This window comes from Ruditapes philippinarum, unplaced genomic scaffold (genome assembly GCF_026571515.1).
Source record: "Ruditapes philippinarum isolate M1 unplaced genomic scaffold, ASM2657151v2 ctg329_1_1_1_1, whole genome shotgun sequence".
Classification (NCBI taxonomy): Eukaryota; Metazoa; Mollusca; class Bivalvia; order Venerida; family Veneridae; genus Ruditapes; species Ruditapes philippinarum.
This window is the reverse complement of record NW_026863962.1, coordinates 1,144-145,322: the sequence shown is the minus strand read 5'-3', so window position 1 is coordinate 145,322 and position 144,179 is coordinate 1,144. Positions and strand designations below refer to the sequence as shown.

Here is a 144,179-nt window from a genome sequence, read left to right as displayed (position 1 = left end):
AGCATCGACGTAATCGATCTACTGATTCTAAATTATCACCTCTATTTTTCAAGTCCTTGAAATCTCTTGACACACTTTTCTCCGTTTGCGCATTTGCTGAGGCACTTTGCTCCGATGACGCATTAGCTCAACCTACATTTCCTGGTTTGCTTCGTTTTGCTGACATTTCAGCTGGACACTCTTTTCCTCAGAGTCACTGAAGTACATCAGCGGTTTGTTTTGCATACCCATGTGTAATCTTGTGGCTCCAACATACTTCTTATTGTGTTGAATGTAGTTAAAAACAGAAAAATTATCTTCATCAACCATCTCGTCCATCATACTTAAAAGGACTATATAACCCTCATTTTTACATTCATCATGAAGTGAAAATTCTACTAGCAGTCTGTTTCTCACAGTTTCATAGTCATCATTACAACCTAAGTGCTGTTTCAATACTTTGTGTTTTATAGAGCGCATCAACTTAAGCTCCAGCTCTGTTCTCCTTCACCCCACAGCGTATCAAGTACTCCTCAGCCTGCAATACGAAACAATAACAGTAAGCATTTATAGTTACTTGCTACAGGGCATTGGCAGTGTTCATTGCCATTAATTTCAATGAATAGTCAATAATATTCTTGGAGCTAAAAATCATACCTTTATTTTCTGTTTTGTTGCAACAAATAGAGAACTTGTTGGCATCTTTCTTGATGCTTTCAAGGACAGGAGTTTCCATTTAAGTTCTTCTAAAGTAGGAGCACTACCTATAAAATGGTTTGGTCCAAATCGTTAGCAAAACCACTGGTTACATTTATGTGAATATGGTAAATAAAACTTTAATTTTCCTCAAAATATGCCATATTTTGTATAAATTTAATAGGAAAAACACTGCATACAAAAGAAATTTCTTATGTAAATATTATTTGTAATATCTGATCATTCCTGGTACAAATTACCCCCGGCATTAAGTACTTTGAGGATACTATGATCGTAGATCTTATCCTTCAACACGCCTTAATTGAAGCTTAAAAACCCAAACATTTGAAAAATATTCTTTATTACTGTTTATCTTGTTTTTACTTCGCAAATATCTGTTTACTACCTACCTTCCTGGAAGACAGCGATCTGAATTAATGGTGGAAATTGATCTGAAATAACATTGCGCCAATAAGCGTTTTGCATTTATCATTAGCAAATATCATTTCGCATTTGTCATTTCGCAAATAGCAATTCGCAAATAGCAATTCGCATGGCAGAATGGCTTTCCATACAGATTGTATAATTGGATGTTTTCAATATCATGGTGTCTGTACCACGTGACATTTTGTGATCTGCAAGAGGCAAAAACCAATACAAAAACCGGTCCAGAATATTTGGCCATGATAACTTTCTAAAAAAATATTCAATGAATGTGTTGATCACTAGAATAAGCGTGCTCTACATTTCATTCTATAAATAAAATGAAATATTCAAAAATGAAATAAAATTTTGCTCGTTATTTGTATTATGCTAACCACAAAAAGTCACTTGGTAAAGGCACCGTGAATATGTTCAGATGTCCTTCTTATTGTGCTCATTTGTATTTTACTTAATGTATAGATAGACAATTGAGCAACATCTAAGCACTGTCAACTGCGTTTCTGTGAAGCTTAATATATATAATTAGAAGAAGCCTTTAAAGAATACACATGACAAGAAACGTATATAATTATGGCTGTTTACCGAAATGTCTTGTCCTTTAGCATAATACTTATAATCATAACTATCTTATATTTATGTCAATGCCCGATATTACACACTGTTGTGTACAATACTGAATTCTATCGGACGTGTACACGGCTGTCAGATCTATATTGGACGAGGAGCTAGCCGTGTATGATATTGCTTTTGTAGCTGTGTACGAGTCCAATAAAATAAGTGTTGTTCTCAATAATGTATATTGAGCTCTTCATTTATATTTTTTATTGAATTTTGTTACTTAAAATGTAATAAGGTATTAGTTAATTGTTGACCCAAAACGTAAAAATAAGGCTAGACAAATTAAAGTTTGCATTTGATATAGATATTTAAGACATTGAAATGAAAACGATGCTGTATGGGATACAATATGGATTTGATGAAGTTTTTGGACTCTGAAATTGGGAACGCGGTTAAAGTGATAAGATAAGATCCGATATTGATTTTTATTAGAACATCACGTGGTTCAAATGCTGAAAGTTCATCGGTCATATTTTATAAGGCGTGATATAAATAATATACTTATTTATTTGATTGTTTAACTTGTTGCGATTTTAAAACGAAATACAATGCATATACATATCATAAAAGTATACAGTCAAATAGGCCGACTATATAGTGAATTACGATGTTTACTATCATTTTGGGTTACTTATGATGCAGCAGACATTTTCACAAAAAATCTTACGACAATTTTTCACAAAAAAATCTTAAGAAAATCTTAAGTGCAAAATCTGTCGTAACTTTACGATAGGTGTTCCCCGTTCGTAAGTGTAATTTTTTCTCTCTTAAATATCATTTATTACATGCTTTTCGGTGGTTTATAGAAATAAATCAGTGATATAGAACTGGTAATTTCACTGTTTGAAACAGTGAAATTACCACTTTGATAATTTCACTGTTTTGAATTTAAGCCCCTTACGTTGTTTCAATGAAATATCAGCGTGCACAATACTGCAGACATTTTCACAAAAAATCTTACGTTAATTTTTTGTCGTAAGAGAAATCTTACGATAAATCTCCTTTTCACAAAAAATCTTAAGAAAATCTTAAGTGCAAAATCTGTCGTAACTTTACGATAGGTCTTCCCCGTTCGTAAGTGTTTTTTTTTTTCTCTCTTAAGGGTAAAATATCGTGTACCTCTTACCTAAACTGAATAAAAACAAACAAAAAGTTGGAGGACAACTAAATATTAAGCAAACAGTATGCTATAAATAACACAAATTGAGGTATAATTATTTTTCGACATATACATTTGTGACGTCATGACTTCACACGCATTCTTTTACTTGGGGACCATACGCCACTTTTCATAGAATGACACTACTGTGTCACATTGAACGTTCCATGATAACCGCCGTATGAACACATCTGCAGATGTTTCTAAATTCAAAATTTCACCATTTTCGTGGTTAAATGTTGAATTCTGCTTCAGTTGCTGCTAGGGGCGTGGACGGTAATTTTGCACTTGACAGTACTGTCCATGAATAGGCTCAATCACACCGAGCCTGCAACATTTTCAATTTTGCCGTGTTGGGCTTTCTTTAGGGATTCTGTATTTTATCTATTTGATGACGTCACGACGGAGAGGGTTATGAATAGTTTAAAATAATGTGAACTATACTGTAGACTAGTATTATTGAAAACTTTTATTACATGTTTTGCAGTAGATTACTGAATTATAACGGTTAATTATATTCTGATAATTTCACAGTAATGATTACCAAATATAATTTCACAGTAGCCGAACTATATTTGGCGTAAAAATAAAATATTTATCATTAATGAATGTTTTTTTCAGCGGAAATGTAGTCAATCATAATAAAAAATGTACGTGATAACTGTAGTTCGTAAATATTTACGAACGTTGTGCTGAAAAACATCTAAAATCTAAAAATAATCATGGAATTATATTTTGCTTCAACATTGTGACGTCATTATTTGATGACGTCATGAAGATAAGAGCATGACGTGACGCGGCAAAAATCAGTAAAATGGTGTAAAAATCGTTAAAAAATCATGAAATAAACAGAAAATTTGTTTGTTTTACATGTAAGATCAAATAATATTTCACTCGTGAACCCCAGCTATTATATTTTCACTCGTGGCTACGCCACTCGTGGAAAATATTGCATCTGGTGTTCACTCGGTGAAATATTTTTCGATCTTACACTGAAACAAACAAATATCCTCTATATAATTTGTACAATTGGTGAGTTCGATTTCATTGCCAGCATGTACTAGTGGTACCTTTTTATTTATTAATAACATAGTAGACCTTCTTTCTGAATCTTTTAGATTTATATAATTATCTTCAATCAAGATATAAATTATATCAGTTTGAATCATTTTTTTGTTCTTATTGAAATTTGATTGTGTTCAATAGATACTTCAAGCTCTTGATTACTTGATTTTAAAACCGGAATCAAATATAGAGCATGCACATCACTATCAAATGAACGTTGCTAGGGATGTTTTTGTCGTAAGATTTATCGTAAGTGAATTTTTTATCTTAAGATAAAATTTTAACTTACGAGTGGCTTTGTGAAAATGACTTAAGATTTAACTTACGATTATCGTAAGTGAAAAACTTAAGATAAATCGTAAGATTTTTTGTGAAAATGTCTGCATGGTACCAACTTAATGACGTGACGTCGTAAATGACGTCACGTTGTATAATTATTTAGCGCGCTTTTCATTAAGTATTAGGTTTAATGTCTTTTTAAAACGTTACTTTGCATATAATAAAAAGAAAATTTGTTTAGTTTAGTGTAAGATCGAAATATATTTCACCTTGTGAACACCAAAAGTTCAAATTTCAATCGTGGCTGCGCCACTCGTGAAATATACATTCTGGTGCTCACTCGGTGAAATATATAGAGGATATTCAAGTTTTGTCTATAAATACATGATTTATTTTCATCGAGTGCTATGAAAATAAATATTTCATGAGTGGCGGTAGCCACGAGTGAAATGTGGTAATTTTCATGCCACAAGATGAAAATAAATCATGTATTAATAGAAAAAACTTTAATTTTCTGTTTATTATATACATTTTCATTTACATTTACATTTGACATTAAAATTTGAAAGACTTTCCCCTAAATTTTGTGTACTGGCAGAATTTAAAAGAAAGTAGTCCGGCAAGACACCAGTGAAAATACGGAAAATATGTTTCACTGCAGTGAAAAATAAATTTTTACAGTGAAAATACGGAAAATGAAAATATGCATTTTATTTCATCAATATTTCTCAATATTTCATTTCTAAGTATATAATAAATTCCGATCTTACACTGAACTAAACAAATATCCTCTACTGTATGTATCTCTTACCTAAACTGAATAAAACAAACAAAAGATTGGAGGAAAAATATATATTAAGCAAACAATATGTAATAAATAACACAAATTAAGGTATAATTATTTATCAACATAAACATTTGTGACGTCATGACTTGATGACGTCACGATGGAGAGGGTTATGAATAGTTTAAATGTGACCTATACTGTAGTATTATTGAAAACTAATAATTTGTACAATTTTGTGAGTTCGATTTTATTGCCATCATGTACAAATGGCATTAATAGTATACGTTAGCAATAACGTAGCAGACCTTGTTTAGATACATACAATTATTTAATTTTACCCATGAAATATGGTGCTTTATCACACACCCGTGCCGATTTTGCGACTCCGTAAATATGGTATTGCACGGCCGTGCATATATTTTGACGTGACGTCATAAGCGTTATACAAACAAAGTGTAAAGACTCGCTAAATGTTAGCGTTATACTGTAGGCGCGTCAATGAAAAATGACTCTTATTTCACTTTAAAAGGTCTTTATTTTGGGTATGTGATAAATAGAATATTAAATTCGTGTAAGTTCATTACTGAATTTATTGCACTCGTTGAATAAAATTATATTATGCTCGCCAGAGGCTCGCATAATATAATTTTATTCAACTCGTATTCAACTCAACATGATATTTAAAATGCCACATATTTTCACTCGCCGTCCCGGCTCGTGAAAATATGTGGCATAACCATTTTATCATGTTTCGTGAAAACATATTCCATATTTCACTCAAACGAAAAAATATCCTGTTATTATTTTCAATCAAGATAGAAAATATATCAGTTTGTATCATTTTTTTTGTTCTTATTGAAATTTGATTGTATTCAGTACATACTTCAAGCTCTTTATTACTTGATTTTAAAACCGGAATCAAATATAGAGCATGCACATGATCATCAATATCAAATGACCGGTTGCTTGGGATGTTTATATTGTAAGATTTATCGTAAATGAATTTTTCATCTTAAGATAAAATTGAACTTACGAGTGGCTTTGTGAAAATGACATAAGATTTCACTTACGTTTATCGTAAGTCAAAACTTAAGATAGTAAGATTTTTTGTGAAAATGTCTGCAGATTCCGAGATACGTTTATTTATTTAATTTTACCCATGAAATATGGTGCTATATCAGTCAAATATATTTCTTTTTTTTTTTTAATAATATATGTTATTTTGGTTTTAGAGTGATATATGAGGGTATATTACCTGTCAAGATTTTATATCACCCGAGCCGTTAGGCGAGGGTGATATTTAATCTTGGCAGGTAATATATCCACATAAATCACTCCAAAACCAAAATCAACCCGTAACACCTTCTACATAAACGACCTCCCTGATAGTGTCAAGGGCAAGGTCAGGCTATTTGCAGACGATGCAATAGTTTATCTAACAATCAAATCAACCCGTAACGCCCAAACCCTCCAAAAAGATCTCAACAGTCTTGAAAACTGGGAATCTGGAATGTCCATGGAATTTAACCCAGATAAATGTGAAGTCCTTAGTATCAGCCGCAAGATACATCCAGTAACATTCCCTTATAATTTACATGGTCAACAACTAAAATCCACTGAGGCTGCAAAAATTTAGGCGTAACAATTAGTAAAGATCTATCCTGGACCAATCACATAAATAACATAACAGCAAAAGCAAATAATTCACTCAGATTTATAAAAAGAAATGTCAAAACTTCAAACAAAAAGGTCTAAGATACTTGGAGGTCTCTATCCGAGCCCCATAAAAACCTGGCATAGAAAAGTTTCCGGTTCCGGTTCGAAAAAAATGTTTTGAAATTCTACGAAAGAAATACCAGTTTGTTCTGTTACATGGATTGTTAATTGCTTGTACAATTTGTGAAAGTGATAATAAAAGTATAACGGATTTATTTATTAGTATCAGGACTCTTCTGTAAGTGTTTGTTTTTGCAAACTTTGAAATACACTTGTACACTGTACAAATTACGCGGGTGGGGAGACTTCTTCAAGCATTGGCGTAGAAAAGCAGTTGACCCTTATTAATGAGAAGCTTGGAAATATGCTGACCAAAAATGACACTGGCTTCCTCAAACAAATCATCAAAGACACAATCTCAAAACTCAAAGATGATCTGTTAAAGCCGCTTATTCACAGAATATTAGAAAGCGATGTCATGGACCAAGCAAAGGAAATAGAACAACTTAAGAACTTCCAAAAAAGACTCTGAAATTGCGAATATAACGGAAGACAACAAACGTCTGAAACACCGCGTCAAATATGACGAATTCTACGTTGGTAACAAATGAGCTTGAGCAGTATGGGCGTCGTTACAATATCCGCATTCTGGTCTTAATGGAGACACAAACCGTCATTCATCAGAAATAACCACGGAACTTGTTATAAACACAATTAAAGAAAAAACTGGTCTCGAACTCAGTACCCATGATATTGACGACGCACATCGTCTAGGAAAATACATTCAAGGCAAACAAAGGCCAGTAATAGTAAAATTTGTTCGACGACAAACCAAGATACATGTTTTCAAACATGCAAAACAACTGCGCCAATATTCAATTTATCAGTGGCGGATTCAGGCCCGGGCTTCAGGGCTGCAGCCCCCCCCCCCCCCCCAGCTCGGCCCAAAGATACGTTTACCAGCTGGGCTTGAATATATTTTTGTCAGTTTCAAACTTTATTGGCTGTAGTGTACTCCCTTATCAAAACATTAATTGCTGTCATCCAGTTGTTAATCTCCTGCCTGGGGGCTTGGCAGAGATCTTTATCTATCAATGAAATTAATAGTCAATAGATGTGTTACATAGTACACAATATTTAACTATCTTTGTTTTTCCATTTTGTTTGGGAAAGCCTTATAATTAAGAAATTGAAAATTACGATTTGTAAATTAAAAAGGTGGCGAGTTTTAGAAAGATAATAAAAAAGAATCACGTTTTAATAACTAGTTTTACTAAGATTTTTATACAGATGAATTGACTGTTCATTGCTTTTATTAACTTTTTATGGCAGTTATATTTTTTGAATAAAATTTTAATTGTACTGACCTCTTTAGTCATAATCTAAAATGGATTCATTGATGGAAAAAAATCTTATTGAATATTAGTGTTTGAGATTATTTTTTGTACAATAGAAAGGCAGTAATTTAAGAATACTTTATTAAGGAAAATTATCTATTATTAAGATGAGTCAATTATATATATTGATTGAGTGTTTTAAATTAATTTTATCAACGATCGCAGATACATTGGTATTGTGTGCTGTTAAAGTTATTTTGTAAATGCTTACTATTAAACACCAGGACAATTCTGTTTAAAAGACCCTGCAAACACTAACCTATACAAAATACAATGTGATGTTAAACCATACAAAAGGTACCATAAACAGCACTAGAAAGTCAAGGAAATAACACCATTTTCAACCTCACATTTCAAAATTTCTCAGTCTATGGGAGGGGACATTCATATCATCTAAATATTTACAAAAACATTAGTGTACACATATATAAGCAGAGTACATCACCACTCATAAGATGAGAATATTGTTCGACGACAAACCAAGATACATGTTTTCAAACATGCAAAACAACTGCGCCAATATTCAATTTATCAGTGGCGGATTCAGGCCAACTGAAACCAACAATTACATTTTGGGGGGCACATGAACAAGATGCTTGCCCAATATTCAAACAAGTCCTATGTTTGTCTGTAGCATTATTTTTGTCAAAATCTTCCACCCATATGTCAGCCCCCCCCCCCCCCCAGGAAACCATGTTCTGTATCCGCCCCTGTTTATATAAACGATGACCTTACTAAGATTAACCAAGAAGTGCTATCCGCTGTGCGATTAAAAGACAGAAACTCCGTAAAAAAGGCATGGTCACATGAGGGCAGGATTTACGTCATTTATAATCAAGAGGGTCAAGACGACCGTCCTGCTGAACTGCAATACAGACAATACCAGTACTGGTTAGATCTACCATGGCCCGCACGCAAAACCGCACCAGTACATTCTTCTCAGCCTCGATAAACTATTTGTGTATAGCGACAATAGTAATTGATATGATATACCAAACTACAGTGACAAACATGTTTTGTTTTTAGTAAAAGGAACTAGTGTTGTTTTGTTTTATTTAAATTTCTAGCTTAAGATGTAGATCAGCGTTTGAAATCTTTCTTCCGTCTCGCAGAATATTTGAAACATTGAACTATAAAACACTGAAATTTTTTTTTGAAATCTAGCTACGATTTAAACAACTACTTTTGTATATATACGAACGTGAACATGAACGTTTTATTCTGCTAAATTTCATCGATATATAATCCTTTTAAAAAGTCATCTAATAATTAAACATGAACGAATATTTTAATTTTGCCAATTCATCTTTTATAACTTTCCTTGCGAAAATATACTCTTTTTGCTGTTTTTCTTTTTTTAAATATACGAGTATACACACTTTTATTTACACAAAATTAGTACTGTTTCAATATTTGCGGTGCTATCTATAACAAAAGAATGTATTATTGTTTTCCATTGAACAAAATATAAATAGCAGGTACATGTATGTGACTACACAGTTAAGCATCAAGGGAGATAACAGTATTTGTACACTGAATCTCTATTTAGACTTTTTACCTCCCTTAGACCATTGATACTTGACACACATGTAGATAATGTATTATTTATGTATATACATGTATATTTTTTTTAACTATAACTGGCATGTAAAGTATAAAATATTCTGCGTACCACATAACTAGCAAATCAAAATGATACAAATGTGAAATATATTTGATTTTATTTGTTTATATTTAGGCTTCCCCTTTAAAGGGATATTTCGCATAATTACACAAGCCATTTGCCTTTAATAAAACAAATTGTTTTCATTATAAAACCACTGATTAGATTTTTGTATACAGTTTTTGCATAAATTAATGTATAAAACATAATACAAGAGACTTACTGATTTCATTCATTAAATGATAATAAGAAACTGTTATAAATTATAATTCCACTAACTACTCTTATCATTTCGTTTCGGAAAAGAGCAGTACAAATGGAATAATCATTTTATAAATTCACTCACATGTCTTAAAACGTGTCTTGTGTCTTGTGATCATGTAAAAAGTATAAAATGCTAGAGACTACTGATTTCATTCATTAAATGATAATAAGAAACTGTTATATGTTATAATTCCATTAATTACTCTTATCATTTCGTTTCGGAAAAGAGCAGTACAAATGGAAATAATCACTTTATAAATTCACTCACATGTCTTAAGTGAAGAAGAAATATACAGTTACTTGAACTTTATTTTGTTTACAATATTTAGATGTATGTGTATGACACAAGTTTTTCTCGGGTTTTTATTTTTTTGGGGTCGTCAGACCAAACAAATAATGGTAGCGAAATTTCAGACTCTGATGCTGTTAATTGCAAATGCCGAAAGAAGTCCGCTTTTTTGAAGCGGTTACTACCCTTTGTATGTACACTAACGCCGAAAAACTCAGGGGAGATCACTGCGTAAAGATTGTCCAATGACAGGCGCATTAATTTTCAAGCAAAATAGTTCCCGAATGGTCGAAGATTTCTAATATTGTTTTATTCTTTATTGATATACATGCTTATAGTAACCTCCATGATTATTTGCATCTGTGTTAAACAACAGGTTTAGCGTTGAAATAATAAGAGTTACGAACCCTAATTTTGAATAATATGGTTTTCTTAAGGCCGTTGACACATAACTTCACCGTGGCCGAGGGGCTTGCACGCTCGCTTAGGAACCGAAAGGTCTGGAGTTCAATTCCCAGTTAAGGTCAACTCATTTTTTTAAATTGTTTAAGTCAATTAAACATTGAATTGAATTTCACTGTTGCAATTAGTCTTATAGCCAATTTACTACATTTAAAACACTGGAAAGCGTTGGTGGCACTATACAAAAACAAATTGGTTTATAATCACACAACCTTCACCTTTCTGACTTTCTGAGACCCAAACAAATTCAGCGCCTTCTGTTCTTTGATTTAAGATGGGTTTATATGTACACATGTATAATTTTCTGCAGATAAAGAAACATACTTGTTTTAAACAAGATACCAAAAGTAACTATTTACTTATATTGTATATTAGAAGTCATGTAAATGAATATTTTCTTTCCGATATAAATATTTATTTGATATATTTAACATCTCTTCATAAAGGTGTGTTGTGGAAAATGATATAGTAATGAGGAAAGCAGTTTAAAAATTTGATTACCTTTACCAATTTTGGCTCATATATTTGTTTCCTTTTTTTTTTACTAAAATGCTGTCCGGTGTGAGACAATTCGTCAAATATGTCTTTAAAACAAATACACTGTTGTAATATAAATTCGTAACCATGAAGATTAAAACAAATATGTGTAAACTTCTACAACTTCTTCGACATATTGTAATTACGATTATGAATACATGTTTTTATATTGACATACTGTACTTTTTTGATAGACTTGTTTTGATTTTGTCTGTTGTTTGTTTTTTTTTTGTTTGTTTTGTCAAGTTTTGATCGCTCTATTTTTTTAAAGATGAATGTTAAAATTAGAAAAGGAAATATTGTGTATACGAATAAAACGTCCATGAATTACATTTATTAATAGATTTTTTATCGCTTAATGTAAAAGTGAAGCTAAATATTCATCTAAAATAAAATCGTTCTTATTAACTCTTTGCCATTCATGTAATAGAACAAAATGTATTTCAATATAATCTTTTTACTAATGTATTTCTATCTGCTGTTTGTACATCGAAGCATGATACATTAAATGTTAATGATAAAATCATTAAAAAATGAACATTATAAACTCCAGTCGGTAAAAACAAACTTACAAATGAATCTTTAGTCAATATAATATGTCTTCAACTGAAATATGTACTTTTAATGTAAAATGTTTAGCATCGACAAACAAACGTGACCGAGTTCTGTGTTGGCTTAACCAACAAACAATTTCAATAGCGTTATTGCAAGAAATTCATTATAACTCAAACACTGATGATACAGAAAATTGGTCGGCAAAGTGGAATGGAAAATCTTACTCAAGCGGAAATAGTACATACAGCTTAGGCGTCGGTATCTTTATTAATACGTCTTGTAATTGTAAAATTTTAGAATATCAAGAAATTATTGTGGGCAGAATGCAACGAATTAAATTAGAAATCGAGGAAAAGGTGATAAATATATTCAACGTTTATGCTCCAAATAACGACGATATCAATTTTTTCAATATATTAGAAACCAATCTTGATAAATTTAGTGACGAAATACTACTAGTTGGCGGTGATGTTAATACTGTTATTAATCATTCTTTAGACAAACTACACGGTAAAAGTGATACAAATAAACGAACTTCTAAAAAGGTTAATGAATTAATTGATACGTTTGATCTAGAAGGGTCAGAGAAAAACACAAAATATTTTGCAAACCTTGAAAAGAAAAAAGCTGAACAAAAAATAATTAGCCAACTAAAAGATAATAGAAATAACATTGAAACGAATCAAAACAAAATGTTGACTAAGATCACGGATTTATAATATTAATCCGTGCTAAGATTAAAGATTTTTATGAACGTTTATATACGGAATTCCATAAACGACAGCCTACTGTTTACTGTCAACTGCCTACTGTCAACTGTTTACTGTCAACTTCCTACTGTCAACTGCTTACTTTCAACTGCTTAATGCTTACAGCGACTGTTTAATGCTTACTGTTCATTGATGAATGCCAACTGTTACACCTGTCAAATACCCGATTAAAAGCCTGAAAGCAAATGGTGGCTTTTTACGTACTTCTTCCAATGTGTTTATATGTTACAATGAGGCCGTTTGAAACAGTATTGGTCAAGGAATTACAGTACTCTGTATCATTTATGAAGACTTTGACTGAAACCTTGGGACTCGTTACATTTATACATGTACATGTATAATTCTCGTTATACTAAGCAGAAATATAAGTATACATCTTTGCAGGCATCTGGAACTTTTCCAAATCATAGACCTGTTAACTTTATAAAAATGTTATCAAACCAAATATTACAAAAAAATTTCTGTCATTAAATCTTGTTCGGTAATTTTGAGCTACCAAATAAAACTGCTTGCTGAATTATTTATACATGTATATCCCTGTTCAAGCTTGTAAAAGACAGTCATTTAGATACATCTACAATATAACATGTATATTATAATATTTGTTCATTAAATGATATTGACCCTATCCTATAACTATTGTGCTTAATGATATTTTTAAACGGAGGCCTTGTAATGTCATGAACGTCGTTGTTTTTCATTTAAATTACAACGGTCAGTTTTATGTTCGCATTTTGAAAATAATGCTATCATATTTTGTTCGAAAAGTATCTAGATAATGGTGCTCAAAACGATTTTCAGACAAAATTATATATACCAGTCACGTGTTGATGGGTTTGGCCGACATACTGTATTTTACATTTTTTACAAGTAATTAAATAAATATCGTTAAACAAATACTAACGTTCCTTTGTATTAAATAATAATGCCCACGTAACTCGAAGATCTTTCAATGATTTTATTATGCATCGACTTTCCAATTATAACACAATAATTGACATGTTAGTCATCATGCTTCTGTCGAATATCTTTTTAACATCTACTATAGTAACATTTTCTTGTTAAGGTATAAATGTACGGTCTACAAACACCAGAACAAGTATTAACTTTTTAGATACAACTAAACGTTTCCATGTATGATTTGGACAACGAAGTGTGTATATCAGAATAAACTACTGGTAATCCGAGAGGTATCAAAAAGAATGAACAGCCATAAATTTGATATAAGAAGTAATAATCATCCCAATTTTTCTTCTAATGTTGCAATTCATTTCAATTCCGAAGATCACTCACTTGATGACTTTTCCTTTATGCCGATTGATAAACTTCATGATAATATGGGGAGACTTTTGAAAGAGACATACTGGATACATAAGTTAGAAACATTTTACCCGAAGGGTTTGAATGCAAAAGTGCTTTACAAATTTTAAAATCATTTTTCAAGTAGATCTAAATATACTTGCAACTTTTTACAAACTCGTCAATAATTTTTTTTAGTACATATCGGCATAAAAAGACTGTTCTATTTTAGTAGTCATTCACTGTATCTAAAAATGTTATTAATTTATTTAAATCTATACAAATACATTATTTATGTCGATGATATAAGTATTTAATTACCTCCCTTTATTCACGCATAATTTTGATTGTTACATTTATATACTACATTATTCGTAATGTATTCGTATGGTTTTTCATTATTTCATATAACATAAATTGATTTTGAGCATAATACCATATTTTGAATAGATAATAGATAGATCATTTTCATTTTATTTGATAGCTTTATAAAATATACTGATTGATAAATATGTTTCTAAATTATTATCTCCCTTTTTTACAATTTTCAACATGTGATTTAAGCACATTTTTTTTCGAATTCTAAACTTTCACATAAGTAACTGTTGTTTTCATACTTGTTGTAATTATTTACTAGCCTAGTTTCTCTATGAAAATATATGTATCTTTTGATCCAGTTATTTTATGTAATTCCTTTCGAAAATTATATATGCTATGTTTTTAAAAAAATTACATTTATACATACATATGCACATGTTTTATTGTAATACTTATTGTAATATTATCACGTTCCTTTTACGCGCCAAATGTAACGTCTATTAACGTAGACGTTTGTTTTGTACGTTTACGTCATTTTTATATATGTATCAACTGAGGAAGCTTAATAAAGCGAAACATGTTTTGATACTTAATTTGTGTTGGTTTTTGATCCAATTATCCTATTTAACGATATGATGAACTGCGGTATCCTAAATTTGAGGCCTTCCGCATGTAATTCTTAAATTTTTGCAGTTTTGCCTGTGTTACATTCTGATTTTTATAACTTATGATAAAGGCATTAAAACAACAGGAAAGAAAACAGATCAATCAATATATTGCTGGACGGCCGTCTTTTTATTTCATTGTCTTTAGGTGAACTTGTAAAGCTGTTTTGAAGTGAAATATTCATTTAACTTGCCAGATATTGGAGCTTCAGATGTATTTCTTATGGAACTAATAATATAACGTAATCTTCATCTTCCTAATACATACTTTTCGCGATCCTATGCATTTAAAATTGATGGACTAAGACACTATTTAAATGTGGACAATGTTGAATATTGTTTTTTCCAACTTCGTCATGTTACAACATTCAACAAAGAAACTTTGCTTCGTGGTTAACAGTTATACATGTATATATAACCATTTTCATTTCATTTTATCATTATTTTGTTTTCCATGGAGCTAAACATAAACAAAATTACAAGAAAATTATGATATTTTATTTTTAAAGAACTATTATTTACAATTAAAATGAAAAACAAAATACACTTATTGATTATAACACCACATAAAAAGTATGTTTAGTCCCAATAATGAGACCAGTAAGCTAATATTTTCTTGTATACACAGTTATTTAAAAATAAAAATTATGACACGCCTGTAAAAAAATTAAAATCTATATAAAATATTTGTAAAGTTTCGGGGAAAGTTATCAATATAAAAGCAGAATTATAATTCAAAGTTCTGTTATGAATTATATAATTATTAATCATATTAATGTAAATATACTCTGCAATATAAAGTGATATATGGGGATATGGGGATGGCAGTACAGCAAAATATTACTACAGTCGGGATGGAATTCATCTAGGTTCTAAAGGAGCAAGTACTTTAGTAGCTGTAATCAACAAAACACTTCCGATAATAAAGGAACGTGATTCAAATGGACATGGTCAAAGACGACCCTTCTTGGGACCAAACACAAATGAAAAATTCAAGGTCAGACTGAATAACTTTATTCACTGTAATATTTGTGGTTTTAACAATCACACCACAAGGGAATGCAGACGAGGCAGGAGGTGGTAGGTTCATGCAGACAGACATAATCTCTCATATGAATGTACTAACAAATTTAATATTTTTTCAAAACTTTGCAACACTTGTGATAAATTAGCTTGTGAATGTCAATTCAAAAACCTAAATCATTCTATATCAAGCAATAATTCAAATGGTATAGATCTTGATAATAATTTTAACCTTACTTCCTCACATAGTGACACAAACTGGTTGTCGGTTGAAACTGCTTTTAATGAACCTGTTTAGTAATAATGTAACATTTTCTTTCAGCACTAAAGGGTTGCATATAAGCTTTCTAAATGTACAACATCTTATGCCCAAAATTGATGAAATACGTATGATACTTAATGAATCAAATGCCCCAGATATTTTTGGTTTATGCGAAACATTTTTATGTGATTCAGTAGAAGATAAGGATCTCAAAATTGATAATTATACTTTTGAAAGGAGAGACAGGGTATTAAAGGGTGTCGGTGGAATTGTAATATATATCAAAGACACTGTTTCTTATAGAAGGCGAATTGACATAGAGTCGAAAAATGTGGAATCTGTTTGGTTACAGGTTAATTTTTCACACAATAAATCTGTACTGTTAAATTTCTTATACAGGCCACCTAACAGTAACCAGTCTTGGATTGATTTCTATGAGCAGCAATTAATTACTGCAGAATTAAATAATCTAGATTTGTATGTAATTGGAGATATGAACATTAACTATTCATACCCTAACAATTTTAATAATAGCAAATGGGCGCATATTGTTCAAGATTTTGGCCTCGAGCAATTAATCCAATCTCCTACTAGAGTAACTAAAGATACATCTACTATAATTGACCATTTGTACGTATCTTCCTTAACCATATTCATGATGTGAGTGTCTCTAATTTAAGCTTAAGCGATCACTATCCATTGTCGTTTACAATAAATTGTGTTACAAGAAGGGAGGCAAATGCTTTCTCGCATAAAACGATAAATTATCGTTCTTTCAAGAATTTTAATGAACAAGTATTTAAAGATGATTTGAATGCTAATAATTTTGATATGATTGAAACTATTGCAGAGCCAAATAACTCACTTGATGTTCTATACAATATGATTGAAACATTATTTAACAAACATGCGCCTGTAAAAGTAAAGCGTATAAAAAGGACTAAACAACCAGATTGGTACTCTGACGAAATTAAAGAGGCCCGCAATAAAAGAGATCACTATAAAGGTTGTAAAGACTGGATTAATTATAAGTTATGGAGAAATAAATGCCAGGCTATTATTAAAAAGAGTAAGAAGATGTTCTATAACAAGGCAGTTGAAGATTCGAGAGATTGTAAATATTTATGGCAAAATTTAAAAGACATATCAAATGAGAATAAGCAGCAACCGTCTTTACCAATCACATTAAACATTAATGATGTTCTTTTTGAAGGAAATGTGAATGTTGCAAATGCCTTAAATAAACATTTTACAGAAATTTCAAATCTAATTAAGAAATCTTATTTTAATGTTAACAATTTTTCGTATTTAAAAGATTTTCTAGATCATAAACTTAGACATAAGCAATTTGACATTGATTTCATAACCACATTTGAAGTAAGCAAATATATTGACAACCTTGATAAAAATAAATCTTCTGGCATTGATGGAATTGGTCCTAATATGTTAAAACTATGTAAAGACTCTATAACGAGAGCAATAACTTCAATTATTAATAAGAGTATTTCACTAGGTATATTCCCAGATAAACTGAAACTAGCACGTGTTATACCTTTACACAAAGGGGGAGATAAGTCAAACCCCAATAATTATAGGCCAATATCTATTCTCCCAACCATTTCAAAAATACTTGAAAGGCATGTTGCAAATCAGCTAAATAATTATCTTCATTATACCAATATCATTAATGAACACCAGTCAGGTTTCCGGAGACATCATTCTTGCCAAACGGCTTTGATCCGCCTTATAAATGCTTGGCTTACGAATATTGATGATGGAAATATAATAGGTGCTGTATTTTTAGATTTTAAAAAAGCCTTTGATTTAGTTGACCATAATATACTGATTCATAAATTAAAACTTTATCATTTTTCTGAAAACTCTGTACAATTTTTCCAGTCATATCTCTCTAACAGAGAGCAAATTGTAAAAGTCAACAATGATAAATCTGAAAGCTTACCGGTTATATCAGGCGTGCCACAGGGCTCAATCTTAGGTCCTATACTGTTTCTTTTATATGTAAATGATATATCAGTCACTACGAATTCAGACATTGATATGTATGCAGACGATTCAACATTACACATAGCTGACCAAAGTTTGAGTAATATACAGTCTGAGTTGCAACTAGACTTACTAAAAATACAGGAATGGTGCACTCTCAATAATATGGCCATAAATCCAGAAAAGACCACGTGCATGATAATTGGATCAAAATGTAAAATAAATAACATAGGCAATCTTTCTCTGCATATTGAGAATTCGAGTATAAATAATGTTCATTGTCAAAAGCTACTTGGATTGCATATTGATAACTGTCTATCTTGGAAAACACATATTGACAAAACATGTTCTAAGCTTGCTTCTAAAATATCTCTGCTGAAAAGAATTCAAATATTTCTTACACCTGAAATGAAACAATTATTTTATAACGCTTACATTGCCCCTACTTTTGATTATGGATGTATTATTTGGTCCCAATGTAACAAATCAGATCTAAATAGAATAACAAAATTACAAAAAAGAACCGCTAGAATTATTTTAAATAAACCCGTAAAAACAAATTCTCTTGATATGTTTCAAAATATGAAATGGTTATCTTTTCCATCTAGATGTAAATACTTTTCTGGAATTATGGTATATAAAGCGATGAATGAATTAACGCCAGCATATATTTCTAATCTAATTCCGTTATCTCAAAATAAAACTTACTTACTAAGATCAACACATAAAAAAGATATTATGCATAAACGACCTAAAACAAATTATTTGAAACGTACTTTTTATTATTCTAGTATGGAGTTATGGAACACTATTCCTTTAAAAATAAGAAATCTTTCAAGTCTTAAATTATTTAAATCACATTTCAAACATTTATTATTATCTAGAGATGAATTATAGAAAATTTACCTATACTATAATATAATATTATGTCTGTCTTCTTTGTTGATTAAGATTTACTGAATGTTGTAATCTTTACAATTGCTTTAATATGTCCGTTGTTATGTTTATGTTTTATTGAAGGCCTTGTTGAAAATAAGATTTTGCATTATATGTGTTGTATCTAATGCTTTGATGTATTGTCTTAATAAGTTACCTTCGTTAAATAAAGAGTTTATTATTATTATTATTATTATATACACGTTGTAAGAAAGGTAACTTAAAAATGCTTCATATTATACCAAAAAGGCTCTACACTATCACGATGTCTTAAAACTGTTTACCTTAGTTGTCAAACTTCTAGAACCTGATAGAAATAGTAATGACTTTCATTAGATGATTCTGGCAAATACGAAGGCAGATTTGCTCATTGGTTTTACTTGCGGTAATTGCAAAAAGAAATAGAAAAAATAACCAACCTTAAACTTCACTTTTAAGTGTGTTTGTTAACAAGATCATTATAAAAATTATATAAAAGATGGATTTTAAACAAACACGTCAAAAAATATATTGTAACATTAACATGATCATTTTGTCTATCAGAAATTTCTTAGTAAATTTAAATAGTTAAGAATCTATTATTTTTCAGAGTTCTTCAATAGCACAATGGCTTTTTATAAAAGTAAAATAAGCTGATCCAAACTGTAATTTATCACTTCATGTTTGCACTCTTTATGTCATTGAAATATTGAACGTTTTTGAAACAATTTGAATACAGCCAAGTTTGTCTTTGTTTATGCTTTCAGAAGGAAGCCAGTTAAACTCGTCTATAAGAACAAATACATTTATGTAGTCCTTTTCCTCTTCCATTGTAATTTCCATATTTTCATACAGGTGTATTGGTTCTGTTACTTGTCTGTGAAGTCAATGAAAGTATAGGCTGTTCCTCCATTGAAATGTTTCTGTCAGATTTATCATCCTCTGTACTGGAATAAAATTGATTCTATAATTAACCTTCAAAGCACATATCTTTGCAACATAAACTATCAAGAGTTGCAATCAACTTAACATAAATGCATAACGTAACATCTAATAAGGAATTACACATTTATAAGCTATAACTAACAGCCAATGAAAACTGAACCAAAATGATCTCGTAAATGAACTCACACATGTTTGATTATGAGAGAATGTTTAGCCTAAATTTCACCAGTGATTTCACCAGTATATTACAGATATTCTTAAAGTTTAATAAACTATGAAATTCTAAATAAAATAAAGGAGTGTTGACATAATGGTCCAGATCTCCGCCTCTCAACCGAGGAATAGTGGGCTCAAGCCCATCCATGTTGATTGTTGAACACAGATTCTTTGTGAATGATTTATTATTAAGTTGATTTACCATAAAATGAGTCCTATATTTGACAATTTATCAATCACCTGTGCAAGAGGCACGTGGAACCATTTCATAACATAATCAAAGCAGTGTGCAATGGTGGGACGTACACAAGTCATTGCAATGAATTCGAAATTACAAATTATTAGGCTATAAAATAACTCTTTTTAATTTACTTACCATTGTTTTCCGCAAAGTTTACCTTCAACAAAATGGCGGGCGCACATGTGTGTACATTCGGAATACTTCTATTTGATCCATACATAGACTTAGACTTTCAATAAGTAGTAAGCAGTAGCCAGTGAGCAGCAGACTGTCCAGTAAGCAGTAGACAGTGAGCAGTAGGCTGTCGTTTATGGAATTCCGTATTTATATAAAAAAAGACTTACAAATAGAAGATTGCGAAGATTCTATCTTTTTCGCAAATGAAATAAATACTTTAGAACAAAATAATGAATATGAAGAAAATGGTCATCTTACAGAATACCAATGCGGAATTGCTCTTAAAGACATGAAAAATAACAAAAGTCCTGGAAGTGACGGTATAACTGCTGATTTTTACAAAATATTTTGGAATGATCTAAAACAATATCTTATTAATTCTCTAAACTACTCTTATGATAACGGAAATCTTACGGAACTTCAAAAACAAAGTAGTATTACTCTTCTTCCAAAGAAAGACAAAGACACGTTTTCAATAAATAATTGGCGTCCGATCTCTTTACTAAATGTAGATTACAAAATTGCGACAAAAGCAATTGCAAATAAAATAAAAACCAAACTTCCAAATATTATCAGTCCAGAGCAAATAGGCTTTATCAAAGGTAGATATATTGGGGAAAATGTTAGAATTTTACAAGAGACAATCGAATATATTTAGGAAATAGATATCAATTCTGAGTGCATTGTTGTAGAATAATGCACGGTTTGAGTTCAAATGCGTAATAATATAATCACGAAGGCCGATAGGCCTGAGTGATTAATTACAAAGCATTTGAACGAAAAACGTGCATTATTATACAATAATGCACGAAGAATTAATATCTATTTCCATTCTAACACGTCAAGAAAAAATATAATTATTATTATAAAGTTGGACTTTATGTTTGGCGGTTAAATTTGATTTCGCCTCAAAGTTTCCAATAGAAACGTTCTTTAAAGGCTGTTCCAGTGGGTTGAAAAAAAACTGTCGTTAAACAGAACAGAACAGAACAGATACTTTATTTTGACTTGTACAATCATACATCGTCATACATAAATAAACAAATTTACAATACATACTAACATAAATCACAAGATCGGATCTAAACATGTCTCTTTCATATCAATATAGAGGATGAATTATTAATATATTAAGTTGTATCTACAATATCTAAATTATTTCTATGAGACATCGCATCTCGTACATACAAGGATAAATTTAAAAGTATACTTCTATTGTTTGATTTTAACATATCAGTGAATTTAAGCATACTAGGTCATAGTATCTTTTTATATATTTTTTACTTATATCAATATAACAAGGACAAATTAAAATGAAATGGTATTCATCTTCGACGTCATGTAGATTACATAGAGGATATTTGTTTGTTTTGCATGTAAGATTGAAATATAATTTCACTAAGTGAACACCTGATGCAATATTTTCACGAGTGGCGTAGCCACGAGTGAAAATATAATAGCTGGTGTTCACGAATGAAATATATTTCAATCTTATATGTAAAACAAATAAATTTTCTTTTTATTTCATGCGTTTTAAGTGATTTTAAGTAATTTTTACTGATTTTGCCGCGTATCGTCGCGTATTCTCCTTTGTGACGTCATCACATCATGACGTCACATCAACAATTTTGAAATAAAGTTCTGTTAATTTTTTCTAATTTTGTTACATTTTTAACATAATGTATGGTGACATCGGCTTTCTTTTCCTAAAGAAGCAAAATTTACAAATGATGGCATTTATTTCTGCCTGTTATTCCATTCAGTTATGATTTTCTTTTCATCCGCATTCAGATATAGTCCGGCTACAGTGAAAATTATATTTTATTTTCACTAGTGGTTTATCAGAATATAAACATCTGATATATTACAATAAAACACTGGAAAGCATGAAATAAAATATAAACAATATCTTTCATTTCTAACAATTCTATTTCTATGAGACCTACCAGTTTGCACATATGTAATGAATGCGAAGATATTCTAATTCTTGTAAGATACTTCCTTAAAGTACTTGGTATTATATCAAGATAATTTTCATATACAAAAGAATCTTTAACATGATTATACAGATACAAAACAGGACTGCTCTCTTTACCAGAAAGCCAACTTTGTAAAAAACAATCAATTATCCTTTGCTTAAATATTGGTAAAAATATTTTACTATTTACGGAATCTGGAAAATCCCAAATATCACTAAAACCATGATTACATAATAACAATTTAAGATTTGATAACCAATTTTTCTTACCATTAGTACAGTCTTCAAGAGCAATGCTATATACATTTTTAAGAATGATATTATCTGTCTCAAGCATTTTAAACCAGAATCTTAAAATCTTAACATATCTTGAAATATATAAAAGATAACGTGCTAGTTCACCATACACAGCAACATTACATGAATTAACTTTTACATTTAATATTTTTTTACAAAATTTAAGATGAAGTCTTTCAATTTCCTTTGATTTAGTAAAACCCCAGATTTCAGCAGCGTAATTTAAAATTGAACCAACAAAAGAGTCAAAAAGCTGACATAACACTTTAAATAGGTTTTAATTGATATCTATTACAATTAATCAATAGTACATTTAGAGCTTTATGAGCTTTACCAATCAAATGTTCTTGATTTAGATACTAAAACTACCAGTATAAGTAAATATTGTTCCTAAGTAATTGAAGCTATCGACAATATCTAAATGTTTCCCTTCGTAATAAAATAATTCATTGTTTTTTAAACCTCCACGTCTTCTGAAAACAACAACTTTGGTTTTATCAATATTTACTTCTAAGCTCCATTTTTTACAATAATCATTCAATAACGTCAAACTTCTATTTATACCATCTGGTGTATTGCCTAAAATGACCATATCATCAGCGAACAGTAACAAAATCAAAACAATATCGTTTATAGTCAAACCACTATTTATATCCCTTTGTAAAAATAATTCATAGTCATTTAAAAAGAGGGGAAATAAAATCGCAATCTCCACACAGTGATCTCCCCTTAATTCTTCGGCGTAGATCTCTGCCACCAAGGTCCCAATATATCAGAATTTCTGATATACTATATTTTTTCAAAAATTGTTTTATCTACTGCTTTTATCTATCAGATAAGTTTTCTCTCATTTATTTAACAATGTTTATGAATAAATAAATAAATAATATGAATATTTAGAAATAATTTTAAAAATTATGAGATTATTTTCTACCGAGACGATATTTTGATATTTTATATTTTTTAGCTTTTGAATTTATTGGCTTGCAGCCACGGCTGCAAGCCCATTTGTTTTGGAAAACTTGTTCCGGTTAGGTGGTTTCCTGCTTACATTTGTTAGTGCATGATTGAACGAGAAACCAACTGCAATCGTGCCAATCGCAACTTTTTGGCCCTTTCCTTCACTCTTCGGTTTAATGATTATAGCCGATGTAGTTCCGATTGCAATCGTGACAATTCGGGCGATTCCGTCATACTGCGGAATCAGACGAAGTAATATTACGGAAATCTAAGCTATTTTAGTTACTTCGGTAATCCCAGTTTGTTTATATAAATTATAAAATAGGATTTCTATTTTTACTTGATTTATCGGTTTAAACCGTAATAAATTATAAACGAAATTGTTACGTTTCAATTCTTTTTCAAGTCGCTAAAGTTAGTTTCTTTTATAATTGTTTTTGTCTGTATTAGTTTTGTATGTTAATTGACATATATACCTTATACAATAGAGGATGGTTACGTCTCCAAAGGGTGGTCTTGCTTACCAAATCACAGAGAATATTAGTGCATGATCGAGTTATATTTAGATCTAATGAACGCAGTGAGGTAATCTAAAATTGTATCATAGTTTTGAGACCTTTCTGTTGAAAATGTGTCAGGGTTAAATCGTATACATATACATGCACAGTGCGTTAACTGGAGTGCGGGTATTAGTTACCCGCACTCCAGAGCATGCCCATTGATTGGCTCATTTTTGCTGGGGTTTACATACTGTGACGACAGAGAAAGGGAAAGCGACAGAAATGTCATATTCAGATGTTTGTTCATTGGTTCATATTTGCCGGGGTTTCATATTGTGACAACAGGGAACGTGCTTTTATGTTTGACTATGATACAAAAGAGAAAGAACACCAAAACACTCGGCAATCTGATTAATACTCGGGGGCTACGCCCCCTCGTACAAATCAGATAGCCTCGTGTTTCGGTGCTCTTTCTATTACATAGCCCATGCATATCATTAACCTTACCGTATCTGTGGTTGTGTAACATAGTTGATACATGCTTATTAATTGGTGCCACGTAACGAAGTATTTTAGCGCATTTACTTGTCCATAAAGATGCTATATAAATGAAATTAGCAACTGCCAAAACGATTGATTTCTCTGGAAATGAAATGTTCACAATTGTTTCCTTTTCAGTATGATAGAATAGTTAGTATTTTTATGATTGATTATTTTCTTTACAAGTTTTATACAATAGAGAATAGATTTCAAATTGTTTTGACAAAAAAATATTCGTTTTTACAAAAAAAACAACTAAATAAACACTTTATGAAGGCACAACTGTGCAAGCCTTTCCTTTTAAAAGGAAACTTTATTTTTCGTTATTTTGTATACTTTCGATAATTTTTTAATAAACTATATGGAACGTAGGCACTTAAAGTAAAAATAAAACAGAAAGAGAAAAATAACGTTAGATTTTCTTTGTAACGGTCGATATTTACATTTGAATTTCGACGTTACGTCATGTGACTTTCATCATCATGTGACGTCTTTGAAGGCAGTGATTACAATGGATTTAGCTCAATACAGGATTGGAGCAGTACCTCTAGACGCTTGCAGAAATCAAGATCATAAAATACACAAATATCGTTTTTTTCGCCGAATTTAACATTTTTCCTTGATTATCGCACTTGATTCGGTCTGAAAAGATGAATTAGACCTGTTAAAGTTCATTCCGTTGGGTAAAAAGACAAGATTTTAGCATTTTATCATTCAAGCGCCTTGTCCGGTATTTACCGGAATACGGTATTTAGTGTGGTGCTCCAATCCTTTTTTTAGTCACAGCCGATTACAATTCTGCCAAGGGAGGTAATCACTGTGAGGAGTTTGATAAAATCGGTGAAATTACCTCCCCTTGACGTAGACCTACAGCATTCTGAATAAATCTACCGTGTGTAGAAACATTTTTAGAATAACGAATTTTGAAAACGTTGCTAAAACGTTGTTTGTTATTTTATTTCACTATATAATTTTTCAAGCGAAATACAAATTATTAAAAGTGAAATAAATATAAAACTTGACTCGTTTGCGACATTGAAATAGCGTACTTGATTTTGATTGTTTTGCACGTGCTGTTTGGCGCTACATTGTGACGTCACGTAAACAACACTTAAAACGTCTGTACAGCGTTAACGACTGAATTAAAGATATTGGTGTTCGGATTCAAACAATCAACAAAACAAAAAATAATAATACAAACATGGCATGAAGTAAATAAGGAAGATGACTTATTGAAATTTCAGCATTATAGCTTTGACAAAAATGGCTAGATTAAATAAAGTATTTCTGTTGTCGCTACACATTAGAGTCTGAAAATTTAAAGTACTAGGAAACCTTGAATAATAGTTACTGATATACCTGTGTCTTTCATGTTTAAAATAAGTACATTTAAAAATATAATGAAATTCATCACCTATTTCTTACTGATTACAAAGTGAGCATGTTCTATTTTCTCTTTCAATACCTAAGTAGCGACCTTTCTCTATAGGAATTTTAGAATTGAGACATCTAAATTTACAGAGAACAATTGCTAAATTTCTTGGTAAACATAGTAAATAATGTTCTAATTTAAATTGAGTTTTATATATTCTATAGTTTAAACACTTAGCAGAATCAAAAACATCACTATTCCATACTTGTAAAAACTGATCACGTAATCGTGATTTTATTACATATTTAAAATTATTAAAATTTGCAACATTCTGAGTTATCCAAAAATCAGAACAACCGATATTATTCAAAGTAGATTTTACTTTCTCGATCCACTGACAATGTAAAATACCCTTTTCATGAAGATTATACATAGTGCGGTACAAAGAAGCACACATTTTATCATTTTTATCATTAACTTTTAGATTTTTCAAACAAAATGGCGCCCTCAATGTGAAAATACACAGGGAGATAATAAGAACGGCGAGTGCATTGTTGTAGAATAGTGCACGCTTCGGGCCTTCTTCGTTTATATAGAAAAAATTCCGATAGTGTTAGAATAATAATTTAAATGAAAAAGGGCTAATATTTTTTTTCTGATTTTAATAAAGCTTTTGATAGTCTTGACCATAACTTTATGAAAAAATGCTTATTGAAATTTAAATTTCCTCATCATATTATAAATTGGGTTGGCCTTTTTTTATAAAGATGCTAAATCGTGTATACATAATAATGGTCATCTATCCAGTTTCTTTAAAATAGAAAAAGGCGTTCGACAAGGGTGTCCTTTAACCCCTTACCTATTTATTATTTGTATAGAATTACTCTCAAATGAAGTTACCAAAAATGAAGATATTAAAGGCATTAAGATAGGAAACATTGAACTAAAACAAACACTTTTTGCCGATGATGCATGTTTTATAACTGATGGAGAAAAAAGATCGTTTCTAACACTTATTTCAACACTAAAATTTTTTTCAAATATATCAGGCCTTAAATTGAATAAAGATAAATGTACTGTTTTAAAACTTGGAAGTTTAAGAAATATTCATATCAATTTCTGCAATGACAATAATTTTAACTGGACATCTGAAAAAGCTAGCACGCTCGGTATAACTTTCACTAATAACATAGACGAAATGCTTAATACTAATTTAACACCTTAACTGAAAGAGTTCGATCAATGTTTGCATAAATGGAAACGATGGAAACTAAGTCTTTTTGGAAAAATAACCGTAAAAATAACTTTTGCAATGCCCAAACTTATTTATCCTCTCACAGTTTTACATAACCCAGACCAAGAAATCATAAATAAAATAAACAAGAGGGCCATGATGGCCCTAGACCGCTCACCTGACTTATCAAACTCATCCAAACAATTACCTACTTTCTGACCAAGTCTCATGACAGGTGAGTCAACATGTGACCACTACAGTATTAACAAGGATTATCCATATTTGAGCAGTGCGACCTAGTTTTTTACCCAGGTGACACATATTCAAACTTGACCTAGAAATCATCAAAACAAACTTTCAGACCAATTTCCAGGATACTTGGATCAAAACAGGAGCAACTAGAGTGTTAACAAGATTTTTCTATTTTTAGCTCCGGTGACCTAGTTTCACATGCGATTTCGAACTCATCCAAGCAATTACCTAGACAAGCATCCTGACCAAGTTTGATGATAATTGAGTCGAAAATGTGACCACTAGAATGTTAACAAGGTTTTTCCATATTTGGGCGGTGTGACCTAGTTTTTCATCCAAGATGACCCATGTTCGATCTTGACTTAGAAATCATCAAAACAAACTTTCAGACCAATTAACAGAATATTTGGATCACAACAGTAGCCACTAGAGTGTTAACAAGATTTTTCTATTTTTAGCTCCTGTGACCTAGTTTTTCATCCGAGATGTCCCATGTTCGATTTATTCCCAGCAATGACCTAGACAAGTTTCCTGACCAAGTTTAATGACAATTGAGTCAAAATTGTGACCACTAGAGTGTTAACAAGGTTTTTCTATTTTTAGCTCTGGTGACCTACTTTTTCATCCGAGATGACCCATGTTCGAACTCATCCGAGCTATCACCTAGACAAGCATCTTGATCAAGTTTGATGATGATTGATGCAAAAATGTGACCGCTAGAGTGTTAACAAGGTTTTTCTATTTTTAGCTCCGGTGACCTACTTTTTCATCCGAGATGACCCATGTTCAAACTCATCCGAGCTATCACCTAGACAAACATCTTGACAAAGTTTGATGATGACTGATGCAAAAATGTGACCACTAGAGTGTTAACAAGGTTTTTCTATTTTTAGCTCCGGTGACCTACTTTTTCATCCGAGATGTCCAATGTTCAAACTCATCCGAGCTATCACCTAGACAAGCATCTTGACCAAGTTTGATGATGATTGATGCAAAAATGTGACCGCTAGAGTGTTAACAAGGTTTTTCTATTTTTAGCTCCGGTGACCTACTTTTTCATCCGAGATGACCCATGTTCAAACTCATCCAAGCTATCAGCTAGATAAGCATCCTGACCAAGTTTGATGATGATTGATGCAAAAATGTGACCGCTAGAGTGTTAACAAGGTTTTTCTATTTTTAGCTCCGGTGACCTAGTTTTTCATTCAGCTATTATCTTAACAAGCATCCTGACAAAGTTTGATGATGATTGGGTCAAAAATGTGAGCACTAGAGTGTTCACAAGGTTTTTCTATTTTTAGCTCCTGTGACCTAGTTTTTCGTCAGAGATGAGCCATGTTCGAACTCATCCAAGCAATTGACTAGGCAAGCAATCTGACCAAGTTTGATGAAGATTGGTTCAAAAATGTGACCACTAGAGTGTTCACAAGGTTTTTCTATTTTTAGCTCCGGTAACCTACTTTTTAATCCGAGCTATCACCTAGACAAACATCCTGACCAAGTTTGATGATGATTGGGTCAAAAATGTGACCTCTAGAGTGTTCACAAGGTTTTTCTATTTTTAGCTCTTGTGACCTAGTTTTTCATCCGAGATGAGCAATGTTCGAACTCATCCGAGCTTTCAACTAGATAAGCATCCTGACCAAGTTTGATAATGATTGAGGCAAAAATGCGACCGCTAGAATGTTCACAAGCAATTGTGGACGTACGACGGACGACGGACGGACGGACGACGGACGGACGACTGACGACGGACATTCACCGATCCTAAAAGCTCACCCTGAGCAAGCTCAGGTGAGCTAAAAAGCTCATGTTTAACTTTCTATGGGACAACAAACCAGACAAAATTTCAAGAGATAAGATTATTCAAGATTACCAACATGTGGGGCTTAAAATGTTAGACATTGAAAGTTTTATATATTCCTTAAAATGCTCCTGGGTTAAACGCATTAAATTGCAGCAACATTCAAAATGGGTTAAAGTATATGAAAATATGTTAAATAGATATGGAAAACAAGTCATATTTAAATGTAATCTAAACATAAAAGATATTGAAAATTTACATATTAGATCCAGAGCTGCATTACTGCTACTGGTACTGGTACTGCAGTACGTACTGCAGCAATTTTGCAAGTACTGGTACTGATACTGAATTACTCTTACAAAATTTTGCTACTACTGGTACTGGTACTGCATTACTGTCTTAAAAAGTGGTACTGCTACTGCATTACCCAGTACTTTTGGTTTTAATAAAATTAAAAATAACATCAATTTTACTCATAAAATAAAGCTGTAAATTACATTGACTATATTTTATTTTTGTGAAAAACTAAGTTATCAAATCTAAAGATAATTTGCTGCAATATTCCTTCAAATGTTAACATGGTATTCATTATAAAAAGCACCAAAGACTTTAAGTAAAAATTCAATTAAGATAAACAGTACCTTAAAATATCCTTATTAAAATCTTTTATTACTTTGTATTTACTAGTAAAAGAGCAAATAAACACTAATTAATTTCTTCTATTCTAAAAAATCCCATTTCAAGTGAAAAAAGTGATATTGTTAGCACCATAAAAAGTTGTTATTTACTTTGATATAAATTGAACAGAGGTGTGAAGGTGTGAAAGGCAACAAAAGACTGTTGTGTTTTAAGTTAGGATGTTTGCATTGTATTTATACAGTTAACTGGTTTCTAAACAATAAGATATGACATGAATATATGTTGTAAATATTGTTTGTAAAAAGTATGTTAAAACTATAAAGTTGTAAATATGTTATGTTAACTTTAAAGCAGCACGCCTCCAGATTCATCCTAATTTTCATGAAAATTTTGAAAATGTATTTATAGGTAAAATATTGTTAAATGAACAAAGACAGTACTTGACACATTACAATCAGCACTTAAAACCCACGTAAATTACCAAAAAGAGGTAAAAACTTGCATAAATAGCCCCTACTGCGTAAGTAACGCAGTAGAAATATAGTGATAAATACTACAAAATACAGTCATTAATTGCACATTAGATATAAATTATCACTTGAATCTTTAATTTGTTAACTTTTCTCAAAGTTTTGGTGATTTTTTTCCAAGTTTAATTTTCTTGAAATATTTTGGGTCATCTGGAGGCATGCAGCTTTAAAGTAAATTATGATTTTATTTCTTTGCTGCATAATATTTGCAATTATTTGTTTGACACTGTATTTATTCAAACTTTGATGAATATATAAAAGTAATGGTACTGATACTTAATTACTTCACCAAAAAAAGGACTGGTACTGCAGTACCGAGCTAAAATCTAGTACTGGTACTGGTAATGGTACTGCATAATTTGCCTAGTACTGGTACTGGTACTTAAGTACTACACCCTTAGTACTGATGCAGCTCTAATCTAATTTAGATCTACATTTTTAACAGACGTACTCAGTGCTTGGTCGTATGCAAACTTTAATAAAGAAATAACTGATGTTGGTAAAGAAATTATATGGAACAACACGAATATAAAACTAAGTAACAAACCATTTGTTTTCTGTGAATGGATGGAAAAGGGCGTAATCTTTATCGAACATATATACGATTATAGGGAAAAAACAATTTTATAGCTTTAACAAAATCCAAAACCTTTATGGCATAGCCCAATCAAACTTTTTAAACTATCATCAACTCATAAAATGCATACCAAAAGAATGGAAAATAAAACTAAAATCTGAAGGGATACAATACAAAGCTAATAACTACTTAATTGATAAATTAAAACCGCAAATTAAAACCTGCCGATTTATTTATACTATGCTTATTCAAAAGAAAACAACAACAAACAATCATCAAGAAAACAAATGGGAAGCTGAACTCTCAGGCAACTTTGAAAGGAAAAATATATTCAATCAAATAATAAACATATATATAACGATTGATACCAAACTTCGAAGTTTTCAGTATAAATATCTTATGCGTATTTTGCCAAACAATGAAAAACTCTTTAAATATAATATGGTGGAGTCAATGTTATGCGATTTTTGCAACTCGGCACCAGAATCTAATGTTCATCTATATTGGGAATGCTCAAAAATTCAACCATTTTGGTGTCAAATCAGGATTTTTTACAAACAAAATATTCTACAGACAAAACTTTGGTATCATACGAAACTGTCAGTTTGTGTAATGTGAATATTCAAAATAATATGAAATCAAACTGCATTAACTATATTTTACTCTTAGGTAAATATTTTATATTTAAAAATAAATACCAGAAAACCGTACCAAACTTCAGTGAATTTTTAAATTATCTTAGATATAAACTTAGTTTCGAAAGACTCATTGCTGAAATGAAAAATAAGGTCGATGTCCATAACAACAAGTGGAGCATATTCACATCATAAACCTATGCGACTGACTGGAGTCTATTAAATATTATTTACACGCTTACTACGAAACGCTTCTTTTTTATTAATGAAAACATAACTATAAATAATTAAAATTACATATATCATGCTCTAGATTACTTTTCCATCTTTACAATCATGTTAAATCAGTTTAAATCTACTTAGTCTTTATTAAAGTTTTTTTCTGATGTAACCATTGTTTATTCTTGCAATTAAAAAATTTGTAACATGTTTGTAAATTTGTATAATGTATGCAATGTATTTGTTTATACGAACTGGATAATAAAAAAATTTAATAAAAAAAAATTATCTGGTTTACAAAATAAAACAAGTTCAAAGGTCAGCTGCCAGATATGTATACAACGACTACAATTACACCAGTAGTGTATCTAAAATGATATGTGAACTTAATTGGCAAACCCTAGCACAGAGGCGCAACATCAGCTCTGTTACCCTTCTCTACAAAATCCAACACAATCTTGTGAGGGTCGACCATCACCATGTGACACCCACCTGGGACATAAAACTTATCTTATGTCCCAGCACCCACTAGCAACCTGAACTCTCTAATACCATAATCAAGGACACAATACCACTCCTATTCATTTTCCCCAGAAATATTATATTTATTTATGAGCCCCATAAAAACCTGGCATAGAATTTTACCGCTTTTTTAAATATAGCTCTAAATTTCTTGACCATCGAATCCAGTGCTTTCAGCACTTTGATTACTTTCAGTAAGCACAATCATGAAATATTCCTTTTTCTATCAGTGCTTTTGTATATTTTAATAAAAAGACAAGAAGTTGAGAGTTCTTTACAGCAAGAAATTTAAATTGTGTTTTAAAAATCACTGATCATAAATGTTGAAATAAAAAGAAAGTGTTTTTTTTTTATCAAACTATTAAATCCAGTAATCCATATGCGTTATCGTGAATTAAAACGCAGGTAATTGGTATATAACGGAATGGCTACGTATAGTATGTTAACCAATCACCTAATAGAATCTCAGAGGGATAGCTTTATTGATGGTTGTAAACGTTACGATTGTCCCGCATTTTTGTTATGAGGTGAAAACCACAGTACGCCATCTTCGATGTGAAATAGAGCTCAATATTTTTTTACACAATACAGCTTCAGTCGAAACCAAAGTCAAAAATGGTTGATTAAATATCGCACGATTCATGAAATAAATTTACTGTGATTTTTATCTTATAATTCATGACATAGTATTGGATTAATTGCAAAAACGGTGGAGTATGATAAACGAGGAAACAATCGATGGTACATCGTAAAATGGACGTGGCCCAGGTCACGTGGTTATGACTTGTTCAGTGATTTTCTCGATTTCTTTGGTTTAACATGACATTTATGAAAGTAAAAAGGAGAAACGAGAATTAGCAAAAGCCATTTAAATCGAAAGAAATTTAATCTTGTAAAGAGAAGTTCAATTTTTACAGTGCAAAGTGCGTGTGAACTTGCTCATCATAATAACGTCACGTGTTTATTGTTTAGGTCATAGATTCATTTATATTTTTCGACAAGTGTATATTTTATACTTTAGTATTGTTACATCATTTTATGGATGATTGTTGTTGTTAGCTTTGTTTTGAAATTTACAGACCGGGTTTTTGCCTGTGCGAAATGAGCTGCCTAGTCAAGTTCTTTCAAGCATGAAATATACATGTCACCAACTGTGTCCTTGAGACTATGTTGTATAGCGGCCATGGCTCCTGCTCTTACGGAATCAACCAGCCAGTCTAGAATACAGCTGCCTGGTAGCCCACCACCAGTGGTGTCAGATTGTCCAGCACGAGTTCAAAAGCTCTGTAGTAAAAAATTGTCAAACACAGACATTTCATCAGTGAAGGAAAAAATCTCAAGATCACTTTCATCAGAATTGCAAAACACAGCTAGGGGGCTTTTGAAACCTATACAAGGAAACACTGATTCTTCTCAAGGAGTACTGAGTGAACACATAAAAAAGGGTCTGCATAGCTTGGGACTTCCTCCAAATTTTCAAGACCTACTTGAACAACTGGCATTAGCAAAGTCTGAAGCAGATACTCAAATCGATCATCATTTGAAGGTGTTAGAAAAGAAAATGAATCAACCTTCTGAAAATGAAACAAGATCAGATCTGCACATTTTAAAGCGAAACATATTAGTGAGTGAAAAACCTTTGAATGGACATTCAAGCAAACACAGTGATTTAAATAAGTGCTTAAATTATACACATACAAATACATTTAACTCCAATAAAGTACAAGATTCTCAAAACACTGCACTTGATTTAAGAAAGTCACCGAAAATGTGTTTAAATGTTGTGACAACTTCTCAACCAGTTCCTGATCGAAATACATTGGGGAGTGGCATACAAGTAAGCTATGGAAATAGAATCCATGTTGTTCCACAGGAATTGAGCATTGAGGTAAAGCCTATCAATATTAAAGAATTAACAAGGAAAGAATATCTTCTTGAAAGGAGGTGCCAATTTCTCATGAGAAGGTTACGAAGACTTCAGGGTAAACATTTGGAATCACAAGCTAAGCTACAGCTTAAGGCTTTTGTTGATTTTCAGCATCATAACTTACAATCTGCTGCTTCTAAAGCCATCAGACCATTTGGTGATCTTCCAAACACCTTATTTAACAGCAGTGATGTGAAAAACTTGTCAACATCAAATTTGGTCACTTTGGTCCGTAAACTCCAAGCTTCTCAGCCAAAACATGCATTTGAAGCAAGTAAAAAATGTGATTCTAAAAAAAGTGTTTTGATTATGGACCAGAGTGTATCATCAGAGTCAGAAAAAAAATCAAGTCAGCTGAGGAGAAATTTGCGCCACTGGAGTGATGTTGTTGATACTGATGTAACAGAAAGCAGTTCTGGTGGTGAAAGTTGTGAGGAATGGGAGGATTGTCCATTAATATCTGACAAAAAAGTACCAATGCCATTGTAAGTATAAACACTAGAGATAATTTAATTTTGATAGTAAAATGCTCTTTAGCTTGTGTGACCAGAGGCTGGGATACATACTCAGGGCACTCATGTTGCGTGTAGTTACTGTCAAATATGGTAAGACCGATTCCAGGTGTAAACGTTTTAAAATTGCTGATAAAAATGTGACAGGTGTCGTATATAATAAGCCAGTGTTTTTTCACCAAAATATTAGGCGAAATTCAGCCCCATTCCTCCCTCAAAATATTATGTTTTTCCCCTCCTCAAAGCCAAAATTTTCCCCCATACGGCTGCCGGAATTTGCCTGCAATGAATATCATTTATTGCAACTAACTGCCAAAAAATGTTTTCCTTTATGCCTGTTACTGTAAGACTTACTGTTAAGCAAGGTTGTTTACAAATCGTTCCCGGGTAGGTAAGGGGGACCTTTAATTGTCTGTATATTTATATATTAAAAACTTAAAAAAGTCTTCTTTTAAAAAAAACCAAAGAGCTAGAGCTAACACCCCAGTTACACAGAGCCATCGGTGATTGATTGATAGTTTTTTTAGCCAAATTATATCACCTATTGGTCACCTGTTTTCCACCTATCAACTGCTATTGAGGAAAGATAAATTTCATCGGTGAAAAGTTACCGATTGGGATTTTTAAACATGTTTAAAATTCTCAATTGGTGAAAATATTTTACAGATAACAGAGCTCCAGATAGCATGCGTATAAGCGTTAAATACGCATAGCAAATCTAAAATACGCATCACTTTCAAAATTCGTGCGTCAAAGTTACGCATAACGAAATGAAAATACGCTTGTATGTCAAAATTTAAGCGTGAAAGAATAGAGGTGCAAACATTTGATATTTAGAAAGAGGATGTTTTGAGCATAAAAATACAATATATTTCCATTTTATTGCATTGAAAACTTAAAATTCTGTTGTCAACAACGCATTTTAAAGGGGGTCATTGATTTTCCCTATATGCATATAGTTAAAACTTAAAAAATCTTTTAAAGAACCCAAAGAGCTAAAGCTAAGATATTTAGCATGAAACATCTTCTAATGAGTGTCTACCAAGTTTGTTCAAATAAAAGCCCTGGGGTCAAAATTGGCCCCGCCCCAGGGGGTCATTGATTTTCCCTATATGCATATAGTTAAAACTTAAAAAATCTTTTAAAGAACCCAAAGAGCTAAAGCTAAGATATTTAGCATGAAACATGTTCTAATGGGTGTCTACCAAGTTTGTTCAAATAAAAGCCCTGGGGTCAAAATTGGCCCCACCCGGGGGTCATTGATTTTCCTTACATCTATGTGTATAGCAAAAACTTAAATAAATCTTCTTTTAAAAAAACCCAAATAGCTAGAGTTTAATTATTAAGCATGAAACATCTTCTAGTAAGTGTCTACAAAGTTTGTTCAAATAAAAGCCCAGGGGTCAAAACTGGCCCGGCCCCAGGGGTGTCATTGTTTTTTTAATATATGTGTATAGTAAAAACTTAAAACATCTTCTTTAAAAAAACCCTATGAGCTAGAGCTTAGATGTTTAGCATGAAACATTATTTTATGGGTGTCTACCAAGTTTGTTCAAATAAAAGCCCTTGGGTTAAAATTGGCCCTGCGGGGGGTGGGGGGGAGGAGGGTAGGGGGAGGTCATTGTTTTTCATTATATGTGTGTAGTAAAAACTTAACATCATGAAACATCTTCTAATGGGTGTTTTCGCAAGTTTGTTCAAATAAAAGCCATGGGGTTTAAACTGGCCCCGCTCTGGGGGCCTATATACAGGTGAGCGACCTCAGGGCCATCATGGCCCTCTTGTTTATTATTATTATTTACATGTCAGATTGCCCGAATGTGCCAGTTACTTTTGTTTACAAACATAAAAAAAAACAGTTCAAAATATTTTTAACAAGTTCTTTTTCTGACTGATTTTTGATTATTTACAACTGTTTTATTAGTCCCCTACCGGTTTAACCGGAGGGGACTTTAGGTTTACCCTCCGTCCGTCTGTCCGTCTGTCTGTCTGTCTGTCCGTCTGTCTGTCTGTCCGTCTGTCTGTCTGTCTGTCAGTCTGTCAGTCCGTCAGTCCGTCCGTCCACAAAACTGGATCCCGTGATAACGCAAAAAGTACTGAAAATATTTTTATGAAACTTGATATATGGATAGATGGCAGTATGGAGATTATGCACGTCTTTTTTTTTTCTTCCTATGTTGAAAATTCTGGTTGCTATGGCAACAAATAGTCTGAAAATATGGCAAATTTAACACATAAACTGGATCCAGTGATAACTCAAAAAGTACTGAAAATATTTTTTATGAAACTTGAAATATGGGTAGATGGCAGCCTGGAGATTATGCACATCTTTTTCTTTTCTTCCTATGTTGAAAATTCTGGTTGCTATGGCAACAAATAGCCTGAATTTCAAGATTTCTGATTTAAATTTTTCAGCTTTTTCACTATATGTTCTTTATTTCTTAAGGTGTTTACTTCAAACTTTAAATATAAGTTTCTGGTCATCAACCACATCATATGTGACAAGGTTTATAACTCTAGCACAAAAAATATCAGTATTACCTCCCTTGAACTTAGATTTTTAGGGGAAAAAATGTTGTCTTTTTTAAATAACTTCTTAATTTCCTAATGTATCTACTTCAAACTTCATATATATGTTTCTTATTATCACTCGACATTTTTGAGAAGGTTAAATACTCCAGCAAGACTATTTCCAGAATTATGTCCCCCTTGAACTTAGATTTTTTTCGAGAAGCTGGTATTTTCACTTCAACTTCTTCATTCCTTATAGGATTTACTTTAAAATCCCACATCGTAATAATATGACAAGGTTGTATAAACATAATTTATAATATTATTATAAATGGCAATACACAGGAGTGTATGACAATTAAAGAACTTTTTGAGGGACCGGTAGGGGACTACTGTATTGCCCACAATACTATCAAATGCTTGTTTAAAATCATTTTTTTCTTTCGTCCCCTTTTGTACGACGCAATATTGCTTTCAAAGCGTCTATTGATACAGCTGGGACCTACTTATTGATGGTCCCCGCAAAATCAAAGGTCTCTGGCGGTCTGTAAAGACCGTCAACCTGAGTAGATTAATATATAAATCAACAGTCTCTTGCTTTATTTGTCCCCTACCGGTTTCACCGGAGGGGACCAGGACCTTTTTACCTTCTATAACAGGGGCCGGTATAGGGCTGCTTCCCCAAAGAAAATTTCTTTAAAATCATGCAGTTTTCCCCAAAAATTGAATTTACATCAAGTTTTTTCTTCCCCTTTTGCAAATATACCGTGTAATTTTCCCCCAAAATTAAGGGCTGGGCTGCTTCCCCAACCTGTGAAAAAAAGCCCTGGGGACTTTAGGTTTACCCTCCGTCGGTCTGTCTGTCAATCCGTCCGTCCACAAAACTGGATCCCGCGATAACGCAAAAAGTACTGAAAATATTTTGATGAAACTTGATATATGGATAGATGGCAGTATGGAGATTATGCACGTCTTTTTCTTTTCTTCCTATGTTGAAAACTCTGGTTGCTATGGCAACTAATAGTCTGAAAATATGGCAAATTTAACACATAAACTGGATCCAGTGATAACTCAAAAAGTACTGAAAATATTTTAATGAAACTTGATATATGGATAGATGGCAGTATGGAGATTATGCACGTCTTTTTCTTTTCTTCCTATGTTGAAAATTCTAGTTGCTATGGCAACTAATAGTCTGTAGAGCTGTCATCGATATCGACAATATCGATGTATCGTTGATATTTTTTTGTCGATCAATAATCGATACACATTTTAAAAAATCGATACTTTTGACTTATAAATTAAATGTCTAGAAATTATACAATTCACCCAAAATATATGTAGAAACAATTATTTATATCAAATGTGATGCTTTTGTTATATAGTGCAGGGCTCATCCGGAAGGGCGATTCAGGCGAAAATTTCGCCGTGTATATTCCAATTTCGCTCTTCCGATTGATCAAAGAGAAGTCAACATCGCTGATAAAATCTTAATTCCCAAATAGTAATTACTTAGCGATGTAAAGATCAGAGATTGTATCCGCCCATATGACGACCGCTAATTATCATTATCCAATCAGAGCGGCGCTTTATACTACCCTTCTACCTGTAAGCGAAGCGATAGACCGCCTACTCTAAACAGTAAATAATGAGAGCATCGGCCCGAAACGGTATAATTGTGTGATAGTTTTGCGAGTTTAATACGGGATTTGGCGATAATTATACATTTGTTTTTTCCCCGATTATCTAAACACGTGCAATCTTCCCTAATTGATATACACGATGCACTTCGATGGTGGGTTTTTAACCCGAGTAAAGGCGATGTGCAATGGATTTTTCACGGCTATTACAAAACTGTTAGTCAATTAAAAATAATCAATTTGAATTTTCATTAATGATCAGCGACCGGATTAAAAACTTATATAGTTTTGAATGATTTCAGTCTGTTAACATCAAATTTTTACTGTAAAATTGTTATGTCGCTCTGACACGTCATGGCTACACGGCGAAATGCCCAAACCTAGCAGTAAAAGAAAGTTACTGATTCTGATACACCTACGCGAAAATTTAAGAAAACCATTTCGCAAAAATTTTGCGATTGGTATGTTGTAGACAGTGGGGGTGTTTGGCATTGTTCTCTTTGTAGAAATGCCAAATTTGACACAGTTTATGCACGTGGGCAAGACATCCCGGCTAACTACAGTACATATCGGTCGTATATCATGTAACGTATATAACAACAAAATTTGTCAAGATTGTTTCAATATACATATTTGTTTTAATGTCGTAATATGACGCTCAGATTAAAGATTTATCAATATTGTAAATTTTAAAAAGCATTATTTATAAAGATATACCGAATTTTAACATTTTCATGAAAATAAAGGGAGGTAATTAGAAATTAATTTTCTACAATTTCTCAGTCAAATTTTTTCAATAAGAAATGAATGTATGTAATTTTAGTGATCAAATATAATGTGCACAAATGTTTGTAGTACATATTTTAAATATTCTTTGTGTTTGAAAAATGTTTTATAAGCATAATTATATGCATATAAGATCTGACATTACAACATTCAGGACTTTCAAAAAAATTTCTGTTACCAGAACAGAAAAGAACAGAGTTTATTAATCAATATCCAAGTGACTTCAGCTTCTAATAAAAGTGAGGAAAGAAAAAATATGAAATTATCTTTTCTTACACATTTTTATCAACAAATGTACATGAAAATAAATAAACACATATTTAGAGAAAGCTTATCAATAGCTGATCAATAGATATCAAAAATATTTTTTTATATTCATATTTGCAGCTCAAAAACATTTAGATGCCATTGCCAGATCTACTACTAATTAATCTACTTTTCATTAATAAACTGGAGAAATATTATAAGTGATGTTAATTGTGTTTATATTATAATTAAAGGATGTATAGCCATGCATGTTAATGCATACACATTGGGTTGTTTCCCTTCTCCCTAATTTTCGCGAGGAAGTCACTTCTCCCTAAAATTTCCCCCCAGGATGAGCCCTGATAGTGGAATTATTTCATAGCAATGGTGACAAAAAATATTGTCGATAAAAAATCAAGCAGTGGACAAGACACTGTACAGTACATGTTTTTGACTGAAATCATTGAAACAGGTATGAAAATGAATGACAGACAAGTGAGTATAGGATATTATCGATGTATCGTTGATTTTAGTTACTTGATATCGATATATCGTTGATATGCTTTGCATTGAATCAATGACAGCTCTAATAGTCTGAAAATATGGCAAATTTAAAAAACATAAACTGGATCCATTGATAACTCAAAAAGTACTGAAATATTTTAATGAAACTTAAAATATGGGTAGATGGCAGTCTGGAGATTTTTTCCAACAAATTTACTTAAAAAAGAGAAAAGTTGAAACATTTGTTATTCTTATTCATACTGAGAAAATTGGACCTTTTGATTATCTGTTGTATAAACATAATTTCAATACTAGGCAGGGAAACTTAACACATTACTGTGATATAGACAAACCTAGAACGCAAAAGATTTAAGTTCATTCATGTCATTCATTCACTGGTAAAATTGAATGGCCAATGGCCCATCAGAATGTTGCTGGGGTTCTAACTAGTGATGTTCCGATTGTCGCAAGTCGTCGATAATTAGTTACTGTTATTTAAAGCGACAATAATCGATTCACTAAAATTTGTTCCGCGACGTCGTCGAAAATGTTTAAAAATCAAATGTAATTAATTCTGACAGTTATTTTCTTTTAGGAACACCTCGCCGACCGCAAAAAATCATCTCAGAGACAATTTGGAGTTGAACAGGCTCAATAAGTGATGTAAACAATAGTAATATAATGTGATTTGAATGTTATTATTTGACATCCATTGCAAAAAAAATCTATTTTGTGAAATTATGACTATATAAGGTTAAAAAACTGTGTTAAAAAGTGCTAAATAAGTTCATGTTACTGAATATAATCAAGTGCCTTGTGAAGAAATGTTACTGCCCTATTTCTTTTTAACGCGACTTTATTCGAAAAGTTATCGATTATGTCCCATCCGACTGAACCGATGATCGATTGGGACAAATTTCAACCGATTTCCATCACTAGTTCTAACCGGTAGGGGACTTATGGATTGCTTGCAATACTATGATAATTGCTTGTTGATATTGTTTCGCCGGTCTTTGGAAACCGGGGACCATCGAAGACCAGAGACCGTTGATTTATAGTTAGCATTTGATTTGATGATATTCGGATAGGATGCATATCCATATAATTTGTCCAAAACTACCAGCGTATTTTGCGGTGATGAAACTGACAATACGCGTGGGTTTTGAAGACAATTGAGTATTTTATTTATTTAAATGGGTTTTGATATGCATTCTAAAAAAATCAATTGCGTATTTTATAAAATTAATTGCGTAAATACGCAAATACGCACCTTATCTGTTGCTCTGCCCTAAATATATTTAATAAAAACATTTGAAATTTTGGCTGCATGTGGGAGCGCATTCATTGTGTTGCGACACATGTCTAGTTTAAAAATGTTTGAGATCTGTGACTATAACCTCATGGTTTTAACACTGGTTGACCACACTTGGTTTATCATCTAAAAAGGGAGGGTTATAAAAAAAAAATTTAAACCCCTTTTGCACAAAAAATGCCCCTTTTTCCCAAAAAGGGTTTAAAACTGAAAAGTTTTTAAAAGGGGTTTTTTGAAATTAATTTTATTAAAACCCGGGGTTCCTTAAAATTTCCAAAATTTTGGGAAATCACATTTATACGTAAAAAAAAAAAAGTATAAAAAAAGTCACAAGGCAAAACCAAGGAGTAAATGACTCCCAAACGTCCATTACCTGAAGCCCTGTATAAAAATGATGTGTGTAAACATTGAATAGTTGAAGGGCCTTGAACTTAGAATATAGAATGAAAAAGTGATTTATGCAAACAAATTTGGAACTAGACCAAAAATAAAATAGTTTCTTTCCCCTTCCCGACCCATTAAAATTAGAGTTACTCAACAGTTAGGTAGGTAGGTAGGAAAATTATTTTTTTATTTTGTGTTAAAAATAATAGTTTGGGAAAATTGTATTTAATTTAACTATTTTTAAGTATTAAAATTTTAATTTAAATTTAAATTTCAAAAGTTAAAATTTTACATACATTTATAAACCCTTTCTTTACAACTGACATATCTGCACAAATTTATTAACTGCTAGCGGCAAAAATATCGATTAGATTGTACCAATTGTACTCTGAAAAAGAAATACTTCCATCCCCTAAGAACCTCAAAAAATATTTTGGGTAGCGGCAATTTGTTGGGTAGGTAGGGAAGGGGAAACAAATTAAATTTTATTTTAGGCCCTAAATATCATTATAACATTTGAAATTTTGGCTGCATTGTGTTGCAACACATGTCTAGTTTAAAAATCTTTGAGATCTGTGACTATAACCTCATGGTTTTTAACACTGGGTGACCACACATGCATAATTACCATCTAATATGGGAGGGTTATAAATAAATTACCTCTTAGAAAATAAGGCAGACAAACAACCACATTGCTAAACGGGTTAACCCAACAGCAGGGCTGTTAGAAATGGCCTTTACCTGTGATCCCTACACTTCTCCCTACTTTACTGTCCCCGCCTTTTCGAAGAAAAAAGGGGGATATAGAAATAGGCTCCGTCCGTCCGTCCGTCCGTCACACTTTCGTGTCCGGTCCATAACTTTGTCATTTATGAAAGGAATTTGAAATAACTTGGCACAAATGTTTATTATAATAAGACGATGTGTCATGCACAACAACCAGACCCCTACCTCCAGGGTCAAGGTCGCACTTGCTCATTCAAGGTCAACATTGCCTATTTGAGGGTATATGTCGTGTCCAGTCCATAACTTTCTTATCTATGAAGGGATTTTGTAAATACGTTCCATAATTGTTCACAATAATCAGACGATGTGTCATGCGCAAAAACCAGTCACCTACCTTCAAGGTCAAGGTCACACAGGTCAAATATTAACATAGTCTGTTACAGGGTATATTTCGTGTCCGGTCCATAACTTTGTCATTTATCAAAGGAATTTGAAATTACTTGGCACAAATGTTTGTTATAATAAGACGATGTGTCATGCGCAACAACCAGACCCGTACCTTCAGGGTTAAGGTCGTACTTGCTCATTCAAGGTTAACATTGTCTATTTGAGTGTATATGTCGTATCCGGTCCATAACTTTCTTATCTATGAAGGGATTTTGTAAATACTTGCCATAATTGTTCACAATAATCAGACGATGTGTCATGCGTAAAAACCAGTCACCTACCTTCAAGGTCAAGGTCACACTTGGAGGTCAAATATTAACATAGTCTGTTACAGGGTATATTTCGTGTCCGGTCCATAACTTTGTCATTTATCAAAGGAATTTGAAATTACTTGGCACAAATGTTTGTTATAATAAGACGATGTGTCATGCGCAACAACCAGACCCCTACCTTCGAGTCAAGGTCGTACTTGCACATTCAAGGTCAACATTGTCTATTTGAGGGTATATGTCGTATCCGGTCCATAACTTTCTTATTGAAGGACTTTTGTAAATACTTGCCATAATTGTTCACAATAATCAGATGATGTGTCATGCGCAAAAACCAGTCACCTACTTCCAAAGTCAAGGTCACACTTGGAGGTCAAATACTTACATAGTCTGTTACAGGGTATATTTTGTGTCAGGTCTATAACTTTTTCATAGATCAAAGGATTTTGAAAATACTTCGCACAAATAGTCACTATAATAAGAGGATGTGTCATGCGCAACACCTGCATCCCTACCTCCAAGGTCAAGGTCACACTTAGAGGTCAAAAATTAACATAGTCTGTTATAGGGTATATTTTGTGTCGAATCTAGAACTTCTTCATAGTTCAAGGGATTTTGGAATAACTTGGCACTAATAGTCACAATAATAAGCCAATATGTCAGGAACAACACCTGCACCCCTACCTCTTAAGGTCAAGGTCACACTTAGAGGTCAAAGGTTAACAGAGTCTGTTATTTGGTATATTTTTTGTCCCGTCCATTACTTCTTCATAGATTAAGGGATTTTGAAAGTACTTAGCACAAATAGTCACAATGATTAGATGATATGTCATGCGTAACATCTGTGTCCCTACCTCCAAGGTCAAGGTCACACTTAGAGGTCAAAGATTTACGTAGTCTGTTATAGGGTATATTTTGTGTCCTATCTATAACTTCTTCATAGTTCAAGGGATTTTGAAAAAACTTGGCACAAATAGTCTCAATAATAAGACGTTATGTCATGCACAACACCTGCTCCCCTACCTCCAAGGTCAAGGTCACACTTAGAGGTCAAAGCTTAACATGATAGATTTTTAAATTCCGTGTTTAATTTTATTTTTTTAACAAATTTATTGTTACATTTGCAGATCTAGCATTGATCATAATTTTGGACTGAATGTCCTGAGATCCATACCTTAATTTTTTGAAATAGCACAATTTTATGCTTCATATATAACTCCCAGGGCTGGGGACGTTGGTAACTCTGTTACAAATTCTTGTTTGAAAAACAACAGTGGCAATTATGAGCAACACTCATGAGAGCCTTCTCATTTATCCTCATCACATATATGTTGTTCAGTTTAGCTCCTTGAATACCGCAACTCAGATAATTTACCTTTTCTTAAGCACCGTTCTATTCTTTCTGTCTAATTGATTGTTAGTCAGTTCTACATACCTGAAAAAGTCTTTCTTTAGTAAAATTACTTAATTTTGAGTCCATCTCTTATACAAAAACAAAAGAACAAGATTAATAAAAAACCCTTTCCAATCCATGTGAACCATAATGAATACTAATATTGGGTGAAAATAAGTATGGTTTCAAGTTGGACAAAATGGTGATAATTGACTTTATATTTCAGATATAAACGTGCAGAGTGGAAATGGTCTGTTGATAGAGCAGCTATAGTGGCAAGATGGACATGGTTACAAGCACAAGTTTCAGATCTTGAATATCGTATTAGACAGCAGAGTGAAATCTATAAAACAATTAGAACTAGTAAAGGTGTTGTAAGTTTATGTGATTCAACTTCATCTTTAGGACCAAATGGGGATGCTGCATCTAAAATGTTGCATGATACCTCACCAGCAAGTGTTGCAACATTAATGATCAATGTAAATAAGCAAGCTTCAAAGTTGTCCCAATCTCTTGGAAATAGTCTTTCACCAGCCCATTCTGCAGGACTGGGCAATATGAATAAGAATTCTGCAAAATCTTTGAATGGACTTGTGGATGGATCCCATCAAGACTCATCCAGTAATGTATTTTCTTTGCAGATAGGAACAAATGAAAAGGCAGCAATTGAAAATTCTAGTGGAAAGAATTCTCCAGTTTTTGGTCAGCCATTAGATGCTTCTTGTGTTGCAGCAAGATGTAGACCAGTAAAATTCTATAGAAAACGTAAACTTCTTTACACTGCTGGCTTACATCAAGTAAATCACAAAGCAGCACGTTTATCTAGTGTGAAATGTTTATGTTACCCTCCTGTGATGCCATGCCCCATGTGTGGGGGTCGATATAATAATGTACAAAAATTTGATGCAGAATGTATGCCTATTATGGAGAAGGTGTCCTTGTTGGATCCAGCTTTTCATCCTGTACTGTCTTTCCCACAAGGTGAGGATCTGTTTGTTAAAATATTTAAAGGTTGATGTTTAGTTAAAGAAAGTAGCTTATTCATTATGACCCCCTTTGAAGAAGAAGGGACATTGCTTTGTAGATGTCAGTCAGTTCAGCATTATTTCAAAAACAACATTTCTCGCCAACGCATTTGCCTATAATCCTAAACTTCATAGGTGTATTGGTCTTTCAAGGAAGACACTTCTTGATTTTGGGGTTGAGGGGCTAAAGGTCAAGGTCACATGATTGATCGGTTGCTCAAGTACATGTGCATATAATACAAGTTTTCTGATTGAATGATTTAGGGCACTTGAATAAAAAAACTTGTTTTGTCCTGTTAATGATTGTTGTGTCTCCTGCTACACAGTAGCTGCAACATTTGAAAAAATAGAGGTATTGTTACAGTCATGGCGACGTTCCCATTGCTGTTGGCAAGCTTTAAGCTTGTCTGAAGCTTTTTAGCTCATTATACCCCCACAAACGAAGTTTAGGGGGGGTATATAGGAGTCAGCTTGTCGGTCGGTCCACATCATGGTTTCCGGACAAAAACTAGAGTTTGGAATGAGGTATTGTAATCAAACTTTGTATATAGCAACCTTATGTGGAGACTCCAGTTGATATTGCATTTGGATCAAGGTCAAGGTCACCATTCAGGGCCTTTTTACCCTTCTTTACTGTAGCCGGTATCCGGCTACTTCCCCAAGCCAACTTACTACCTTTTTTCCCCAAAAAACAGTCTAAAATTCCCTTCTTGGGAAGATTTCCCCTTTCAAAGAAATGTTTAATTGAAGAAAAAAACTTGTTAAACTTGTTAAACTTTCTTGTTTAAAAATAGATCATTGTTTTTGTCCAATGAAAGCTAATTTTTCAATTACCCACAAGAGGGATACCTTGTTTCAATACAATTGATGTTAACTCACAGCCTCGGTCTGAGTTTGCAACTTTCTAAAAGCAACATGGGAAAACCCCGCTGCCTTATTTTTTAGTGCACACGTGATTTTTTTTACGACAATACGGCGAACGATTTACGATGTCGCAAATGTAAACAATGTCACAGAACAAGAAGAAAATACGATTGAGAGACATTTGTTATTGTTTATGAAAAATTGGACGAATTGTTGACCTTCCTGTAAGTGCAAGAAAATCCAATACATGTATCCACTCGCATGTTCATGTGTCCGAGTAGCACAACATGCCCAAGTGTGGGAAATAGCGAGTCTAGCACAACAGTGCAAGTAACAGTGATACAGTGGGAACTGATAATAATGTTCCCTCAGAATCAAATCAAGAACTCATGTCCTACGTAAATTTCCTATTATTAGGAAATATGAGTCAAGGTATTCTTGGGCAAATATAAAGTGGCAATAAATTGATCTGTAAAAAAAATCTCCAACTTATGTTGGACAGAAAGCTCCTTAAGTGTGTTTGGAGGAAAATATGCAAATATATTACATTTCCACCCAAATGTGTGATTTAAATAAGTCTTTTATTTATAGTATATATGGTTAAAGAACCACACACAGACTGCCTGTGGAAAATAAGATATTTTCCCCAAAAGTATGAAAACCACGCATTTTTTCCCCACAAAATGGGCAAGGGCGCCATCCTCAAAACGAGCAAAAAGGCCCTGCCATTACTAAAAATAGAAAAATGGTTTCCGGACAATAACTAGAGTTAGGAATGAGATATTATAATCAAACTTGGTGTATAGCAAGCTAATATGAAGACCCCAGTTGGTATTGCATTTGGACCCCCTGGGATCTAGGTCAAGGTCACTATTACTGAAAATAGAAAATGGTTTCTAGACAATAACTAAAAGACTGGACACGCGAAACCCGCAAAAGTCGCGTTATGCCGCGTGTGTAGTCTATGACGTGACGGGACATTACGCGGTAAAACATTGCCGCGTGCAAGTTCGCCAAATTTCATGGCGGTTCACGAAAAATCGCCGCGATGAATCGCCGTAATTTACGGCAAAAATACAATAATAGAAAGTACTACTTGGTCAAGCCCGGGGTTTTTAGCTCACCTGTCACAAAGTGACAGGGTGAGCTTTTGTGATCGCTTTTCGTCCGGCGTCTGTCCGTTGTCCGTCCGTCAGTAAACTTTTACTTTAAATGACATCTCATAAACCACTAAGCCAATTTCGTCCAAACTTCACAGGAATGTTCCTTTGGTGGTCACCTTTAAAACTTGTTCAAAGAATTTAATTCCATGCAGAACTCTGGTTGCCATGGCAACCGAAAGAAAAAACTTTAAATATCTTCTTTTAAAAAACCCAAAGAGCTAGAGCTTAGATATTTGGCATGAAACATCTTCTAGTGAGTGTCTACCAAGTTTGTTCAAATAAAAGCCCTGGGGTCAAAATTGGCCCCGCCCAAGGGGGTCATTGATTTTCCCTATATGTATATAGTAAAAACTTAAAAAATCTTCTTTTAAAGAACCCATAGAGCTAGAGCTAAGATATTTAGCATGAAACATCTTCTAAAAAGTGTCTACCAAGTTTGTTTAAATAAAAGCCCTGGGGTCAAAATTGGCCCTGCCCCAGGGGGTCATTGATTTTCCCTATATGCATAATTATAGTAAAAACTTAAAAAATCTTCTTTTAAAGAACCCATAGAGCTAGAGCTAAGATATTTAGCATGAAACATCTTCTAATAAGTGTCTACCAAGTTTGTTCAAATAAAAGCCCTGGGATCAAAATTGGCCCCGCCCCAGGGGGTCATTGATTTTCCCTATATGCGTATAGTAAAAACATATAAAATCTTCTTTTAAAGAACCCAAAGAGCTAGAGCTAAGATATTTAGCATGAAACATGTTCTAATGGGTGTCTACCAAATTTGTTCAAATAAGGGCCCTGGGGTCAAAATTTGCCCTGCCCTGGGGGTCATTGATTTTCCTTATATGTGTAAAGCAAAAACTTAAGAAAAAAAATCTTCTTTGAAAAAAAAACAAATAGCTAGAGTTTTGTTACTAATCATGAAACATCTTCTAGTGAGTGTCTACAAAGTTTGTTGATATAAAAGCCCTTGGGTCAAAATTGGCCTCGCCCCGGGGGCCATTGTTTTATTTATGTGTATGGCAAAAACTTGAAAATCTTCTTTGAAAAAACCCAAATAGCTAGTTTAGATATTAAGCATGAAAAATCTTCTAGTAAGTGTCTACAAAGTTTGTTCAAATAAAAGCCCTGGGGTTAAAACTGGCCTCACCCCAGAGGTGTCATTGTTTTTAACTATATGTGTATAGTAAAAACTTAAAAAATCTTCTTTTAAAAAACCCAATGAGCTAGAGGTTAGATTTTAAGCAGGAAACATCTTTTTGTTGGTGTTTACCAAGTTTGTTCAAATAAAAGCCCTTGGGTTAAAATTGGCCCTGCCAAAGGGGGGGGGGGGGGGGGGGGCGGAGGGTCATTCTTTTTCATTATATGTGTGTAGTAAAAACTTAACATCATGAAACATCTTCTGATGGGTGTCTTCCAAGTTTGTTCAAATAAAAGCCCTGGGGACTAAACTGGCCCCGCTCCGGGGGCCTATATACAGGTGAGCGACCTCAGGGCCATCATGGCCCTCTTGTTTAATTTTTACTATATACATAATATTATAGTAAAAACTTTGAAAAAAATCTTGTAAATGTCATGTATATTTATTAATATTTAGCAATTGAACTTGTACAGTGTACAGCGTATACATTTTGTATTCGAAAACAAAGCAATCAGGTGCTGGATGAAAATTAGTTAACAACAAAACGAGATTAAAATTACAAAATGTATTTGGAACTACATCAAAGAACGCACGATAACAAATTGTCCAATTGTTACTTTGATAATAATACAAATGTAATTAAAATACGTTGTTTCCTTCGCACATATTCTATTTTTAGAACAATACAGTGCGACATTTATTACCGGTTCACAGGTGTAACTTATTATTACGTCTAATACGCTAATTATAATTGTTGAAAATTGTAAATGTTTTATCACTTAAATTAAGACTTTCTTAACTTTCTATTTCACGAGTAAAAAATGCCAGGTGCATGAGATGAGTAGATGATGAGTAGAAAGATGCAAGTTGATTGGTCGACAATAAAACAATTTAATTACAAACAATTACAAGATTTTCTTGATACAACTTGATGTAGATCTACTAATTAATTTTCATACATGTACATGTATATCATTTAAATACGAATGGTTTCAACATCATAGAGTACAACATACATTTATTATACAAAGTAACATGTATTATTCCGGGCAAATGTTCACGGCAAAATGACCGCGAGTCGAATTCGAGGGAATTGTCTCAAGTTGCCGCGAATTTGCTCGCGTTATAAAGCATGAGGGTTCGCCGCGAAAACGCAAATTGTGAGTGTTTCGCGTGTCCAGTACTGTAGAGTTAGGAATCAAACTTGGTGTATAGGAAGCTATATTTAACAGTCTAGCAGTCACAGTTTTGATTGGATCATTGACAAACTTTGTCAGAATGTTTGTCTCAATAAAATACAGATTGAGTTTGAAGATGGGTCATCTCGAGTCGAAAACTAGGTCACAGAAGCTAAAAATAGAAAAAGCTTGTTAACCCTCTAGTGGCTGCAGTTTTGATCCAGATATTCTGGAAATTTGTCAGGAAGGTTGTTTTGATGATTCCTATGTCAAGTTCAAAGATTGGTCATCTCAGGTCAAAAACTAGGTCACAGAAGCTAAAAATAGAAAAAGCTTGTTAACACTCTAGTGGCTGCAGTTTTGATCCAAATATTCTGGAAATTTGTCAGGAAGGTTGTTTTGATGATATCTTGGTCAAGTTCGAAGATGGATCATCTCCAGTCAAAAACTAGGTCACAGGAGCTAAAAATAGAAAAAGCTTGTTAACACTCTAGTGGCTGCAGTTTTGATACAAATATTCTGGAAATTTGTCAGGAAGGTTGTTTTGATGATTTCTAGGTCAAGTTTGAAGATGGATCATCTCCAGTCAAAAACTAGGTCACAGGAGCTAAAAATAGAAAAAGCTTGTTAACACTCTAGTGGAAATATTCTGGAAATTTGTCAGGAAGGTTGTTTTGATGATTTCTAGGTTAAGTTCAAAGATGGGTCATCTCTGGTCAATAACTAGGTCACAGGAGCTAAAAATAGAAAAATCTTTTGACACTCTAGTGGCTGCAGTTTTGATCCAAATATCCTGGAAATTTGTCAGGAAGGTTGTTTTGATGATTTCTATATATAAATGTATATTGTAAAAACTTAAAAAAGTTGTAAGGGGGGTATACTGGAATCAGCTTGGCCGTCCGGCTGTCCGGCCGTCCAGCTGTCCGTCGGTTTTTTCTTGTCCGCCCAATAACTTAAGATTCCTTTGACCCTTAGTCTTCATATTTGGCATGGAGGTTAGTCATGATTAGTAGATGACCCCTATTGATTTTGAGGTCAAAGGTCAAGGTCATGGGCCTTGACTTCAAAAAGCTTGTCCGCCCAATAACTTAAGATTCCTTTGACCTACAGTCTTCATATTTGGCATGGAGGTTAGTCATGATTAGTAGATGACCCCTAATGATTTTGAGGTCACCAGGTCAAAGGTCAAGGTCACAGGGGCCTTGACTTCAAAAAGCTTGTCCGCCCAATAACTTAATATTCCTTTGACCCGTAGTCTTCATATTTAGCATGGAGGTTAGTCATGATTAGTAGATGACCCCTATTGATTTTGAGGTCACCAGGTTAAAGGTCAAGGTCACAGGGGCCTTGACTTCAAAAAGCTTGTCCGCCCAATAACTTAAGATTCCTTTGACCCATAGTCTTCATATTTGGCATGGAGGTTAGTCATGATTAGTAGATGACCCCTATTGATTTTGAGGTCAAAGGTCAAGGTCACAGGGGCATTGACTTCAAAAAGCTTGTCCGCCCAATAACTTAAGATTCCTTTGACCCACAGTCTTCATATTTGGCATTGAGGTTAGTCATGATTAGTAGATGACCCCTATTGACTTTGAGGTCACCAGGTCAAAGGTCAAGGTCACAGGGGCCTTGACTTCAAAAAGCTTGTCCGCCCAATAGCTTAAGATTCCTTTGACCCACAGTCTTCATATTTGGCATGGAGGTTAGTCATGATTAATAGTTGACCCCTATTGACTTTGAGGTCACCAGGTCAAAGGTTAAGGTCACAGGGGCCATGACTTCTAAAAGCTTGTCCGCCCAATAACTTAAGATTCTTTGACCCACAGTCTTCATATTTGGCATGGAGGTTAGTCATGATTAGTAGATGACCCCTATTGACTTTGAGGTCACCAGGTCAAAGGTCAAGGTCACAGGGGCCTTGACTTCAAAAAGCTTTTCCGCCCTATTACTTAAGATTCCTTTGACCCACAGTCTTCATATTTGGCATGGAGGTTAGTCATGATTAGTAGATGACCCCTATTGATTTTGAGGTCACCAGGTCAAAGGTCAAGGTCACAGGGGCCTTGACTTCAAAAAGCTTGTCCGCCCAATAACTTAAGATTCCTTTGACCCACAGTCTTCATATTTGGAATTGAGGTTAGTCATGATTAGTAGATGACCCCTATTGATTTTGAGGTCACCAGGTCAAAGGTCACAGGGACTTTGACTTCAAAAAGTATGTCTGCCCAATAACTTTAGATTCCTTTGACCCATAGTCTTCATATTTGGCATGGATGTTGATCATGATTAGTAGATGACCCCTTTTGATTTTGAGGTCACTGGATCAAAGACCAAGGTCATAGGGACTTTGACTTCAAAAAGTTTGTCCACCCATTAACTTAAGATTCCTTTGACCCACAGTCTTCATATTTGGCATGGATGTTGATCATGACTATAAGGTGACCCCTATTGATTTTGAGGTCACTGGGTCAAAGGTCAAGGTCACAGGGACCTTGACAAAAAAAAAGCTTTTCTTCTCAATTACTAAAGAATGTCCTGTCCGCAATGTATTGATTTTGACATTTTCACATTTGAAGCATGTAGAATACATAACTTAGCAATGCACTGGCTTAGTAACCTCAGATTTGGCAGGGAGGTTGTCCTTGAGCTCTAAATGGCCACTGTTGATTCTGACAAAGTGGTATGCGGGGGTATTCACGCCATGATAGTGGCAGTTCTAGTTCTATCATCTTTTTATTAGCTGTTTAATAAAATGGCTGCCAGAGGTATAATTAGAAAACAACAACATCTAAACGACATCATTCATTGTTCAGTTTTGAAATAATTTTACACAAAAATTTCCTTGGTGTCCGTGTACTATTTTTTCAGATTTAGCTGTACCTTGTTTTCAAATTGTGCTTCTGGGGTGAAAAGGGGCTACACTTTGACCTTTTCGACCTTTTTCTTAGGTGAGCAATCCAGGGCCCTCTGGGCTCTCTAGTTTTTTTGATTAGCAGACACAGCACGGTGTCAAGTATTGCGCAATCTTTAAGATCATATCGCAACAATTTCATTGAAATAAGGCCGTGTTGTATTAAAATTAAATATAATTTTTCCATGTTGTTTGGGAATATTTAAGCAGAATTAGTTGCATCACATAGGTAATTTGACTGCTTGAATTTATGTCTACAAAGTCATTTTATTTTTAATTTCATGTTATAATTACTAGGGAATATATTTTTGTTTTTTACTGTCTAATAGATGTCAATTGTCATCACCTTTGATGATGATGTCCAAATTTTCACAATTCATCAGAATTCTGCTTAACCAAGGGTATAATATACTTATGTTCTGTGAAAATCATATAACAAAAAAAAGCCTTCCTTCCAACTCGCGCCTTTTAACTGTGGGTCTTCAATAGCAAACAGATATATTTTTATGCTTCTTAAAGTTTGAGCATATAGTCGCCGCTTTGGCCGTCTTTCTGTCCGGCCGTCTGCCTGTCCGTCCGTGACAACTCCAGGGATTTAAAAAACTATCCATTTAAGCTTGGTGGCCACCTGGACCACTGACTAAAAATTTTGGTGGCCCAGTAAATATTTTAGTGAATCAACAATTTATAAACAGTGTTCAACACTAACGCAGTCTCGCTGTCCCGAGGACTCCAAAAATTGGCAACGGATTTTCTGAAAATCCAAGTCAGATGTCCCATTGGCACTTCAAATTTTTTAATGAAAACTATACTAAACAATTAAAATTTATCATTAATCAACTTTAAAGTATTCATTTAATCTTGCAAAAAAGTATTTTTTAAACATGATAAACTTGCAAGAAGTAAACCGGAAATGAAACATTGTTAACAAAACACGAAAATTCTCCAGATACCAAACATTCCAATGTCAGCATTTGCTTATATTTTGCTGTATTTTGAACCATCACAGTAAAAATGATTTGTTAGCTCACCTGAGCAATGCTCAGGGTGAGCTATTGTGATGGCCCTGTGTCCGTCGTGCGGCGTGCGTCGTTAACTTTTGAACATTAACAACATCTCCTCTGAAACCAATGACTGCACATCAACCAAACTTTACAGAAATGATCCTTGGGTGGTCCCCTTTCAAAGTTGTTCAAATGGTTCCGGTCTGTTGCATATGTAGGTCATAGGGCCAGAAAAGGATTTCAAAAAACACAAAATTAAAAATCTTCTTGTCTGAAAGTACATGGGCCAGAGCTTTGATTTTTGGTATATGGTATCATCTATGGGTCCTCTACCAAAGTTGTTCAAATTTTGTCCCTAGTGTCAAAATTGGCCCCGCCCCGGGGGGTCATAGGTTTTTCCTTATATGTATATAGTAAAATCTAAAAAAATCTTCTTCTCTGATTTGGCAAAGGCTACAGATTAGATATTTGGCATGAAACATTGTGTAGTAGACCTCTATCAAGATTGTTCAAATAATGGCCCTAGGGTTAAAATTGGCCCCGCCCTCGGGGGTCATTGATTTTCATTATATACATACTGTAACCCAACGAATATTCGCGACCAATTAATATTCGCTTTATTCGCGGATGGCCACGAAGCGCGAATATTTGTTTGCGCAAATAAGTCCGCACGATTTCGCGAATAAATTGGAGAGAAATTTTTATTTTAGACGTTGTTCAAGCTACTTGACCGGATATATTCGAATTTTACGGGCACCTGTTAGGAAGTAATGAATTGTTATGAATATTGCCATAAAGCAATAAAAACACAAACTAAGTAAACTACTACTATTTTATAAATATCCAGGGCTTCCACTAGGAATTTTTTTTAGGAAGTCAGGACTTCCTTTCAAGGAATTTTGGAAGTCATGAGGAAAATTTCTGGAAGTCAGTTGTTCTTTTCGCGTATACTTTTCATGTTTCAATGTTTGATTTATAGTATAGGATGATACAAGTAACAGCAATTATTTTAATCACAAGATTCTAGAAATGTCATTCCTTTTAATGTTTTAAGTTCAAAGTACCTTTACATGGTTGCTGATTATTATTTTTCGATAGAACTAAGAACATTACCCTAAAAAGGACTGTATTGTTGTTATTTAAGGACAGTGGTAACCATGTAGAACCCTTCAGTGATAACATTCAAACATTTGCTCATTGGTATAACAAAAACAATAATATTTCCAGAAAACTTTTAATTCTTTAATCAATCATGGTACAAGTAGATTCTGAAATGTGTAAGATGGGTTCTTCTTTTTCTACCTCTGGATGAGTACCATAATTACAGCTGTTGTCTCATATCAGCCTGCACAGCAGGTCCTTGGATTCATTGTGTTTTACAATTGTGACTCTCTGTAGATTTCCTGAAATAAAAAAAAATGACATCCTTAAGACATCCAAATATTTCTTATTTGTAAAATAAAAATGGTTGTTTAAATATTTTTATGCCACCGCAGCATCTGCGATGCGGTGGCATATAGCGATTCACCTGTGTGTGTGTGTGTGTGTGTGTGTGTGTGTTGTTTGTTTGTTTGTTTGTGTGTGTGTGTGTTATATAGATTATATAGTGAACTTAAAAGATCTTCTTGTGAAAAACCACTTGTCCAATTTCAACCAAACTTGGCAGGATTGATCCTTGGGTGAAGGGCTCCCAAAGTTGTTCAAAGAATTTCATTCCATGCAGAAATCTGGTTGCCATGGCAACCAAAAGGAATTATAAGAATAAATTTAAAAAATCTTCTTGTAAAGACCCAGAAGGCCTAGAGCTTAGATATTTTGCATAAGGCATTGTCTGGTAGACCTCTACCAAGATTGTTCAAATTATAGCCCTGGGGTCAAAATCGGCCCCGCCCCGGGGGTCATTGAAAAAAATTCTTCTAGCAATTGACAAATGCTAGAGGTTAGATATTTTGCATGAAACATTGTATAGTGAACCTCTAGCAAGATTTTTCAAATTATAGCCCTGGGGTCAAAATTGCCCATGCCACGGGGGTCATTGATTTCCAATATATACATATAGTAAAAAATCAAAAAATCTTATTGTCTGAAGGTACAAGGTTTAGAGCTTTAATATTTGTTAAATGATATCATCTATAGGTACTCTACCAAAGTTGTTGAAATTTTGCCTCTTGTGTCAAAATTAGCCCCGCCCCGGGGGCCATAGGTTTTCCTTATATATGTGTATAGTAAAAACTTAAAAAATCATCTTCTCTAAATTAACAAAGGCTAGAGTTAAGATATTTTGCATGAAACATTAAGTATTGAACCTCTAGCAAGATTGTACAAATTATAGTCCTGGTGTCAAAATTGGCCCCCCCCAGGGGTATTGATTTTCACTATGTACATATAGTAAAAAATTAAAAAATCTTCTTGTCTGAAGTACAAGGCTTAGAGCTTTGATTTTGTACATAATATCATCTATGGGTTCTCTACTAAAGTTGTTTTAATTATGCCCCTAGTGAAAAATTGCCCTGCCCTAGAGGCGATAGTTTTCCTTATATGTATAAAGTAAAAACTTGAAAAATCTACTTCTCTGAATTGACAAAGGCTAGAGGTTAAGTTTATGACATGAGACTTTGGGAAGTGAACCTCTACTTAGATTGTTCAAATTATAGCCCTGGGTCAAAATTGGTTCCGCCCGGGTTCATTGATTTTCATTATGTAACATATAGTAAAAAACAAAATAAAAACTATTTTTGTCTGAAGGTACAAGGCATAGAGCTTTGATGTTTGCTATATAATATCATCTGTAGGTCCTCTACCAAGTTGTTCAAAATTTTTTCCCCTGGTGTCAAAATCGGCCCTGCCTGGGGGCAGTGATTTTCATTATATCACATAATAAAAACAGAAAATAAAACAAATGTTTTCTGAATGGGAGAAAGCTACAGCTTAAATTTATGACTTGAAATGTTGTTTGGTGGACCTGTATCAAGATTGTTTTGAATTAAACCCTTGGGTCAAATTTTGCCTTGCCCAAGGGGACAGTGACCTACTTTCTTGTCCTTTGATGTACAGTAATGAAAATTTTGACCATGTGCACAGTTTTAGTTGTAAAACTGAACTTTTATATCAAGTGACCTAGATTTTGATTATGTGACTTACTTTCTTGTCTTTTGATGTACAGCTATGAAATTTGAACCATGTGCACAGATTAAGATGTAAAGTGAACTTTGATATCAGCTGACCTAGATTTTTACAAAGTGTCTTACTGTGTTGTCCTTTGATGTAGTCATGAAATTTAGGCTGTCGTCTGCTTATCTTTCTGCAAGGGAATGCTAGCAGTTTATAGTAATACGTTGGTTTTGCATTGGTACCGACTCATCCAGACAATAATATACAAAGTTAATAAAAGACCCGTTCTTCAACAGTATTTGTTCCTACACTTCTATTGAGTGTTGTATTAATGCGGTGGCATAGCATTTTCTCAAATGCAATCTTGTTTGTGATTAAAATTATTTAGACTAATCTACTACCGAATACAATTTCAGTGTATCAAATGAATCATAACACATTAACAACCCAAATTTGGTTAAATTCAACCAGGCTTGTAAATTGAAAGTTTTATGAAAATAATTTCGAACACCGTTCTTGACCAAATTATTTTTCTTAATTACGTTTTTGAGATATACCAAATTGCAGAAGTGAGCGTTGAGACATTTTGAGAATGTGATGTGTGATGGTTGGGAAATAGGTTTTTAAATGTAACTTTGCTTCTCATAATAAGCGAGTGAAAAAAAAAATAAACAATCAAATCAACATCAATAGAATGTGTGAAAATTAAATGTCTTCGAATTCAAAAAGGAAAAAATCAAAAGACAAAAATACACTTCGCCGACTCGGCATTACGGCAAACTTTCGGATATCAATCAAAACTTGCCGATGCACACAATTATGAATAAATCATTTTATCTAATTAAAGTAAAATCAGATACTTACCAGAGTTTATGTCAATTAACTGTCCATTATCCGTACAAAACAAACAATTAATCCAATCACTTTGTTTTCACGCTAATCAAGGTCATAAATCAACACTCGTTAATTCGTCACGCGCCAGGTGCATTCGCATAATTTCACCCTTCGCTGTCATGTCAACCATTTCATTCAGGAGGCGGAGTTAAATAAATAATCCAATCGTACCCCGGGAAAGTGAGAAAAGGTCGGAAAATGGTCGTGGCGTCCGTATTCCTAAATTTTTGGAAGTCAGCGGTACGTCTCTGATCTTAATTTTCGGCGTACAGATACAATTCTCGGGCGTAATTTACGGCCGTATGCCTGTTAACGGAAGCACTGAATATCAAAAGAACTCTGTCAATATAGCAATCAAAATCATAATGTCCGTAACTTCCACGTTTACGCTTAACACCACTCTTTGGTGATAAAATTTTAAGTACAGCTTTGTTTGCCGCTTTAATAATTTTTTTTTCTTTTCTGGTGTGCTTTCCAGATCATGATCGGGCAAAAGCGATGCCGAAACATCCCTGCATTCTGAGGGTTTATTTTTAGCTCACCTTGCACAAAGTGCAGGTGAGCTTTTAGGATGGCCAACCAAATGGCGTCCGTCGTCAGTCGTCCGTCCACATTTTAAATATTCTAAGGACATCTTCTATGATACCGCAAGGCCAATGTTAATGAAACTTGGCAGGAATACTCTTTGTATGAAGCTCTATCAAGATTGTTCAAAGAATTCCATTTCATGCAGAACTCTGGTTGCCATGGCAACCGAAAGAAAAATCTTAAAATATCTTCTTTTAAAGAACCGTAAGAGCTAGAGCTTAGATATTTGGCATGAAACATCTTCTAATGAGTGTCTACCAAGTTTGTTCAAATAAAAGCCCTAGGGTCAAAATTGGCCCCGCCCCAGGGGGTCATTGATTTTCCCTATATGCATATAGTAAAAACTTAAAAATCTTCTTTTAAAGAACCCAAAGAGCTAGAGCTAAGATATTTGGCATGAAGCATCTTCTAGTGAATGTCTATCAAGTTTGTTCAAATAAAAGCCCTGGGGTCAAAATTGGCCCCGCCCCGGGGGGCATTGATTTTCCCTATATGCATATAGTAAAAACTTATAAAATCTTCTTTTAAAGAACCCAAAGAGCTAGAGCTAAGATATTTAGCATGAAACATCTTCTTATGGGTGTCTACCAAGTTTGTTCAAATAAAAGTCCTGGGGTCAAAATTGGCCCCGCCCAAGGGGGTCATTGATATTCCCTTAATGCATATAGTAAAAACTTATAAAATCTTCTTTTAAAGAACCCAAAGAGCTAGAGCTAAGATATTTAGCATGAAACATCTTCTAGTGAGTGTCTATCAAGTTTGTTCAAATAAAAGCCCTGGAGTCAAAATTGGCCCCGCCCCAGGGGGTCATTGATTTTCCCTATATGCATATAGTAAAAACTTATTAAATCTTCTTTTAAAGAACCCAAAGAGCTAGAGCTAAGATATTTAGCATGAAACATGTTCTAATGGGTGTCTACCAAATTTGTTCAAATAAGGGCCCTTGGGTCAAAATTTGCCCTGCCCCGGGGGTCATTGATTTTCCTTATATGTGTTAAGCAAAAACTTAAAAAAAAAAAATCTTCTTTGAAAAAAAAACAAATAGCTAGAGTTTTGTTACTAATCATGAAACATCTTCTAGTGAGTGTCTACAAAGTTTGTTGATATAAAAGCCCTTGGGTCAAAATTGGCCCCGCTCCGGGGGCCATTGATTTTATTTATGTGTATAGCAAAAACTTAAAAAAACTTCTTTGAAATAAACCCAAATAGCTAGAGTTAAGATATTAAGCATGAAACATCTTCCAGTTAGTGTCTTCAAAGTTTGTTCAAATAAAAGCCCTAGGGTCAAAATTGGCCCTGCCCCGGGTGACATTGATTTTCCTTATATGTGTATAGCAAAAACTTAAAAATCTGATTTAAAAAAAAACAAATAGCTAGAGTTTAGATATTAAGCATGAAACATCTTCTAGTGAGTGTCAAATGAGGTCAAAACTGGCCCCGCCCTAGGGGTGTCATTGCTTTTAACTATATTTGTGTAGTTAAATCTTAAAAAATCTTTTTTTTAAAAACTCAACGAGCCAAAACCTTAGATGTTTAGCATGAAATATCTTCTAATGGGTGTCTACCAAGTTTGTTCAAACAAAAGCCCTGGGGTTTAAACTGGCCCCGCTCTGGGGGCCTATATACAGGTGAGGGACTTCAGGGCTATCATGGCCCTCTTGTTTTATATAGTTTTGTTTAATATTTGATGTTTACTATGGTGTAAGAACACAGTGAAAAAAGTCGGCAGTCCATAATCAATAGTGTACGAGATTTCGGATAAACAAATTCGGCTCACGTTATTTTTCATATAGTAAAAACTAAAATACCTTCTTGTATGAAGGTACAAGGCTTAGAGCTTTGATATTTGGTATATGATATCATCTATAGGTACTCTACCAAAGTTGTTAAAATTTTGCTTTAGCGTCAAAATTAGCCCCGCCCCGGGGGTCATAGGTTTTCCTTTTATGTATATAGTAAAAACTTAAAAAATCATCTTCTAGAAATTGACAAAGACTAGAGGTTAGATATTTTGCATGAAACATTGTGTAGTGAACCTCTACCAAGAGTGTTCAAATTATAGCCCTGCGGTCAAATTTGGCCCTACCCTGGGGGTCATTGATTTTCACGATGTACATATAGTAAAAAAATTAAAAAATCTTATTGTCTGAAGGTACAAGGCTTAGAGCTTAGATATTTGGTATAATTATGATATCATCTATAGGTACTCTACCAAAGTTGTTCAAATTTTGCCTCTAGTGTCAAAATTTGCCCTACCCCAGGGGTCATAGGTTTTTCTCCCCGGGGGTCATTGATTTTCACTATGTACATATAGTGAAAAATTAAAAAATCTTATCGTCTGAAGGTACAAGGCTAAGAGCTTTGATGTTTGCTTTATAATATCATCCATAGGTCCTCTACCAAAGTTGTTCAAATTTTGCCCCTGGTGTCAAAATTGGCCCTGCCCGGGGGCAGTGATTCTCATTATGTACACATAGTAAAAACAGAAACTTAAACAAATGTTTTCTGAATTGGAGAAAGCTACAGCTTAGATATTTGACATGAAATGTTGTTTGGTGGACCTGTATCAAGATTGTTTGAATTAAACCATTGGATCAAAATTTTGCCTTGCCCAAGGGGACAGTGACCTACTTTCTTGTCCTTTGATGTACAGCCATGAAATTTGGACTATGTGCACATTTTTATTTGTAAAATTGAACTTTGATATCAGGTGACCTAGATTTTGATGATGTGACCTATTTTTTGTCCTTAATGTGTATGAAATTTGAACCATGGGCACAGATTAAGATGTAAAGTGAACTTTGATACCAACTGGCCTAGATTTTGACAAAGTGCCTTACTGTGTTGTCCATGGAATTTTGGCTATGTGAAATATGACCTTCACCACCAAATTCACTAGACTCAACTGCATTGATAGATTTCTACTCTGATCTTTTATTTGAATAACAATAGATTTAATAACCACTAATCTTATAAAAAGAATTAGATAGGTCAGTGATCTATGCACTATGGAAATCTTCAATTGTATAGAAACAAAAAAAATAAGTTAGGAATTATGAGCAAAAGTAACTCATGATGTTAACTCATTTTTTTCTCTTGACTATTTTACACTTATTAGTCCCCTACCGGTTTACCGGAGGGGACTTTAGGTTTACCCTCCGTCCGTCTGTCCGTCCGTCCGTCAGTCAGTCTGTCCGTCTGTCCGTCCGTCAGTCCGTCCACAAAACTGGATCCCGCGATAACACAAAAAGTACTGAAAATATTTTAATGAAACTTGATATATGGATAGATGGCAGTATGGAGATTATGCACGTCTTTTTCTTTTCTTCCTATGTTGAAAATTCTGGTTGCTATGGCAACAAATAGACTGAAAATATGGCAAATTTTACACATAACCTGGATCCAGTGATAACACAAAAAGTACTGAAAATCTGTTTATGAAACTTGCCATATGGGTATATGGCAGTATGGAAATTATGCACATCCTTTTCTTATCTTGCTATGTTGAAAATTCTGGTTGCTATGGCAACAAATAGACTGAATTTCAAGATTTCTGATTCTAGGTTTTAAGTTTTTTCACTATAAGTTCTTTATTTCTTCAGGTATTTTCTTCAAACTTTAAATATAAGTTGCTTGTAATCAACCACATCATATGTGACAAGGTTTACAACTCTAGCACAAAATTTATCAGAATTACCTCCCTTGAACTGAAAATTTCATGAAAAAAACATTGTTTTTTTTAATAACTTCTTTTTCTGAAATGTATCTACTTCAAACTTCATATAAATGTTTCTTATTATCACTCAACATTTGTGAGTGTTCAATACTCTAGCAAGACTATTTCCAGAATTATGCCCCTTTTGAACTTAGACTTTTTTTTCGAGAAATTGGTAATTTTTACTCCAACTTCTTCAATCATGATAGGATTTTAAAAATGTTATATTTTGATAACAGGGATGTTTAAAAAAAAACTTTAGAGTGTCCTTCAGTCCGTCTGTCTGTGGCCCTTCAGAATGTTGCTTGGGCTCTTACCAGTAGGGGACTTATGGATTGCTTGCAATACTATGATAATTGCTTGTTTAAATTGACCTAATACAGCAATGTTATAGTATCAAATGAAAATTACATACTGGAATATATAATGCATATATATATGTTGAACTAAAACTATATAGTTATAAGAACAGGGCTCTCAGTAGGGTCAGAATTTCACGAGTCAAAGACTCTTTGGCCAAAATTTTCATGAGTCAAATAATTTTTTTTCTAGTGTCATTTGACTACAGGAATCATTTTTATGTTACAAAAATTACTGTATTGGAGGTCATTTTGTGTAGATTCTCAAGTCTAAATTGATAATATTTAACATGGAAAAAATGCCTAGTTATAATGTAAATATGTAAAAAAAAAACAACAACAAAAAACAAAACAAATAACAACAAAAAAACTAAACAAATAAAAAAGAATGAATTGCATCTTTACTGTGAAAGAATAAAATAAGCAGCAGCTTTTCTGATTAAATGTATAAAATATAAAAAATATCTTTACTGGTATGCTATATATCATATTAATTTTAAATACCAAAATGCACTAGGAATATTTAATGGAAAAAGAAATAACAAATGTACAGGCACTCCAAGTAAATCAAAGACGTATTATAAACCTTTAAAAGCCACCTCAAGTATGTAATTCTTACTAGTTGATTAGAGCTATTTTTAGCGCTGTCAAATTGCATCCAATGATGTCGCGCTTCAGTGCACAGGCTATAAACAAAACGGTGACATTTTTTTTGAGTGTGATTTGAACATATGTAGGATTTGATAGGTAATTAGGGGTGGATTTATGGTAATTATTATTGCATAGCTGAAAATCCCACATGGCAAATTGACTCTTGTGCAGATTTTATCACGTGTCAAATTTGTGCATTTCCTGATTTTCACGAGTCAAAACCCGGGTCCCTGTGTCAATCGAGAGCCCTGTAAGAATAAAGCAATAACCTTTGTCTATCAGTATTGATATGCAACCTTTTTTATTGTTCTTTCGTTCTACTTTTTGGGATGTTGATCATAGCCCATCTGTGATAACATTAAGTATTATGAAGGAATGAAAATCTCTATGTTACCTTCCAGCATAATTAAGTTTGGTAACAAAATCATACATGCAGTTGGAAGTGTTAATAGGTCTTGTAAAATATGTCCTAAATATTACTGACTTCAATAAATATAATTTATTTTGTCCCTTTATAACTATATAAAAAAAATCAGGGACTTCCAACTTGGGGAAGGGACTTTTGAATTCAAAAACAGATGTCCCGTTGGGATTCCTGGCTGAAAAGTTAGTGTCAACCCCTGATAAAGGGAATGGCAAAAAATTAATAATTTTTGTAAGGTGCCATGCAAAATACTAGCTGCTAGTGCACCAAGACCATGCCCTCATTATTCCAAATAAGCGATAAATTTACTTTTAGATTTTTAGCTCGACTTTTCTATGAAAAGGGGAGCTATCCTACTCGCCCCGGCGTCGGCGTCGGCGTCACACCTTGGTTAAGTTTTTCGTACCACCCCACTTTATTTCAGAAGTATTACAAGTATGGCTTTGAAACTTACCATACTTGTTCACCATCATAACCTCCATCTACAGACAAGAGTACATAACTCTGTCAAGGTTTTTGACAGAATTATGGCCCTTTTTTGACTTAGAAAGTGTATTGAGCTTGGTTAAGTTTTTTTGTACCACCTCACTTTATTTCAAAACCATTGGAGGTATTGCTTTGAAACTGACCATACTTGTTTACCATCACGACCTTCATCAACAGACAAGAGGACATAACTCTGTCAAGGTTTTTGACAGAATTATGCCCTTTTTGACTTAGAAAATACATTGAATATGGGTAAAATCCACTTATTGCCTTAACCCTTTGAGATATTGCTTTGAAACTTTTAATGCTATTTCACATCATTACCCCCATCTGTACGCAAGAGAAGGTAACTCTGTCAAGGATTTGTTTTAAAAATTAAGGCCTTTTATCGACTTAGAATCTTGGTTAAGTTTTTAGTACCAGTCCACTTTTTGACTGAACTGTTTGAGATATTAATTTTTTTTCTTTCTTACCAGCCCTCTTTTGACTTAAACATTTCAAACTTTGCTGCAGTGTTCAAGGATATCACACAATTCAGTAAAATAATTCTTCACTAAATATCTTAATGCTCATGGCCATTGTTCACTTTAAAAATACAGAGATTCTTGTATTGCCTTTTACTGCAAAAACTTTTTTTATTGGCAAGCAATAAAAAAGTCGAGCGCGCTGTCTTACGGACAGCTCTTCTTGTTATTTAATATAAGATATAAGTTAACAATAAAACCTAGGCTTACAATGGACTATTATATAATCTGTAAATAGCTTTGAATGCCTTTCCTTGATTGGCTTAGAAGCAACTTTTTGTTAAAAATACAGGTCAATATCAGAGAATTTTCACTGTTTTTAGCTCACCTGACCACGAAGTGGTCAAGGTTAGGGGTGTCATCGATTCAATCGATATCGGTGTATCAACGATTTTTGTTATCCGATTCGATATCGATTCCATTTTTTAAATATCGGATATCAAATGCACATATATTTCTAGCTAAAGAGACTTCAGCGAACAGGTTTTATAGAACTGACAGACCTGTTTACTGTCGCAAAACGTCAAAGTAAAAGCGACATATAAAGTTATGGATGCCAGAAACATTTTTTTTCTAAAATGAAAACGGAAATCAATGCCAAAGTTACCTCCCAGTGTCTCCAACAAATGCTGCCTAAATTCATTGTAATCTCGCACATCTGCTAAGTGGATGTCAAGACCCCTCAATTCAGATTTTAAAAAGGGAAAATGCCAAGAAAAATTTGACAGTGTTTCTTTGTACAAAATGTTAAACTTTAATAATTATTCAGGTTCTAAACACTATAATTTGCCAATTAAACCCGGCTTAATTGGAACGGCAAGGACGGGATTTAGCATGATCAGTAACTACGTAATAGCAACAACAACAACTAAAGTAAAATGGAAAAGGCTTTAAACTTTATAGTTACTAGTCATTAGTTTTCATTTATAGCTAAATGATAAAAAAAAGAAACAAATTGTTCAGTTTTCATAGTTTATCTTTTTTGCATTTGTCTATATATAACTGCTTTGTCAGTGTCCTTAGGAAACATTTAAAAAGACTTGAAAGCTAAAATTTAGCCTGGCAATCGATATATCGCTGTATCGCCGATAATTCATTACCGATATATCGATAAAAAAAAACCCCTTATCAATGACCCATAAGGTAAATGAGGGGCATGTCTGGCGTCAGAGTAGTTCGTCGTAAAAAATTTGGGGTTTTTGGCCCTAGTTTGTTTGGGATCATTGTCAAATTTAGCAGTCCAGTTTTGTTTGGGATCTTTGTCAAAATGTTTTCTCAATAAAATACAGATTGAGTTCGAAGATGGGTTATCTCGAGTCAAAAACTAGGTCACAGGAGATAAAAATAGAAAAAGCTTGTTAGCACTCCAGTGGCTGCAGTTTTGATCCAGATATTCTGGAAATTTGTCAGGAAGAATGTTTTGATGATTTCTAGGTCAAGTTCAAAGATGGGTCATCTCGGGTCAAAAACTAGGTCACAGGAGCTAAAAATAGAAAAAGCTTGTTAATACTCTAGTGGCTGCAGTTTTGATCCAGATATTCTGGAAATTTGTCAGGAAAGTTGTTTTGATGATTTCTAGGTCAAGTTCAAAGATGGGTCATCTCAGGTCAAAAACTAGGTCACAGGAGCTAAAAATAGAAAAAGCTTGTTAACACTCTAGTGGCTGCAGTTTTGATCCAAATATTCTGGAAATTTGTCAGGAAGGTTGTTTTGATGATTTCTAGGTCAAGTTCAAAGATGGGTCATCTCCGGTCAAAAACTAGGTCACAGGAGCTAAAAATAGAAAAAGCTTGTTAACACTCTAGTGGCTGCAGTTTTGATCCAGATATTCTGGAAATTTGTCAGGAAAGTTGTTTTGATGATTTCTAGGTCAAGTTCAAAGATGGGTCATCTCAGGTCAAAAACTAGGTCACAGGAGCTAAAAATAGAAAAAGCTTGTTACCACTCTAGTGGCTGCAGTTTTGATCCAAATATTCTGGAAATTTGTCAGGAAGGTTGTTTTGATAATTTCTAGGTCAAGTTCGAAGATGGGTTATCTCCGGTCAAAAACTAGGTCACAGGAGCTAAAAATAGAAAAGGCTTGTTAACACTCTAGTAGCTGCAGTTTTGATACAAATATTCTGGAAATTTGTCAGGAAGGTTGTTTTGATGATTTCTAGGTCAATTTCGAAGATGGATCATCTACGGTCAAAAACTAGGTCACAGGAGCTAAAAATAGAAAAAGCTTGTTAACACTCTAGTGGCTGCAGTTTTGATCCAAATATTCTGGAAATTTGTCAGGAAGGTTGTTTTGATGATTTCTAGGTCAAGTTCGAAGATGGGTCATCTCCAGTCAAAAACTAGGTCACAGGATCTAAAAATAGAAAAAGCTTGTTAACACTCTAGTGGCTGCAGTTTTGATCCAAATATTCTGGAAATTTGTCAGGAAGGTTGTTTTGATGATTTCTAGGTCAAGTTCGAAGATGGGTCATCTCTGGTCAAAAACTAGGTCACAGGAGCTAAAAATAGAAAAAGCTTGTTAACACTCTAATGGCTGCAGTTTTGATCCAAATATTCTGGAAATTTGTCAGGAAGGTTGTTTTGATGATTTCTAGGTCAAGTTCGAAGATGGGTCATCTCCAGTCAAAAACTAGGTCACAGGAGCTAAAAATAGAAAAAGCTTGTTAACACTCTAGTGGCTGCAGTTTTGATCCAAATATTCTGGAAATTTGTCAGGAAGGTTGTTTTGATGATTTCTAGGTCAAGTTCGAAGATGGGTCATCTCTGGTCAAAAACTAGGTCACAGGAGCTAAAAATAGAAAAATCTTTTTAACACTCTAGTGGCTGCACTTTTAATCCAAATATCCTGGAAATTTGTCAGGAAGGTTGTTTTGATGATTTCTAGGTCAAGTTTGAATATGGGTCGTCTCCATTCAAAAATTAGGTCACATTGCCGAAATATGGAAAACCTTTTTAACACACTAGAGGTCACATTTTTGACTAAATTGTCATCAAACTTGGCGAGGATGCTTGTCTAAGACATTGCTTGGATGCGGTTGATGGGTCAGGGGAGCGATCCAGGGCCATCATGGCCCTCTTGTTTCTTCTAAAAATAGATTTTCAGTGTATATTCACCGTTTTTTTCCCTGGAAATCCCCCAAAAGACGCGAGCCTATGACATGACGTCACGCCAAGTTTATTGTTATAATTTAGAGAAAAATGTTGGGCAATTCGCCAAAAAAAGTCAAATTAATCTATTTCAGTTACGGTCTTAACTTTTTTAAAGAAAATAACGAATTTAGCTTTTAAAATACAGAGTCTATTAACAAAAATAAAAATAAAATGTTTATAACATTAATTAAGAAACTTTATAGCATCAGCAAATGATTCTTTCTTGGGTTTTACAGTGGAATTATGGAATTATTTAATCAGCACATAATAAAATATTAAAACATAAAAACACTTTCTATTTTAGAAATTGGGTTACCTATGCATTTTGAAGCTCTGTTGAAAAGTGGTGAATGGCAAAGTTTGAAATCACAACCGAAAGTCACCATGAGGGCAATGGCTGCAGAAAAACGGTATAATTTTTTTATTTTTAAACCTTACATCATTGTACATATATATACACTTAACAAATCTTATAAGTGTGCACCATTTATGTCCTTATAACTTTTTCGTTTATCAATATATTTCTACAAAATTTTGCGTACTGACTATTGGCTGCATTTTCACACTTTTCCCGTGTTCAGGCATGTCAATTTTAATTATGAGGTGCGTTCAACCATGAAGGAACTTAATTCGCAAAATGCACGAAAAATTGTCAGAATGGGTAAAATAAAATTGCACATGATATTCTCGGATACGATAGAGATCGACACATCAGAAAAACACCACATGGGTAGATTATCTATACAACAGCATGACATAGCCCGGGCATTGGTCAACGCTGGAGTACACCAAACAGAGGTTGGTAACAAAATTTATTTGTTTAAATGATTATTTTAATTTCTTTGCATTGTAAAAGGCCGAATATCATTTAAATTCAGTTTCTACCTAAGACAAACATAAATGCATATATTTTTTATTTACTTATTACATGTATGTATCATTTGAAGGTTGGTGCCTCGCATGGTTGTACACCGAAATATTTCCAAAGGCTAATCATTAAGTACAGAGCAACTGGCATCGTTGGTAACCTTCCTCACCGACACCAAAATTATCTACAACGATATGCAACATCGATGTGACGACACTGCCAGGCTGTAATACACTGTCAGGATGGGCATACACGGTATTAGGACATCATTTTGCAACATCAACTTTTGACATGCATTCACATATTTTAGAAATACATCTTAAATTTGTATCTTGAATGGAATTAAAATTGATAAAAATGATACTGTGTCTCTTTTCTGTATTTATTCAAAATTTCAGCATGATCGGGCAAATATTGATACACATATGAAACCATTTATACATGCACACTTATAAGATTTGTTAAGTGTATATATATCGTAAATATAGGAGTGAGCTTATTAGTCAGTTGTTTTTGGCTCACCTGTAATTGCTGTCAAATATGATAAGAGCGATTCCTGGTGTAAGCTTTTTAAACTTGCTGATTAAATAGTGGCAGGGGTCGTGAATTTATGCTTAAAAAAAGCGATGTTTACATATGCGAATTAAAGGGCAATATGTCCGTTGCATCTGCATATCATGTCACTTAAATGTGTTAATTGCTGTCAATTATCGGCAGTTACTGTGTGCAGGCTGTCCAGCGTCCCTAAAATTCCTAAAAAAATCCTTTTTTTTTTAGTTTGGCTAAAATTCCTAAAAAAATGAAAAATTCAAAATGCCCTATTTTTCACTTAAATTTCTTTTTTTTTTATGTTTTGTTATAAACATATCCCGAAACAACCATTTTTCAATCACAACCTTAAAGTTACATTTAATAAATTTCATAAAAACAGAAATAGCAACACTTCATTAATAAATTGGGTTTCACATCGACTTCAGATCTTATTTTGGTGTTTAGACAACCAAAATGACTTTTATAAGCAATCTGCAACCTCCTTGTGGCGAAATCGAAAGTACAATTTCTATTTGTATATTGGAAACTCCGCCTCCGGATCATCCGTACATCAATATTAAATCAACAAACATGACTATAAGTAGCAGTCCTGATTTAACAGTATATTTCCGCATTGTACAGATGTTTTCATACAAATTTCTTTTTAATTAGATGATTACTTTTTCTGAACCCAAGGCTTAGTGCACAGTGAAATTAAAACGGTTAAAGTGGGTTTGCACAAGAAAATCTCAATTTGCTGTGTTTGTTATGCAACTTAAACACTGTGGCGTAGCTCATACACGAGCTGATTATAGTCTTCATTTGCATGTTAAAATTCGTATACGAACTTTAGTGTTACCATGGGGTTTTACGTTAAAAACGTGATTTATGAACAATATTTGATGAGATTTACAACAATTCTGTTAAAAAGATTAATGAAACTGTAGATTGCTTGTTTTTTAGGTCCATGGCAAAATATTTTTACATATTTATTTTTAATGTTACTTCAAACCAATCATTGGTGCTGATGTCTGACTAAAGTGCATAAAGTCACATGTTGTATTACTTCAACCCCTGCAGAAATGCCATACTTGATTAATTGTCAGATGTTATTAGAAAAACAATATGAAACCGTTGTTTTAAATGGAAAAATAAAAATTGTCCCACTTTGACTATATCAAAATAGTCACTTGTTTAAAGTAGAGGTAAAAATATTTCCAAGCAAGTTAAATTTTTTAATGGCTACAGAGTTTTACCACTTACCTCAGTCTTAGGTGTATTTAATCAAATATTTATATGATTTACCACTAAATATTCATCAGACTTTATGTAGGGGTCCTTATTAATAAAATCTGAATTTGTAATCAAGTTATTTTCAAGTGGTGACTGTAGAATGGATCTTTTGTAAGAGATACCAGTGTAAGTGTAGTGTAAGTTTTTTAATGGCAGGAAAAACTGAAAATTGTTGAATAGACTGACTCTGTTGTGAAATTTTCTACAATTTTTAGTAGCCCTGACATATCTTGAACAAATTTTCAGTGGTGTTTGAATTTAGGTTAAAATATTCCTGGGAATGACCTGAATGGGTCATATTGTTTTTCAAAGAAAGATCAAGACTTGTTAAAAAAAACGTACCAACCTTAATATGAACAAGTGTTGATAAATGCATTTATAGCTAAAATAAAGTTTAAGCATAATTTCCCCTTCCATTTATTATTGGCTAATAACAGCTAAACTAATTGAATATTGGTTGTTCCGGGATGCTTATAACTTTGAAAATGTTTTCATTCTAGTTATGTTTTTATGTAGTTTTTCAGCTCTTATTCAGAGTAGACAGTTAAAGGCAGTTGACCAGTAAATCCATTTATGCACTTGTGACTGTGGTACACTGGTTGACACCTTTGCTATACCGGTAACTGATCTAGAGCATTATTTGTGAGTTTCTTTTGTGTCAAATATGTAAAGTTGAACCCATATCATGGTCTTTTGGGGGCCATAATTAAGTTATAAAATTCCAAATTTTAGCCCTAGAATTTCTTTTCCTTACCCTAAAATTCCTAATTTTAGCCCTAAAATTTCTTGAATTTTGCCCTAAAATTTGCCATAATTTTTTGTCAGAGGGTGCTGGAGAGCCTGTGTGTGTTGCCAATTCAGTTTGATTTACGCCTGGAGGCGAGGATTAATTTTATTGGCATGCGCTGTGTACATGCGGCAAGTAAAAAAGCGTGGCGAAGTTGATTTCACTTTGGTGTTTAAACCCGGCAAGTTCAGAACATTTAGGCTCAGTCGCCCAAATCTCCCAGTTGTGAAGGCCCTGTGTCTATAGTAAAAACTTTAAAAAAAATCTTCTTTTAAATAAACCATAGAGCTAGAGCTTAGATATTAAGACAATGAAATAATCTTCTAGGTAACTGTCCTACCAAATTGTACAAAGTTGGGCCTCCGTTAAAGACAATCTTCCTCTTAAAAAAACCCAAAGAGAAAATGGAGCTTAGGATATGAGCATTTGAAACATCTTCTATAATGGGTGGTCATACAAATGTTTGTTCTAAATAAAAAGCCCGTAACGGTCCAAAATTAGCTGCCGGCTCCCAGGATGGTCCATTGATTTTTTCCTTATATATACATATATATATTATAGTAAAGAACTTAAAAGAATCTTCCTTGTGAAAAATCCAAAAGAGCTAGAGGTTACATATTTTGCATAAAACATCTTCTAGTGGATGTCAACCAAGTTTGTTCAAATGAAAGCCCTAGGATCAAAATTGGCCTGGCCCCAGGTGTCATTGATTTTCCTTATATGTATATAGTAAAAACTTTAAAAATCCAAAAGAGGTAGAGCTTAGATATTCAGCATGAAACATGTTCTAATGAATGTCTACCATGTTTGTTGAAATAAAACCCCTAGGGTCAAAATTGGCCCCATCCCAGGAGGTCATTGATTTTCCTTATATGTACTGTAAATCCTGTATTTTTCGCTATTTCTTCGGGTGAAAGGGTATCTACTTAAACCTTTTGACTTATTTCTCAGGTGAGCAATCCAATGGGCCCTCTTGTTGTGGTTTCCAGTTGATAATTGTGTAAAATGTCCAGCCTTCACAGGTCAAACTACTGGTAGGATTTCAACCAAACTTTACAGGACATAGTTGTGCACATCACTGGCATGTTCTGCTTCCCTGCACAAAATGGCCCCCAGAGCTAAAAATAGAAAATTCTTGTCCGGCTTTCACAGGTCAAACTACTGGTGGAATTTCAACCAAACTTTACTCAAGTGATCTGTACTATCCCTAGTTGTGCATATCACAGGCACATTCCACTTGGCTGCACAAAATGGCCGCCAGGCCTAAAAATAAGAAAAATCTTGTCCTGCCTTGGGCGATAAGTTTTCCTTATATGTATATAGAAAAATCTACTTCTCTGAATTTACAAATGCTAGAGGTTAGAAATTTGGCATGAGACATTGTCAACCACTAAGGAGATTGTTAAAATTATAGCCATGCGCTCAAAATTTTGCCTTGCCCAAGGGGACAGTGACTTACTTTCTTGTCCTTTGATGTACAGCCATGCAATTTGGACCATTTCTAAAATTTAACTTTGATATCAGGTGACCTAGATTTTGATGATGTGACCTTCTTTCTTGTCCTTTGATGTACAGCTTTGAAATTTGAACCATGTCCATTTGAACATTAAGATGTAAATTAAACTTGGATATCAGCTGACCTAGATTTTGACAAAGTGTCTTACTGTGTTGTCCTTTGATGTACAGTCATGAAATTTTTGCCATGTGAAATATGACCTTCACCACCAAATTCACTAGACCCAACTGCATTGATAGATCCCTGCTCTGACCTTTTATTAGCTCACCTGTCACAAAATGACATGGTGAGCTTTTGTGATCGCTTTTTTGTCCGGCGTCCGTCCGTCCGTAAACTTTAACTTTAAACAACATCTCCTCATAAACCATTAAGCCAATTTCATCCAAACTTCACAGGAATGTTCCTTTCGTAGTCAACTTTAAAAATTGTTCAAAGAATTTAATTCCAAGCAGAATTCTGGTTGCCATGGCAACCGAAAGAAAAAACTTAAAATATCTTCTTTTAGAAATCGTAAGAGCTAGAGCTTAAATATTTGGCATGAAACATCATCTAGTCAGTGTCTCGTCACTGTCTACTAAGTTTGTTCAAATAAATGCCCTGGGGTCAAAATTGGCCACGCCTGGGGGGGGGGGGGCTCATTGATTTTCCTTATTTGTATATAGTAAAAACTTAAAAAATCTCCTTTTAAAAAAACCCAAATAGCTAGAGCTTAGCTATTAAGCATGAAACATCTTCTAATCTTCTAGTGGTTGTCTACCAAGTTTGTTCAAATAAAAGTCCTGGGGTCAAAATTGGCCCCACCCCAGGGGGTCATTGTTTTTCCCTTTATGTATATAGTAAAAACTTAAAAAATCTTTTTAGAGCTAGAGTTTAGATATTTATTATGAAACATCTTCAAATGGGTGTCAACCGAGTTTGTTCAAATAAAAGCCTCTGGGTTAAAATTGGCCGTGCCCCGGGGGCCTATATACAGGTGAGCGATTTCAGGGCCATCATGGCCCTCTTATTTGAATAGCTATAGATTTAACCACAAACATTGACATATGCTCTTTTGTTAACAAATAGGTGGTGGTGAAATGGTTACTGATAATAACAATTAGATAGGTCAGGGATCCATGCATTATGGCAATGTTAACAAAAAATAATTCTGTTCCTACACTACTATTTAGTGTTGTATTAATGCTGTGGCATAGCAGTTGTCACAAATGCAATCTTGTTTGGTCACACAATTTAAGGTCTAATGTAATACATGTATAACAAATTTGCTGTCATTGAGGAGGCCTACATGATTCATAAAATTTTATGCATTTATTATTTGGTAAGATTTGTGATAAAATTTCATAAAATTGCTGCACACAACCTTTAACAGCATTGCTGCCACAATGACTTAGTCACTAGTCATGAGCAGTAGATAACCCCTATTGATATGTTGGTCATTAGGTCAAAAGTCAGTCACAATAACCTGACCACATGACTAATTAGCTGCCGATAGGGGGCATACATGTTTTACAAACATATCTTGTTGTATTAATGTATTATATGTTAAGTTTCAATATATTATAGGCGACAGAAGATATTGAATGCCCAGATAAAGGAGCAGGCAAGAAAGAATAATCGCAAGAAGTTTAACAAGACTGCTGCAGCTGTTCTTTTAACATCAGCCAGTAAGTTTATGTATATTTTTGGTTCAACTGAGCACAAATCCATGCATATTGCGTTATGTTTTTAATGGCGTCTAACTTTTTGCCCCGGGGCATATAGTAATTAAACCTTCCGTCTGTCCGTACAAGGTTGGATTTTTCTTAAGTACTACCTATGCCAATGGCTTACTTTACACACTTATCAACACAAGTTGACCATGATTTGGACAATTTACATAGCTATGGCTTCTATTCTACCAAGTTGTTGCCTTTTTCAGCACTGAGAAAATGAATTGTTGGTAAACCTAAAACGGCAAGTTGGATACAGGGATCATTCTGGCCTGTAGTTATCATGAGAGAATTTCTCTCCTTTGGCCAAATTTAGTGAGAGCATTCAGATTTTCTTGAGAGGTCTAAAATGCTCAAGTTCAAGAATTGCTTAGTAACATTCAATAACAATGAAATTTTATAACTAAATACACATCAGTTAACCAATTACCTCATAATATACCCGTTTTGATGCATTCCCCCCCCCCCCCCCCCTTTTTTGAGGCCTCGAATAATGAAAAAAATGCCCTATTTTGGCCCCAAAACACTTATTTTCGAGAGTTTTGATCACTTTTTCGGCACCGCCTCCATCAAAAAGATACACCAGGGGGGTTCATGGGGGGGAGGTTGGTGCATCCCCCCTATGCCTTTTGAAGGAGGCAGCAGCCCCCCTCATTGCCAAGAAAATTTTGGACTTGTTAGAGGCTAAAAATGGCCTAAAAAGATTCAAATTTAAGGTTTGACTCTATTTTAAAACAATTTTTTGGTTTTCCCTTGTTGCATGGTAAAGGAAATTTAGATTGAGGCGGGTTCAGGTATGATCGGCCTTTGTCCGTTTGGAAAAAATTATTAAATTTTTGTATTGACCAAAAATTCAAGGGAAAAAAGGGTGTTGGGGTAATGGGCACCGGCCGTTACCCCCAAATGAAAAAAGCTTTTTAAACTTGGTAATTTTTGATTTCTTATCAAATTTGTCAAATGTTTGTCTATAAATTTAATTTTCAAAAATGGGATCTCGAAAAAACTAGGTCCAGGAGTAAAAATAGAAACTTGTTAACCAAGGGCTCGTTTTACCCAAAATTTCGGGAAAATGGTTGGGAAAGGGGTTTTTGTTTTTGGTCAATTTTTAATATGGAACCGTCAAAACTGGTAAACAGGGCAAAAATGAAAAATTTTTAAAACCCCAACTAGGGTCACTTTTTTACTCAATTGTCATCAAAATTGGTCAGGAGTTGTCTAAGACTTCTCGATTGGGGTTTATGGGGCAAAGGAGGATCTAGGGCCATCTTGGTCTCTTTTTTATAGTTAAGACAATTTGAACTTGTAAGAAAGCTTTTCATTGAAAACAGGCATTTTTTATAAATGCTAATAGGGGAAAGGGGCAATAGTCAGTATAAAGTTTGTTGTTTTAACTTTAGCATTAAAGCCTCTTTGGGGGGAAAGTCGCAAATGACCCATACTGTTGGGGTGTGGACTAAAACCCAAAAAACAAGTTCACTGCTGCTTTGCCAACATTTTTCTGAAATTTATTTCCCCCCCAAAGAAGTTTTTGGAAGGGTTTTTATAGAATCCTTGGGTCGGTATTTTTTGGTCAGTCGGGCCTGCGGTCCCTTGAATTTTCCTGTCCGGATAAATTTTAGATTCAATCAAATCCATAAAAGGTCAAGGAAAAAATTTTAGAGGAAGTGAGTGCACAAGAGAAGAACCATAACCATCTTTATAATTACAGAGTTATTGGTTTGTTATTTTTCCTTTTTCGGAGCATAACTTTTAAACTACTGGTTTTAATTCAAAAAATTTAAAAAGGGCAACAAAATAGGGGGAAATGAGTACACAAGACCTAACTCTGTTCTAAAAGTAATTACAGAGTTATTGCCCTTTGTTTTTTTTTCATTGCTTTCTTTTGTACGGCCATTACTTGAAGACTAATGTTGGAATTCAGAACATCTTCATGCAATGGTCAAGCACATTGAGAGGTAGCTGCAGTGCACCAGAACATAAGGTCCATCTTCACTAAATACAGAGTTATTATACCCCAAAAAACGAAGTTGGGGGTATATAGGACGTCACCGGTCTGTCCAGACGTCCGTTGCATTTTCCTTGTCCGGAGCATAACTTGAAGGACTAATGATGGAATCAATATAACTACACACAATGGTCAAGCACATTGAGAGGAAGTGCAGTGCAACAAGAACCATAAATCTATCTTTTTACTAATTACAGAGTTTTATTGCCTTTGTTACTTTTCCTTGTCCGGGGATAACTTGAAAAACTACTAGTTGGAATTTCAAAACAACTTCATACAATTGTCAAAACACAATAAGGAGAAGTGCAGTGCAAAAGAACCCTTCATCTAAAGTAATAAAGAGTATTGCCCTTTGTTTTCTTTTCCATTTTTCTTTTTTTCTGGATATAACTTTAAACTAATAGTTGGAATTCAATATAACAAATACAATGGTCAAAACACTTTAAGGGAAATGCAGGTCACAGAACCATAACCTTTTCTTACTAATTTTCAGAGTTATTGCCCTTTGTTTCTTTTCCTTTTCGGGGGGTAATGAAAACTATGTTGGAATTTAAAACAAATTCATACAATTGCAAACACGAAAAGGGGGAAATGCAGGCACAAAAAACCCCTAACCCATCTAAAGTAATTACAGGTTTTTGCCCTTTGTTATTTTTTATTGCTTTTTTTGTCCCACCTTTAACTTAAAATTATTGTTGGGAATTTATTTTAACTTAATACAAGGCAAGCACATTGAAGGGGAAATGCAGTGCAAAGAACCAAATCCCTCTTTACTTTTTAAAAGTTCTGCCCTTTTTTATTTTCCCTTTTCCAGAATGACTTTAAAAAAATGGTTGGAATTTAAAACAACTTCATACAATGGCAAGCACAAAAAAGGGGGTTGCAGTGCACAAGAACAAAAATCCCCTCTTGACTAATTATAAGAGTTATTGACCCTTTTTTCTTTTTTATTGTTTTTTTTTTTCGGAGAAAAATTGAAGATTAAAGTTGGAATTTAAAATAACTTCTCAATGGTTTACACATTGAGAGGAATGCATCCCAAGAACATAATCCCTCTTGATAATTTTAGAGTTTTGCCCCCTTGGGGGATTTTTTCCCTTTTCCAGGCATAATTTAAAAATACTGTTTTTAAATTTAGTCAACTTCAAAACAGTTGTAAAGGACATTAAAAAGGGAAATGCAGTGCACAAAAGCCCTTCTCCATTTTTACAAAATCAGAGTTACTGCCTTTGTACTTTTCTTTCCCGAGCATAATTTTAAAAAGTCTGGTTGGAATTTTAAAAAACTTTACAATGGTAAGCAAAATAAGAGGAAGTGCAGTGCACAAGACCTTAATCCATTTCAAAATTTATAGAGTTATTGCCTTTTTTCCCTTTTTCCTTGTCTTTCTGGGCTTTTTACAGAGTAATTCAATAAAAATTCAAACAATGGGCCCAAAACATTGAAAGGAATGCAAAAATACAAAACCCCAAATATTTTTAATTGCCCCCCCCAAATCTAAATTTCAAATTTTTTTAAAAGGATTTTTTTTACATAACATCCCAAATTTTGAAGCAGTCTTGGTGGGGGTATTAACACATTTATAAAAGTTTTGTTGCCCTTTCTATTTTTTTTTGTCCGGGGCATAATTTTAAAACTACTGGTTAATTCAAAAAACTTCACAAAGTCAAGCCCAAAAAGGGGAAGTGCAGTGCCAGAACCAAACCTTAAGTAATTACAGAGTTATTGCCCCCTTTTTTACTTTTCCCTTTTCCGGGGCTAATTGAAAAATACTGGTGGAATTCAAAATAACTTATACAAAGGTCAAACACATATGGGGGAATCTTTCAAAGAACCCTACTCTATCTAAAATAATTTTCAGAGTTATTGCCCTTTGTTATTTTCCAAATTTCTTTTTTTGTCCCGGACCCTAAAATTGAAAACTTAGGTTTGGGAATTTAATATAATTTTATACAATGATCAAACACATTGATAGATAGTGCAGTGCACGAAAAAAATCCCTCTTCACTAATTATGAGTTATTGGTTTTTTACTTTTCCTTTTCTGGGGCATAACTTGAAATTACTGGGTTGGGAATTTAAAAAACTTTAACAAGGGAAGCCAAAAAAGGGGAAATGCAGTGCACCAGAACCATAACTGTATCTAAAGTAATTACAGAGTTATTGCCCTTTGTTACTTTTCCATTGCTTTTTAGTCCCCTACCGGTTTACCGGAGGGGACTTTAGGTTTACCCTCCGTCCGTCTGTCTGTCTGTCTGTCTGTCTGTCTGTCTGTCAGTCCGTCAGTCCACAAAACTGGATCCCGCGATAACTTGAAAAGTACTGAAAATATTTTTATGAAACTTGATATATGGATAGCTGGCAGTATGGAGATTATGCACGTCTTTTCTTTTCTTCCTATGTTGAAAATTCTGGTTGCTATGGCAACAAATAGGCTTAAAATATGGCAAATTTTACACATATAAACTGGATCCAGTGATAACGCAAAAAGTACTTGTAATATTTTTATGAAACTTGAAAGATGGGTAGATGGCAGTCTGGAGATTATGCAACGGGGCTTTTTCTTTTCTTCCTATGTTGAAATTTTCTGGCTTGCTATGGACCAACAAATAGACTGAAAATATGGCAAATTTTACACATAAACTGGATCCTGTGTTAACGCAAAAAGTAATAGAAATATTTTTATGAAACTTGTTAATAATGGTAGATGGCAGTCTGGAGATTATGCACTTCTTTTCTTTCTTCTTCCTATGTTGAAAATTCTGGTTGCTATGGCAACACATAGACTGAAAATATGGCAAATTTTACACATACACTGAATCCAGTGATAACTCAAAAAGTACTGGAAATATTTTTATACGCAAAAAGTAATAGAAATATTTTTATGAAACTTGTAATATGGGTAGATGGCAGTCTGGAGATTATGCACTTCTTTTTCTTTTCTTCCTATGTTGAAAATTCTGGTTGCTATGGCAACACATAGACTGAAAATATGGCAAATTTTACACATACACTGAATCCAGTGATAACTCAAAAAGTACTGGAAATATTTTTATGAAACTTGACATATGGGTAGATGGCAGTCTTGAGATTATGCATGTCTTATCTGTTCTCCCTATTTTGAAAAAAATATTGGTTGCTTTGGCAAAAAATAGGCTTAAAACATGGCAAATATAACAATATTTGTGATTAGTCAAAAAGAGCTGAATTTTTTTTTATGAAATTGCATCTTTAATTCAAGAGTTATCTCCTTTTTAAGAATTTTGCTTTTAAAAATGTTATATTTTGGTAACAGGGATGTTTCAAATATTAACTTTAGAGTGTCCTTCAGTCCGTCTGTCTGTCTGTTCATAAAAACTGTTTCCTGTGATCACTTTTAAAGAACTTTTCCAACAAATATACTTAAAATATAGAAAAATTGAAACATAAGTGAATGGCTAATGGCCCTTCAGAACCGGTAGGGGACTTATGGATTGCTTGCAATACTATGATAATTGCTTGTTTTTCCTGAGCATAACTTGACACTTATGGTTGGACATCAATACAACTTCATACAATGATCAAGCACATTGAGAGGAAGTGCAGTGCACAAGAACCATAACTCCATCTTGACTAATTACAGAGTTATTGCCCTTTGTTACTTTTCCATTGCTTTTTTTTGTCCTGAGCATAACTTGAAGACTAATGGTTCGAATTCAATACAACTTCATACATTGATCAAGCACATTGCGAGGAAGTGCAGTGCACAAGAACCATAACTCCATCTTTACTTATTACGGAGTTATTGCCCTTTGTTACTTTTCCATTGTTTTTTTCTTGTCCATAAGAGAAAGTGCAGTGCGCAGAAACCATAACTCTTTCTTGACTCATTTAAGAGTTTTTGCCCTTGTTACTTTTTATTGTCCAGTGCATAACTTGAAAATTAATGGTTGGAATTCAAAGAAACTTTATGCAATGGTCAAGGGCAGTGAGATGAAGTGCAGTGCACAAGAACCATAACTCGATTTGGACTAATTACAGATATTGTTCTTTGTTACTTTTTTTGTCCAGTGCATAACTTGAAAACTAGTAGTTGGCATTCAATACAACTTCATACAATGGTCAAGCACAGTGAGAGGAAGTGCATTGTACAATAACCATAACTCCATCTTCAGTTATTGCCCTTTGTTCCTTTTCCTTGTCCAGTGCATAATTAAAAACAAATGTTTAGAATTCAATGCAACTTCATACAATGGTCGAGCGCAGTGAGAGGAAGTGCAGTGCTCAAAAAGCGTAACTCTGTCTGGACTTATTACAGAGTAATTCAATAAAACTTCATCAATGGTCAACCACATTGAAAGGAAATGCAACATACAAGAACCACAACTATCTTTAATTGCCCACAACCATAACTCTATTTCAATTCTTTAGCAAGGTATTCTGTTACGAGTAACTTCCTCATTTCTGAAGCAGTCTTGCGGGGGTATTAATCACATTTAGTGATAGTTATAGCCAATTTACTACAGTTATAACACTGGAAACAGCATTGGTGGAACTATACAAAAACAAATTGGTTTATAATCTCACAACCTTCACCTTTCTGACATTCTGAGACCCAAACAAATTCAGCGCCTTCTGTGCTTTGATTGTATTCACACGTTTAGTTTAATATTTTTATGTATTTAAGAATTACGCAGCAAGTACGATGGAAAATCTCCAAATAAAAAGTCCAAGAAAGTTACTGCAGAAACCAGAATGCGTAGGAAGGAACTTAAGAGACGAAGAGCTGCACAATTCGCAATTGGTATTACATTTATTTTTGCAAAAAACAATATAATTATTTTGAATAATAATTTAAGCTGTACTTTTTCAAAGAAAAAAAAACTTTTGCTACAATAATGTTGTTGTTCAGGTTGCTTTTGCCGATACTGTGAAAAAGTCAAGTGTTGCCCTTTTCCAGCGGTGGCTCTTGTTTAAAGATAAATGTTTTCTGTATTTTTGTTGTGGGCGACATAGTGACAGGTCAGTTGATTTTACTTTTTGCCAGTGCTAAATGCAGAAAATGAAACCCAATCTTACTGTCTCACCAGAATTGGTAGCTTAATTGTAAAAGTTTAAAATTGCTTATTATTTTGGTAAGCAGCTTTGAAGAAGTCTATGATGAATCAGGACACAGATATGGATAGTTTGAGTACACTAAGCCAGACACCAACACATTCTCCACAAATGAAAGATGGAATGCTGTCACTAAGTGCATCATCTGGCATGCTAAAAGATCAAAAGGAATACAGAAAGAAGAGGTTTGAGAATGCATATGATATTAATAACATTGTGATTCCATACAGTATGGCTGCCTCTACAAGAGTGGAAAAACTCCAGTATAAAGAAATTCAGACTCCAAAGTAAGTTTTGCTTAATTAATAGGGTGATTTGATTTTGCATTACCTATTACACATTTACAATTTCTTTAACTCTGAACAGAGAATTCTTTTTAAATGCTGAAAAAATGTTGGTTTGTAATGGTTTGCACTTGGTTATGTGTCATAACGTCATCTATGTGCAATTTTAGGGTATAGATATTATGTATTATGGTTTTTGTATTACTTTGCATTATGAGGTTATACTGTTCAAACTAATCTTTGGATAAAACACAATTTTGCGTGATTTTGGGATGATAATGTTCTGGGAAATATTGTACTAAGAAACTTCTATTAGTATTTTATCTTTCAACAGGGGATATGATATCTATTCATATCATTTGCTACTTAAGCATAAATTATGTCTCCCAAAACTTTTGGGAGACACTGTTTTTGCCTCCGGCAACTGTCGCACTACCGAATAAGGATAGGGGGCTATCTAACTGTCAACAGAACAAAAGATAAGAATAGAGTTCATTCCATAACAATAGAGTAAGGGGCCATTTGCCCTCTATTAACTCATTACGCGATATACATGCCTTTTAACGCCTTTTGCACACACACACACACCCCCTTTTTTTTGGTCTCAAATGGTGAAAAAATGCCTTATTTAGGCCCCCAACACTTGTTTTTTTTTGAGAAATGTTGTTAAAAAAAGTGACCAGTTTTTCGGCGTGGCCCCCCAACCAAAAGATACATCAGGGGGTTGTCAGGAGGGGGATGTGCCCCCTTGTGTTTTGGGGGTTTGAAGGGGGATGGCAGTCCCCCTCATCGCCAACAAAATTTTGGACTTGTGAGAGGCTAAAAATGACCCCAGAAGAAACATAATAAATTTCTTCAATAAAATTTTTTTGGGACTATTAAACCATAATTCCCCTAAATTTAATTTAAAAAAACCAAAAATGTTGGCATTTAATTCTTCTGGGAAGAAAATTTTGCCCGAAATTTTTTGCATCGCATTTTTCCGTGTTTTTGTTTATAGTTTCATAGCAATTTGAACTTGTAACGGGAGACTTTTCAATGAAAACAGCCATTTTTCACAAAATGCTCATGAAGTAATGGGTTAAACAATAAAAAATAACAAAAGAAATGGCCCCTTATTCCATTTCTGCTGGACGTCCTTCTGTCCGTCTGCATTAAGCTTGTCCACCCTTCACAGGTCAAACTCCTGGTGGGATTTCAACCAAACTTTACAGGAGTGATCAGTACCGTTCCTAGTTGTGCACCTCACCGGCTTGTTCCGCTTCGCTGCACAAAATGGCCGCCAGAGCTAAAAATAGAAAAATCTTGTCTGGCCTTCACAGGTCAAACTACTGATGGAATTTCAACCAAACTTTACAGGAGTGATCAGTACCGTCCCTAGTTGTGCACCTCACCGGCTTGTTCCGCTTCGCTGCACAAAATGGCCGCCAGAGCTAAAAATAGAAAAATCTTGTCTGGCCTTCACAGGTCAAACTACTGATGGAATTTCAACCAAACTTTACAGGAGTGATCAGTACCATCCCTAGTTGTGCACATTACCGGCTTGTTCTGCTTTGCTGCACAAAATGGCTGCCAGAGCTAAAAATAGAAAAATCTTGTCTGGCCTTGACAGGTCAAACCACTGGTGGAATTTCAGCCAAACTTTACAGGAGTGATAAGTACCATCCCTAGTTGTGCACATCACCAGCATGTTCCGCTTCCCTGCACAAAACGGCCGCCAGACCTAAAAAATAGAAAGAAAATTCCGCCCTTCACAGGTCAAACTACTGGTGGGATATCAACCAAACTTTACAGGAGTGATCAGAACCATCCCTAGTTGTGCACATCACCAGCAGGTCCCGCATGCTGCACAAAATGGCCGCCAGACCTAAAACTAGAAAATCTTGTCCGGTCTTCACAGGTTAAACTACTGGTGGGATTTCAACCAAACTTTACAGGAATGATCAGTACTATCCATAGTTGTGCACATTTGGTACGTTCTGCTTGGCTGCACAAAATGGCCGCCAGACCTAAAAATTTATAAATTTTGTCCGGCCTTCACAGGTCAAACTACTGGTGGGATTTCAACCAACTTTACAGGAGTGATCAGAACCATCCCTAGTTGTGCACATCACCAGCAGGTTCCGCATGCTGCACAAAATGGCTGCCAGACCTAAAAATAGAAAATCTTGTCTGGCCTTGACAGGTCAAACCACTGGTGGGATTTCAACCAAACTTTACAGGAGTGATAAGTACCATCCCTAGTTGTGCACATCCCGGGCTAGTTGTGCACATCCCGGGCACGTTCTGCTTCGCTGCACAAAATGGCCGACAGAGCTTAAAATAGAGAAAAAAATTCCTACCTTCACAGGTCAAACAACTCGTGAGATTTCAACCAAACTTTACAAGAGTGATCAGAACCATCCAACGCTATGCACGTCATGGGCACATTTTGTTTGGCTGCACAAAATGACAGATAAAAAAGATAGAAAAAAATAGAAAATCTTGTCCGGCCTTCACAGGTCAAACTTATGGTGGGATTTCAACCAAACTTAACAGGGGTGATCAGTACCATCCCTAGCTGTTCACAATACCGGGACGTTCCCCTTTGCTGTACAAAATGGCCGTCAGAGCTATAAATAGAAAAGTCTTTTCCGGCTTTCACAGGTCAAGCTTCTGGTGGGATGTCAATGAAACTTCACATGAGTGACCATCCATAGTTTTGGGAGACATATGTTTTTGTGACAAAAACCCTTCTAGTTTTGAATGGGATAAATATTTATAAGGATTTTTTTATTTCAGATGGAGAGAGCTTGATCAGACAGAGCAACATGTTGATCTGCAGGAAGAAGAAGAGGTAATAATTATACCCCCGAAACAAAGTTTGGGGGGTATATCGAAGTCACCTGGTGGTCGGTTGGTCAGTCGGTCCAGCGGTCTGTTGCATTTTCATTGTCTGGAGCATAACTTGAAGACTAATGGTTGGAATTCAATACAACTTAATACAATGGTCAAGCACATTGAGAGGAAGTGCAGTGCACAAGAACCATAACTCCCTCTTGACTAATTACAAAGTCATTGCCCTTTGTTACTTTCCCTTGTCCGGAGCATAACATGAAAACTACCGGTTGGAATTCAAAACAACATCATACAATGGTTAAGCACAATAAGGGTAAGTGCAGTGCACAAGAACCATAACTCTATCTGTAGTAATTACAGAGTTATTGCCCTTTGTTACTTTTCCATTGCTTTCTTTTGTCCGGAGCATAACTCGAAGACTAATGGTTGGAATTCAATACAAGTTCATACAATAAACAAGCACGTTGTTGAGAGGAAGTGCAGTACACACGAACCATAACTTCATCTTGACTACTTACAGAGTTATCACCCTTTTTAGCTCACCAGAGCCGAAGGCTCAGGGTGAGCTATTAGTATCAAAGGGGGATACTCCGGCGTCCGTTGTCATGCGTCAACAATCGTCTTCTTCTCTGAAACCACTGGGCAGATTTACTTCAAATTTGGTCTGTAGCATCCTTGTGACAGTCACACTTGAATTTGCTCATGTCATTTCAATTGGCCCCTTTTAGGGGTCAACAAAGCTAAAAATAGAAAAAAACCTTTAAACATCTACTACAGAACTAAGTGATGGATTATCACCAAGCTTTGTATGTAGCATTCTTTAGTCTTTTATCAAATTTGCTCATATTAATTTGAAAAGTTTATGGGCCGAAAGGGCCCTCTGGAAATTTGTTCTAGATTGAACACTGGAAATAAATGATGCTCGACGGTGTGGGATTTCTCAATTTGTTCTGTTTCGGTTATAACGAGGAATCATCCGACGATCTCGTTGTATCCGGAGTGCACTGTACCTTTAAACGTCTATTTCTACAGAACTAATTGTTGGATGATCACCAAACTTTGTCTGTAGCATTCTTAGGTACGCTTTTATCAAGTTTGCTCATATTAATTTGATTGGCCCCTTTGAGGGGCCACTAAAGCCAAAAATAGAAAAACCTTTGAACATTTCCTACTGAAATAATTGGTAGATGATCACATTATAAGGTAGTCTTTTATCAAGTTTGCTCATATTAATTTGATTGGTGCAGTCTAAGCTAAAGCTTAAATGCCCCAGGTCATGTCATTTTTATATGCCCGAAAGGGCATATTATGTTATACCCCCTGGCGTCCGTCTGTCTGTCTGTCCGTCCGTCCGTCCGTACGTCCGTCCGTCCGTCCGTTAGCAATTTGGTTTCCGGAGCATAACTTAAGTTCCATTTGGCCCACAATGTTAAAACTTCATAGGATGATTGTCCATATTGGGTAGAAGACCCCTATTGATTTTGGGGTCAAAAGGTCAAAGGTCAAGGTCACTATGACCTTAAAACTGAAAACAGTTTCCGGAGCATAACTTAAGTTCCATTCGACCCACAATGTTCAAACTTCATAGGATGATTGTCCATATTGGGAAGAAGACCCCTATTAGATTTTGGGTCACAAGGTCAAAGGTCAAGGTCACTATGACCTTGATACTGAAAACAGTTTCCGGAGAATAACTTAAGTTCCAATTGGCCACAATGTTCAAACTTCATAGGATGATTGTCCATATTGGGTAGAAGACCCCTATTGATTTTGGGGTCAAAAGGTCAAAGGTCAAGGTCACTATTACCTTAAAACTGAAAACGGTTTCCGGAGCATAACTTAAGTTTCATTCGACCCACAATGTTCAAACTTCATAGGATGATTGTCCATATTGGGAAGAAGACCCCTATTGATTTTGAGGTCAAAGGTCAAGGTCACTATGACCTTGATACTGAAAACAGTTTCCGGAGCATAACTTAAGTTCCAATTGGCCCACAATGTTCAAACTTCATAGGATGATTGTCCATATTGGGTAGAAAACCCCTATTGATTTTGGGGTCAAAAGGTCAAAGGTCAAGGTCACTATTACCTTATAACTGAAAAAACAAGTTTCCAGAGCATAACTTAAGTTCCATTCGACCACAATGTTCAAACTTCATAGGATGATTGTCCATATTGGGAAGAAGACCCCTATTGATTTTGGGGTCACAAGGTCAAAGGTCAAGGTCACTATGACCTTGATACTGAAAAACAGTTTCCGGAGCATAACTTAAGTTCAATTGGCCCACAATGTTCAAACTACATAGGATGATTGTTCATATTGGGTAGAAGACCCCTATTGATTTTGGGGTCAAAAGGTCAAGGTCACTATTACCTTATAACTGAAAACAGTTTCCAGAGCATAACTTAAGTTCCATTCGACCCACAATGTTCAAACTTCATAGGATGATTGTCCATATTGGGTAGAAGACCCCTATTGATTTTGGGGTCACAAGGTCAAAGGTGAAGGTCACTATTACATTGATACTGAAAAATATGTTTCCACGCATAACTTAAGTTCCATATGACCCACAATGTTCAAACTTCATAGGATGATTGTCCATATTGGGTAGAAGACCCCTGTTGATTTTGGGGTCAAAAGGTCAAAGGTGAAGGTCACTATTACCTTGATACTGAAAACAGTTGCCGGAGCATATGTTAAGTTCCATTTGGCCCACAATGTTCAAACTTCATAGGATGATTGTCCATATTGGGTAGAAGACCCCTATTGATTTTGGGGTCAAAAGGTCAACGGTTAAGGTCATCCTTACTAAAAAAAAAATACTTTCGGGCATATAATGCTCCACCTAGCGGTGCTCTTGTTAGCTCACCTGTCACAAAGTGACAGGGTGAGCTTTTGTGATCGCTTTTCGTCCGGCGTCCGGCCGGCCTCCGTCCGTCCGTAAACTTTTGCTTTAAATGACATCTCCTCATAAACCACTGAGCCAATTTCATCCAAACTTCACAGGAATGTTCCTTTGGTGGTCACCTTTAAAAATTGTTCAAAGAATTTAATTCCATGCAGAACTCTGGTTGCCATGGCAACCAAAAGAAAAAACTTTAAATATCTTCTTTTAAAAAACCATAAGAGCTAGAGCTTAGATATTTGGCATGAAACATCTTCTAGTGAGTGTCTACCAAGTTTGTTCAAATAAAAGCCCTGGGGTCAAAATTGGCCCCGCCCGGGGGGGTCATTGATTTTCCCTATATGCATATAGTAAAAACTTAAAAAATCTTCTTTTAAAGAACCCAAAGAGCTAGAGCTAAGATATTTAGCATGAAACATGTTCTAATGATGGTGTCTACCAAGTTTGTTCAAATAAAAGCCCTGGGGTCAAAATTGGCCCCGCCCCTGGGGGTCATTGATTTTCCCTATATGCATATAGTAAAAACTTAAAAAATCCTCTTTCAAAGAACCCAAAAAGAGCTAGAGCTTAGATATTTGGCATGAAACATCTTCTAGTGAATGTCTACCAAGTTTGTTCAAATAAAAGCCCTGGGGTCAAAATTGGCCCTCCCCAGGGGGTCATTGATTTTCCCTATATGCATATAGTAAAAACTTAAAAATCTTCTTTTAAAGAACCCAAAGAGCTAGAGCTAAGATATAAAGCATGAAACATCTTCTAGTGAGTGTCTACCAAGTTTGTTCAAATTAAAGCCCTGGGGTCAAAATTTGCCCCGCCCCGGGGGTCATTGATTTTCCCTATATGCGTAAAGTAAAAACTTAAAAAATCTTCTTTTAAAGAACCATAAGAGCTAGAGCTTAGATATTTGACATGAAACATCTTCTAGTGAATGTCTACCAAGTTTGTTCAAATAAAAGCCCTGGGGTCAAAATTGACCCGGCCCCAGGGGGTCATAGATTTTCCCTATATGCATATAGTAAAAACTTAAAAAATCTTCTTTTAAAGAACCCAAAGAGCTAGAGCTAAGATATTTAGCATGAAACATCTTCTAATGAGTGTCTACCAAGTTTGTTCAAATAAAAGCCCTGGGGTCAAAATTGGCCCCGCCCCAGGGGGTCATTGATTTTCCCTATGTGCATATAGTAAAAACTTAAAAAATCTTCTTTTAAAGAGCTAGAGCTAAGATATTTAGCATGAAACATGTTCTAATGGGTGTCTACCAAGTATGTTCAAATAAAAGCCCTGGGGTCAAAACTGGCCCCGCCCAGGGGGGGGGGGTCATTGATTTTCCTTATATGTGTATAGCAAAAACTTAAAAATCTTCTTTGGAAAAACCCAAATAGCTAGAGTTTAGATATTAAGCATGAAACATCTTTAAGTAAATATTTACAAAGTTTGTTAAAATAAACGCCCGTGGGTCAAAACTGGCCCTGCCCCAGGGGTGTCATTGTTTTTAACTATATGTGTATAGTAAAAACTTTAAAAATCTTCTTTTAAAAAAGCCAATGAGCTAGAACTTAGATGTTTAGCATGAAACATCTTCTTATGGGTGTCTACCAAGTCTGTTCAAATAAACAAATAAAAGCCCTTGGGTAAAAATTGGCCCGGGGGTGGGGGGCCTATATACAGGTGAGCGACCTCAGGGCCATCATGGCCCTCTTGTTTCAAATTATTGCTTAAACATATTCTATGCTCAAATTAAAATATCAGAAAATATTAACAATGGATAATTTCCAACTTTGAAAACTTCATACAATGGTCAAGCACATTTAGAGGAAGTGCAGTGTACAATAACTTCTTCATCTTCATTATTTGTAGACTTATTGCCTTTTGTTCCTTTTCCTTGTCTGATGCATATCTTAAAAACTAATGTTTAGAATTTAATGCAACTTCATACAATGGTCAAGCGCAATGACTTTTTCTGGACTTTTTACAGAGTTATTCAATAAAACATCATCAATGGTCAACCATAGTGAAAGGAAATGCAACATACAAGAACCACAACTATCTTTAATTGCCCACAACCATAACTCTATTTCATTTCTTTTACAAGGTATTCTGTTACTAGTAACTTCTTCATTTCCGAAGCAGTCTTGTGGGGGTATTAATCACATTTAGTGATAGTTCTACTAACATTAACACTAGAGAAGGGGCACATGGAGTAAAACATAAAATATCTACATCAACTAGATATCTCCTATTAGACTTGCATCAGTAAACATCTCTAAAGATTCTTTTGCTTTTCTCTTTAGAGTGCCTCCTAAGTCTATAGAGCTTGAATCAACCATGTTTGGTAGTTCACTTCATTGTTAATATCTCAGCACAATGTTATCAATGGTTTGTTTTTTAGCTGAACTTTTTTCTTTTCTTTTTTTTCAAAGAAAAAAAATGAGGTATTGTTCTAGTCATGGGGGCGTTGCTGTTGCAAACATTAACCTTGATCATAACTTTAAGTTCTTGGTAATTGTCTTCATACATGGCTACATCTACCCTTGGGACAAGACCTTCATGTACACCAGACCAAACTTGACTTTCATTCAATTCATTAATGACTGACCTTCAAGGTCAAATGTCTAAATTTTGCTGAATTTTTAGCTAGACTTGTGGATTACGGAGTTGATTTATATTTGGCCAGAGCAAGAGCTACCAAACATACATATTGAATAATTAGGATGCAAAAAAACTGCAAATTTAAAAAAAATCCTCTTGTCTGAATGTGTCATTGATTTTCATTGTGTGCATATAGTAAAAAAAATGTCTGAATACGTGAAAGTTAGAGCTTAGATATTTGACATGAAACATTCTGGTGGACCTGTAAATTAAAGCCTTTGGATTAAAATGTTTCCATGCCCATGGGGACACAGTGACTTACTTTCATGTTCTTTGTACAGCCATGAAATTTGGACCATGTGCACTGTTTGAGATGTAAAATTAAATCTAAATAATATCAGCTGACCTAGATTGTGACAAGTGACCTACTTTTTTGTCTTTTGATGTACAGCCATGAAATATGAACCATCTGAACAGTTTAAGATAGAAAATTGAACTTTTGTTATCAGCTGATCTAGAATTTGACCTAGTGGCATACTTTGACTTTTTAGCTCATCTGAGCACAAAGTGCTCAAGGTGAGCTTTTGTGATTATAATTGGTCTGGTGTCCATTGTGTTTCCGTCATCAACTTTTTATACAAACAATGACTGGGCCAAATTAGAAGAAATTTCCCTGGGATGTTCCTAGCATGAAGATCTACTAATTGTTCAAATGGTTCTGCCCATCATCTGGGCCAGGAGGGATAAAAATAGATTTTTAAAATGAAATCTTTTAAAAATTATCTTCTCTGAATTGACAAAGGCTAGAGGTTAGATATTTGTTATGAAACATTGTGTAGTAGACCTCTACCAAGATTGTTCAAATTGTAGTCATTGGGTTAAAATTGGTCCCGCCCGGGGAGTCATTGATTTTCCTTATATGTTGATTTGTAAAATATTTTCTTTTTAAAAAAAACCCAGAGAGCTTAGATATTTAGCATGAAATATCTTCTATTGGGTCTCTACCAAGTTTGTTCAAAATAAAAGTCCTGGGGTAAAAATTGGCCCCTCGCGGGTGGTGGGCTAATTGATTTTCTTTGTATGTGTATTGTAAAAACTTAACAAAACAAAATTCTTTTAAGAAACCCAAAGAGCTACAGCTTAGATATTTAGCATGAAAATTCTGCCAGTAAGTGTCCACCAAGTTTGTTCATATAAAAGCCATGGGGCAAAGATTGGCCCTGCCCCTAGTGTGTCATTGATTTTCCTTATATGTATATTGTAAAAACTTAAAAAATCTTTAAAAAAATTACCCAGAGCTAGAACTTGAGATATTAAGCAATAAATATCCTCTAGTGGGTGTGTACCAAGTTTGTTCTAATCGAAATTAGCCACACCCAAGGTATTCATTGACTTTCCTTATAATTATGTATACTGGCATGCGAGCAGTTCCCGTACAGAAGCAGTACCCGTATTTTTCATTTAAACGCTTGATTTTTACTTGCATTCTTCAAAAATTTATTTCAAATCAAGTAGATACATAAACGAGACAAAATCTAAGTGTCAGTTCGGCAGTACGTATAAAAAGTCTCATTTTAAATCACTTTCACCTGTGCGTCGTCAAAACGTGACCTTGTTTTCTCTGGGGGATTCCGTCCTTGCGCGCATGCGCTAAAATACTTACACGTGAGTCTGGTTAAAGGGTTTTCCACTAATACCACCTGTTCACAGATAAGTAGGCAATGTGACGAAAACTTGTTTAATTATCAGAATTTTGACCAATATAACTATATAAAATAATTTTATGGCTTTAATGCGTAAAATACCATGCATACAAGCATGCTATTGCATGTGAATGCGTTGGGGTAACGGTACCGGGTAATAGATACCTGCGTTTAGTCTACGCTCTATTTCCTGAATTACATCTATTTATCTCTTAGATAATGGTCTGTTCAACAATTGTAAATGAAAAATAGGTCTGATATAATAAAATTGTATAATTATAATGGGTTCGATTTTATGTACGGGAACTACTTCTCTTCATACAAAATAATCGATAATTTCGGTACCCCATATGAGGCCTCATAAGTAAGGGTTATTCTATGTTTAGAACATGATGGAATTTCCATGATTTGTGTGACGAGCCGAATATTGATGTGTAAAATTAAAACTTTGGTGAGTGAGCGTAATAAAAAATAATGTTTAAGTAACTATGATTTTTGTACGGGAACTGCTCGCATGCCAGTATAGTTAAAACTTTAAAAAAAATCGTCTTCTCTGAATTGACAAAAGCTAGCAGTGATTTTTTTTACTTTTTTTGCAACAACCCATACCCCTGAAATTGTGAATTTTTTGCGCGATAATCTTTCAAATTGTGAAAAAATAAACAAGAATAAATCATCACCTGTAGTCACTTTATTCATACATTTTAATAATTATATTCATAGTTTCAGGTTTCTTCTTTTTATTCCCTCAAATATATCAATCAAATTCTCAAGATTGTCATTTGTCAGTTCATTATTTTGTTTGATACTGAAAAGCAATCCTGCAAATTGTGAATTATTTACACATTTTTGTGAATTTTTGTGTCGCCTCTACGGAGTTTTTTTGTCAGAGTTATGGCCCTTTAATAATTTTTATTTTTAAAGTTTGTCCGGACTACTTATCTTATACCACTAATGCAATTTAAATGAAACTTTACAAGATTGATCTGTAGCTCAAGTCCTTGCGCATATTGCACGGGTTTTCTGGTTGAATGATTTTTGGCCAAGTTATGGCCCTTTGATAAAAAGGTGTTTTTTAGCTCACCTGAGCTTGCTCGGGGTGAGCTATTAGGATCGGTGAATGTCCGTCTTCCGTCGTCCGTCGTACGTCCACAATTGCTTGTGAACACACTAGTGGTCACACTTATGACTCAATCATCATCAAACTTTGTCAGGATGCTTGTTTAGTCAATTGCTCGAATGAGTTCGAAACTGGTCATTTCGGATGGAAAACTAGGTCAAAGGAGCTAAAAATAGAAAAACCTTGTGAACACTCTAGTGGTCACATTTTTGACCCAATCATCATCAACCTTTGTCAGAATGCTTGTTTAGATTATTGCTTGGATGAGTTCGAACATGGGTCATCTCCGATGAAAATCTAGGTCACAGGAGCTATAAATAGAGAAACCTTGTGAACACTCTAGTGGTCACATTTTTGACCCAATCATCATCAAACTTGGTCAGAATGCTTGTCTAGTCAATTGCTTGGATGAGTTCGAACATGGGTCATCTCTGATGAAAAACTAGGTCACAGGAGCTAAAAATAGAAAAACCTTGTGAACACTCTAGTGGTCACATTTTTGACCCAATCATCATCAAACTTTGTCAGGATGCTTGTTTAGATAATTGCGCAGATGAGTTCGAATATGGGTCATCTCTGATCAAAACTAGGTCACAGGAGTTATAAATAGAAAAACCTTGTGAACACTCTAGTGGTCACATTTTTTACCCAATCATCATCAAACTTGGTCAGGATGCTTGTCTAGTCAATTGCTCAGATGAGTTTGAATATGGGTCATCTCTGATGAAAAACTAGGTCACAGGAGCTAAAAATAGAAAATCCTTTTGAACACTCTAGTGGTCACATTTTTGACCTAATCATGATCAAACTTTGTCAGGATGCTTGTTTAGATAATTGCTGTGATGAGTTTGCACATGGTTTATCTCCGATGAAAATCTAGTTCACAGGAGCTATAAATAGAATAACCTTGTGAACACTCTAGTGGTCACATTTTTGACCCAATCATCATCAAACTTGGTCAGAATGCTTGTCTAGTCAATTGCTTGGATGAGTTCGAACATGGGTCATCTCTGATGAAAAACTAGGTCACAGGAGCTTAAAATAGAAAAACCTTGTGAACACTAGTGGTCACATTTTTGACCCAATCATCATCAAACTTAGAGTGGATGCTTGTCTAGTCAATTGCTCAGATGAGTTTGAATATGGGTCATCTCTGATGAAAAACTAGGTCACAGGAGCTAAAAATAGAAAAACCTTTTGAACACTCTAGTGGTCACATTTTTTACCTAATCATGATCAAACTTTGTCAGGATGCTTGTTTAGATAATTGCTGTGATGAGTTTGCACATGGTTTATCTCCGATGAAAAACTAGGTCACAGGAGCTATAAATAGAAAAACCTTGTGAACACTCTAGTGGTCACATTTTTGACCCAATTATTAAGAAACCTTGTCAGGATGCTTGTTTAGTCAATTGTTTGGATGAGTTCGAACATGGGTCATCTCGGGTGGAAAACTAGGTCACAGGAGCTAAAAATAGAATAATTGTCATGATTTCAAGTGTAACACATGTAATTTAGGTTAATATTTGCAAGGTCAAGGTCACTAGAGATGATAAAATATCCAGATATTTTCCAGAAATTGCCCAGAGCATATCTCTTATATGCATATCTATAATGTCCACATCTCTACCAAAGCTGGGCATATTTTGCGACAATGTTGCCCCAAAAGAATTTCGGTGTATATTGTTATGCACCTGGTTGTCTGCCCGTCCGTCCCTCCGTCTGTTAGCAGGTTTACTTGTCCGGTCTGTATTTTTTGAATTGGTGGAAGGAAATTCAAATTACATAGCAGAAATGTTAACCATAATGAGACTGTGCAGAGCGTAGGTTTGACCTTTCTCAGGTCAAGGTCACACTTAGTCATTTTGTTTCAATATCAAATTTTTTTTACCGCTCTGTATCTTTTGAACCAATGGAAGGAAATTAAAACTTTTTGGCAGGAATATTACTTAAATTGAGACGGTGTGCGCAGAACACAAGTTTGGACTTCCTACAATTAAAATTGGCGCACCCTGGGAATTTATTGATTTATATTGACTTATATAGATGTTTTCTTGTCCGGTCTGTATCTTTTGAACCACTGGAAGTAAATTCAAACTACTGGGCAGAAATATTATCCGTAATGAGAGGATGTGCAGAGCATAGGTTTGACCTTTCTCAGGTCAAGGTCACACTTAGTCATTTTGGTTCAATATCAGCATTTTTTGTCTGCTCTGTATCTTTTGAACCAATAGAAAGAAATTAAATTTTTTTTTGCGGAAATATTACCTATATTGAGACAGTGTGCAGTTAAAATTGCTTTCAGTCAGTATATATATACTCTGTGACAGTTGCATGGAGATAAATAATAATCACCACTCGGTGCTTCATAGAAAGTTTTTTAAGGGTATGACTGGTGACATGTCTTGGGTCGGTACTCAACAGCAGAAAGCTGCGGCATATATAATTGTCACTAAGTATTCATGAGACAAGAGCATAGCTCTTTGGCATGTTTCAATGTAGATCTTAATATTGATAATTGAAATTAAACATGTTTTGGACAAATGTTATAAGTGGGTATCCTGTCTGTTTTTTAACATTCTTTATGATAACTTTGCATTTTATTTACTTAAAACAAATTTGCATTCAGGCGTATATTGCCACGGATATGCAGTGCTCTTGTTAAAGATTTGTTTGAACCTTTTATTTGTTTGCTTTTAGAAAAAATAGAAAAGTCGAGCTTTGCCCTCGCCAGGCGGTGGCTTTTGTTAAGTTAATGACATTATTTCTGCTTTTCATTCATTGCTAACAATATTAATTGAATTTCATTCAGAGCCTTAATAATCAGGTGAGCGATATAGTGAGAGTTATCATGACTCTCTGGTTCTATATTGCTTTTGCTGAGCTCAAATTTGAAAAATAACACTTGACATATCTTAGGTACTGATTATTTGTGAAATAATTTTTTAGGTGGAAGATATGACAGATGAGGCATTCATTGACAGACATGAATCTATGGAAGCTGAAGAGAGAAAAAGATTCCGAAACTTCATTACATACCCTCCTGTACGACGTGGACGACTATCACGAGAAAGTGAAAGTAATACATTAGATACTTTTTCACCTGATTGCAATCTGAATGAGATCCCTTTACAGACAGATGGTGCCAGCTATTTGTCTTTCATTCATGAGGAGCGTCGACGAAGTGGTTCTACTTCTCGTAAATCAACAACATTTGATGATTTAAAAGATTATGAGTATTATGATATGGAACATACAGACCCATGGCCAGCCAGGTTGTTCCCTTTGCCAGAAGATGTGTATGAAGAAATGAAGATTGAACAGAATCAAATTAGCTCTACAAGGAATAGGTACAGGCGACCAAGAACAGTGAAAGTTCAGGATGACCCTAGCATGGAGTTTATAAGTCCAGACTTTGAGCAGTTAGACTCTGTCACATTTGCTGCCTCTCCAGCACCAAGTGGTACTTCAACTTCTACATGTGAAGATGACAATGATCCAGAATGGAATGAGAATAGAGGAGACAGGAGATCATCAATTAGTATGAAACATTCAAAGAGATGAGAATAAGACAAGTTACAAAAAAGGATACTCTGTAAGTTGTAATGTTGTCAAAGTCAAAGACAGAGAACTATTAGTTTAACAGAAGCATTTGTTTTCGAAAAAGAAGATATTTTACTGACTGAGGTGATAAAAGAGGAGATTTTAAATGTAACATTTAAGTGATAGAAAAAGATGAGAAAAGAGTTTTTTTATTAAAATACATTTTCATTGATGAAATATGGTTGGATTATTTGATATCAGTGTTTTGGTGGAGTATTTCCTCAAATATAGTTTTAATAGTAGGAAAAACATTGTTATATGTTTGTTGTTTGGCTCATGTCAGTTTTTGTGATTGCCAGGTGATCGTTGTCGTTATCTACAGTATCTTCTCTATAACTATTTGGTAAATTTTTACTAGAACTCACAGAAATGATTTTTAGCTCATTCTTTTAAAAATGTGCATGCATATTTCTTGTCTGAAAAATGACTTGAATTATTCAGATTTGTTTGGTATGGAAAAGCTGTAAGAATGATGCAAATTTTAGTTATTTCTAAATAAGGATAGTTTAATAAATATTGACTAAACTGAGGATACAGTCGAGACTGCCTTAGCGACCCCCTGATTTCAACGACTCCCTGTCTTATCCGACCTTGTTTCAGTCCTCCCAAGGTATTTTCCTATATAAATGGTCTGAATTATACAACTCCCTGTCATATGTGACAAGCGACCCTAATTGTCTGGTCCCAATGCATTGCTTTGTCTGATTCACACCTTTTAATTTTCCGTTAATCAGATAAATAATACCTGTTTTAACACCCAGAGGGGCAAAATAGTTAAGTCCAATTATAATCCAGTAGTCAGTACTCTTTAAACAAACTCTACACACCTCTGCCTCAATTATACAGTTTACAGGTATCAAGTGACCTAGCATCTACTGCCTACTGCCAAATATGGTAAGCATGATGCAATTGATTTGTGTTAACAAATTGAGGTGTCATGAACATAATAACCTTAGTAAACCGGATTAAGACTTGTTTCAAATTTAAAAAAAATATGGAGTGTCAGAAGATTTTTTTAGACGGCATTTTTTTAAATTTACCTTTCTATGGCTGCATGAATAATACGGAAAAAATGTTGATACCAGACCACAAAAACCATTGGATATGGATATGTTTTTTAAAGTATGATATTTATTTTAAGGATTTGAATGCATCACATTCAAGTTAATTTGTACCATAATGATTCAATATAAATCTAATACAAAAAATAAAATTAAATTTTATATGATATACATGCGATTATATTTGCTTTACGTATAAAGTACCTATGTTTATTTGCAATTGGTTAGATATTATTCCTTCTCACAGTAATATATATGTTGAGTCACAATAATATATAGACAGATAGATGGTATTTTAATTTTCTAGTGACTGTATTAAGAGACTCCCTGTCATTTATGACCTTTTTCTGAAGGTCCCTTGGAAAGTCACATTTGACAGTCTCGACTGTATATTTAACACCACTTTCTGATGGTGGCGGACATTTGCCTCTTGTATGTTTTTAAACGGCGAACTTTGACCCCCTTATATTTTAAGAAGTTTGAAGGGTGGACATTTCCCCCACCTCCCAACCTATATATAACGGTGGTTCTACTTCACGTGCCAGTTCGTGCCTGAAATCATGCACGGAAGGGCTCCTGAGGTCTTCCTCCAACAGATAAGCTGCAACATCGCGATATGACCTATACTGTGTCGATGTAAAACCCAAAAACAAAACAAAAAATATATAAAGGTGTTACTACTGTTTTCGTTATGTAAGAGTTCCGCAAAATAGATTTAACATAATAAATTAATTAGAAATATGTTCAGTGGTTTTGAATAAGAGTCTCAATTTTATTATATGCATTAAATCATAATTTTTAGCTCACCTGTCACAAAATGACTTGAGTGTTTTTGATCGCTTTTCGTCCAGTGTCCGTCTGTCGTCCCTCTGTAAAATTTTACTTTAAACGACATCTATTAAACCACTAAGCCAATTTTATTCAAACTTTTCAGGAATGTTCCTTGTGTGGTGACCTTTTGAAATTGTTTAAGAATTCATTGAAGGACTCTGGTTGCCATGGCAATGGAAAGAAAAAAACTTTCAGCTAGAGCTTAGATGTTTAGCATGAAATATCTTCTAGTGGGTCTCTACCAAATTGTTCAAATAAAAGCCCTTGGGTCAAAGTTGGCCCCATCTCAGGGGTCATTGATTTTCCTTATACATGTATGTATATAGTAAAAAAAAAACTCCTTCTTTTAAAAAACCCAAAGAACTAGAATAGATATTTAATATGAAACATATTCTAATGGTTGTCTTCAAATAAAATCCCTAGGTCAAAATTGGCCCCGCCCCATGGAGGTAATTGATTTTCCTTATATGTATATAGGAAAAGAAACAAATGTTCTAAAAAAATAAACTAAAACATGTTCTAATGGGTGTCTACCAAGTTTGTTCAAATAAAAGCCCTTGGGTTAAAATTGGCCCTGCCCTGGGCCGTCATTGATTTTCTTTATATATATATAGTAAAAAATATTTTCTCTGAATTGACCAAGGCTAGAGGTTAGATATTTGTTATGAAACATTGTGTAGTAGACCTTAAATTGTAGTCATTGGTTAAAAGTTGGGCCCGCCTGGGGAGTCATTGATTTTCCATATATGTTTATTGTACAAATAAAAAAAAAACAGAGAGCTAGAGCTTAGATATTTAGCATGAGATATCTTCTATTAAGTCTCTATCAAGTTTGTTCAAATAAAATCCCTGGGGTAAAAATTGGCCCCTCTCCCGGGGGGAGCGGGGTCATTGATTTTCCTTATATGTGTATTGTAAAACTTAAAAAAAAAATCTTTTAAAATCCCAAAGAGCAAGAGCTTAGATATTTAGCATGAAACATTTGCTAGTAAGTGTCTACCAGGTTTGTTCATATAAAAGCCCTGGGGTAAAAATTGGCCCCGCCCCGAGGGTGTCAATGACGTATATAGTAAAAACTTAAAAAAATATTTTTAAAAACCCAAAGAGCTAGAACTAAGATATTAAGCATGAAAAATCCTCAAGTGAGTGTCTACCAAGTTTGTTCGAATGAAAGCCCTTGGGTCAAAATTAGCCACGCCCAAGGGGGTTATTGATTTTCCTTATATGGATATAGTGAAAACTTAAAAATCTTCTTTTAAAAACCCCAAAGAGCTAGAGCTTAAATATTTAGCATGAAACATGGTCTAATGAGTGTACAAAATTTGTTCAAATAAAAGCCCGTGGGTCAAAATTGCCCCCCCCCCCCCCCCCCCCCCTTAGGGTCATTGATTTTCCTTATATTTACACATCTTTTGGAACTGTTGTTTTTTCACCAGTAATGTTTTTAAAAATATGAATTTTGTGATATAAGTTTAGATTTAGATTTTATACCTGCTTTTGTTTATACTTGTTCCTTGTCATGGAGAGTTTTATATTCAGGTGAGCAATTTCAGGGCCATCATGGCCCTCTTGTTATATCTTGCTGTTAACTGACCCACTGACATGTTTTTTTCACAGGAAAATGAAAAATAAAATTTGCCAGAAAATACAATTAACTCTATTTCTGTGGTGATTTAATGAAATATTTATGATGTATCAGGGATCTATATCACCTTTGAAATATATTTCATCTGTATATGTATAATAAATTCCATTTGTGTAAAAATGACAAAGAAAGCAACAACAAAAAAGTTAAATACACGAGTAATCAACACTCCGTCCTGAGTGAAATCTTATGCAAGAAAATTTTAATTCAACAGTGCTTGTAATTTTATCACTTTTTTCAGATGCAGACTAAAAAAGAATATTTGTCAATAATTGACACAATATTTATCTATAAAAAATATATATATATTTCTTCTTTAGCAATAATTCAACATGTGTTATTGTTTTTGGCAGTTTTTTCTCTGATCTATAAAAATTGAGCGAAAGTCAGTTGAGTGTTGGCACGTTGATGATTCGGATTAAACAGCTTGAGATTACGGAGTGTGTGTAACGTCGAATAGCGATTTTCCCTGCTTACACATCGCCTGGACAGAGTCACAAGTGATTGTTATAAAAAGTATTACCTAAAATATGATATAATTTTAGTCGACCCTATATGCAATGTGTGAAATTTTATATCCACTAACTGATTGCTTTATAACTACGAATGCTTTATTGAAACACAATTACGTAATAGTTGAACGAAGCGTAAATTGCATATGAAAAAATAAATATACGAACACCAAACTAAGTAAACAGTAATTGCCCTGGAAACTGGGTGGTATGGTTATGGATAAGTTTTCTAAGAGGGATGTTCTAGCCAGTATAGTATTTCGAATGGTGGTCATTCAGTGGGATTGTAAAAGCAGCCTCAGAATAACGTTGAAAAAACCTTTAGGAGCTAGCTTGTTTTGATTCCAATATTCGTGGAAATTTGATACAGAAATTGTTGTGGTATGATTTCTAGCTCTACATGATTTTTCAACAATCGGGGACAATTGGCCCCAAAGCTCTCACCCGAAGACATTTCATTATTTGTATTTTTAGTCCCCTACCGGTTTACCGGAGGGGACTTTAGGTTTACCCTCCGTCCGTCTGTCAGTCCGTCCGTCCACGAAACTGGATCCCGCGATAACTTGAAAAGTACTGAAAATATTTTTATGAAACTTGATATATGGATAGATGGCAGTATGGAGATTATGCACGTCTTTTTCTTTTCTTCCCATGTTGAAAATTCTGGTTGCTATGGCAACAAATAGGCTGAAAATATGGCAAATTTTACACATAAACTGGATCCAGTGATAACGCAAAAAGTACTGGAAATATTTTTATGAAACTTGATATATGGATAGATGGCAGTATGGAGATTATGCACGTCTTTTTCTTTTCTTCCTATGTTCAAAATTCTGGTTGCTATGGCAACAAATAGGCTGAAAATATGGCAAATTTTACACATAAACTGGATCCAGTGATAACGCAAAAAGTACTGGAAATATTTTTTATGAAACTTGATATATGGATAGGTTGCAGTATGGAGTTTAAGCACGTTTTTTTTCTTCCTATGTTGAGAATTCTGGTTGCTATGGCAACAAATAGACTGAAATCATGGCAATTTTTACACATAAACTGAATCCAGTGTTAACGCAAAAAGTAATAGAAATATTTTTATGAAATTTGTAATATGTGTAGATGGCAGTCTGGAGATTATACACGTCTTTTTCTTTTCTTCCTATGTTGGAAATTCTGGTTGCTATGGCAACACATAGACTGAAAATATGGCAAATTTTACACATAAACTGAATCCAGTGGTAACTCAAAAAGTAGTGGAAATATTTTTATGAAACTTGACATATGGGCAGATGGCAATCTTGAGATTATGCAGGTCTTATCAGTTCCCCCTATTTTGAAAAAATATTGGTTGCCTTGGCAACAAATAGGCTTAAAACATGGCAAATATAACAATATTTGTGACTAGTCAAAAAGAGCTGAAACTTTTTATGAAATTGCATCTTGAATTCCAGAGTTATCTCCTCTTTAAGAATTTTGCTTTTTAAAATGTTATATTTTGGTAACAGGGATGTTTCAAATATTAACTTTAGAGTGTCCTTCAGTTCGTCTGTCTGTCTTTTCATAAAAACTTTTTCCTGTGATCACTTTTAAAGAACATTTCCAACAAATTTACTTAAAATAGAGAAAAATGTACACATTAGTGAATGGCCAATGGCCCTTCAGAATGCTGATGGGGTTCTATCCGGTAGGGGACTTATGGATTGCTTGCAATACTATGATAATTGCTTGTAACAATAGGGACAAACTGAACAACTAGAGGACCTATCTAGAAATGATATTATATGCCAAATATCTAGCCTGAGAAGATTTTTAGCTCACCTGGGCATTTTTTCACTGAGGCCTCAAAAAGGGGAAGGGGGGGGGTTGAAAAGCCGTCAGAACAGGTCTTTATGAGGTAAAGGGTTAACTGTTTCTATCCAAATATCCTGAAAATTGGTCAAAACGTTTGTTTTGGTGACTTCTAGGTCAAGTTCGAATATTGGTCACCAGGGGTCAAAACATAATATGGAAAAACCTTAACACTCTAGTGGTCACATTTTTGACTGAATTGTCATCAAACTTGGTAAGGATGTTTGTGTAGGTAATTACTCAGATAGAGTTCGGACATGGGTCATTTCGGGTGAAAAACTAGGTCACAGGAGCTAAAAGTAGAAAAACGTTAACACTCTTGTGGCAACTGTTTTGATTCAAATATTGTGGAAATTGGTCTGAGAGTTTGTTTCGATGAGTTCGAATATGGGTCACCTGGCGTCAAAGACTAGGTCACACTGCCCAAATATGGAAACACCCTGTTAACACAATTTTGACTCAATTGTCAACAAACTTCAGGATGCTTGTCTAAGTAATTGCTCTGATGAGTTTGACGGGTCAGGTTAGCGATCTAGGGCCATCTTGGCCCTCTTGTTTAAATTTTTGCTATATACAGATTATTAGAATTTATGACCGCGGGACAGACCCAGTTATAACCCCAGGGCTATAATTTCAACAAATTAAGTAGAGTTCCACTAAACATTGCTTCATGCCAAATATCTTACCGCTAGCCTTTTTCAATTCAGAGATCATTTTAGTTTTTACTATATACATAAAAGGAAAACCTATGAGCACACCCCAAGGACAGGGCCAATTCGACCCACCGGATGTCATTTTACCCCCGACAACGGGTATACTGGAGTCGGCTGGTGTTGGTATGTTGTAAATTTCTTGTCCGGGACATAACTGAAACTACAAGAGATATTAACTTCAAATTTTGTAGATAGATAGATCTCATTGGGTAGAAGTTAAGTGCAAAAAAACCGTAACTCTGCATTGCCTAATTTTGGAGTTATTGCCCTTTGTTTATTTTTACACTTTGAACTTTGTCTGAACGAAAAGAAGTGTTACAATAAACTTTGTAGGTTGATAGAATCTCATTATCCGGGAAACTCTGAAACAACAAGGGGTATTAACAAGAAACTTTGTATGTAGATATATCTCGTTGAGTTAAAGTGCAGTGCAAAAGAACCATAACTCTGCCTTCCCTTATTTTGAAGTTATTGCACTTTATCCCGCACGGATGGAATCGGGAGGGGAATATTGTTTTGGCGTTGTCCCTCCGCCTGAATTTCGTTTAAGGGCTCGTTCTCTACAACCACTGGGTGGAATTCAATGAAATTTTATGGGAACTATCAATATCAACGTATTGTCGCCTTGTTCCGGTTCGACCCTTTACACACAGTTATGACCCTAGGTTTTGCATATACTTATCAAACAATAATCGTTTTCGCGCTACTTCTCTGCAACTACTGACAGGAATTCAACAAAACTTTATGGGAACCATCAATACCAAGAGGAGATGCGCATATCATTGCTTTGTTTAGGTCAGACCCTTCAACACAGAGTTATGGCCCTTGACTATATACGTATGTATATAAAGCAATAACCGTTTCCATGCTATTTCTCTGCAACTACTGGCAGGAATTTAATGAAACTATGGGAGCAATCAATGCCAAGATGAGATGCGCATATTGTTGCCTTGCAACGGTCAGACCCTTAATCACAGAGTTATGACCCTTTATTATTTATACAGTATGCATATAGAGCAATAATTGTTTCCGCGCTACTTGTCTGCAACTACTGTCTGGAATTCAACAAAACTTTTTGGGAACCATCTATACCAAGATGAGATGCACATATAGTGCCTTGTTCCGTTTCGACCTATGGTATGGTCCTTTAAGAGTTATGCAGTGTGCGTAGAGAGCAATACTCGTTTCCATGCTATTTCTCTGCAACTTCTGGCAGGAATTAAATGAAACATTATGGGAACCATCAATACCAAGAGGAGATGGGCATATTGTTGTCTTGCTCCGGTCAGACCCTTCATCACAGAGTTATGACCCTTTATTAGTTATGCAGTATGCATATAGAGTAGTAATTGTTTCCGCGCTATCTCTCTGCAACCGCTGGCAGAAATTCAATGAAACTTTATGGAACCATCGATACCAAGAGAAGATGGGCATATCCTTGCCTAATGTTCAGGTATAGATATCTATTTAGGTTAAAATACACATATACATAATACAAACACTTATGCATTTATATAAAAAGTTATAACAGAATTGTAATAAAATATTTTGGAAGTTTATCATCGGAGGCTCATTAAATATATGTAGTAATAATAATAGAAAAAAAAGACTTATTTCCAATGGGGTCCTTGGATATAAACTTACTAGAACATACAGTAAACAAAAAACTTAGAAACTGGAAGATGTCGTATAGATAAAATATGTTAATTTTAATATTTTCTTTTACTTTACTACCGGCACCTGAGGTCTTCCTCCAACAGTAAAGCTGGGACGTCGGCAAATGACCTATACTGTGTCGGTGTGACGTAAAACCCAATCAAACAAACACATTTACTTTACTAACAGGAAAACAATAAAAATGAAGATCAATATCTAATCATACTAGTGAAGTTAATTATGATTTCCTAACTGTTCTAGTAAATGGGCCCTTACTGAGCATTTGTAATCTTCTATCTTACTAATTTATTTAATGCCTGTTGGCAAGGAATTCCAATCATTAATTGCTTTTTGAAAGAAAGTTACATTATCTTTCCCATAACATCTTTGGACCCTAAAATTGTACTGATTCGCCCGTTTCGAATAAGAATGAATTTCTCTAACGGGTAATATATGAAGCGCACTGGTTATTAACAATTTTAAAAACACGATTAAGACGTAATTGCAGAATAACGTTATTGACGTTATCTCTAGGTCCAATGCTATGTATAAGTCTTGACAAATTGAAGCTTACTTTTAAAACACTTGTTCAGACTCGGGGCTCCAAGAAGAACATGCATAATCGAGGTGACACTGTATTAGTACTGAGCATAAATATTTTCTAGTCCTAAAATCTAAAACATTTGATTGCCTATACAAAAACTTAAGATGTTAATTTACCTTTGTAAGAATACTATTAATAATATATTCATAAAGAATCATCAATATTTAAACCTAGATATTTGACAGATTTTGTGGATTCAATAATATGTATATATTTCAAACAATTTTAAAACAATATGTCCGTTACAAACAATTTTAAACTCTTTAACTTGTTTCAGTTTGTGCTTGGAATCAAAAATAAGGCATTAAATTCATGAGTGTAATGTGAAATATATATATACGAGGCCATATTGATGGCTTGCTTGCATAACACAATAAAGGTCTTTCAAAGCTTCTGTATCAAATTCATTCAGTAGACACTTAAACGTGGTATTAGCTTAAATAACAAAATCTAGTTAAATACCTTAAATTAAAATAATAATCATGCGTTGAGAAATAAAAATATATATATGACCTTTATGTCCTCGTTTTGGGTGATTTTTACGAGACTAGAAATTTGCAATATTATTAACTGAACAATTGTTTTAACTTAGAGAATATTGAATAATCATTTGATTTTGACAAGAATTGCTTCATGTTGTATCGCAGGTTTAATGACTTTAAACTGTTAATTATTTTAGTATTTCAAGCGGTTATTTTGAATTGACTTTTTGGAGGTCAAGGTCATTTTTATTTTCTTGGTATCCACCCTCATCGTCTACAGCATCCCCGTATTAGGTTAAGACACTTAAGATACCACTTGTGCTATAAAATGACTCTAGCATTCATATTTTCTTAAAATCAGTCTTGTCTAAATGGGCAATAACTCCAAAATTAAGCAAGGCAGAGTTACGGTTCTTTTGCCCTGCACTTCTACCAAGTGAGATCTATCTACCTCCTTTCTTGTTGATATTTCTTGTAGTTTCAGAGTTATTACCCTGACAATTTTCAAAGTGTAAAAAATGAACAAAGAGCAATAATAACCCCTTGATTTAAGATCGAGCGAGGCTATAACTATACCGCTCCGATAAAAATGACCCGGCATCATATAGGCTTATAACATTAACATCAACTTTTACAAAATTAATGCAAAAAATGGTTAAACCTAGACATTGTAATCATTTAGAAAACAATAACTTAATCTCCGCCGCTCAGTCTGGGTGCAGATCTCATCACTCCTGTGATGATAAACTCACCCGACTTGAAGCGGACGATTGTAGGGCATTCAATGCTAACACACATTATTAGCTGTATTTCTTGATTTAAGTAATGCATTTGATAAGTTATGGATTGGAGCTGCTATTATTTAAGAAAGGTGGCAATTTTGTGCTCGAGTTATCCTCCCTGTATTATCATACGACTATACCCCCAGCAGAGCTATTCAAAAAGTGACTTCTAACGTCTGTAAGATATGGTGGCTGATTTGGTAAATAACCGTTACTTTCTACGTGGATTTAGCACAGTTGAAATATACGGTGTCCTTTTTGGGACAGTAAAAGGACTGCTATTGACATGCACGATTTTTTCTAAAACTTTTGTCCGCCTTTCTGTATTTTTATAGATAAAGTAGCAAGATTTTACATTCTCACAAGATACTTTTTTGCGCTTTTCAACATTGAATTTGTCTCATGCTTAACTCAAATCCTCGTGCGAATCGAAATATAAAAATCTTCGCGATGATTAAAGTTAATTTTCGCATGTTTCATTCGAGAACTGTAACTTTACAGTACCAGTGACTATAGAGAAAGACTTCGAAAGAGAATGTTAAATCTCGCTTCTTATTTATTAAGAAGAGCCAGTGCGCTGCTTGATAGTAAAACAAGAGCCTTAATAATGTAGAAATTTCAATAAGGGCGATAGTTCTGTCAAAGTTCACAATTACAATAGCTCTCCCTATTTTCCGAATAGTTGAGCTAAAACAAGAGATTTAGACAATCTTAACAGGCGATATTTTAACTGCCTCAAACAGGACACTATAGAAACCGTTGGAAAGTAGTGCGCATCTCATGAGAAATCCAGTTTATCGAGAAATTGGATGGCCATTTCCAGGAACACAGTAAGTGTTGATTTTAGCATTGACAAAACTAACAGTTGTTCGTTGAAAGATGGTACAATACTTAGTGTTGTTTTTTTTGTATATCGTCTGACATTCTATAAAAACAACATTAACGTGACATTTACTGTACCCACCGCCCGACACACACAAAAAATCAACTGCCATAAACGGCTGAACATGGCGTTAAGGTAAGCATGTGAATAAGGAAACTTACTAAATTTGGGGTCCAAAACGTAATCCATATAATATTGACGCAAAACAAGTTAGAGACGATTTCAATGTTGACTGACATTATCAATTTTAGTAAATTTGACATTCTGTTAATTGATGACAGCCATTTAAACATTGTTTATCATGAATGAAAGTGAATTATGTCCGATTAACTAAGTGCACGAAAGTTCCGTGCGAATACAATTTACCTACACCTTTCACTGCCCAACGCTTAAAGGCCATGCAAATATTTTCTATAGTTTTATATTTTCAACGTGAACATACATACATCTATTTCTAATTAAATGTTTTTATTGATTTATCGGTTCTTTAGAATTAAACGTCGTATAAGTCAGATACAGTTACTCGTATTTTCTGCATAATTGTTTTCTTATGTTTGTTAGAAGACACTTTTGAAGGAAAACTCGTACTGTATCCATAACATATCTGTGTCGGCACGCTTGTATTTTTTCCCTTTAGTTCCAGTTATTGATAGACTATTATAAAACTTATAGATAACTTTAAGCACAACAATGTAAGTTTCTTGCTCAAGGAAACATGGGTTTGTCGCTGGCGGGGTTCGAGCTCACGCCTCGACAAGCGATGCCAGAATTTCAAGTCCGACGTTTCAGTCTAGAAGTCACGGTTTCGATTCCTTACTCTTCCAATTTATTTACTCAAATTCTTTAGTTTAAACAATATTTTATTTATAAACATTTTATTTACAAGATAATTGACAAATATTAAATTGCACGGAATGAGTAGGAAGCTTGAAAAGTTTTTTTTTTAGAAACTCTCTCCGTAAGCACTATCTCAAAGAGTGTGTATAAAATGGTAACAATTATATATGCATATTTGTGTTAAATATACATAACATTTTCACTATAAACTTGATTTTTTACATGTACAAGAAAGTTAGCAATTTGCACTCTGGTTGTCCTAATCGAACTGATTTTAATAATAAAGTAGACTTAAATGCTTTCGAATATGACCGTGGTCCCATGTGTTTACACCGGGCACACAAAAGAACCAGGTTTGCTTCTAGAACTGAATAGTATTTATGCATTTTCCTCCGGTTAGTAAATAATAAATATACATATACAGGCCTCGCCCAGATGGGCAACAATAAATAAATACAAATAAGATTATTCACCATTAGGTCAATCATCATGATGCGGTGCAAGTCTAGCGCTAATGTATACGGTGCCACAATTTCGGTGCGGACCCATGATACGGTACCAAGAACTCGGTCAGTTGTCATACTTTTATGACTTTTTAAAGAAATTAAACAGCTTAAATTTGTGTGCAATATTCTGTGTATGAATATCTTTAATGCTTACAGTTATATCAAATAAATATTTTAATTGACAACATAATTTTCTCATTTTAAAAGTTTTCCAAATGATCATTTTCCCCAAGCCAGCTCTAGCTGTTTTCATTAAAACAAAGAAATCGTACAATTATTTGATAAAAACTAGGTGAAGACATAAGCTTCAATGATCATAATATTCCGTAGACACACTTTTATGAATACACTTACTTCAAAAGTGACTTTCAGGCCGATTTCCATCATGCATGTTGTGTTTAAGTGTTTGTTTTGTCTAAAATGATACGGTGCTGCGCGCAGGATGATAAATTATCGACGGTACGCGGAAAAATGATGCGTATATCATTGACACCGTGATATTGGCTACTGCGTTAGTAACGTAGTAGATTATGGAAAAGAAAACCCGACATATTAACGCTTTTGTCAACATTCTTTGTTGAATCAAGGTGTCAGTAATGATGGATTTATACAACTAGATCAGTAATTACTGTTTACTTGAAATTTTATTTCATTTTTTTCATTTTACCATCTGGAGGTCAGTGGCTATTAAATTATCAAGCACAGAAGGCGCTGAATTTGTTTGGGTCTCAGAATGTCATAAAGGTGAAGGTTTTGAGATTATAAACCAATTTGTTTTTTGTATAGTGCTGCCATTGCTTTCTGACGACCCAAACAAATAAAAACTGTTAAATTCCTAGAGCTGCATGACAATAGACAAACACTTAACGTGAAAAGCCCATATTGATCAATTAATTGTAAGGTGCCAAAAGGTTCTAAATGTAACGAAAGCTATACGCGGCAAAGAGTGGGACACATACATATAATTTATCAAACATTGAGTAAAATAAACTATGGTAGCATTATCTATAACTCTGCATCTGATGCGGAAAAAAATAGGTTACTGCAAAACAAAGCATTGAAAATAGTAACAGGTGCATTTCCTTCTACAAACACTGAAAAACTACACGTGGAGACTAACACACTTAAACTTGATTTACAAAGAGAAAGTGCACTAAAATATTGGGCTCGCACTATCAGTCAAAGGGGATAAGCTGCCAATCAATGATAAAATAGGAGAAAATTCGTATTTCATATAAAAAAGAATAATAAAAAACAATGTAAAATGCCATGTGCGCAAAGAATAACACAATTGATTAGCGAATATGAAATTGATGATTTAACTGTGCTATGAAACAGTAATTGAAATACCGCCAGTTAACATTGATTTAACAATCAGTAAAAGCAATATAAATACAGAATGTCTAGACACTGCTAACTTACATATAAGTAAAAATTGTAGTGACCATTATCATATTTATACTGACGGAAGTAAAGACCTGGATGCTGGTTTAGCAGGTGCAGGAATTATAGAATATTACAAAAATGGAGTAATAATTCAAGAAACTAAATAACAAATACGCTTCTATGAAATGACAGCTATTAATCAAGCAATAGAAATAATAATAAGAAGAAAAAATTGATAAAACATCCATATTTACAGATAGTTTAAGTGTTCTAAAATCAATCAAAGCCGGCTTCTCTAAAAATCTACCAACTATGTGCAATAATATTCTAAGAAATAGTTCTGCGTTACTAATAGAAAACCTTATGTTAACGCTAGTGTGGGTACCCAGTCATATCGGACTTGTCGGGAATGAACAAGCCGATAAATGCGCAAAAAGTGCAAGCATTGATGGCACCCCATCAGACATGGCACTAATAATTAAGACTAAAAGAAGCTTACAGTATAATAGATAGAAAAGTGATAGAGAAAAGTAATAGATTATGGAAATAAATAATATAGAAATAAACAACATACCGCCAAAAAAAACCAACTATTATCATATCACCATATTCGAAAATTATATGAAATATTTACGCGCTTAAAACTTAACCATTCAAAACTTAAAGGTCTCTTATTTTCCGACGATAAAAATTGTCCCGCATGTAATGAACCAGAAACGCTTGAACACGTGTTTTTCAATTGCGCGTGTCATTCCGTGCAACGCAAAGAATTGGAATCATGCTTACTAAAAAAATACTCTTGGATCCGCCGTTTGAAATAGCTGGTCAAGTTCGCACTGCGATATTCAAATTAATAAAAGATATACAATTTAAAATTAAAATTTAATTTACTATGGATATAATTACATAAAGTATCACATTAAAGATCGCCACTTTTTAAAATGGGATTGAAATAGCGAGGAATTGTCTATGAGTGTGGAACTATAAATCACGGCAAGATTTAGTATGCAACTGCCCCACAAGTATAGATATATCTTTGGAAAGGCACGCTAAGTTGGCACAACAGTGGTTTAGCTAATGCTGCTCAGAACATATTAATTGGTGTTCTGGGGGTAGAGGTTGAATTGCTCCATACTGGTATGTCACAAAAATTTTATTTGTTAAGACAGACAGTGGTCCGATATGAAGATATGATGTTAATTATATATACAATAACAAATTTAATCTAATATGTAAAACTTTAAAATTTCCAAAATATAATAGTAAAATTCACGCCTAGAATCTTCTTGTCGAGAGGTCCAAAGGAACTTGGCCTGGTAGTATTTAACAACATTCATGATAAAAATAATTAACTGATAATAAACTATTTTTAAATTTCTAATGTAAAGAAAGTAGTCACCCAACCACTAGTGATTCGCCGACTGAGAACTACAATACTACTAACAATACATTGAAAATAATTATATTACATACTTGGTCGGTAGACACCCTACAAGGGATGTGGCGCTTGGCGCACCGACTACTTACATCAAATCAAACAAGAATACTTAACATACAAGTACAATTGTTGCTGCAATGCAGCAATTGAGAAGCTCCGCGCAAAAAATGCGCTCATTACAGATACCTTAGCAAATCATTCCTACGCACAGGTCATGTTATATTCTGTTATAATTCTTAAAAGAATGGCTATACAATTTACTGTATGTATATTGTTTTAATTGTATATGTATATATAGATTAGACTATAATAAAATAATAAAATATATTCAGATTAAGTACAGTAAAAACCCGCTTTACGACCACCCCGTTTTCGAGACCAACCCGCTAATACGAACGATTTTTTAAAGACCCGAATTTTTTATTCTTTATTTTAATGGCCGCTAACCCCGATTTTGAGACCACCCCGTTATTCCGTAATGCGACCAGTAAATTCAGTCCCATTTCGTAAATTCTGTACGTTTGGAAACCCATAAATACGACCGCGGGCACTTTCTCACCTTGATATTGACATGCGTGTATATTGCTGAAATCTTTTTGACACGTGATGTAAACAACAGTTGTCCTAGTTTTACGACATATTACGACATCCAGTTTACGGCAGAGGTCAAGGTTACTTATCAAACCCGGAAATGATCAATAATATTGCCGATAATTTCTTAATTTCACACCTTTAATGTCATAACTGGGGGATTAAAACAACAAAGTATTGAATAGAAAACTTTCAATAAGTTTTTTTAGAGGTGTTGCTGCTATCATTATCAACTATCTAAGTTGTTATCGGCGGTGAAAACTGTGAAAATAATTAAAGGTTAATTGTTCGGTGTGCTTTGTAGTAAAATGGTGATTTAATAGAGTAAGTCGTGTCATTCTCTTAACAATAATGTAAAAATATGTTTGTGTTTAAAGACATTCATAATACGTTTTGTACCTCTAAAGAAGTTTAAAAATTTTATAATGTTAAAAAGTAAAAGAAAATAAATGAAAATAAAAAATAATAGTGTATGCTTTATATCTTCTCATTTGAGATAGGTTAGCCCAGAATTAAACATGTGTACAGTACATGATATCTCTTAAATATTGCCTAGTTTTCTGTTTGGCCAAACTCATTAATGAGACCAACCCGCTATTAAGACCAGATTTGTAAAGTCCCGTCATTGGTCTCATTAGCGAGTTTTTACTGTACTCTTGTACATTTTTCGGAATGTTTTGTAAATCATTTTTTGCATCATTATACTTATTGTATACATGTACTGTCCATAAGAGAGGGGCCAGATATTAAATTTAAAAAAAATATGCTTTTACTGATGCCTACCTGGTAAGGAAAGTAATTCCATTGAATACAAACAAGACTTACAAGACTTGTAAATGTAATGTGACATGACTGTAGTGCAACAGTGTTCTGTTTGTGTCACTACTGTAGTCAGTAACATAAGATGATAAAAATATCAAAGCATGTACATTTTTTGTACCTATAATCCTACTCATTTTCTACAAATATGAACAACTAATCATGGTAAGAAATATAAAAATCCATATGTTAATAAGCCAAAACACAAACTTTCATTGACTTTACTTTTCAAAATGTCCTTTGCATGTTTCGCGGCAAATAAGAAAAATATTGATGCAAAGCATCAAAGGGCATCCAAGCAAGAGATATAGCAAATTACTCTATCTCAATCAATTGAGAAGTTGCAGCACTTTGAAATCAGTTTAGATGGGCGAAAAACAATGCAAAATAGTGATTTTAGGCAATTTTGAGACGTCCCCCGTTGCCATGGTAACAGGAAATTTAAGATCGAGCATGCTGTTACAGAGGCTATGGTCCAGTTAACATTTGTGCCAAGTTTCATCAGTATTGAAGCATTTTTCATAGTTTCATAGCAGTTTGAACTTGTAACGGGAGGCTTTTCAATGAAAATTACCCAAATAACTGTTTAAAAAACACGTTTTCGCTAAAAATGTCTTTCATTTAGAACTCTATGCTTGTATAGATTAAGTCCAGGTGAAAGCATGATAATAAAATCAATTAAAATAAAATTATGCATCATAATTATATACTAGCAAGAGTCTAAAAGCAAAATAAACACTTAAACTACAACAACTCAACTCCAACCCCAACAAAAAACTCAGCTTATATACCCTTTTGTTTGCGTTATGTGCAAAAGTGGACTGGCGCGCGACCCACTTGCGGAAACCAGTCTGAACGACTCCTTGTGCGACCTGAATACTGCGCCTTAACAATGTTTAAAATGGTGCACAAGTGGTTCATGTATACAGCCTGTTGTGCAATACAAACAAAAGTGCAAAAATACATAAATATACCAAGTGTGTATGTAATACTTTTTACTTTTATGTAAATAGGCCTATTACATACTTAACGATTAACGCAAATAAAAGCATATGTCGTGATTTGAGGGTACCCATGTGTTAAAAAATGAGAGGGTACCTGTGATATAAAAATTCAAATGAAGAGAGGTAGCCCGTGCCGCTGCAAAACCGAAAGTAGGGTGTTTTTATGAATTTTACATTTATTTTTGACAATATACTGCCATTTGTCCGAAGATGATATGTATATGAACATATTAAATATGTATGATGCATATATAATCAAGCCACAGGTTCATTTCAGCCCGAAAAATATGTCGAGGTGATGGGCGAAGCAAGACATGTCGATTTTTTGTAGCTTATTGTTAAGTTGCAGTACATGAAAATCGGGGACATGACAAATCAGCACATAAATAAAACATCCTAGTGTTCCGTGGTATACATCTTTTCTACGTGACTACCTCCTTTCCTTATTACAATGAAATTTTACTGGATTGGTATCCGTCGCTGGTTTGTTTTTAGCAGAGAATGACCTGTGCATGTTCAGAGAGGGTACCGTTTCAGCAGATTTCGCAAAGAGGGTACCGATATGGATATGCACCGTGTTTTATATATTCAGTGCTAAAATCTGATTTATTTGGAGACGATGAAAGGCTAAAAATAGTTCACTCGGAAAGCTTTCTACGCGACCTTCACTGGCTGATCATATCTAATAATAACTGAGCTGTGCCAATGACACAACGAAATAAGTAAAATGTTGGCCAGATTTACCATCCTAAAAGCAGTACTTCTTTTCAAATTTCACAGTATTGTAGCTATTATAAATATTTACTGTCACTTTTTTCGAATTCGCTGTTCACAAAACAATAAATAGATTTTCGGACATTCACAATGTTAAGGTCTTCTAGTTATTTATAGCTTTCGAATTCATGTACAGCAATACTGCTTTCCGGTTCTCATATGCTGCGAATCACCGAAGGGGAAACCAATATATGACATTACATAATAGAAATCGAAACGAGTTCGTAAATCCGAATTTATTTTTAGCTGTAAATCGAAGGGATTAATTGTTAAAAACCGGGCCAATGGACAAAAAAAAAAGTAAACACAAATAGCTCCGCGCCTGTGGGCGCGGTGTGGGCGCGGAACAATAATACAATAAGAACGAGTATGAATTACTATATGACATATTGTGTCCATCGCTGCAGTACAGCCCATACTTGTAATCAAACAAGAACACGCGCGCACATCTCATCAACCGACTTATTACATCAAATCGAACTAAAATACTTAACATATAAGAGCGAGTATAAATTACGATGACATATTATGTCCATCAGCCCATACTCTTAAAACAGAAAACATGCGCGCCCATCTCAGTCATAGTTAAATGAGACTGATTTGTACATACTAATCAACTGTTGTTACTTTTATGATATAGTTTTTATGATAGTATATATTCAGTTATAGTAGCTATAGATGTGTTGTTATTGTGATCAAAGTAGTTCATAGTGAAATAGGTGGTGGGTACTTTGAACAGGCACGCTGGTGTGGCAAAACACCATGTTAGCTATTGCCGATCAAAACACGACGTTCAGTGGCTAGGAGCTGACATGCTCCACGTTGGCGTGTCACATGAATGTTGGTCACAAAGGGAAATTTATGAGGAAATAGTATAACAAGCACAAATAATAACAAGAAAGCATCAAATGCGATGCCAAAAAAGATTGATCAAGTTTTGCACCTAAATACTTAAGATGTGTACTTTATAGCAGTACCATTACATGTGACCTGGAGGCTAGGACCCTGTTTAAGTTGAAAGTTGAACCCAAAAGAATAGACTCTGTCTTGCCAAGATGCAAAGACAATTTATAGTCAATTAACCAATCTTATAAGACTCATGCCATAAGAGAGAATTTCTTCAGATTTATTTTACCAGATACAAGGATACCTGATCGAGTCATCAGCATATAATAAAAGCTTATTGCTTAGGGTTGCAGACATGTCATTGACATATATTACACATAAAAAAGGACCTAAAATGAACCTCAGGGGGACACCATAGGTACTCGGAGTAGTAGTAGAATGAGTACCAGCCACATCCACCATTTGCTGTCTATCAAAGATAAGACTTGAAACATGTAAGAATGTCATTACCAGTAGTATAGGGGACGGTTTGGCGTCACGACTGCGCATGCGCGACGCTATTTTGGATTCTATTTTTAGAATGACATCATCGTTTTATTTTTAGAATGTGATCATCCGTCTATTTTTAGAAATCTATTTTTAATCACCCGGAAGTATACGGAGCTGACTCGTATACACTATCTTAGGGCTTGAATCGCGGACATTGTAGGTCAGGTCCTCGGCCCTAGACGGAGAGATAATTACCATCATTACAGATAAAAGAAATGTTTGTAAATAGAAACGTGCTTAACATTTTAATTTATAAATTAAAACACAAATAGTTTTTTTAATATGTTCAAAATAATATTTATACATTTGTAAAATATTACTTGTCTACTCTCCAACATCTAGTAAGGAAATGACTGTAATATCGTAACGTCCTTGTAGACTGCGCATGTGCCGATCTATTTTTAGTCGCGGTATTTCACAATCACCAGGAGCTATTTCATCAGCCCCACGCAGGTGTCAATGAAAGAAAAAGGCATTAAGTACAGTCGCCACTTAGTCTAGATTCACAATACCTAGCGGAACTATTTTGAACAAAAACCCTTTATCATTCGTTACTAAATATAGCTTTTCATTAATCAAAAAAGATTAATAGAATTGACGGTCAATTATTTTCGTTTGCTGTCCCCGAAAAATTGAATTGCGTTCAAGCGTTATACGGCCATTCATCAATGTTAGAAAAAGTCATTAAATGGCATTGAGGCGTAAATGGTTTACCTGGTGCGTGTTGGACAACGTAATCAAATCGCGTTCATCAAGCAACAGTAAAAGTTAACAAGCCAGTACAAAAGTTAAAAATTACATTTTTGTACATGGCTGGAAAGTTATAAGATTTTTTTTTCTCAGCAAAACATGCATAAATTTTAACAGAAAAATACGTTTTTTCGTCTTTTGTGCAACATTTTACGATATACATTTTGATTTTTCCGCATCAAAGGATAGACCTTCCAGAATGCTTCGAAATAAACCCCAGGTTCTCGATTCGATTTTCAGCCGTTCTCGAGTTATCCCCCTTTAGCGGTTTTTAAACCATTTTTTAAAGTCCATAAAACCCTTAGATTTATGTACCAATGGAAAGATCTCTGCGAGTAGATACAGAAAATGTATTATTATATGGATCTATCTCTTACCGTTTCTGAGATAGGAGATCACTCATGCGTATAAATACGTATAACTTTTATGGGCATAACATAGGCATGTTGCATATCAAACGAAAGGTCTTGACAAATGCTACAAGCTCGTTCTGTTAAACCGGAAGTGAAATCACTCATGCGTAAACATTATTAAAATAACTAGAATAAGCTTACCCCTAGTCCATACTCCTTGCCTATCAAAGTATTTATGACAAGTCACTATAGCCTATCGTTAAACGGTCCAGTTACGACAGGTTTAAAATGTATTGCTTTTTTTAGATTGACCAATCAAATTGAAGAACGATGACGTCTAAAAATAGACAGCCTCGTTTTGAAACCACTCTTTTTCATTAACCAATGAAAAGTGGAGAAGCATGACGTTTAAAAATAGACAGCCTCTTTTTGAACCCACTCTTTTTTGTTAACCAATCAAAATGGAGAACGATGACGTTCTTACCAAAAATAGATATGACTCGCGCAACGGAGAGTTTATAAGAGAGCGCTTTAGCCCCATTTGTCATTCTGACTTCAGAACTCTAACCGACAACATGGAAAACATAGCAGCTACTTTCGAAATAATGGTGAATTCTTTCACAGACGCCGATGAACTGATGAATTTTGCGGCGACGTGGGGGATACAGGATTCTCCCGGGGTGCGGTTCCGATTATTTCAGTTAAGGAACCCACAATATGCAGATGACTTCGTGAATGAACAAATGGGAAGATTACTTAACAGTTTAGACGACACAATGCAGAACCGAGAAGACGTGAACATGGAAGATTTAGATTTGGCGCTAGAGTATGTTAGAGAGCAAGAGGAAATTTAGGGTGCAGTAAGAGCACTATTATTTGACGAAGAAATGGATAAGATGGCGACTGCTTGTGTGGAAGACGGGGAGTGGAGCCCTCAGTCACCAGGGCTACAAGTAGGGAGTGGGGATGAGCCTCAAGCGGGACCCTCTCATAGGCCCGACGCCCCACGGGAGCTTCAGTATACGATAAGTAAAAAATCAGAAAGGACATACGCAACAAAAGCAGCGGTGGATCGTACATATCGAGTGAAAATTGATGAACAGTATAATGGACAGAGACTGCAAGATGTGAGACAAGGACTTCACCAAATGTTTGAAGACGTGCTCGAAGAAGCCCGGGGCAATTTGGCGGGGAACGATTTGGGTCGTGTCGTTATTCATCATCAAGGATTACACGACCCCATCATTGTGCCCCTCCAGCCCTGGGACCAGTTGACCGCCAATAAAGTGATGGAAATCATCGAAAAGGTACTGAATAGCAACCAAAACTTGTCCATCGATGAAAGCTTCTATATTTCTATAGGCTCTATCGAATTACCTAAAGGAAGCGGTGGTCCACGACGAAGAATCACCAAACTAAAAGGCAAGAATAATTCATTAAAGTTGAAAACCTCTATAGTGACCATCGAAAATGATGACCAAATGTGTATGGCCAGGGCGATCGGGGTGAGCTGGGCCAAGTTAAACAGATGTAGCCAAGACGAATGGAAAGAAATTGCTAAAAAACGCCAAAAGAAATCCAATGTACAACTTATACTAGAACATCAGCAAGTGTCAGAGAGTTATTATAAAAATTTGAGGAATAAACAGAGAGACGAACAGAGACAATTAGCGGTGGCCATCAGTCAACTAGCCGGAGTGCCCTTAGATCGTCCCGCCAGTTTAAACGATGTAGAGGCGTTTGAAGAAGTGTTGGGAGTGCGCGTGATGGTGGTCAGTGCCAGACTGGGAAACAAGTTCATAACAAGCCCAAGTAAGAACGAGCGTCCATGCATTTAGTGGCTCCAAACTTATGTATATGACAATAGAGTCAGATTTACATATCAAAGTGATTGACAGTTTGAATTTTTTTACCTTTGAAATTGTCAGCCCTCCCTAAAGCGTTTGGATTGACTGAATTAAAGAAAGGTTGGTTTCCCCATTACTTCAATAGTAGCGAAAATCAGACTTATGTAGGCCCGTTCCCAGATGCTCAGTGTTATGGTCATGATTTTATGAGTGAGAAAGAGAGAGCTGAATTGTTAGTGTGGTTGAGTGAGAGAAAGGACGACGTGTTTGATTTTAGAAAAGAAATGTTAGATTATTGTAGAAGTGATGTAGATATTTTAAGACAAGCGTGTTTGAAATTTAGAGAGTTGTTAATGAGTGCTACGGGTGAAAGAATAGAGGTGATGAATGAAAAAGGAAAGAAAGAAAAAACGTGGGTCGGAGCCGTGGATCCATTCGATTCCGTGACCATAGCTTCCGTCTGCATGAATGTCTTTAGAACCAAATTTTTAGAAGAAGAATGGAAAGTAAAATTAGAGGGCAATGATGATTGGATACCTTCAAAATTAATAGACGGAAAGCTTTATGTATTGCGCGGAAACGAATGGATCCTCGAAACCCAACTTACGGGGGTGAGAAAGTAACTGAGACAGAATTTGTAAGGACACCCATAGCGAAAATTCCTACTAGTGGTTATAATGATCAATATAGCAAAGCGTCCATACAATGGTTAGAATGGGTGGCATGTACAAAAAACGTCAAATTCAGCACGCTTTAAATAAGGGAGAGAAATCTTTATCGGGAACACGTTACAAATTAGACTTAGGTTACTGCGAAGAAACAAACACGACCTATGAGTACCATGGTTGTATCTTTCATGGATGCCCTGATTGTTTCACAGATAACAGAGAAGAAACGCGCCACCCACTCACTAATCAATCATTAGATGAATTGTACGCGTTAACGATTAGGCATGAAATACGTTTGCATTTGGGACCACGAATTCAAAAAACAAAAGATTCAAAATACTGAACTGAAACAATTCGTAGAAAGCTTAGATATAATTGATAGGTTAGACCCGAGGAAAAGTTTCTTTGGGGGTCGCACCAATGCCAGTCAACTCTATTACAAAGCGGAAGAACAGGAAGAAATCAAGTACGTAGATTTTACGAGCTTGTATCCATGGGTGAATAAGTATTGTCAATATCCCGTAGGACATCCTACCATCATAACTAAAGATGTTAAAGACATCAAGGGCTATTTCGGTATAGCTAAGGTCAAAATACTACCCCCCTAGAGGATTATACCATCCCGTCCTACCGTATCGCTCAAATAACAAGTTACAATTTCCCCTATGTAGGACCTGCGCCGATACTGAAAATCAAAACCCATGCGCATGTTCTGAACAAGAAAGAGAGTTGACTGGTAAGTGGTGCACTCCGGAGATTCAAACGGCCGTTAAATTATGTTATCAAATTGAAACGATATACGAAGTATACCACTGGGAGGAAACCACACAATATGGCCCAAAGACCAGATGAGGGGGCTGTTTGCCAATTACATAAACACATTTTTAAAGTTTAAGCAAGAGGCAAGCGGTTCTCCCGACTGGATACACAATGAGCAAGACATGACAAATTATGTGTCTCAATACTTACAGAAAGAGGGAGTTTCGTTGGATCGGGCAAACATTTCGAAGAACCCGGGGTTGGGAGCTTTGGCTAAATTATGTCTTAACAGTTTTTGGGGCAAGTTTGGTCAGAGACTCAATATGCGCCAGACAGAGTTCTTTCACGAACTACAGGCCAACCTTGTTTTTTCAGTTGTTTGCCGATCAGACGAAAGAACCTCTGAATTTTCACATACTTACCAATGACATGATACAAATAGAATGGCAATATAAACAAGACTGCCAACCCGAAGATAATAAAACGAACATATACGTTTACGACATGCTGGGCAAGACTCAAACTCTACAGTGTGCTCGAAAAGCTCGACAAACGAGTTCTGTATTACGATACGGACAGCGTCATCTATGTGAGTCGCCCTGGACAGTATGATCCGCCATTAGGAGATTACTTGGGTAAACTCACGGATGAGGTGAGTGGAGGGGAGCACATTGTAGAATTTGTGTCGGGTGGTCCTAAAAATTATGCCTATAAAACCAACAAAAACAACGAAACTTGTAAAGTTAGGGGTTTCACATTAAACAAATAGCCAACACATCAACTTTGAAAGTGTGAAAGATATAATAACAGAACCACAAAAGAATTCAAATATCGTAATTACAAACCCTAGTAAAATTTGTAGAGATAAAAGAAAAAGAAAATTGTACAATAGGGAAGAAAAGAAAAGTTATCAAATGGTGTATACCAAGCGTAGAAAACTGGACAATTATGATACAGTACCTTATGGATATTAGAATAAATAATTGTTATTGTAAATAATTGTTCTTATTGTTTCGTTTTTTGTTACATGCGTTAAAAAGTGTAACTGTTTTTTTTCAATTTTTGTCACTACTGATTCAAAAAGTGTTACACATATTTCAAAAAGTGTCACTACTGATTCAAAAAGTGTTACGCATATTTCAGTTTTTGAACGTTTAGATGTAATTTTCCATAGGATATGTTTCAAAAAGTGTCACTGCTGTTTCAAAAAGTGTCACTGCTGTGTTTAAAAGTGTCACTGCTTTGTCAAAAAGTGTCATTACTGTTTCAAAAAGTATAACTACTTTTTTTAATTTTTGTTACTAATGATTCTGTTTTTGTCACATGTGTTTTAAAAATGTAAATTATTGAATAAAAGTATGTAAGAATATACAGTATTGCTTGTTTTATGATTCTATATATAGAATGACATCATCGTTCTATTTTTAGAATGTTATCATCCGTCTATTTTTAGAAAACTATTTTTAATCTCCTGGAAGTATACGGAGCTGACTTGTATACCCGAACTAGGGCTTGAATTGCGGACATTGTAGGTCAGGTCCTCGGCCCTAGACGGAGAGATAATTACCATCATTACAGATAAAAGAAATGTTTGTAAATAGATAGTTTTACGTACTTAAAAAACGGTAAAAGATATACCCATAAAACTATATATTTTCTTAATCAGCGCGACGAGACGGATCGATTGGTAAAAAGTTCTAACGTTTTTATTGACTTTTGCAATTTAGGGTTTAAAATCGCTCTTGCGTCATAACTCGAAAACGGCTGAAAATCCAATCGAGAACCCCGGGTCAAAACGAAAGCTTTTGGCTCATTCTATCTTATAACGACTTTATCTCAAACATTTTGAACGTAAACGGTTGCCCAAACGATAAAAAACCGGTTTATAGCTTAATTTCTTTCAATAAAATTGCTCAAACATATACATAAGTGTATTATAAATTTCATTCAAAATCAATTTTCGTATAAAAAAATAGGAATCTGAAGTGTTCATAAAAATTAAAAAATTTGACCAGTTGCTAAGGGCAACCGTTTTTAAAATATGCAATCAGCTGACCGTAGAATGCACTTGAAAGGAACCTAATTAAGGGGGTATAATATATAAAGTGTTAAAATATGTTAATGCATGCGTAGCAATTTCTGGTTGATGAGTTTTTACTTGACGGTCGCTGCGTTTGAAAGGATAATAAATTCTTTTGTGATTAATAAAAAGCTTTATTTAGTATCGAAGTATAAAGGGTTTTTGTTCAACATAGTTCCGCTAGGTAGTGTAAATCTAGACTGAGCGGCGACTGTACTTAATGCCTTTTTCTTTCATTGACACCTGCGTGATAAAATAGCTCCTGGTGATTGTAAAATACCGCGACTAAAAATAGATCGGCACATGCGCAGTCTACAAGGACGTTATGCTATGACAGTCATTTCCTTACTAAATGTTGAAGAGTAAACAAGTTATATTTAACAAATGTATAAATATTATTTTGAACATATTAAAAAAACCTTATTTTTCATAATTTATAACTTAAAATGTTAACTACGTATCTATTTACAAACATTTCTTTTATCTGTAATGATGGTAGTTATCTCTCTGTCTAGGGCCGAGGACCTGACCTACAATGTCCGCAATTCAAGCCCTAGCAGTGACACTTTTTGAAACAGCAGTGACACTTTTTGAAACATACCCTATGGAAAATTACATGTAAACGTTCAAAAACTGAAATATGCGTAACACTTTTTGAATCAGTAGTGACACTTTTTGAAATATGTGTAACACTTTTTGAATCAGTAGTGACAAAAATTGAAAAAAAACAGTTACACCTTTTTAACGCATGTAACAAAAAACGAAACAATAAGAACAATTATTTACAATAACAATTATTTATTCTAATATCCATAAGGTACTGTATCATAATTGTCCAGTTTTCTACGCTTGGTATACACCATTTGATAACTTTTCTTTTCTTCCCTACTGTACAATTTTCTTTTTCTTTTATCTCTACAAATTTTACTAGGGTTTGTTATCACGATATTTGAATTCTTTTGTGGGTCTGTTACTATATCTTTCACACTTTCAAAGTTGATGAGTTGGCTATTTGTATAATTTAATGTGAAACCCCTGACTTTACAAGTTTCGTTGTTTTTATTGGTTCTATAGGCATAATTTTTAGGACCACCCGACACAAATTCTACAATATGCTCCCCTCCACTCAGCTCATCCGTGAGTTCACCCAAGTAATCTCCTAATGGCGGATCATACTGTCCAGGGCGACTCACATAGATGACGCTGTCCGTATCGTAATACAGCACTCGTCTATCGAGCTTTTCGAGCACACTGTAGAGTTTGAGTCTTGCCCAGCATGTAGTAAACGTAGCTAAGTATATGTTCGTTTTATTATCTTCGGGTTGGCAGTCTCGTTTATATTGCCATTCTATTTGTATCATGTCATTGGTAAGTATGTGAAAATTCAGAGGTTCTTTCGTCGGATCGGCAAACAATTGGAAGAAGAGGTTGACCTGTAGTTCGTGAAAGAACTCTGTCTGGCGCATATTGAGTCTCTGACCAAACTTGCCCCAAAAACTATTGAGACATAATTTAGCCAGAGCTCTCAAACCGGGTTCTTCGAGATGTTTGCCCGATCCAACGAAACTCCCTCTTTCTGTAAGTATTGAGACACATAATTTGTCATATCTTGCTCATTGTGTATCCAGTCGGGAGAACCGCTTGCCTCTTGCTTAAACTTTAAAAATGTGTTTATGTAATTGGCAAACAGTCCCCCTGATCCGGTTTTTGGGTCATATTGTGTGGATTCCTCCCAGTGGTATACTTCGTAAATCTTTTTAATTTGATATCCTAATTTAACGGCCGTTTGAATCTCCGGAGTGCACCACGTACCAGTCAACTCTCTTTCTTGTTCTGAACAGGCGCATGGGTTTTGATTCTCAGTATCGGCGCAGGTCCTACATAGGGGGAATTTCAACTTGTTATTTGAGCGATACGGTAGCACGGGATGGTATAATCCTCTAGGGGGTAAAATTTTGACCTTGGCTATACCGAAATAGCCCTCGATGTCTTTAACATCTTTGGTTATGATGGTAGGATGTCCTACGGGATATTGACAATACTTATTCACCCATGGATACAAGCTCGTGAAATCCACATACTTGATTTCTTCCTGTTCTTCCCCTTTGTAATAGAGTTGACTGGCATTGGTGCGACCCCCGAAGAAACTTTCCCTCGGGTCTAACCTATCAATTATATCTAAGCTTTCTACGAATTGTTTCAGTTCAGTATTTTGAATCTTTTGTTTTTTGAATTCGTGGTCCCAAATGCAAACGTATTTCATGCCTAACTGTTGGATGTAAGCTTTCTTTTTCATCGTTAACGCGTACAATTCATCTAATGATTGGTTGGTGAGTGGGTGACGCGTTTCTTCTCGGTTATCTGCGAAACAATCAGGGCATCCATGAAAGATACAACCATGGTACTCATAGGCCGTGTTTGTTTCCTCGCAGTAACCGTCTAATTTGTAACGTGTTCCCAGTAAAGATTTCTCTCCCTTATTTAAAGCGTGCTGAATTTTGACGTTTTTTGTATACGCCACCCATTCTAACCATTGTATGGACGCTTCGCTATATTGATCATTATAACCATTAGGAGGAATTTTCGCTATGGGTGTCCTTACAAATTCTGTCTCACTTACTTTCTCACCCGTGAGTTTGGTTTTGAGGATCCATTCGTTTTCGCGCAACACATAAAGCTTTCCGTCTATTAATTTTGAAGGTATCCAATCATCCCTGCCCTCTAATTTTACTTTCCATTCTTCTTCTAAAAATTTGGTTCTAAAGACATTCATGCAGACGGAAGCTATGGTCACGGAATCGAATGGATCCACGGCTCCGACCCACGTTTTTTCTTTCTTTCCTTTTTCATTCACCACCTCTATTCTTTCACCCGTAGCACTCATTAACAACTCTCTAAATTTCAAACACGCTTGTCTTAAAATATCTACATCACTTCTACAATAATCCAACATTTCTTTTCTAAAATCAAACACGTCGTCCTTTCTCTCACTCAACCACACTAACAATTCAGCTCTCTCTTTCTCACTCATAAAATCATGTCCATAACACTGAGCATCTGGGTACGGGCCTACATAATTCTGATTCTCGCTAGTATTGAAGTAATGAGGAAACCAACCTTTCTTTAATTCAGTCAATCCAAACGCTTTAGGGAGGGCGGACAATTTCATAGGTAAAAAGTTGAGACTGTCAATCACTTTGATATGTAAATCTGACTCTATTGTCATATACATAATTTTAGAGCCACTGTAAATAATCTTGTCCGGTCTCATGGATTGGTCTATTAAGTACTCTAACAGAAAATAGCCGTCGTAACCTTTCATATTATGAGCAAATACTTTAAAATATTCGTGCTGGGGGGAAAATAACCATTCACCAAATTTTTCTGCAGTGTCGGCTCCTTCGAAAGTGACTTCTCTGAATCCACATTTCCCAGGACACGGTCCTGGGTCTTCATTATCATGTAGCTCAGAGTTGTCACATTCGTCGCACCGCGTACCGCATTTTTTACATATAGATTCGGGGGTCAAGGTTTTATCGATACATTTTGGACATACAGTATGTGCTACTACGAAATTGGGACGATGAGTGGCTTTTCCGCACCAAGATGATTTACAGTGTTGACATTTAGAGCAAGATTTACATACCTCATGTGATTGACAGTCTTTACAATTTCGTTTTCTACTCGCTACATATCCGTTTTCACACTCTGACACTTCATCCTGACAACATTCAAAATCAAAAAATATAAATTTAGAATTATAATGTTCCTTGGCTGGTATTGATCTGAGATAACATAAATGTCCTTCCATTACATATTGTTCGCACGAGTTACACAAATATTCTCCGCACTCATGGTCTTCTTTCTTCCTTTTGTCGGTCCTTATGACTTTGTAGCATGTTGGGCATTTCCAGTATTTTTGACATTGGGATAGTCCATTGGGTTTTCCTTTACATTTTCCTTTTTTGTGTACCGGTACTGTCTTGTGTTGATTATAGCACTTTTCTGATCTACATGTCATATTGCAGTTATCACATTTAACTGTACTGTCTGTTTCCGGGCAGTCGTCCGTCTTACATACTATACAAGATGTTTCGCACTGATGTCTTTCTCTATTGTTGTAGTGATAGAGACATTGGTCGCAGAAATACATCGCGCTGAAGAATCCTGTAATGCTGGTGATGGCATGAAAGTGGTCGTCGTCCACAAGGTACAGGTAAATACATGGACGCTTATCGGTACTAGGACTCGTGATAAACTTGTTACCTAGTCTAGCACTGACCACCATCACGCGTACTCCCAACACTTCTTCAAACGCCTCTACGTCATTCAAACTCGCTGGTCTGTCCATAGATACTCCGGCTAATTGACTAAGTGCTATCGCTAACTGTCTCTGTTCGTCTCTTTTCTTTTCGGTGAGCTTCTGATAATAACTGTTTGGAACTTGTTGATTTTCTAATATAAGTTGTAGGTTACTTTTCTTTTGTCTGGTTTTTGCGATCTCTTTCCATTCTTCTGGTGTACATCTATTGAGTTTCGCCCAACTCACCCCGATCGCCCTCGCCATACACAGTTGATCTTCGTTATCAATTGTGACTATAGAGGTTTTTAACTTTAACGAATTATTTTTTCCTTTGAGTTTAGTGATTCTTCGTCGTGGACCACCGCTTCCTTTTGGTAACTCAATCGTGCCTATGGATATATAAAAGCTTTCATCGATGGATAAGTTTTGGTTGCTGTTCAGTACCTTTTCGATGATTTCCATCACTTTATTGGCTGTCAACTGGTCCCAGGGCTGAAGAGGAACTATGATGGGATCGTGTAACCCTTGATGATGAATAACGACACGACCCAAATCGTTCCCCGCCAAATTGCCCCGGGCTTCTTCGAGCACGTCTTCAAACATTTGGTGAAGTCCTTGTCTCACATCTTGCAGTCTCTGTCCATTATACTGTTCATCAATTTTCACCTGATAAGTCCGGTCCATGGCTGCATTTTTAGCGTAGGTCCTTTCTGATTTTTTACTTATCGTATACTGAAGCTCCCGTGGGGCGTCGGGCCTATGAGAGGGTCCCGCTTGAGGCTCATCCCCACTCCCTACTTGTAGCCCTGGTGATTGAGGGCTCCACTCCCCGTCTTCCACACAAGCAGTCGCCATCTTATCCATTTCTTCGTCAAATAATAGTGCTCTTACTGCACCCTCGATTTCCTCTTGCTCTCTTACGTACTCTAGCGCCAAATCAAAATTTTCCGTGTCTTCTCGGTTCTGCATTGTGTCGTTTAAACTGTCAAGTAATCTTTCCATTTGTTCATTCACAAAGTCATCTCCATATTGTGGGTTCCTTAACTGAAATAGTCGAAACCGCACCCCGGGGGAATCCTGTATCCCCCATGTCGCAGCAAAATTCATTAATTCTTCAGCGTCGGTGAAAGAATTCACCATCATTTCGAAAGTAGCTGCTATGTTTTCCATGTTGTCGGTTAGAGTTCTGAAGTCAGAATGACGGAGGGGGCTAAAGCGCTCTCTTATATACTCTCCGTTGCGCGAGTCATATCTATTTTTGGTAAGAACGTCATCGTTCTCCACTTTGATTGGTTAATGAAAAAGAGTGGGTTCAAAACGAGGCTGTCTATTTTTAAACGTCATCGTTCTCCATTTTGATTGGTTAATGAAAAAGAGTGGGTTCAAAACGAGGCTGTCTATTTTTAAACGTCACCGTTCTTCAATTTCATTGGCTAATCATAAATAGCAATACCGGTTTAAACCTGTCGTAACTGGACCGTTTAACGATAGGCTATAGTAACTTGTCATAAATAGTTTGATAGGCAAGGAGTAAAGACTGGGGGTAAGCTTATTTTAGTTATTTTAATGATTTTTACGCATGAGTGATTTTAATTTCGATTTTAGTCCGTATTCATAAAGAGCGGCTTAAGACGTTTCGTTTGATACCAAACACGCCTAAGATCGGTCCGGACGTGGTACAGAAAACACGTTTTTACGCTTCAGTGATTTCAGTTCCGGTCCAATGGCTTTTTAAATAGCGTCAGGTAACAGGTGTGGTAAAATGCTTTCCAACGATACCAAACACGTATATATTCGGTCAAGAAATAACGGAAAAAATCGATTTTGAAATTTCCGTGACGTCACTTCCGGTGACTTTAAACTCGAATTACTCGAAAACGGTAAAAGATAAACCCATAAACCTATATATTTTCTTAATCAGCGCGACGAGACGAATCGATTGGTAAAAAGTTCTAACGTTTTTATTGACTTTCGCAATTTAGGGTTTAAAATCGCTCTTGCGCAACGGCTGAAAATCGAATCGACAATGGGGGTGTAAATTAAAGGTAGTGAACTGTTCTTTCAATTGGTAGTCAACAATTAAAAATCATATCGTATTCTGTTGCTCTAGTAACCAATATATATATATTTTACGCATGAGTGATTTTGACTTCCAGAATGAACTTTATTATCAACAGCGTCTGAATGTACTCGTCAAGACCTTCAATTTGATACCAAACACGACTATGTTTCGTTCATAAACGAAAAAGTTATGCGCGTTTTTCCGCATGAGTGATTTTGTCTGCCATATCCAAACTCTCTTATCTCAGAAATAGTAAAAGATAGATCCATATAATAATACATTTTCTGTATCTACTCGCAGAGATCTTTCAAACAACATATAAATCTAAGGGTTTTATTAACTTTGAAAAATTGGTTTAAAAATCGCTAATTGGCCATAACTCGAGAACGGCTAAAAATCAAATCGAGAACCTAGGGTTTATTTTGAAGCATTCTGTCAGGTCTATCATTGATGCGTTGTAAAAATAAACCATCTTCATTGGTCCATATTTCAATTTATTCATTCCCTCCGGTTTATCAACCGTAACAGAAAAGGTCCGTCAATTCTATTAATCTTTTGTGATTAATGAAAAGCTATATTTAGTAACGAAGGATAAAGGGTTTTTGTTCAACATAGTTCCGCTAGGTATTGTAAATCTAGACTAAGTGGCGACTGTACTTGACGGTCGCTGCGTTTGAAAGGATAATAGATTCTTTTGTGATTAATGAAAAGCTATATTTAGTAACGAAGGATAAAGGGTTTTTGTTCAAAATAGTTCCGCTAGGTATTGTGAATCTAGACTGAGCGGCGACTGTACTTAATACCTTTTTCTTTCATTGACACCCGCGTGGGGCTGATGAAATAGCTCCTGGTGGATGTGAAATACCGCGACTAAAAATAGATCATGCGCAGTCTACAAGAACGTTACGCTATGACAGTCATTTCCTTACTAAATGTAGGTAAGTAAACGAGTTATATTTGTATCAATATTATTTTGAACCTATTAAAAAACTATTTTTTATAAATTAAAATGTTAAGTACGTATCTATTTACAAACATTTCTTTTATCTGTCATAATGGTAATTATCTCTCCGTCTAGGGCCGAGGACCTGACCCTCAATGTCCGCGATTCAAGCCCTAAGATCGTGTATACGAGTCAGCTCCGTATACTTCCGGGAGATTAAAAATAAATTTATAAAAATAGACGGATGATCACATTCTTAAAATAGAACGATGATGTCATTCTTAAAATAGAATCCAATATGGCGTCGCGCATCTGTTATTCAACACGGCCGCCGCGCATGTGTAGTAAGGTCATTTCTTCTATGCAAATGAGTTACTAATTATAGAAAACAAAATGGCCGCCGCGCATGCGCAGTCTTGGGGGTAAACCGACCCCTATACTACTGTCAACTTATACAGAATGACAAATATTGTCAAGGAGAAAAGAAAGAAAATATTTTACCGCCGATGATATAAACGACCAATAAAAATTTGTTATGCCAATATATATGATGCATAAATAAATTTAGACCAATGAAAAGATGTTTTGTAAAGGTCAAATCATTCAACCTGATAATTAAGTTATTTTTAGATCAAAATAAACAAAATTGATGAATTGACCGTTGAATTTCCGATGTTTGAAACATTTCTTAATAGGATTAACCATATACTTTGGTAGTTTGGCAAGTGTTTTGGTAATATCTTTAAAATTTTCTTCTCCGACGGAAGGTCATTGAACATTCAAATGTCTGGGTCAATATTGCCAACTTGTAGCGCAACTAAGGGGAACCACGGCATCGGAGTTTGGTACATGGATATGAACGAGCATTCTCCCTTAGATAGTAAATTACAGACAGAAGTTGACGATTTTTTCAATTCTAATAAATTTCTTTAAATATATTTTTGTTACTTTTCTAACTTTTAATGTAATTTTTTTAGATACATTATCTCACATTTTATTTCTTTTAAAAAATGTATTTATTTCATTAAGACAATTAATTGATCATTGTTCAATTACAACTGAACTAACACAATATCTAAATTCTATTAATATGTCACAGATGGAAATTATATGGTAATGGCAGCCGTGGATTTCCATAGTTTTGTTAAAGTGGAAACATCGTGCACGCGCGTTTTTATTCGGTTTCGTTTGGTTTTTATCGTGTAATTTTAACTTCCGGTATTGAATCGGTGAAAATCGACAGTTTCCGTCAGTGGTGTACATTGTCGATCTCACCCGTGCAATAACGTGAACACTAGTCACTCGTTCTATCTTGTAACTTATCCAATTGTTGTGTTTGTTATGTATGATTCTATGTGAGAGAGATATCCATTGGTTCATTTAAATATCTTTTTACTTCTGCGCACTGTTTGCTTTTCCTGTCCCGCTCACTCTTTACAGTCATCTCTTACGAGTCAGACGTTTAGTATAACTAGTTAAATTTATTTAACATTAGATCTACTTCTGACTTTATATTTCAACTTATATTGACCTACTTTATATATAAGTAAAGATCTTTAATTCTTCGTTATAACAGACGCTGTGGTAAGAAATAGTATTAAGATTAAGATATTGATTGTAATCTTATTTATGTATTTTTGTATTTTCTTAAGCCGCGTCGATTGTGTATATATTGTTATTTCAATGTATTTTGTTTTTATATGTATTGTACTTGTAAGATGTATAATTATTAATCTATTATATTTTTAGACCATTTTTACTTGGATTCATTAAAAACATCGAACCTACGCCCAGAGTTTGTTTCTTTTCCACAAGAAATATTTGACCCTGTGACAAATACATTAATAATCATCAAAACATTTCATTTTTTCCCATTATTACTGTATTTTTTGCATTAAAAATACCCGTTAATCATTCTAAACTATTGACATTAATCACTGACAATAAAATTGTTATTGCCTATTTGTCATTCTGTCTTTTAAATTTAATTACGTATATAATATGGAGACCGTCGATTTGTGTTATAACATTCTAATCGACGGGCTCCTACAAATGACGGTCTTCGAGGACCGTCGAAGACCGGAGACCGTCGATTAGTATCCCCTTAATTCTAATAATCTAACAAAATATTTCGGTAAATAGTTAGCTACATCAGTAAAGTTAGGTTCACAAGGTATTTTTGATTATCAAAATATAGAGTTATTAATTTTGCATACTGTATACATTTGGCATTTTAGAAAAAAAGATTTTTTGAAAAAAAGTTCATGACCAGCTTATTCTTACGAGCGCTATTATTTAACTTCCGGTTGTAAATCATAATTCTAAAAATGATTAATATTTGCAAATGTCTCCGAAATGCAAAAGTGTCATGTAGAAAAAATATATTTAATGAATATATCAAAACAGTTTGTATACCTTTACGAACATATTATGTCGACGAGGCTCCAACAATTGGTAAAAGTCCGGACAAAACCAACCCTGACTACAAGGTTAGTAGTGCTTAATGAATGGGTGGGGTATTGATCAGTAACACATACAGTCGGTGCGTGGTTTGGATTGTATGTATGTATATATGACAACTCCCACATATATGTTTAATTAAATAATTTCTTTTTCAAAATGTATTTAAAACTTTTTTTCAGTAAAACAACAAAAGAAAGTTGTTATTATAATTTCAATTTTCATCCATTTATCAGTAGATCTATCCTAGAGTCATTAGTTTTGACGCCCTTAAGCTGTTTAACTAGTGCATTTCTTTATATTGAACCTGATCATTAAATAATATACAATATAAAGTAACTATGGCATGTTGTTAATCACTGCAAACCATTTTTATGTTTGTTAAGATTCAAAATCAGTTAAGTTTTGTACTTAATTAAACAGACTGTGGAGGCATCCATTGTTGTTTACAGTCATATGAAATGACGCCTTTTCATTGGGTGTTTATTTTAAAAGGATATTTCACTGTAATGAAGTATGAACAGCAAAAGAAGTTTTTAAATGAGCAAACCTGTATAGAACTGTCGCGATTGATTATAAAGGGATTGACAATACAAACAATCGACTTACCTTCCACGTCTGGATCGTAGCCAAGCTAGGAATTGCCTTATTCTTCTTAGTATATATTACACACAAATATGGCGCCTAACTGTCAGCCTAACACACTAGTTCCGGTTGGTCCGGAACCTTCCGTTAACTTCCGTCAACTCCCGTAACCAGTACCATACGGTACTACAGGGCTGAAAATTAGCGGTCGCCCAGTCGCCCACGGCGACTTAATTTGTAATTGGACCACCAAAAATTTCAAAATAGTCGTCCAGTCGGCGACTAAAAAAATCGGCCGTAGATTAAATTAATAATAATATCCACCATTAAATCAACTCACGAGCAAATGAGCAAATTGGCTCCAGAATTATTTAATTGGCTCAAGAAAATCACGATTGGCTCAAACTTACAAAAAGTATGACTTTTGGAATCTCCAGTCTAAATTTAGCATTTGCTATTTTAAGAATGGAAAAGTACACATTTGGTTTTCCATTTTTAATTTCCGCTTTACCGCTTCTTATCTCAAAACACAGCGACACAGTCTACTTCTTGTGGGTCATTGACTGGTTTATATTTTTAACTTACCTTCCGAATTAAATATCGATATGAACAGTAACACAGCAGGGTTTTTTTTTGCTATATTTGTAACTGTAGCCGTTTAACGGCTACTTCCCCAGCTGAAAAAAAATTCCCCTTGAGCTAAAAAATTCCCCTTGGTCTGAATAAAATCAACTATTATGGCTTGCTTGTTTAAAAAATCACATTTTTGTTCAAAAAGTTCAAATTTTTATAGCCCTACAGTGTTTGATATTACCGATTAAAAAGTAAAAAGTCCAATGGCAATGCCGACGATCGGCAACCCTCTCCATTACGCTGATCATATCCCTAAAAATTCTGTCTTTGTGAAAATTCTCCTCAAAATATGCAGACATTTGTAAAAATATGTTATATTATTTATTCTTACAGATTTCAATCATAGTCTGGAGGAACATGAAGTTATATTAATACCAAAAATCGGCAAAATATTCTATTATCACATATTTTCGCGACCTACTTCCTGTTTGATTTTCGGCTTGAATTTGGAGAGTAATGTATTAGTTTAAGTAAATAAATTACAAAACATAAAACAGTCAATTGATTTTTGTGCATCATGTGTCAAAATGTCCTTTGGGAATCATCATCTAATTAATTTAGCACTTAATGCAGTTTTTACATAGAAAAATCAAAGCAACCATTCTGAAATAAATAGGGGAGGTGTGTGAGGTGGTTACAACAATGTTGAAGCTTGGCAACATCACAAATGATATTGACTCAAGTGATTCCAACTAAAAAAAAGTGGTTTTGTATGTTTAAGGAATTCAAGGCCAAAGATCTGAACTTGTTTCATTGTTTATGACTCACCTGACTTTTAAGGCATGTGTTTATTGTTAATTTTAAAGTTATTAACTCATTTTTTAATGTAATAGATTTTCCCCAAAATGTCATTTTATCGCGCATTTTTTCCCCAACTGAAAGGCCAGGCTGTTTCCCCAAAATTGAAAAAAAAGCCCTGCACAGTCTAATACACTTGCCCTCACCGTTTGTTTACATCACACTAATTGTCGTGAACATACCTGGCAGATTGTTGAATATGCATTGAAAAATTGGGTCTTAATATTTAATATGAAACAATAAGTAGCGGCATCCCAAGATTACTTGGGTATGAAAAAGCGACAAATTATGTTCTGCAGTTGACAACTTGACCTGTTGACGGTAAGTTTGAATTCAGTAAATCTTATCGTTGTTGATAAACAGATCAAAGAAATTATTAGTTAAGAGTAATGGTTGTTTTTATGTTTGTGTTTTATTTTTCTTTTCATTTTTTATATTTTTTGAGGGAGGGGGGAGGGGTTGATTGCCATTTAATTCTGACCTAATTTTGCCTTTACAAGGAATTTATTTGACATTTGGCTTTACAGCGAATACACCTATAAACACTTTCAGAACTAGCAGACGACAGGCTATTCTTAGCAGTAGTATTTCGAGTAAAGATAAGGGGTTGCGTATCTCACTGTATAAATCGTATGTAAAATGGTCTGACATATGGTAGGTTTAACAGATAATTTAAATACTTTGCAGTCAAAAGATGTGTTGAAGTTTATACTGTGATGAAGCTAAGATCCAAAGCTTTCCATTGGTGTAATTCATTTTAAAATCGGACATTTAATCACTACAAACTAGCGGTTTAAAAACGGCTTATTTTGCATTGTTTTAGCATATAAGTGGTATCGATTTTACTCGAAGATAAGGGAAGCAACTCGTATTTTTCACTCGATATACCTCGGTTATTTACGTAGATCATATTGAAAGTGTTTATGGGTGTATTCCTGGGAAAAAAGATTGACCTTGATTTGGATTAAAATCAAATTTAAGTTTGTAACCCCTAAAGCTCTTGCAGAAGTATTAATTTATAAATGGCTTATGACTGTGAAATATTAAAGAAAGATTCAGTTAAGAAGCATACAAAATGCCTTCAGGTAACTTATACTGATTCCTGTACACTTATAATGACAGTAGTACATGTTTGTGATTTTATTCCTGAATTATCTTTAGTTTAGAATTTTTTAATATTATTTTCTTCACTCTTCTTACTTTCAAACTTGTTTCTTCTGTATTATTTCAGATACAGATAGTCTTCAAGCCAAATCTTTGTCATTAACCAAGCCAGCTGAAGCAGCACATTGGAATGTGTTTCTGCTGTTACTGTCATGCCACTGACTTAAGTTTTAACCAGGCAAATGTTATAGCTGGATGCCTGGAAGCTTTTATGATTATTGACTGTAAATTATATAAGTTTGATGTGTTAGTGTGATAAAAAATGTAGGTACCAAAATAAAAATGGACAATATAGTTTATGTTTTTTCTAAATACAATGTACCTCATGCCGAAACCATTTTGCCTTATTTGAAAATAAAATACAGGCACGCAATTTTCGCTGCTAAAAAATTGGCTAAATATTTTTTGCCAGTGCTAGCCCCGTTTCCGTTCATAAATTGTTGGTCCACTAATATATTTACTGGGCCACCAAAATTTTACAGTCAGTGGCCCAGGTGGCCACCAAGCTTAAATGGTTAGTTTTTATCCCTGTACTACACTCCTCCCCGTCCTATTCTTTAGGAGGGGTCTGTGGCTCCAGGAAGTTAACCAAGCACTGACGCCTCTCTAGTCCAAGGGCAGACTAGAGCTTCCCGGTTCATACCGGTACTGGTACTTGACCATGATGCCAGAGGTTGGACAACATGGCCTACTTGACTGAACCGTACCGATTTCAGCGAAGCCTCAAACCCAGACACTCAATGGCTGTCAGACACTTTAGGAAAGCTAAGGAGTTGGGACTCCTCAGCTGACAAGCTGAACATGGCTTTCAGATTGTCTTCCTGGTGTCTTTCCAGCATGGATATCAATGACAGTAGACAGCGCCACTGCAACAAAACTGTCACAGCATTACCTTTTACCTTTGGGGTGAGATCTTTGGGCAAGGGTACCCTAAGAACCTCACAGAACTCCTTCGCTGCTTTCCTGTGATTACTGGTGCAAGTTTCCTGGGAAATCGGAACACCAGCACACTCCAGGTAAGTTACCAGGTCAAACAAAGTGCTATTAGACCCCAATAACCACCTGATCACCAGCTTCAAAGCACCAATCCTTCTGTTCGTAATGCTTTCACCTGTCAAACACATTTGGAATATGCCAGGGAGGTGGGCCTCCATAGCATGTCTCTGGGTAAGATCCTCAAAACATCCCGGCACTGGGCACCGAGATCCTTGCTGGCCACAGGGAATATCCTCATAAATCTGTGCCAGCAACGGAACATCTACATTATCAGGAATGGCCCTGATATCAGATGTTTGGTCTCTAACGCAACCTATACTTACCTTTTCTTCCCCTTCACTGAAGATTTGGCCTTCAGAGAGGGACTGTTGACCATGCTCACCGACCTTATTGGCAAGGACCGGCTGGCCATCTGCATCTGATTGGTTTTCATGAAAATCAATCCCGTAGATGACAGAAACCCTGGTACCCTGCTGGCCACCTTAACCGGAATCCGAAGACTCCACTGGTTTGGTTACCAACGGTACCACCTCATCTACATCTGTGAAGAACTTGACCCAATTGGTATGGGCCTTTTTACAATCTTCACATCCACCACAAGGCAACTGATCCAGCCGCGCACCAGCAATTCCACCTCGGCATGTCCCACTTTGCAGTGGTATTTTTGACATTGCGTCAGCATTGGAATGCTCGCGACTCACACGATGTCTCAACACCATGTTAAACTGGGACAGCTCTTCCAGCCATCTCCCCAGTTGCCCTTGTGGCTCCCTGAAATTCATTTACCACCTCAGACTTGAATGGTCAGTCCTGACCACAAATAGTCTTCCTAGCAAGTAGTGTCGGAACTGTTTGGTGAACCGAACTACTGCTAGCAGCTCTTTCCTGGTCATGCAATAACCCTGTTGCTCCTTGGTAAGAGCACAGCTACCAAATGCAACAACCTTCTCTTGGCCCTCTTGCACCTGCAAGAGCTCTGCTCCAATCGAATCATTGGAAGCGACCGTATCCAAGATAAATTCGCCATGTTGATTTGGCAACGCTAACACCGGAGGTTGCGTCAACAAGCACTTCAAAGTCCTGAATGACTCTGCTTGTTCTTCGCCCCAGACAAAGTTGGCTTTGTCTGTGACGGCGTACAATGGGGCTGCTACCCTAGAGAAGTCCTTTACAAACACTCTATGATAGTTTACCAACCCCATAAACCTCTCTACCTGCTTGGCACTGTTTGGAACAGGCCAATCCTTCACCACTGCTATGTCATGTTCTGTCATAGCAATGCTGTCTTTGCCAACTTTACGGCCTAAAAACTCTACTTCTTGTTGGAAGAAGATACATTCCTTTGGCTTAAGCTTTAGCTTATGCCTCCGAAATCTCGAAAGGGCCTCCCGCAAGTTTGAGAGATGGTCCTCAAAATTGCGTCCAAGCACGATGATATCATCGAGAAATGCCAGGACTGTCTTCCATGTCAAACCTCTCAGGACTAAGTCCATTGCTCTAGCAAATGTGGCTGGGGCACCACACAAACCAAAGCCTTCTCTGATGTTCAACTGGAAGAATGCGGAGTTGGTATCCAATTTTGAAAACCAAACACTGCCAGCAAATGTGTCCATGCAATCATCGACTAAAGGCAAAGGATACACGTCTTTGACTGTAACCTTATTCAACTTCCTATAGTCTATGCAATAACGCACAGAGCCGTCATGTTTTCTAATCAAAACTGGAGCAGATGCCCATTTGGATGTGGCATCTTGTACACCCCCAGCCTTCAGCATTCCCTGAGGCTGGGCCTCTTCTTCCCCTGCAAAGCATGTTGGCTTTCGCCTCATACCTTGCTTCACAAGCTTTGCCTCCTTGGTATCTATATCACGTTCCTTATCAGTGAAGTCATCAAGGTCAAGTTCACCCTTGATGAAGACATCTTGGAACTCAATCAGCAATTGCGCTAACTGAATCCGTTGACCTTCATCAAGGCTGCCAGAAGAGGTGTCATAGACCTCCTACAGGTGTGGTGGTATTGGACCAACCGCACCTGATGTTTCAAACACTTTGCTGGGCAAAGATGTTTCAACATCACACTCATTCCTGACAACTTCACTGATGGCAAATGCCCTCCCTATCTCTGTTCCCCTCCTGACAAGGCGGTAGCTATCTGATGGATTAACAAGACACAACACAGGGGTGTTAGTGCCTTCATGTAACACTCGAGGAGCCAGAAATTTCTTCTGGTTCACTGGTTCCACGATATAGTTGTGCAGGGGAGAGTGTAACCTGCATTGGACTCTCGCCACAGAGTGTGGAGGTATAACCTGTCTCTTAGACACCGTGACTTTGGATACCACAGGACTATCGGATGAATGAACATCTAGGGAGATGCGCATACCATCAAAGTAAAGCTCTGCCTTGCTCATGTCTAGCACAGATTTACCAGGGTCACGAAGCAAATCAAAGCCCAACAGCATTTGTTGCTCAATGGGGGCAACAAACATGTTGACCTGGTACCACTGGTGACCAACCTTCAACTTAACCGGACCGGCTACAAAGGCTGCCATAGACAATTCCCTGCCAGCAGTTTGCAGCTTGACATCCCTTATCTTGGGGGGCTTGTGCTTCAGGTAATTGTAGACCTTATCAGAAATGATGGTCACCTGGGCAGCAGTATCTACCACTGCTGTTACTTGGACATCCCCTACTTGGACCCCCATGGTAAACTGGGAAGAGGAATTGACCTGACAGACAACAATAGGGTCTGATTCGACTCCCCCCGTGCTTACTTGGCTGAAATTGGCAGCCAACCGGGATTTTTTAATTTTGCAGGTCTTGTCTGCAGACAGGGACGGGAAACGACCTACTTTTTCACCGTCCCTGTTTAACGACTTATGGTTGTCGTTAAGCTTAGGGCAATTTCTTTTGAAATGCCCTATTTCGCCACAATTGTAGCATCCGGTTGATCTGCGGGGTTGGGACAATTCTGACAAAAAGGTTTTTGTCAGTCTTTGCTCCAGGTCATTTAAGGCTTTGCTTAAATCATTGGTTGACATAGGCTCTGCCTGCTGCTCCCGTGATGGCTGGGAGGCAACAGCAAAAACCTTTTCCGGTTTCTTCCGGTCACCATACATGGCTGCATACACCTGCTGGTACTGGCGTACCATTTGTATGGCTGCATGCACAGACTCTGGTTGCTGCATGCAAACATGGTGACCGGCCTCTTTGTCAACCATACCCTGACAGAATCTGTTCACTGTTTGGACAGTGACAAACTCCTCTGGCAGCTTTTTAAAAGCTCTATAACCTAGAGTGAGCACTCGGTCAGCCCACTCATCTAGGGACTCGGTTGTCTCTTGTGCTGCATTCTGAAAACTTACCTGTGCAGCAGCTGGCAACTCATGTTGGCCAAATCGGGCAGCCAACTTGCTAACCAGCCTCTTGTATGTAAGCTGACCTTCTTGTTCACAGACAAGCGCATAATACTCGAGCGCTTTACCATCTAAACAGCAGACAAGGCAGCTAACTTGTTCTTCATCAGTCCACTCGCCTTGTTGGACATAGCGAGTGAACTTTAAAAAGAACGGTTCCCAAGTACTCTTACCATCATATGATAAGTGTTCGGGAAAGGCAGATATCCAGTTACTAACCCTAGAACGCCTATGGGCAGATGGTGCCCTGGCAAACATAGAGTCATCACTGCAATCACTATCCACTACCTGGTCAAAACGTATGGTACGTTTAGGGGTGGTATAGTCTGGAAGTGGTAAGGTAGGGGGGTGTGTGGATTTTGACTTTTTGGCAGTAAAATCTGCAGGAGTCATCAACTTCAGATTTTTATGTGGAAAAACCTTGTCATCTGTTGCAAGGGTGCAAACAGATGACCGTTGTTGCTGCTTGTGAGCGGCCAGAACATTGGTTGCCGCTTTCACCACCTTCACCATTTCCAACCAATCATGAGCACTTGGCTGAATATCTTCCTCCTCATCCTCGTCTGTGTCTACCTCCAAGCTAGATTGGCCTAGCTTGTCAGTATTCTCAGCTGGCAGAGACATATTCTGTCTAAAGTCTATCATAGCAAGTATCTCAGGGGAGAACTTGCGACGACAGACAGCCTCTAAAATCTCCCTGGTTATAATACCAGAGCTCTCCCTCACTGCAATGAGCGCCTTGGCTAGGCTTGCACCCACATTAGGTATTGCCTGTAGCCTTTCCTCAGACGCAAAGTTAATGGCAACCAAGGGTGGTTGCACAACCTCTGCTTCCTGAGAAAATATCTCGAACTTTCCCTTTATATTGATGTTCTCCATAACAACGAAAGATACCGAGAAATATTCAAGTTAAAATGTGTTTTAACTAAATAAATCTCAATATCTATCTTCTCCCCCTTTATATGGCAAAAGGGCTAAATGGAGTTTATCAAAATATAACAGTTACTGTACCAGTGGCAGCAGAACGAAAAGGAAATCCGAAAAATAAACAAATTCCAAAGAATTTGGTCCTTCCAGGCAATGTCTAACCTAAGCGGAATTTGATGGCAAATTCCCGCTTAACTACAATTATTTACGTAGAAATTCTGGTTTAAATCGTTCAAGCAGAGTGGCCCACTATGAACAAAACCAAGAATTCAGGTAGACTCCGTTCTATGAGTGCAGAATTTGAGGGCAAATTCGTACACAATCGGTAAAAATATGGACCTTTGGTAGCGTCTATCTTTCGGAACGGAATTCGTAAAAATTACCGCTGCCACCAATATAGAACTGTCGCGATTGATTATAAAGGGATTGACAATACAAACAATCGACTTACCTTCCACGTCTGGATCGTAGCCAAGCTAGGAATTGCCTAATTCTTCTTAGTATATATTACACACAAATATGGCGCCTAACTGTCAGCCTAACACACTAGTTCCGGTTGGTCCGGAACCTTCCGTTAACTTCCGTCAACTCCCGTAACCAGTACCAAACGGTACTACACCTGCAATGTAACAACATCGTGAAAACTTAAAATTATAATATATTTCATATAAAACTATCCATTATTTAGGAATGTCATACACCCTGGCAGTGGTCTTATTAGGTGCACCTGTCTCTTTAACCTTGAATGTATTTACCATTAATCTTGATGAATAGCATCTGTATTTGGCTTAAAGGGCTGAAAAATATATCTAAAATGAATGCTGTTGTAAAGATATGTATATGTTTATTTGAAAATGATTTTTTTCTTTCTTTTTTTAAACTTTATATACAATAATTAATCCATTATGAACTTTACTCAGTAAAAACCAGTTAACGTTTTCAAACAATATAAGCTGTACACCTTATGATACAGTGAATATTAAGGACACTTTGCAAAGTTTTGGTCACATGACACTCATTAGACATTTTAAAATGGAGGATAGAAACAGAAAAGGGCAGGTCAAGATTTCACAAAGGCTATATTTGCAAAATTATGTCTTGCATAAACATTAATTGAATTTGCATTAGAAAAAAGATGAAAAAATACAGTACATATGATAAAGGTGAAGTATTTTCAGTGAAATATCTCTGTCTTTCCACATGTTTTAGTTATACGTTGTAAATACATGCTTGCAGTGCAGTCAGCAAATTATGACGTCATACGAGGTCGTTTTCGTCATTTTTTAGGTCAAAACAAAAATGGCGTCAAAATAGATGAGCGTCAAAACACATGACCCGACGATAAAGACCTTTTGCAATACAATTTTTCCATAGCAACCGATGTTGCATTATGCGCATGCGCATTCTGCGTAGAGCAAAAGCTCAATAACAATAGACTACATTTTGCGTACTTGAAGGGTATAAAAGACATGATTAATATGAAATTAGGTGCTACCTATGGCGTGGAAAGCTCTTTACAAACAAAAAGAATAAATTGGTGGTGTTCAACCTCTCATCGGAACGTAAAGGGGGACCACTGCGCATGCGTCGGCGTTTGGAAAATCCTGTCAGCCATTTTTGTTAATCTCTAATCACAGTTGTTGTTTTAACGATATTTTTAATGTGCTAATTTATCAAAAAGGGATATGTTAAAGTATTTTTATAATCGTTATTTGTCCAATTCTTATCAATGAAATGCAGGTTTATTATCTGATTCTGTACATCATTCTTTCACCGGAAGAGTTACTTAGTATGCGTCTGCTAGCAATAGTCTTAATAATGTAGTCGCTCATTAAAAGTGCTCTGAAATCTTTATTTAGCTCAAAAGGATTTCAAAATGGCGACGCCCATTTAACTAAGGATTTTTTCACAACTCATTAGGTATAGGATATATATTATTTTTGAAAATTTCAGTTAGTTTGATTTCATTTGAATTGATATGTGTCATTCATGTTATCTAAGACTGCTTTGGCGTATAAGTTATGTCACCCAGAAAACAGAATTTTGTGATGAATTAAAGCGGTTTGCAGTCATTCCGAATGACAGTCGGACCGTCGGCCCTGACCGGTAAAAAATCAGAAGGTCCGATAAAAATATATGTATTGACGGCCCGACGGTCCGGTAAAAAATTAAGGTTTTATAAAAAC

At 35.0% G+C, this 144,179-nt stretch overlaps 2 protein-coding genes and 1 long non-coding RNA gene across 4 annotated transcripts in view; 1 reads left to right on the top strand and 2 right to left on the bottom strand.

The window, feature by feature from the left end:
* LOC132723966 (uncharacterized) overlaps window positions 1-752 on the bottom strand; it is a 1,577-nt gene extending 825 nt beyond the window's left edge. The window contains exons 1-2 of the long non-coding RNA XR_009624820.1: window positions 637-752; window positions 1-517 (exon numbers count right to left, since the gene is read on the bottom strand). The exon at window positions 1-517 is cut by the window's left edge and continues 825 nt beyond it. This is a non-coding gene — a long non-coding RNA (uncharacterized LOC132723966). The remainder of the gene's footprint in view (window positions 518-636) is intronic.
* A 32,555-nt stretch (window positions 753-33,307) lies between these two features.
* LOC132723963 (KAT8 regulatory NSL complex subunit 1-like) lies at window positions 33,308-100,152 on the top strand. Of its 2 annotated transcripts, none has more exons than XM_060708769.1 (8): window positions 33,308-35,216; window positions 45,688-46,442; window positions 68,945-69,050; window positions 75,199-75,299; window positions 82,015-82,131; window positions 82,468-82,729; window positions 85,508-85,562; window positions 96,832-100,152. In XM_060708769.1, the coding sequence occupies exons 1-8, from the start codon at window positions 33,946-33,948 to the stop codon at window positions 97,444-97,446; spliced, it is 3,282 nt and encodes a 1,093-aa protein (XP_060564752.1). In that variant the 5' UTR covers window positions 33,308-33,945; the 3' UTR covers window positions 97,447-100,152. The 2 variants fall into 2 exon arrangements, with proteins under 2 accessions (XP_060564752.1, XP_060564753.1); XM_060708770.1 differs by having other exon boundaries at window positions 33,310-35,216; window positions 82,471-82,729.
* Window positions 100,153-125,231: 25,079 nt separating this feature from the next.
* Window positions 125,232-129,179, bottom strand: LOC132723964 (uncharacterized). Its single transcript, XM_060708771.1, has one exon. The coding sequence runs from the start codon at window positions 129,177-129,179 to the stop codon at window positions 125,232-125,234; it is 3,948 nt and encodes a 1,315-aa protein (XP_060564754.1).
* Window positions 129,180-144,179: the final 15,000 nt, after the last annotated feature.

Bases quoted from the DNA above. Each gene is read 5' to 3' on its own strand.
- LOC132723963 (XM_060708769.1), top strand. From the start codon at position 33,946: ATGTCACCAACTGTGTCCTTGAGACTATGTTGTATAGCGGCCATGGCT. The intron at 35,217-45,687 runs GTAAGTATAAAC...TTTATATTTCAG, and splicing joins AAAAAAGTACCAATGCCATT to ATATAAACGTGCAGAGTGGA. The intron at 85,563-96,831 runs GTAATAATTATA...ATAATTTTTTAG, and splicing joins ATCTGCAGGAAGAAGAAGAG to GTGGAAGATATGACAGATGA.
- LOC132723964 (XM_060708771.1), bottom strand. From the start codon at position 129,179: ATGGAAAACATAGCAGCTACTTTCGAAATGATGGTGAATTCTTTCACC.